A 144,179-nucleotide genomic window follows, 5' to 3' on the forward strand; every position below is an offset into this window, starting at 1 on the left:
AAAAACAAGGTAACAAGCTTAGCTAATAGAACAGGCCAGATAGAAGGTAGGATTGGTGACATAGAAGATAAGGAACTTCAGGCACAACAAAGAGAAGAAGAGAAAGACTCAAAAATTAAAAAAATGAGAAAGCCCTACAGGAATTGTCTGACTCCATCAAAAAGAATAACATAAGAATAATAGGTATATCAGAGGGAGAAGAGAGAGAAAATGGAATGGAGAACATATTCAAACAAATAATAGATGAGAACTTCCCAAGCCTGTGGAAAGAACTAAAGCCTCAAATTCAAGAAGCAAACAGAACACTGAGTTTTCTTAATCACAACAAACCTACTCCAAGGCACATCATAATGAAATTGGCACAAACCAATGACAAAGAAAAAATTCTCAAGGCAGCCAGGGAAAAAAAGACTACAACATATAAAGAAAGGCCTATTAGATTATCATCAGATTTCTCAGCAGAAACTACAAGCTAGAAGAGAGTGGACCCCAATATTCAAAGCCCTGAAAGAGAGGAACTTTCAGCCAAGAATACTATACCCATCAAAGCTATCCTTCAAATACGAAGGAGAAATAAAAACATTCACAAATACAGAAAAGATGAGGGAATTTATCATCAGAAAACCCTCACTCCAGGAAATACTTAAGGGGGTTTTCCAACCAGATACAAAGAACAAAACAAAACCACAAGTAAAAGTTCCATCAAGAACACAGTAAAACCAAATTTACACTGTGACAACAAAAAAAAAAAAAAAAAAAGGAAGAGGACGGAGATTAACAGTAGCAAAGGACGATGGAGTGCAGAAACACTCATAAGATAGGGTACTACAATGAATATGGTAGGTACCCTTTTCATTACTTAATGGTAACCACCCTTGAAAAAACCACCACAGAAGCACATGACTGAAAAAGGATAGCAACAGAGGAAAGAAGTATGTAATACAAACAAACAAAAACAAATGATAGAAAAACAAAAGAGAAGAATCAAACAAGATACAAAACTAACAGAAAGCAATTTATAAAATGGCAATAGGGAACCCACAAGTGTCAATAATTACACTAAATGTAAATGGATTAAACTCACCAATAAAAAGACACAGAGTAGCAGAATAGATTAAAAAAGAAAATCCAATTGTATGCTGCCTACGAGAAACACATCTAAGCAACAAGGATAAAAACAAATTCAAAGTGAAAGGCTGGAAAACAATACTCCAAGCAAATAACATCCAAAAAAAAGCAGGTGTAGCAATACTCATATCTAACAATGCTGACTACAAGACAGCAAAGTAATCAGAGACAAAAACGGTTTTTACATAATGATAAAGGGGACATTGAGTCAAGAAGACGTAACACTTCTTAATATATATGCACCAAACCAAGAAGCACCAAAATATATAAGACAGCTACTTATTGACCTAAAAACAAAAACTGACAAAAATACAATTACACTTGGAGACCTCAATACACCGCTGATGGCTCTAGATCGTTCATCCAAACAGAAAATCAATAAAGATATATTGGCCTTAAACAAAACACTAGAGCACTTGGATAGGATAGACATCTACAGGACACTTCATCCCAAAGTGACAGCGTATACATTTTTCTCTAGTGTACATGGAACATTCTCAAGAATTGACCATATGTTGGGCCACAAAAATAACATCAGCAAATTCAGAAAAATCAAATTGTACCAAGCATATTTTCTAATCATAAAGCCTTGAAACTAGAATTCAACTGTAAAAAAGAGGAAAAACCCACAAAAATGTGGAAAATAAACAACATATTTTTTTAAAAAATGAATGGGTCAAAGAAGAAATAAGTGCAGAGATCAAAAGATATATACAGACAAATGAAAATGACAATACAACATATCAGAATCTCTGGGATGCAGCAAAAGCAGTAATAAGAGGGAAGTTCATATCACTTCAGGCCTATATGAACAAACAAGAGAGAGCCCAAGTAAACTACTTAACTTCACACCTTAAGGAACTAGAAAAAGAAGAACAAAGACAACCCAAAACCAGCCGAAGAAAGTAAATAATAAAAATTAGAGCAGAAATAAATGAAATAGAGAACAGAAAAACTATAAAAAAATTAATAAAACAAGGAGCTGGTTCTTTGAAAAGATCAACAAAATTGACAAACCCTTGGCAAGACTCACCAAGAAAAAAAGAGAAAGGTCTCATGTAAACAAAATCCAAAATGAGACTAAGAGGACTCTTCAACCAAGGAACACTGAAGAAGCCACACCGAGACTGCTTAGTGTATCCCAAGGTTCTCTTTACCATGCCACAGTTACAGAGCTCCAGGTTAAAGCAACCTGGTCTCATCTCTCCAGGCAGAGGAGAACAGAAGCTCCATATCCACGTATGCTGCAAATGGCTTTTCCAGTCTACCTGAATCATTACCAGCTAGAAGCAGCGGTCATTGGGACTTGGACATGAGCTGCAAAGTATAGAATGGTGACAACAATTCCAGTACCATGTGGACTTTTCCTGGATGTGGACTTTTCCTGGACTCCTGCTCCCTGTGACAGCTCCTAACAGACTGAACTGTGGTTGGGTTGCATTTTTCAGGAATTTGGCATGGTGATGGGGCCAACTTGGGCTTGGTGAACATGATAAGGACACTACTATTTTATGGATTCTTGCTATATTGGCCAAGAGTTTGCTTAAAGGCTTTTAATCAGTGTAAAAAAGAAATAGAAGACTGGATAAAGAAGATGGGGCACATATACACCATGGTATATGATTCATCTAGAAGAAATGATGACATTGGATCACTTACAGGAGAATGGTGGAATCTTGATAACATTATGCGAAGTGAAATAAGTGAATCAGAAACAAACAAGAACTGCAGGATTCCATACATTGGTGAAACATAAAAGCGAGACTAAGATACATGGACAGGCGTGGGGTGGTTACGGGGGGTGGGGGGAGGGGAGTAGGGAGAGGGGAGGGGGAGGGGGAGGGGGTACAAAGAAAAGTGGATAGAAGGTGATGGAGGATGATCTCTCTTTAGGTGATGGGTATGCAACAAAACTAAATGACAAGATAACCTGGAAATGTTTTCTTTGAATATATGTACCCTGATTTATTGATGTCACCCCATTAAAATAAAAATTTATTTATAAAAAAACAAAAAAACAAAAAAAAAAAACCCAAAATGAAAGAGGAGAAATCACCTCAGACATCATAGATATATAAAGAATTATTGTAGAATACTACAAAAAACTATATGCCACCAAATTCAACAATCTAGAAGAAATGGATGAATTTCTAGAACAATACAACCTTCCTAGACTGAGTCATGAAGAAGCAGAAAACCTAAACAGAACAATTAGCAGAGAGGAAATAGAAAAAACTATTAAAAACCTCCCCCAAAATAAAACTCCAGGCCCATACGGTTATACTAGTGAATTGTATCAAACATTCAAAGAAGACTTGGTTCCTATACTACTCATAGTCTTCCAAAAAATTGAAGAAGAAGCAATACTTCCAAACACATTTTATGAGGCCAACATAACCCTCATACCGAAACCTAGTAAGGACAACACAAAAAAATAAAACTACAGACCAATATCTCTAATGAATACAGATGCTAAAATACTAAACAAAATACTAGCAAATTTAATACAACAACATATTAAAAAAATAATACATCATGATCAAGTGGGATTCATCCCAGAATCTCAAGGATGGTTCAACATATGTAAAACGGTTAACATAGTACACCATATCAATAAAACAAAGAAAAAAACCCACATGATCTTATCAATAGATACAAAAAAGGCATTCGATAAAATACAACACAACTTTATGTTTAAGACACTCAACAAAATGGGTATAGAAGGAAAATATCTCAACACGATAAAGGCCATATATGATAAACCATCATCCAACATCATATTAAATGGCATAAAACTGAGGACTTTCCCCCTTAAATCAGGAACAAGACAGGGTTGTCCACTCTCTCCACTCTTATTTAACGTGGTGTTAGAAATTCTGGCCAGAGCAATCAGACAAGAGAAAGAAATAAAAGGCATCCATATCGAAAGAAGAAGTAAAGGTATTATTTTTTGCAGATGATATGATCCTATACATCGAAAACCCCAAAGACTCCACAAAAAGATTACTAGAAACAATAAACCAATACAGTAAGGTCGCAGGATACAAAATTAATATACGAAAGTCCATAGCCTTTTTATATGCCAACAATGAATTAGTAGAAAATGAACTCAAAAAAATAATCCCCTTCACAATTGCAACCAAAAAAAATATGTAGGAATAAACATAACAAAGAATGTAAAGAACTTATATAATGCAAACTACAAAGCATTGTTAAGGGAAATCAAAAAGATACAATGAGATGGAAAAATATTCCTTGTTCTTGGATAGGAAGAATAAATATAATCAAAATGGCCATATTACCCAAAGCAATTTATAAATTTAATGCAATTCCCATCAAAATTCTGATGACATTTTTTAAAGAAATGGAACAAAAATCATCAGATTTATATGGAACTATAAAAACCCCCGAATATCCAAAGCAATCCTAAGGAAAAAGATTGAAGCTGGGAGCATTACAATACCTGATTTCAAACTATATTATAGGGCCACGACAATCAAAACAGCATGGTATTTTGATAACGGGGCCAACAACACACAATGGAGAAAAGAAAGCCTCTTCAACAAATGGTCCTGGGAAAATTGGAAAGCCACATGCAAAAGAATGAAACTCGACTACAGTTTATCCCCTTGTACTAAAATTAATTCAAAATGGATCAAAGACCTAAATATAAGGCCTGAAACAATAAAGTACATAGAAGAAAACAGGACTAAACTCATGGACCTGGGTTTTAAAGAGAATTTTATGAATTTGACTCCAAAGACAAGAGAAATGAAGGCAAAGATAAATGAATGGGACTACATCAGACTAAGAAGTTTTTGCTCAGCAAGAGAAACTGATAACAAAATAAACAGACAGCCAACTAAATGGGAAATAATATTTTCAAACAACTGCTCAGATAAGAGCCTAATATCCAAAATATACAAAGAACTCATAAAACTCAATAACAAACAAACAAACAATCCAATAAAAAAATAAGAAGAGGACTTAAACAGTCACTTCTCCCAGGAAGAAATACAAATGGCCAACAGATATATAAAAAGATGCTCATCTTCATTAGTTATTAGAGAAATGCAAATCAAAACTGCAATGAGATACCACCTCACACCTGTTAGATTAGCTATTATTAACAAAATAGGTAATAGCAAATGTTGGAGAGGCTGTGGAGAAAAAGGAACCCTCATCCACTGTTGGTGGGACTGTAAAGTAGTACAACCATTATGGAAGAAAGTATGGTAGTTCCTCAAAAAACTGAAAATAGAACTACTTTATGATCCAGCAATCCCTCTACTGGGTATATACCCCCAAAACTCAGAAACATTGTTACGTAAAGACACATGCAGCCCCATGTTTATTGCAGCATTGTTCACAGTGGCCAAGACATGGAAACAACCAAAAAGCCCTTCAATAGAAGGCTGGATAAATTAGATGTGGCACATATACACTATGGAATACTACTCAGCCATAAGAAATGATGACATTGGATCATTTACAACAAAATGGTGGGATCTTAATAACATTATATGGAGTGAAATAAGTAAATCAGAAAAAACCAGGAACTACATGATTTCATACATTGGTGGGACATAAAAACAAGACTAAGACAAGAGTGTGGTGGTTGGGGGGGGGGAGGAGGAGGGAAGGAGGGAGAGGGGGATGGGAGGAGGAGGGGCACAAAGAAAACCAGATAGAAGGTGACGGAGGACAATTGACTTTGGGTGATGGCTATGCAACATAATTGAATGACAAGATAACCTGGACATGTTTTCTTTGAATATATGTACCCTGATTTATTGATGTCACCCCATTAACATTAATAAAAATTTATCTATAAAAAAACAAAACAAAACAAAGTCAAATTGTCTTCAGTCACCTTCTATCTGGTTTTCTTTGTGCCCCTCCCCCCCTCAGTAACCACCAATCTCTTGTCCATGTCCGTGAGTCACATTTTTATGTCCCATCTATGTATGGAATCATATAGTTCTTAGTTTTTTCTGATTTACTTATTTCACTCAGTATAATGTTATCAAGGTCCAACCATGTTGTTGTAATGATCCAATGTCATCATTTCTTATGGCTGAGTAGTATTCCATAGTATATATGTACCACATCTTCTTTATCCAGTCATCTATTGAAGGTCTTTTTGGTTGTTTCCATGTCTTGGCCACTGTGAACAATGCTGCAGTGAACATGGGGCTGCATGTGTTTAATTTTTATTTCTTGACCTGTCAAACTTTAGACAAAATCCTGGCTCCCCACTATTAATCTTAGCACTCCTGCCTTTAAGCTTTCCAATTTCCCTTCCCATACAACCAATTTCTCCTATTATCAGACATTGTTATTACTTTGATATTGTCAAGATGTATAATAGTTATGTCCTGTTTGGTGATTACATTTATATCTTCCATATTGGTCAGTAAATTGATTCTGAATATTAAAAATTAATACAATTTTTATAATATGATTATGTAAATATTTTTATAGAATTAAATAGTATGATTGGACCTATGGAGAGGATATAATATTAATATAACTCAATTTGTGTTGTTCATAAAAGAATGTTTTAAGCACAAAGCTCAAATGGACTTCAATTTTCCTAAACAATCTTCAATTTGTTTAAAATCATTCCACTTTTTATTTGGACCACATTCTTTTCTATATTTATTTTTTATTCTGACACTTCTAATTGTTTTTCTTTTTTATTCTATAAGAAAGACATCGTATTTTAAGATTGTCCAGTGGCTTAATCAATACATTTCTTTAATATGAATTAATCATACTAGGTACAAGGGTACCATAATAAGGCATGAGAAAATTTCTTTCTCAGGTTTTTTTTTTTTTTTTTTTTTTTTTACGTCTGAAAATATATCTATTTACCTTCAGATTTAATAGGATTCCTGGGTATTTAATTTTAGGCTTAAAATTTTTCCTCTGAATTCAAGGCTGTTATTTGGCTATCTTTTCACTAGTATAACTAGTGATAAATGTACTGCTTTTCGTTTTCTCATTCCTATATAAGAAATTTGACTTATTTTGGTTGGTTTCTTTCATCCTCAGGAAGGTCTGGAGCTTTCATTTTATTCTTGGAGTTCTTAAATTTCCTAGGGATTTGTTCTTATCTCTGCTTGGCTGTCACTGGGACTCCTGGTATGAAGACTCATGTCTTTCTTCAGCTCTGTGAAATTTTCTTTCTTTATTTGATTATTTTATCTCTAGTTCTTTTGTTGTTGCTGTTGTTGTTCCTACTTCTTGGAACTCCTATTAGATAAATCTGTGCTCTTGAAGATTTATCCTCTGTGTATCAACTTTTCTGTCATATTTTCTCTTTTTGTTTTGATTGTAAGATATATTTGATTTTATAAAATTTATTATTATTATTTTAAAATTTTTCTTAAGTGAGAAGTGAGGAGGCAGAGAGACAGACTCCTGCATGCGCCCTGATGGGGATCCATTGGCAAGCCCCCAACAGGGTGATGCTCTGCCCATCTGGGCCCGTTTCTTTGTTGCTTGGCAACAGTTCTATTTTAGTGCCTGAGGTGAAGCAATGGAGCCATCCTCAGCACTCGGGGCCAACTTGCTCCAACTGAGCCATGGCTGCAGGAGAAGGAGGAGGAGGATGAGAAGGAGAAGGAAGAGAGAGAGAGAGAGAGAGAGAGAGAGAGAGAGAGAGAAAGGAAAGGTAGAGTGGGAGGGGTAGAGAAGCAGATGATCACTTCTTCTGTGGGCCCTGACTGGGAATTGAACCCTAGACATCCACATGCCAGGCCAATGCTCTACCACTGAGCAAACCAGCCAGGGCTAAAATTATAATTCTTGGAAAAAAATATTCATATTTGACTCCTTATAAATTGAGCCATTTGAGCCCTCCCAGAAGTGTGCCATGAGACAGGCCCTGGGAGTTCATCTCATGCCTGCTTCAGCCACTTTGGCTGTTCTCAACCCTACATACCAGGGTTTTTAAAACACTAAGAGTTTTTCCAGGGATGCACTTTTATCTTCACCAGTATGAGAACAGTAGTTTTATATACTCTTTACTCCTTTCTAGCATTGCAATCACGGCAAATAACAACAAGAAAGAAATGATGCATGGCTCTTTTGGTATATACCTCAGCAGTACAGAAGGTAAATGGTGCGATTAAATTTTTGCATGACAGCATGAAGAGACCAATATTTGATGATAGATAGGTTTCTGTGCAGAACAGAGTCATTGCTGAAATGTTGTTTGTCTTTCTACCTTTATATTACTATCAGTTTTGTTCAATTCCAGCACTTTTTTTTTGTGACAGAGGGACTGATAGAGACAGACAGACAGACAAGAAGGGAGAGAGATGAGAAGCATCAATTCTTTGTCGTGGCACCTTAGTTGTTCATTGATTGCTTTCTCATATGTGCCTTGACCAGGGGGCTACAGCAGAGTGAGTGACCCCTTGCTTAAGCCAGCAAACATGGGGTCATGTCTATGATCCCACACTCAAGCCAGCAACCCTGTGCTCATGCTGGCAACCTCTGGGTTTTGAACCTGAGTACTCTGTGTCTCAGTCTGATGCTCTATCCACTGCACCACCACCTGGTCAGGCTCTAGCACATTTTTTAAGCTTTCATTTCTCTATCGGTGGACAGTTTTGGTTGGATATATGAAGTTTATAATGACACCAATCAATAAAGAGGTATATTGCCCATATAACCACTCTGAAAATGTCAGAATAGTATCAAGAAAGCATAGCTTTTGCATTGAAATTCTCAAACATAGGTAGTTTATTTTTTAATTTTCATTGTGAGTTTTGGTGAACAATGTAGTGATTTACTTTAGTAAATACAGCAAGACTGGGTAGGAGAATGTTAATGGGATTTTAAAATCAGGAGATGTGCGATTGGAAACCATCTGTGCCTCCTATAAACTGTCTGACCTTGGAAAAATCAACACAATATCTCTGTGCATTTATTTTCTTGTCTGTAAATGCTCACAGAAATATTGTGTGGATTACAGAGATAATATAAGCAAAGCATGCTGTCAAGCACTATCAAGTGTTATATAAAATTATAGCCATAACATTAAAGTGAGAAATGGACAGAACTCATTAAAATAACAAGAATCACTTTTGTTATGATTTCCAATATTGCATATTATGCTGGAGTTTTAGCTTCAGAAATGTTGGGATTTTATAGTTCAGTAAATAGAAAATATCAAAGGGACATCTCAGTAATTCAGATTCTTTTGGGCCTCAATGAATGTTGCTAGCAGCGCTTTGTGACCAGAGCCCAGGATAGGAATATAGGTGTAGTGGGAGATCAGGCCAGAGATCTAATGAATACAGATTGGGAAGGACCTGAAATGCTAACCCCAAGGAGACTGGATCTTAGTTGTAGAGTACTGGAGATCTGTGGAGCTGTCACAATGTGAGCATGATGTGAAATATAGGAAGGTGAAGATAGGCACAACAGGAGTATGAAAAGTTCTTCACATCTGGACAAAAGAAAAAAGAGAAGTGCTTTACTGGCAAAGGATTTTGGAACATAACCATTTAGAAGTAACCAAGAGCCTGACCAGGCAGTGGCATAGTGGATAAATCATTGGCCTGGGATGCTGTGGACCCATGTTCAAAACCCTGATTTCGCCAGCTCAAGCGTGGGCTCACCAGCTTGAATGCAGGGTTGCCGGCTTGAGCATGGGATCATAATCATGATCCCATGGTCGCTGTCTTGAGCCCAAGATCACTGCCTTGCACAAGGGGTCACTGGCTCCACTGAAACCAACCGGTCAAGGGACATATGCAAAGCAATTAATGAACAACTAACTGCTGCAACTATGAGGTGATGCTTCTCATCTCTCCTTTCCTGTCTGTCTGTCCCTACCTGTCCCTCTCTCTCTCTTGCTAAAAAATAAATAAAAAGAAGTGACCAGGGGATTGGCATGCTCCACCTGTAGGCATGAGTCTCCCGAGGCTCCTACAATGGCCATTGCTGCCGCTGAATCTGCTTCTGTGCACAGCTTTGGCCAGGAGTGTGAGGTCACCTGTGCAATCTTGGGGGGATTTTAGAGCCTCCTGGTCACCTGCTTGACTGTGTGGTAGACTTTGGCTTGACTTACCTCTTCATCAAGTGTAAGAAACTGTTCCAGAACAGGTTTGGCACACCCCTGAGTCTTTCCTCAGGACACTGGGTGGTGACATGACCAGCTCAGCAGACCCGGGTTGCAGGCTTGTCTGAGTTTGCTCCTACAGGTGCAGCAAGGGTTTGTGAGGAGGAGAAAACAGTGGTAGAGCATGATGGATGAGGGAACTTGGTATCATTGCCACAGGCCAAGCAAGAGGTAAAAATGTTAAGTTAGAAGGCATACCGTGAATGGGAAGGCACAGCCTGATGGCAGAAATGGTGTGAGAGAAGAATTAATCTTAGATGTAAAAGAGAAACTAGAGAGAGGAGTCAAGGATGTGTGAAGATTTCACATTCCAGTAGGCAGGAGAAGGGAGACATAAATAATAGGAAATTGGGTGGGAGGAGGAGAAGAAAAATGGCAATGTTCACCAGGCAGCTGGAAATGAGAAGTGAAGTTTATAATGGTATTCAGAATTGGAAGAATAGAAAACAGATTTAGAAGTTTTCCATTTATAAGCCAAAGGAAAAGCTGTGGTAAAATAGAAGTTTCTAGGAATTATATTCCAGTGAAACACTCTACTTTCATAGAAAACTTTATTCAGGTTATATCTTAGAGAGGATGGTCAGCAACCTGTGCTGGCCCAGTCAGTTCACTGCCTTCCTATAGACCTGTGGTGCAGGCACACCTTAGCATGCAGACATTTTTGTTGAATGAGTACGTGGAGCCATACTGGTTAGAAGACTCTGAAAACAGCAGTTTGCAGTCGGTGAGACTCGTCAGTTTTGAGAAGTCGCCCACTTACTTAACGACCATGTATTGATTCAACTTTGTGGCACATTAGAGTCACCTGGGAAGCTTTTGAAAAAATTCTGAGGCCAGATTACAAGCCAGACCAATTAAATCCCCCACACTAGTTGATTTTAATGTACATCTGAAGATTAGAGACACTGCCAATATCCCTGTTTGTGTGGGAAGTACAGTTGATTCTTACCTTAAATTATATTGTCCTGTAGAGAACGACCCACGTAGAGTTTGTCTGGGCATTCTCTCCATATGCACCTCCCCACACTATACTATGGAGGGGTGCAGGAGCAGAGGAAGAGGAGGAAGGGGAACTGGAGAAGGGACAGCCAGACAGGGAAGAAGAGAGCCAGGGAAAAACCATGTTATGGACACCAAGCGAGGGGACTTTCACGGGCATGTATTGGTCATCAGTATCAGTCACTGTTGTCCAATGCTGTCACAATTTAAGGGTGGTAAGGACTCAGGAGAAGCCAGAGAGTGTTCCACTGCATTTCAATTTAGTGGTGTGGTTGGAAGCCAGACCACAAATCAAGGGGTGGGACTCTTGGGCATGGAGGTTGCAGAGTGGACAGAAGCAGCAAACTGGCTGTGTGTGCAGGTCGCAAATGTGCTTTGATCTACCTCTATATCATGTCCTCCACAGCATTCAAAAATATCAAACATTAGTTTTTAACATTTAAAAATAATGAGGTTGCATATAAAACACAACTTTGATTTCTCTTGAGAAAACTGGGAGATCTGACAACACGGGGCCTTCACTCCTCTTGGCAACAGTTGGTTGTCCACCTTAGAAGCAGCATGCTTGCCTCTGACTTACCCTCAGTCCCCATCCCAATGGTTAGCCTTTCACCCAGTTCACTTCTCCCATTTGCACGGCCTTCCTGGCCTCTGTAGGCAAAGTGAATTTGGCGCTTGGATTTTATCCAAATGTCTGTTGGATGGTTTGTCAAAGAAAGGGAAGGAGGAGCCCTGAGCACCATTGTAGGAGAGCAGGGAGAAGTCTGAGTTGAGGCTGTCATGGAGGGTTAGGGTATTGGAACAGGTAGGGGAAGGCAGAGTAAAAAGAGAGCTTCTTAGGGTTGGTCTGGAATAGGAAGAACACAAAAGTAGGAGGGGAGGGAGGATGTGTGACAATAGAGATCTGATGTGTGGGGGAAGAAGGGAAAGTGAGAGCCTATTTGCATCATAAACTCCCCACTGTGAGTTAGGTGGAGGGCACAGCACTGGGGTCTGAGCAATATGGAGAAGATTTGAAATAAGCATAATAGAAACTAATAAAAGGATACTTGAACTGGGGGTGGGGAGTGGAGGGTGGGAACCTGACCCTAAAAAGCACATAAGGATTTCTGATGATTTATTTAGGAACAGCTTTTCTTTAATTATTTGGAGACAACAGTTTCTGCTTAATAGAAAAATCACATTTTGTAGTATTTACAGTCATCTTATGTTATTTTAAAACCCATCTTTTAAAAATACCTAATTTCAAGGGTATTAAGGAATAAGTGCCATATAAACTATTGGCAGTATAATAGAACAACTAGTTTTATAATGTTTACATTTTATGGAAACTTGATTTTATGTTAAAAAGTTTTCTGTTCCATTATTTTTTGGTGGTAGTGCCATTTTCATTAAATCATGTAAAAGAATGGTTTAAAAGCCCTTCTGCCAAAATATTCAAATGTTGTGGTTTAACACCAATATTTCTGTTTGACTGAACCCTTTCAGATAACATAAAAGCAATTTGTTTTTATTGAATGGAACAAATGTTTGTTTGTTTCTTAGGGAAATTTTTTTTGTTATTCAGGTCTATTTATTTTTAGAGATGGAAGGCATTATATGAGCTGAAATGGCGTTGCATCAATATTATCTTTCATCAATTTGTTTTACACCACTTAGTTTTAATTGATGCTGGCAGCTCCTGGGTTGCTCATGGGTGAATTTGTTTTGCTGCTCTAAGTATTTGGAGACTGTTGCATGTAGTCTGGAGAGCATTACAAATTCTGAGTCTGCATTCGAGGAGGTTATGGCTTATAGAAAAACAGGAGGGAAAAATTTATATTGTTTTATTGAAGACTTTATGAGTAAGGGGGAAAATGAATTTTCATAGGAAGAGTTTACACGTCTTTTTCTTACTCTTCAGAATTGTGTTACAAATTACTGTTTGTACCATTTAATTTTCTTAATAAGGAGGGAAAATTTCCATAATTTACAAGGCTGTCTCATAAATAGTTGACTCATATAATTTAACAGATGTTTGGTGTTGGGGCTTGCAGGGGCCAGTCAGTCCACTCCATCTCCCCTCTGAGTTCTGACTCAACTTGAGAAACAGACAAAGGAAATGGACACTGAGAATAAAATGGAAAAGGACCTAGGGACTTTATTATGGATAAAGTTGGAGAATGTGGCTTGGTAGTGGGGCCAAAATGGACTTTTTACTTTTGTCCCCTACCAGTTCAGCTCGTGGGACCTTCATGGGGAATGGTTTAGGCCTGCAGAATGATATTTCCCCTGCCTTCTTCAGTAGTATGGCCCAACTCACACCCATTGGGCTCAGAGGACCTGGGTAAGAGGCCCCTCATGTATAGCAGCCTTGAACCCAATGGCCCACCCAACATTGAAACGTGGATCAGTGGACTTCAGGCTGTCAGCACAAAATAGGAAAATTGCTTCTCCTACTAGAAGCCCATGAGTAGGATCCATAAAGCTATAGTGTCTCCAGCTAGAGCAGCAGTTCTTGTTTGTGAGCCAGCAAGAGTGTGAGGATGTGAAAAGGCAGGTTTCAGTTACACCAAGAAACTCAATTCTGTGTACCTCCAAGTACCATGCTGTGCAAAGTTTTATAATTAGAAATTATTTTTCTGGGGTAACTACTTCCTCTTTTATTCCTGTGACTCTTTTAAAATGGATTTGATGGAAAAGACAGTCTTATATAAAGCCATGAGAGCCCCATACTGTGTATCAGGTAGCTTATTTTGGGAAAGGATAATGGAGTGTGAGACACGAAATTATTTGTCCCTTTCTTCCCTTCCTTCCTCCTGTCCTCATTTTCCACCTCCCTTTCTGGCTGTCACTGGTGAGGCAGGTAGAAAATTCACTGCCCTCGGTGCCCCCAGTCCAAGACCAAAGCTTATTTCTGTGCTTGAGTAAGTGGGTCATGGTATACATAGCAAGGCTTTTACTCTTGCCTTGATTGACCAGCTGCCCATCATTTTTTTGAAAGGGAAAAGTTGCTTATTTAATTGTGAAAAAATATAATTTTATGAATTTATCTGTTATTAAATTTTTATTTGACAAAATGTGCTCTAGTGGCTACACAAAGTACTCATGAGTAATGATCAGCCGAACTCAGACATGCTGTCTCCCACCTGGTCTCCTGACCTTCAGAACAGCTTCCTTCAGTTCCTCTTCTGCAGTTCACCAGGAGAAGCTGCCAAATCCTATGAGAAAACAAGAAAAGGCTAGTTACAAAATCCACAGTGGTTGCCTTGGGCAGGTGGGTGGGAATGGTCAGAGGTGGAATTGAGGAAGTTCTAACTGTGCCATCAAAGGCACTGGTATTTTTAAATTGGGCGGTAAATACATGCATATTCATTTTTATTAGTATTTTTATACCTTTCACAGATATTATTTATACCTTTTATAAGTATTTTATCATTTGAAATTATAAAAATAATTTAAAAAAGAATCCAGATCACCTTTCCTCTTGGCTCTCAGAAGACTTTATCAGCTTTTAGGAGTGTGAATTTAAGAATTCCATATATGCTTAGCATATAAGGCTACCTTAGTCCATACTTCAATTATTTAAGGCCTCTCACTGCAAAAGAGCAAAAGAATTTGTTGACTTACATAACAAAGAACAAGTGTGCCCTTTACTTTGGGTCTGGCCATACTCAGGAGCTCAAAGTATAGTTTTTGTTCTCTCTCTTCTTTTTCTCTCTCAGTTGTGTTTCTCTTTGCTTTTTTTTTTTTGGCTTCATCTACATATAACTTCATCTACCTGGCTAGGGAAGATAGTAATGAGTAATGATCCTTCTAACTCAGGATCCTAGAAGAAATATACATCTTTCCTGATAGTCAGGGCTGGCTATATAATTTGTGGGGACTCTTGTTCAAAAACCAGAAAGAGTTATCATTAAAAGTACTAACACATAAAGTGCTTTTCTTTCTTCTGTATTCTCTTTTTCAACTTGTCATGGTGTTCTTTTATTTTTTATTTATTTTTTAAAAAAGTATTTATTGTATTTATTTTAGAGAGAGAGAGAGAGAAAGGGAGAGAAGGAAAGAGAGACAGGAATATTGATCTGCTCCTATATGTGCTCTGACCGGTGATTGAACTGGCAACCTCAGTGTTTCTGGATGATGTTCTGACCAACTGAGCTATCTGGCCAGGGCATGTCAATGGTGTTCTTGCTTTTTTTTTTTTTTTTTAAATTCGAATTTAATGTCTTTCTAAGTAAAAAAAATCCTGAAATTTTAAATTATGAATGCGAATCTTACCAGTTATGTAGTGCAATGCCGATTTTCAATACAGATATACAATCATATAACTCATACGTGGAAGCACTGAAACAGCACACTGCATTTCCTATGTGTGTTTGTATTTTGTTCTCACTGGACCCATGGAAATGAACAAAACAAACTCAACTGTTCTTATTTCACCTCTTGCTATACTCAAACATTCTACCAGTGCTCTCGAACTTACTGATAAGGAAGGAAGTACTGAAAGGAAAAGGAACTACAGGTTGTCCTATCTTTCCTTTCCTTCTATGTCCTTTATATATATATTTTCAGTGCTTAGTGTAAGAAAATGCCTGTTAAATGTCAAGTCCTGTATGAAAAGCTGGTGTCATAAAAAGTGTTTTTAAAGTGCCTTCTCTAATACAAAAGGATGCTTTTATAACTGAATCCCATATTTGGGATATCACTGAGGACATCAGAGAATTTTTAGATTATTTTTTCTCAAACACTGGGCTGTTTTTTGAGTACACTGAGACATCTCTTGGTTAAACCTCTCAGAGGTACCAATGAAATGCAAAATTTAGAGAAGTAATATTTTGAATTCAGATAAATTTCCAATAGTCCATTTCCTAAGGTCAAGTACACCGTCTGTGAGTGAGTCCTTGAGTACTGTCTGTGGATGGGCAGCAAATCCCATTTCTCAACTTGTCCACTGGGCAGACAAGCCCAGGCTCTGGGAAGTCAGGAGCTATGAGTTCATGAGTATGAAATTTGTCCTACATCACTTATATATTGATGTTTGTTCTCACATACTTATGCTCATTTGTAGCAGTCCAGAGGGCAGCAAAACAAATGGTATGGATCCTATCCATTAGATTCCCCTATCCAGCTTTGCATATGTAGAGGCTCCATTCCAGTACATTTTAATATCAAAGGACTGCTGCCCCAAATTCTGCCTTTGGAAAATAAGCTCCAGGGAAGGAGCAGCCTCTATAACAATGTAGGCTATTTCTGCATTAGCGATATGGGTAAGCCAAGAGTCTGGAAGCTCCTCTGGGACTGAATGTATGTTAATTCCTGGGTCCCAAAAAGAAGAGGATTAAAAAAGTGGAACTAAAGGAGACAAGATGAAAGCAGCAACCAGCACAATGACATAAAAATCAATCAGTTATCCATGAGATAGATAATGGTATGAATGTGTGAATTGGGCTGAAGAGTAAAAATCAACAGAAAAAAAATATTAGGATAATTCAGAATTGTGAGAGGAAACATTGTCACAATATCTCTGTTCTCCTTAGCAAAAGCATGATGCATTTTTTCTACTACACTTTAGGTTTAATCTTTATATCTTGACTGTTCTCCAAGGAAATGAAACCTATACAGATCATTTTGTACAGTTCAGCTTAAATATCATTTTCTCTGGGTAAATCACACTACCAGCTATTATTTGAGGTTTGACATCACATTGAAGTGCAGACATAGCTCCATGTCTTGACCTTGTTTTCTGTTGCTCCATAATGATAAAAGCAGCTGATAAAAGAAACCCTTAAATGTAAACTGAAATAAAATGACAATTAAGAGACTTCTGGCCTGACCAGGTGGTGGTACAGTGGATAGAGTGTCAGACTGGGATGCAGAGGACCCAGGTTTGAAACCCCGAGGTTACCAGCTTGAGCGTGGGGTTGCTGGCTTGAGCGTGAGATCATAGACATGACCCCATGGTTGCTGGCTTGAGCCCGAAGGTTGCTGGCTTGAAACCCAAGGTCACTCACTGTCTTGAGCAAGGGGTCATTCGTTCTGCTGTAGCCCCCTGGTCAAGGGACATATGAGAAAGCAATCAATGAACAACTAAGGTGCTGCAGTGAAGAATTGATGCTTCTCATCTCTCTCCCTTCCTGTCTGTCCCAATCTGTCCCTCTCTCTGTCTCTGTCACACACACACACACACACACACACACACACACACACACACACACACACACTCTTCTGGAATTTTAAAAATATATAAATATTGAGCAGGTATATGCCTTCTCCTATTTTTCTAGTTCTAAATATTTTTTTTCCAGTTTATTGATTTGTAAAACATTCACTATCCATCACACCTATAAGAGAACTGCAAACTATGATTAATGCACCTAGTAAACATTACATTTGATTGGTCAGGATGCTGTCTCATCATAGAAAAATTAGTCACTTAAATCAATATGGGATTGAGATGTATGTTTAGGATATTTAAAAACCCTCTGCCTCTAATAATTATTTGGTGATTTTTCCAGTCCTGAAAGAAGATGAATGTTTTATTAGTTAATGACATCTCATTTAGGGCATTTTGTAACTAACAGACCCCAAGGAGAAAAAGTTCACTAATGGAGATTGTTATAATGGTCAAAGTAAAAAATATGACAAAAAAATTTAGAGGTGCCAGAAAAATAGTCTGTAAATTGATATAATGAATGTGAAGTTTTCCTCTTACATGGAAATGATAATCTATCACTTCCCATAGCTTTCTGAGATGAAAAAACCTAATTGGCCTTGTAGATAAAATCTGCTAAATGTAGTATCAGAATAACAGGTAGTTAGAATTGATACTCATGAATTTTCAAAACTTTAAAACTTCATGTTAAATGATTGCATAGATTTGAAGATGTGTAGCATTTCAAATGTAAAGTGGAATTACTTTAATTTCAATTATAATAAGAAAACTTCCATTGACAAAAATGAAGAACAAAAAAAAAGTAAAATAGCCTGACCAGGCAGTGGCGCAGTAGATAGAGCGTCAGACTGGGATACGGAGGACCCAGGTTCGAGACCCCAAGGTCGCCAGCTTGAGCGTGAGCTCATCTGGTTTAAGCAAAAGCTCACCAGCTTGGACCCAAGGTCATTGGCTTGAGCAAGGGGTTACTCAGTCTGCTGTAGCCCCATGGTCAAGGCACATATGAGAAAGCAATCAATGAACAACTAAGGTGTCGCAACGAAAACTGATGATTGATGCTTCTCATCTCTCTCCGTTCCTGTCTGTCTGTCCCTGTCTATCCCTCTCACTGACTCTCTCTCTGTCTTTGTAAAAATAAATAAATAAATAAATAAAAAGAAAAAAAAAGTAAAATTACTTTTTAACCTTTTGATAGTTCATTACCAGGAAAAGAAAGAGAATTCGGGAGGGGGGGACAGTTGAGAACAACTGAATGTTCATAGGCTTTGTATGTCAATATGTATGCAGAGTACAATCAATGACATATTCAGTATTATTTCACTATTATTAAATTTAACATATGCATGAATGCCAGTAATGCAACAGAGGGTTTCTGTTTTGACATTTGGCTATTGTTTAGCCTGGTCTTTACATTTTGGAATTCTATAATTCAAGGGATTCCTTTATTTGTGTGACCAAAAGTAAATACCTGCTTTTGTGTGGGACTGTTCTGTTTAAGCAGTTATGCTTAAGAGGAAGGTTGATTTTCCTAATTCCACTTCATTCTGAATGCACCACGCTGGTCCATAGATACATCTATACTAATAAGCGCTCTGCAGAAAAGGGAGTCTGTGTCTACTGATTTTGCAGAAACACCCAGAATGACCTTTAATTGAGGTTGTGGTATTGTAAAGTACTGTACCTTACTTCTGCGGGTTTACGTAGAGACACCAAGTCCAAATGAATTTTTGAGGAGATTTATTAATAAACTGGCGGCATATGACGTACATGGGCTATAACTTACCCAAATCGTGCAATGTCTAATATAACTCTGAGGCTGGTTATATACCCTTGACTACATACAGGTTGGGGGGGCATGACAGCATGACACAATCATTAACAAGCTTATAACATTTGTCTAGAGCAGGGGTAGTCAACCTTTTTATACCTACCGCCCACTTTTGTATCTCTGTTAGTAGTAAAATTTTCTAACCACCCACTAGTTTCACAGTAATGGTGATTTATAAAGTAGGGAAGTAATTTTACTTTATAAAATTTATAAAGCAGAGTTACAGCAAGTTAAAGCATATAATAATAATTACTTACCAAGTACTTTATGTTGGATTTTCACTAAGTTTGGCAGAATAAATCTTTATAAAACAACTTACTATAGTTAAATCTATCTTTTTATTTATACTTGGTTGCTCTGCTACCGCCCACCATGAAAGCTGGAATGCCCACTAGTGGGCAGTAGGGGCCAGGTTGACTACCACTGGTCTAAAGCAGTGGTTCCTAACCCCCGGGGTCATAGACCTGTACTGGTCCGTGGGCCATTTGGTACCGGCCCACAGAGAAAGAGTAAATAACTTACATTATTTCCGTTTTATTTATATCTAAGTCTGAACGATGTTTTATTTTTAAAAAATGACCAGATTCCCTCTGTTACATCCATCTAAGACTCACTCTTGACGCTTGTCTGGGTCACGTGATACATTTATCCGTCCCACCCTAAAGGCTGGTCCGTGAAAATATTTTCTGACATTAAACCGGTCCGTGGCCCAAAAAAGGTTGGGGACCACTGGTCTAGAGGATCTATAAAAACGTTAAAACTTTCAAGGTAAACACCATAGTGATGTCATTTTACATATCAAAGACATTCATAAATCTTTTAGTGTCTATCTCCCCTCCTTTGCCTAGAGGTATATGTTACTCTCAGGATTGCAGGAAGGGAGGAAGAGTTAAAATCACTGTAGGGTGGTATATAAATTTTGCCTCTTATTGAAAGGGAAAGGAAGTTCTTCAGATAACCTTAATCCTTTCAGAGAATTATAGTTAAACTAAATGACCCAGTCATCTTTGTAAGTCAGGAAAACTCCCATATCCTTTTCCCTCCATTCTCTAAGAGAAAGGACAGGGCAAGAAACCTGAATTTCTCTCCTAAAATACCAATATTAAGTTTTGCAATTCTTTGGTACCTTACCACAGTGGAACTCTTATGTGTCATTTGCTCAGAGCTCTTATCTAACTCTATCACCTAGATACACTTTGAACTGCTTTCACTTTACTGTTCCCCATTTTCTGTACTCTGTAGCAAGATCTTAAATGTTTTCTGATGTTTCTCCAATATTATTTCTACCCCTGGTGAATATATTTGGAGAAGTGATTTGTGTCACTGGGCTATCTCTAAACAGACCTCCCACTTGGCCTTTTGTAGTAACCTACAAGGGTAGCTGTTGCAGACGGCTGCCTTAGGTGTGGTCCGTTGGCAGTGGAGGGGGAGTGATGTATTGTCTGTGGAGAATTTAAAATCAACAATCAAACCAGGTTGTCTGCTTTCTGTTATCATGCTCCATCAATTTTAAACAATTCCAGTAATAAAAATATTCCTACCTGTAAGAGTGGATGCCGTTCCCCACTGATAGCTTGCTATTTAAAAGCTTGTGTTGCAGAAACTAAGCATGCTATATTTTTATATTTTACATTTTCCCCTTTGACCTGTCTCAAGGACAATTAAATTTATTTGATAAAAGTAAGTTATTTACAATTAGGACCTTATTCACAAAAATCTATGTAAAGCCAGTAGCCAAGGCCACTATTATAGCTGTCTGGCCCATGCAGGTTCACATTTGATTCTGACAGACGGTAATAAAACAACAGAGCCAAGAACTGGTGGGCCATTACCTTTTAATCCTAGCTTGCACCCGGCGGGCAAGAAATACACACAGTGGGAATACACTTCCCTTTTCATTCAGGGCTCCCAAAGCCACTGACTTATCTGAGTTTCCTAGAATCAAAGATTCCTACCTCACCAGCCTTATATACCTCTGTTTCCCATCTCCTTCTCTCTGCACAAACTGCATAAACTGGCTTCTCCTTCAGCACTCCACCATCTTGGCTGCTTCCCCTCTCCTCCATGTGGCCTTTCTCTGCTCTCCTCTTGCATGGGCTCCTCTGTCCCATTTTATAGTATAGAAATAAAAACATTTAATCCAATATACAAACAAGGAAGTCTCTGATACAAAGTCACTTATCTGAGGCATAAATGGGATTCCTCATGAGAGTGCACCACCCCACATCATGCAACAGTCAAGGGTGTGGGGAAAAGCTTAGCTTTGAAAAGATCTTAGTATTAAAAGGGTGGGAAACCTATAACAACCCCGGCTGCTTACAGCCTGTCCCCCACACTCAAGGCAAACTATAAGCGAGCAAACATATATATCATATTTACAAACTTATTTGACCAACAATCTAAAACCAGTTTCTCATTGAGTTGCTTCATCATGAGTATTTTACTGAAGGAAAAATACCTATGCAACAAAAAGCACTAGGCTTAAAATTCATTGGATTCTAAATTTTGTTTTGTTTTAAGTGAGGCAGTGTCATGTTGTAGAATTTATTCTTGAATGCAAAGACCTCGGTTGTAGCAATTGCTCCAAAACTGATGAACCATTGAGACCTCAGGTCATCAACTTTCTGGGGCTCAGGTGTCCTGTTTTAAAAAGATTAATGAAGGAAGTGGGCAGGTTACTTTGTAACAAAGTCATTTCAACTAATTATACCAAATTAAGATGATTTAAAAAGTCTGGATTAAAAGAATAATAATTGATTATATAGCCATCACATCCTTGTTCATTTTCAGAAAAACAAATATGTAAGGTCTATCAACTCTCAAATACTAAACTCTTGGAATTTAAAGATGGTCTCTCAAATTTATAGAACTCTTAAATGAGAAGATAAGAAATTTATTCAAGACCCAGAAGTAATTGTCCTGTAGACTTGAGGAAGTAACTGCCCCCACTCCAGGAATTCCTGATGTCTACAGATGGCAGATGCTTTAAAATCAGGTGAAATTAGCCTGTGTGGGGAAAACAGCTGTGTTAGGCTTGCTTGTGGGTTTACCGGGCTGCAAGCACTTTGCCTAATGGGTGTGTGGGCGCAGTGCCACATGTGTGTGGTCTATGTAACGCCATGGCTGCTTTCCCTTGGCGGGGATTCTCCCAGATCGCTCTCCCACCACCATGAGGTGCCGCGGACCAGCGCAGCTCCTAATACCGGTGCGGAATTAAGGAAACATACTTATTAAGAAAAAAAGATGGGTCTGGGAGGCCTCTTCAAATGCTGATGGCAATGTCTGAGTGCCCCATAGCCCCAGTTTGCTTTATTATATAGCCATATGCAAACCAAGGAAGTCCTTGTTAAAAAGTTACACATCTGAGGCCAAAGCAGGAACTCTCCCAAGGCAAAAACAGGAATCCCCTCACCATGCATAAGTGAAATCAACCAACATCTGAACAAACAAAGAGTAAGAGGAAGGGCATGTAAATTGCTTCCAGCAACTTAAGCAAGCAAATGAAGTGGGTGCAAATACTGAGCATCATAGCCAATATGGAGGTGAAGAGGGGAGAACTCAGCCTTTTGCTAAGCCTCGAATCTACAAAGGCTTTCTGCCATTTACGGCCCACAAGAATGAGGTGTGGTTTTCCCTGCTCCCTTGCCCTTACTGCAAATAGCAGATTTTCCTTCTTTATTAGCTCTGTCTCTTTTGTATATTTTGTTTATTTGCTTGCCTGTCTTTATGAGCCTCCACTTAACCTGCATGGCCTGATGCTTTCCGCTCTGCAGTTCCTCTATTGTCTGCTCAAATCTAATGTGAACCTGCTTGGCCTCAACCATCAGCATTACAGCCTGCAATGAAGATTTTGCTACTCTTGCTGCCTCTGTGCCTTGCTTCATTGTTTCCTTTACACTTTCTCCCAGGTCTGTTCCCTGTTTTGGAACCCTGGAGTATACTAAAGCATTCAATATCCATGGTGGATATAATTGAATTTTTCTGGTTTTTACCTGCAGAATGGGTAGTTTAGGCATGGTTCCCAAAGATCTTTGAATGTCAGGTGCTTTGTCCAGTGATCAAAAAGACCAGTTTTTTTTCATTCATTTTTGCATTTGTTAAAAAAAAAACAAAACAAAAACCCCACAACGATTGCTCATTGGGTCTGTGCTAATGCTGGGGCTGGGATAGAGCAGGGAGTCAATTCTCTGCCTTTGAGGAACCCACCTTCTTCTCATGGGATGGGGCTAGGAGAACACAGATGGAGTCAAGATGTGCAGACATAGTTTTTTAATTCACTTAGAGTCCTGGCATAATAAACCATTTATTCCAACACTGAGCACAGCAATATGAGAGTAATGTACTTTTAGGGGTCAAAAGTTTCTACAAATATTTCCAGACGTTAGTCAGACCTTATAGTTTTGACTTTGACTGAGACCTGCCTTTCAGGTCAGGCCAGACCAAATCTCCCTGGGCCTGGCCCTTGCTGCTTTCCCTAAGCCAATGTGGTCAGAGGCTGTTTTGTTTTTCATGTTTTCTAGTAGTGTTTCTCCAATCTGGCTATGTCCCAGAGTCACAGAGGAACTCACTTAAGGTAATAGCTTAAAAAATGTAGATATATAATGGAAGTATATATAATACATACATTATAACTTTCTAGGATATACTTAGATGTATTCTATCTTTCCAGGAATGAGGGAATGAGATCTGTATTATTCATAAGTGCTCCAAGTGGTCTTATTTAAGCCAGCTGGCATCATTTTTTTAATGAGGTTTAGGAATTTCTACCCAGTCAATCTTTCTTTCTTTCTTTCTTTCTTTCTTTCTTTCTTTCTTTCTTTCTTTCTTTCTTTCTTTCTTTCTTTCTTTCTTCCTTCCTTCCTTCCTTCCTTCCTTCCTTCCTTCCTTCCTTCCTTCCTTCCTTCCTTCCTTCCTTTATTTTTTTCACAGAGACAGAGAGAGAGTTAGAGAGAGGGACAGATAGGAACAGACGGGAAGGGAGAGAGATGAAAGGCATCAATTCTTTGTTGCAGCTTCTTAGTTGTTCAGTGATTGCTTTCTTAAATGTGCCTTGATCTGGGGGCTGCTGCAGAATGAGTGAGCACTTGTTCAAGTCAGTGACCTTGGGATCAAGCCAGTGACCTTTGGGTTCAAGCCAGTGACCATAGGGTCATGCCTATAATCCCATGCTCAAGCCAGAGACCCCTCGCTCAAGCTGGTGAGCCCCTGCTCAAGCCAGATGAGCCAGCGCTCAAGCTGGCGACCTCGAGGCTTTGAACCTGGGTTGCCTGCATCCCAGTCCGATGCTCTATCCAGTGTGCCACTGTCTGGTCAGGCCTGATCAATCTTTCTAATGCAAGACTTTCTTCAACCTTCTCTTCTGAATGCTCAAGACTTCACACTATGAAGTATAAGGCATTTGAGGAGTCTGCTACCTTTCCAACTCCATCTTTCATTGTGTCATTACTGGTGCTTATGTTTAAAACTCACCTACTGACTTCTTTGGGCACCATCAGCACTCCTGCTTCTGTATCTTCTTTGTGTTCTCAAGGTCCTCTTTCCTCTTCTTCAGGTCTCCATTCTTTCAAAGCCAGTTCAAGTCCCACCTCTGACCTGAGAATCTCTCCACTTTGGCAACCTGAGTGTACTCCTTTTATAGCCTTTATTGTTTGGGTCACTATTTATCACTTGTATTTTAGTCCTTTGTAACCACAAAGTCTAGCTCAACTTTTAGAAAGGTTTCTAAGTGACTGGTACACATCACATATCATTTATAACATTTCATTAATGATAACTGAGTAAAGGACATTATTAAATACTCTTTAGAAACTAGTACTGTTATCTGGTATTTCCGAAGACATTTCATGAATTCAATGAAGGCATGTGCCATACCTGCTTAACCACTGAAATCATGCTCATTGTCGGGTCTATAATTCTTTGTTGAATGATGTTAGGGAAAGGCTTACATTATTGTTTGAAAACCTTTGGGGTTGCAGTTGTTAATTTTTGGTACCTGTTAACATGAGGGTTTGAAGCTTTGCTTTCCACTCTTCTGTTCTCATTATTTCATTTTTAGCACCCAATGGGAGTTTAAGCAGCCCACTTGATACCATGCCTGGTTTCTGTCCTGGAAAAAGCTGTTTCTCATGACTTCAGAAGGTAAGTAGAATAACCTGAATTATCTTGTAATGAAAGTAATTAACAGTATAAACCTTGAGGCAATTCCACAGTGAGCATTTTATCAACTTAAAAACACACTGTGCTCCATAAAACTGATCTTGTTGGCTATCTGGGTGTGTTTATGGTTCTGGGGTTTAGGGCAACATTGAGGATCTGACCCTGGTTCACTAGACAAACTTCTATCTTATATTCTTTACAAGCACTAACTTAAATTCTTCTGATTTTAATTTTTTCCAAGCCTCATGATATACTTTATCTTCATTGGGTATATCCTTTCTGATAACAATCAGAAATAGCCCTTGTTATGCCTGAAGGCAGATCTTTCATCAATTCCCATAGTGAATCTTTAAGAAAAAAAAAATTGATAGCGTAATAGCCTGCGCATGTTTGGATTTAGAGAACATCTTTTGCTGTTAACTGTGCAGTTGTAAATATTCTTTGGAAACACAAATACATTGTGTGAATGGCAGCCAAACTTTGCTTATTTTGGTGTAGACAGTTACTAGAAGCTGAAAAATTGTTCCTTAACACATTTCACTAAACTACACAAAGGATATATTTTGATTCTACAAAGACTCCTTTTTACCCTGAGCTGAAAGCATAACTTTGGATATTCTACTAGCAGCAAGAAAAGGCTCAATAATTATTTGTTGAGTATTTTTATAAATCAGATACCACAGGAGAGACTAGAGACTGGGATACAAAGATATGTTCCATACAATTCACAGTCTATTCATGTAGACAGATATTGAGCAGAGGATAATACCAGTAATAATTTGGTTACTGTTGTAATAGTAGTATAAGGTAAAAATCTAGTGTATAGTGAGAGAATACAATTAGAGGCCCCAACCTCATCTGAGATGATGAGTTGGGAGGATGGGAGGGAGTGGGAAGTGATCAGAAAAGGCTACCCAGAATGGGTGTTATTTAATATAAAATCTGAATGAAATAAGTGGGAACTTGCAAGGCAGATAAAGGAATTACCAACTCCACAAATATAAGAATAATGAATGCTTATAGAAATGACCTATGATAAAATCTTAGTTATGCTTACCTAATCCTATTTTATATTTGTCCTGTCACTGATACTAGGGAAGAATGACTGCATGATCTATAAAACCTGGTTAAAATAACTATATTATGAAGAACTATAGTGCTGTTAAAGAAACTTTGAAGGTCAGGCGATGAGACAGAGATTTTAAGTGTTCACAGGGGGAAAATGCCTGTTATAAACATTACATTGAAGGTTCCAACCCCCTTCTAATAATCATTTATACTAAAAAGAAAAAAATTTTTCTTTATATGACTTCACTCATTTGAGGAATCCAAGGAACAATGTGAACTGAGGAATGGAATTAAACCTGAAGGGAAGGGGGGAGGGAGCTGTTGGGAGAGGGGTAAGGGAGATGTTGAGGGGAATATGGGGGAGGGGGGATGCATTCGGGGAGACACTAGAATCGATGTAAACACAATAAATAAATTAATTAATTAAAAAAAGAAAAAAATTTTCTATGATATATTTCTTGGCATATGTGGATTATAACATATTTTAGCAATATAGATCAAATTGTACCTGATATATTTATCAAGCTATAAGAAAATACTTAGCATTTTTTGAGTATTTAACAGAGTAACTGTTGTATTCTCCATGTGTACAAAATAATATACAAAATAAATAAAGATAGAAAGAAATAAAATCATATAGACAGAAAGAAAATTAAAAAGGTGGGTAAACTTAACATATTATTTTTATGAAAAATGTGTCTAAAATCAAGTACCATCATTTTTCAAAAATGTTACATGCTTAATTAATAACTGAAATAATTCTATATTGACAAGAACAATAGACACATTGCATGGAAAATAGTGTTGGATGTTTTTTGTTCATCAGTTTGGAGCCACTGGTATTTTAGGTGAATCTAAAATACAGTTCTTATGTGAAATTTACTTGTGTGTTCCCTTCCAATTATGGACTCTGTACCAGGTCTAGGGGCCAAGAGTGAGATAAGGAAACACCACAGTGCAGTCAGATGTTAGCTGGAGTGCAAGTCATCTGAGCTAGCCACTTGCCTTATGCTGTTGAATTTAATTCTAATAGCAATGGTTATTTTTTTTTCTTTTTACATGTGGGAAAACTAAGGCTCAGGGAGCTTAACTAATTTGCTGAAGTATTTGAACTAGGATTGAAACAAAGTCCAAAGCCCATTTTATTTCTTCTAAATTAAAGAGGAAGTCCCCCTCAGACAAAGAATGCCTGATTTTCTCTATTATTTTGGATTAGTGGTTGTCTATAAAATGCTGAAAGGACTCATAAAGGCAAATTTACATCTGGTTTGTGGTTCAAAGAGAATTTTCTTAACTAGATGGTAAAATGTTCCTTAAAAGAGCTGCATGTAGAAACAGGACTTGGATTGCTAATGACTTTCTCATTCATTTTTACTTTAAAGTTTTACTTTCTTTCATTACAAATGTAAGAATATTTATTCTACAAAAATAGAAAGGCATAAGAGCATAAAGAAAAAATTTCAACATGCTAGCACTTAAAGACAACCATTTTATTAACTTTAACATTTTATGAAAGCATATTTCCTGTGAATATATATTGCCAGAGATGTATTCATAAAAGATATAAAATTTTCTGTCATTTTTCATTTCACATTATAGTATAAGACTGATTATCTCTTAAAACTACTCATAAAGCTAATTTTTAATAAATGCATATTATTCCATTGTGTAACTTAGAAACAAGCAAGTGAAATATCTACTTTATAAATATTATGCCTGACCAGGCAGTGGCACAGTGGATAGAACGTCAGACTGGGAGACAGAGGACCCAGGCTTGAAACCATGAGATCGCTGGGGTTGAGCGCAGGCTCACCAGTTTGAGTGCAGGGATGCTGGCTTGATCTTGGGATCATAGATATGACCCCATGGTCTCTGGCTTGAAGCCCAAGGTCGCTGGTTTAAGCCCAAGGTGACTGGCTTGAGCAAGGGGTTACTTGCTGTGCTGTAGCTCCCAGGTCAAGACATATATAAGAAAGCAATCAATGAACAACTAAAGTGCCACAATGAAGAATTGACGCTTCTCATCTCTTCCCCTTCCTGTTTATCTATCTTTCTTTATCCCTCTCTCTGTCTCTCTCTCTGCCTCTGTCACACACACACACACAAATCAATATTATGACTCATGTTTAGAACTGTTAAAGGAAATATAAAGCACAATAAGATTAAATATTTCAGTGAAAGTTCTTTGAAAAGATAATTAACTTGCTTCAGATTAAGACATTGGCAAAATGGGATGAATTGATAGTAAATCTTATAGGTCATATTTAATCTAGACTTTTGAAAAAAATTTTGATGTAGTCCTTTGAACTTTACTGTAATTTGGGACAAGGCATTGCTCATCTTTTTTACATCTGAAGATGTATTTGGTAGAAAGGTGTTTTTATTCTTTACATTTGGTTGGATAAAGCAAACTATTTAACCATTAGAGAAAATAGCAAGTATATCCCTTTTCTTAATTGTTACTCAGTAAATATTTTACCCCGGAAAACCTGAAGCATTAATATCCATTTCACAGACTATAGTTTTACCTATAGTCTGACATTTCCTTACTCGACTGAGTTAAGAGCATAGATTCTAGAATTAGATAGCCTGAGGTCAAATTCTGATTCTCTTATTTAGGCACGCTGCAAATTTGAGCAAGTTACTCAACCTCTGGTCTATTTTTCTCACCTATAATATGGGATCCTGTAAGGATTAAATGAATCAAACATGTAAAAAATTTAGAATGGTGCCTGGTACCCTGCAAGCGCTAAATAAATTATTATTATTTGTTATTTTCATGCCCTTACCTTTCATTTGGTAACAAAAATTTTGTTAAGTAGATCTTTGGTTAATATGCCCTTTTCAGATTAAAGCCCGATCTATTCTGTAGTACCTTCAAGGGCACAGATTCTATGTCCCTCAGGAAGGCTACCTGTTGTTTTAGTTCATTACCTAGTGTCAGGTGTCTATTTCTAGATGTTCATTTCTGAGATAGCTATTTGGTTCATTTGCTAATTTGATAATCAGTAATATTATTTGGGACTTTGGAGCTCACTGAGTGGTGCTGAGACATCCCTCAAGAAATGGAGCTGATTCTATAGCTACTACTCACACAACTTCTGCCTGCTGCAAGCTCCACTTGGAGGGAAGGAGGGAAGTGTGAACTGAGGTCAGTGATTATGCTAGTTTGAGATGAGGAAGGTGGGATACAGGTTGGCAAATGTAGGTTGGTACTAGAGTATAGAGGACCTTAAGTGCTTGGTTCAAGCCACTGGAGTCTATTTTTAGGCTAAGGAGAGTGATAGGATGAAAGAAAGGCATCTTTCCAAAGAACCTAAAGTGTGAGTTACAATCTGTTTATACTACAAGTCCCCCAATTCTTGTGTTCTTAAATTTGACTCATTCTTTCTCAGAGAATTTAGGACACATTCTCACTAACAACCAAGTAAGTAGCCTGGCCATTGAGGAAGATATTTTTGGGGCACATAGTTTTTCCACAATCCTCAAATCTTCATATTCAGATGGCTACCTTTTCTGTTTCTAAAGTCTGATCTTGGGCTCCCAAGATTTTTGCTGTGGCATTCTATTCTTTGGGAGCTCAACAATTGAGATTTGACTGTTTTAGAAGCATAATTATGAGGATCTTGTTCTTTAATCCCCTAATGATAATAAAATTTTACTGTTTTGAAGTTATTAGTGAGGCTATGTACTGCATGCACATGTAGAACAGATGCTCTGTATTTCCCAAGTAATCAGAATCCTTGAGAGCTGTGCCCAGTGGTAAGTGGCTGCCTTAGTCTAAAAGGTTAATTCCTTTATCAGCTAAAGGAGTTCTCAAACATCTTTCAGAGCAGAATTGTCTATGTGACAGAGTTACTGGATAATGAGGGAAACATTTCCATTAATAACAGAGTGCAGGAACTTCTAGGCAATTGTAATGAAGTTAAAGAGTAAGAACAAAATGCAAGAAGGAAGTTGTTAAGCTAAAGGCTATCTAATTTTTTATTGTGTTTTGCAACAAATTCTATGGAGATTTTATGTACCACCCCAGACAGAAATTAATTATATTCAGGTATGGATTTCCACAATTTATTCATGCCTTCATTTTAGCACTTACATACTGGGTTGTGGTTAATTGGTTTAGACCCGTCTAAACCTACTAGGGGGCTGATCCTTGACATTGAGGATGGGCCACTTGTTTTCTTGTTCCCCACACCTGACACAGGCATGGCATGTATTATGTGCTTAATAAATCTTTGATTCTTTTAAACTGAGATCTGTGTTTATAAAAATCAGTAAAGAAGATGATTGTCACCAGTTAGCATAGATTAGAAGAAAATGAACCTCATTATAGAGAATCAGGCTTCAAAACAGTAATTCACAGGAACCTATGCCACTCTATGCCATAAATGTAAATCACAGAAAATGTCAGAGTGACTGGGACCAAAACCAACACTTGATCTGTTCTCTACAAGAAGACCAACCACATAATGCCCACAAGTTATGTTATGCTGTATTTTTAGTGAAAAGCAGACATAACTCAGATAAAAGATTGATGGATGTTGTTTCAGTTGACCACCAGTGGAGACCTAGCAGCGGATCTTAGGTGGTTCAGGGCTGACTTCCTTTGCCAGGTAGCAAAGAGGCAGCAATGGAAGCAGAATGCAGCTGTGGCCTTGTCCCATAGCTACAGTTCCTCTGGTTTCCAGAACTTCTGGGGGTCCTCTCTCCAAAGGCTGGACTAGGGTTGGGCTGGAGAGCCCATGTGAAAAATCTCTCTCAGAGGTGCTTGCCTCAGCTTTCATTCTACACATTTTTTTTTTTTCTGACCAAGATGATCGTTAGGTCACATCTCACTCTGTGGCATGATAATGCATTTCTGTCTGTAGTTGGCTTTTAGTTTTAGTATAGAATATTTGTGATAGACAGTGACAGGAGAAGGGAAAGGAACTGACTGTTATTGCGTACTTTTAACAGACCAAAAAGTCAACCCATTGAAATATTTCCAGTTGATTCCATTTCCACCACCAGCTTTAGGCCCATCTACCTTAGTCTCCTAATTGGTCTCCTTAATACCTGTGCCTGTATCCAAATCACATCAGTCAGGAAGATCTTCTCAAGATGCAAATCTGATCATGTCACCACCAACACCCCTTACCTTCCAATGCTTAACTTCTTGATAAGTTTCCTTGTGGGTGGAGTACAGAGCACAATCCTAGCAGCTGTGGCTGATGCAATGCTGTGAGAACACTCCAGCACCTGAAACCCTCCTAGGCATACCCAGGAAGGGAGCTCACCCACTATAAGGAAGTGACTCAGCGCCAACCACGCAGCTCCCTGATCTTTTCAACCATTGGCTATGAAGAATACGCTGTAACATCCTATTGGCTGAACCCATGTATATAAGCTAGTTTACTTCCTGAATAAAGTGGATCTGTGTCACTGAACCTGGTCCCCAGAGTCGGGTCTTTGCGTCTCCGTTGTCCTCACCCCTGGCAGGACTTGTCCACATTTCCCACATCGTAGGATAAAATCCCAAAGCCTCACCCTGGTCCCCAAACCCTGCATGGTGTAGCACTTGCATACCTTGCTAGCCTCAGTTCCTGCTATGCTCCATCAGACTCTAATAAATTTCATGAGTGCAGGAATCATGTGTTTTTGTGTATTCAGTGACTAGCACAGTGACAGGCACACAGTGGTTGCTCAGTAAATATCTCATTACTAAATGGAAACATGACAACTATCATTATAACAATCCTTCTTTTGGTGTGTTACAACATATTGAATGATAAAGTCTGGTCTAGAGATAATAACTAGAAAATCACTCATTTTGATATGATACCAAAAATAACTCATAGTTTAATGAGCTCTGTATCTGTGAGTTGCTCTGTGAAGTTTTTTATGGGGATTGCTGCATTGAATCCTGACAAGGACCCTGTGAAAAGAAGTGCACCAATGCCTTTAGGAACTTGGTAAAATTGGGCTGTGTGTGTCCAGGGAACAAGTATTCCCCCAAAGAATCCGAAGATAAAAAGCTAGAACAATCTGCTATTTATGTAGCTGGATGATGATGGCTGAATTACTTTTCAAAGCTCACTTGAGGTTGCAGAGAACAAAATACCAGTTAGGGAGGTTTAAGCGGGAGAAAAAGCTCATGATTTATGTGTTTTCTTCTTTTCATTTAAACAGTGCAGACACTGATCATAATAGAAACCATGCAGGGAAACCAGTCTGAAATGTCATTTCATTCCAGTCTCTTTAGGGTTATGCAGTGTGGTTGCAAGCTATACTGAAATGGAAATTTAGTGCTTCTGTATTTTGAGAGGTATTTACACGGTGTTTTTGTAGTCTGTGCATGTACCGTCTGTTTATTTCTAAATAAGCTCTACATTATTTGTTGGTGATTCAATCAAAGACTGATATACTGACATTGGGAAGATGAAGCAAGATGATATCTCAGAATAGAACACGCAGACTGGAAAACAGAAACTCAAAAGTAAAGACTGATATCTGTGAGTAAAGAAGCAATTTTTAGACTTTGCTTTACATTGTTTTTAAAGAGGCTATTACCTTTATATCTATCTGTGTATGTTATTTCTCACAATGGTCCAAAACTAGTGAATTCTTGTCTAATACCTTCAGACAAAGGTGAGGTTTTACTGAGGACTTGATTCTTCCAGAAAACACAAGAATAACAAGAAAAAAATGTAACAAATTATTGCTTGCATTGATTACAATATTCCACCCCCCCCCCAAAATGGTTTCTGGTTGTTGAAATCCTAGTATCAAAGGAATGATCTGTTCAGAGCTGTCATTTGTGGTATTTGCCTCCAAATTATAGGCTAAAAATATGTCAGGACATGAATAGAAATATCTCTTTTTGAGAAAAGCACATTCATGTTCCACATGTGATATGAAAACATGCCTATTGTTCCACAGATTCTTTTTTCCCCCTCCATTAGCCTCTTCCCTTTGCTTCAGAATTACCTATATAGAAATAACGTGAAACTGCATTTTATATTACAATGGTGGGAATTCCTTTTTTTTTTAAGTTGAAAGATTTTTTTTTTTTCAGATAGAAAGATATGCTGCTACCTGTATCTTTGAGCTTTACCTAGCTTATACAAAGCTCATAGATTATACAAACATAACTGCATTTTCATTATCTCTCCCCAACAAATTATAGCCTGACACTAGAACTGCCAGAGCAGACAGCAGGCATTTGGTTTTTACACTCTCTTCTTTTTCTTAAATCCTGAAAACAAGGCCATGATTCTTCATATTCAGTTGAAATAGAAAATGCTCAGGCTCAATGCACACAAGGAAATTGCAAACTCGCTCTCTCCCTCTCCCACCTCCTTTCATTTACTGCTGCCCTTTACTGCATTGCAGTCCCAGGAAGCTCTCAGGGAGGTGGCGTGCGTGTGGGGGGAGGGGGGCTGCACCACCGCCTTTTATAGCCAAACTATAGAGTCTCACTGAGGTCCTCTTTTACATTGTATTCCGATTTTATAGAGCTGCTTTCGATAAAGAGGCGACAGACACATTGCAGAGATGTGTGCAGCATGACAGTTTTATGAGAAGAAAGGAAAAACCCAAAGGTTATTCAGTTACCTACCAGCTTCATCCAATGCTGCAGTTTGGGAAGAGATGTTGGAAGAAAGGAAAGTTCTTGTTTCAATATGTGGAGGTGGATCCAGGAAGCTGTTCTGGCCTGAATAATTTGTTAATTTTCCTGGAAGAAAGTGTTTAATAAAAGAGAGTGAATGTGCTACTGCCCTGCTTCCTCTTTCCTTCCTATTTTATTAGGAAATGATATCATACTTTGAGATCATTTTACCTGGTATTTTCTTTGACAAAGTTACCTTTGTAAGAGAATCTTCTGCTTTGCTTGAGACTCTAGGACTGTGGGTTGGGATCCCTGAGGGAAGAGTTGCCTAATCTCACCCTTTCAGGTTATTGAAGGGGGGAAGGCCTCTTCCTGGGGATGGGCTCTGCTGCACCACTGTCTGCAGGCTGCTCAGCAACTCCTCTCACTGGTTGTGAAGGCATGTGAACCCCACTGGGTTCACCACAGTGGAGACTGTCCATCGAAGGCAATTTTAGCGAGACTCTTTACTCTCTGAGACTCGTTTATAGTCTGAATAATTGGGATATTAAAACTGACACCCTAGCCTGACCAAGTGGTTACACAGTGGCTAGAGCATGGACCTGGGACACAGAGGTCCCAGGTTTGAAACCCCGTTGTGGGCTTGAGCGCAGGCTCACTAGCTTGAGTGCAGGGTCACTGGCTTGAGCATGGGATCATCAACACGATCCCATGGTCACTGGCTTGAGCACAGAGGTCACTAGCTTGAAGCCCAAGGTTGCTGGCTTGAGCAAGAGGTCATTAGCTTGGCTGGAGCGCCCCAGCCCCTTCAAGGATGTATGAGTGTCAATCAATGAACAACTCAAGTGCCCCAACTATGAGTTGATGCTTCTCATCTCTCTCCCTTCCTGTCTGTCTCTCTCTTTTTACAAAAAACAAACAAAATCCCCCCAAATCCTACACTCCCAGTTCCCCCACCAGCTGTGAAAATTAAATGAGATAGTGCATGTGAAACAGTTTCTAACCCAGAATGAGCTCTTGAAATAGAAGCTGGTTTGTTTTTGTTGTTGTTACTTAAGGAGATGGCTATTCCTCTCCTTACTTGCCTTATCTAAAACACATTTGAAACTTCTGTCTGGGTAGCTCTGCCTTCTCAAATTCTTCTACTTAGCCATTATTAGAAGGGTAAAGCAAATATTTGGGTTGGTTTTAAGGAAGATCCTACATCATTTAAGTCATCACTGCTTCCTTGTAGCCTAGTGCCGAGAACTTATAGGCATTCAGTACGTGTTTGCTGAGGATCAGTGAAGTGGGCTCGGGGTGCTCAGGAGTCACTGCTCGCATCTCCTCTGTTCTTCCACTTCCTCCTCTGGTGAGGACTGTCCTCCCACAGATGCTAAAGAGGTGGACATATTTTGGGGTAAGCATACATTTTAGTCTGAAAGTCTTAATGATTTTATTTTTCACTAAAATATCCCATAGTTTTATTACAGTCTGATATTCTTAGCACCTTTATTCTTTTTAGGAAATCAGGCCACATGCCTTTCCTAAGTCATTTGGTTTAAAAAAAAAATACTTCAAGGAAGTAAAGATTTGAGTGTTTTTATACTTGTTCATTGAAACCAGACCTCTAGCTTAAAACACTTGCCTGTTTGACTGCTGACCTCTCATTTGAAGCTAGTTTAAGGGGAGCCTGGATTGTTTTTTAGAAGCTTACAATTAACCTCAAGTCATGAAAGTGAGAAGGAAATGATACAAATGTTCATTTTATTCGATACATGCTCAGAACTTAGGAGGCCCTGTGTAATGGACCTGATAGTCTGTAAATGTAGGGCAGCTCTGATTTAATGGATTTAAAAATAATCTTTGCTAACATTAAATTATTTATGTTGAAATCTTAATAAAGTATACAACTCTTATGAACTGTGGAATTAATGTAATGTTTTGAAAATTATTCCTTGTTCTGTCTTTCACTGATTCAATGTGGGATATGACAGAGAGCTTTGTGATTTTTATATCTGAGTATTTAAAACTAACATGCAGCACTGGGAACTGCCTCTTCAAAGAACCAGAGAGCAAAAATAAAAATAATAATTCTAAAAAATGGTTTTGGGAAAGCAAATATAAAGGCTAATATATATGTTTTGTATGGGTATTTATGCATATGTGTGCACATATATGGAAATAGGTATATAGTTTTTCTAGAACTTTCAGCAGAGTCCTTTTTTGGTCATGAAATATTTATACTAAAAAATCTATAAGATATATTTAATATTGTTAAGCATTATAATAATCACATAGTCCTTAACCTGGATAAATCTCAAAAAATTCTTTTTAAAAATGAACATTTTATTATGTTCCTATGGGCCAGGTGTCAATTGCTACTTTATTTTAAATGTAAGACAGCCAAGTGAATAATGTTTAGTCTGTAGCTCCCAGAAACAAGGCTTGGTAGAGTAGCATTCTGCATTGGAAGATGGGTGGCAGGTCAGCCTACTGCTCCCTTGTTCTTCTCGGCCCTTCTAGGCACAGAGAGAACACTGATGTCAGTGTGGTCACTCTGCTGGGCAACCAGGCAAATTTATGAAGATCTAGTGAGTTTCTTTAATTCAGGTGTAAGACAAAGTATTGAGAATGATTGAACCCATACTTTAGAATGTGAGTTGCATACCCTTTATCATATGGTTGGTTTAAATGCAGTTATATTAAACAAAAATATGAAATGCTATACAAAGGCTATTCATAGTTGGACCCTCTTGACTAGGACTCAATGACACCTAATTTTGTATCTCTGATCACCATGAGAACTGTTTCTGCTCTGGTCTGGTTCCCATGCTCCATTTGTTAGTTGCTCAGGTTCTCCGCATCCCCTTTCTCTGTGCCATTCTGTTCTTGTGCCATTCATTTGTGCTGGAATCAAAACCCTCCTGTTATCAGAATTCTTTTTTTACTGATTGCAGAGGATTTCCACTGTATCTATAGTTACTCAAAGAAAAGACTTGATTTCTTGCGTCTCTATTGTTTGTATCACTTTTGCAGGTGCTTGCTCTGATTTACGGCAAAATATTTGTGTCCATTATTATTTAAATATAATTTTTCTGCCTATTTTCCCAGTTATGCATTTTTCTATTTGCATCTGAGTCATTCTTTTGTTTCCCTTTGTGCTACAGTGGAGCAGTGAGATATGGGTTCTTTTGATTTTTTTCTAGGAAGAGTAATTTCTACATTGGGTTTTGGGTTGACAGTGGTTCAGTGGGCAGACATGTAGACACCATTACACTCAGTTATAATGGGATTTCACTATTCATTAAGGATTTGCATAACATGTCTGCCAGTCACAAAGCCTTCAAAATTCTCATGAGTCAAGATAGATATTAGTTCTGTATGTAATATTTCTATGTAGATAATAAATATAGACAGGCAAATTCACTATTCTGATATGTGCATGAATACAGATTTTTCACAATATGTGCTTTTTAAAAGTGTTTTACTAGTTTGAAAAAATTTATTCTAGAATTAACTGCTTCCTCTACTTTCAAGATTGAAAATAGATGTTGATTTACAGAGACTTTGAATGGCTCTGGTCTGAGTGAGAATACCAATATATTGTGCTTATGCTAGAGCCATAAACTGTTTGCCTTAGTGTGGTCTCTTGAAGTATAAAATAGGCTTAATGTCAGAGTCAATTAAGAACACATGTTCTCTGTTATTTGCATGTTTATAAATAGACTCCAAATAAAATGTTAGAAGTTTTTCTTCTCCAAGTTGCCTACTTTAAGTTGAAATTCAAATAATTTTTAAAGCAGAACTTTTATATTAAAGTAATGTTAAATTTATAGAAGACTTGTAAAGATAGTACAGAATTTCTGTATACCCTTAACCTTGCTTCCTCTAATGGTAAAATGTTATATAACGATGGCACATTTATCAAACAAAGAAATTAACATTGGGACAATACTGTTAAACTATAGACTTTATTTGGTTTTCACAAAGGTCTTCCTTCTATGATGGAAAAAATTTTAAAATCATTTTTATTTAGAGTATAGAATTATGTTATTAAAAACAATAAAATTATATCTTTAAAAAATTTGTCAGTCTAATGTAGACATAGTTTTGGGAGCTTTTTAGCAAAAATTAATGAAGAATGTTAACTAATTTTATAAGATGAAAACATTAAAACACAACAGTTTTTGATATTAGGATTTATACACTTAATTTGAGTGTATAAAATTGATTATTCTGACCAATATCCATTATTCTATAAAATGAATATAGTATTATTTATATGGATATTTCTTTCAAATGAATGCCGTTTTTCACTTTTCTAACAAGTCAACAGTGATAGTATAAGTAAATTTCTCTAACAATCCTTTTATCCTTCCATCTTTAAATTCAGTGCGTCTCTCATAAGATTTTCTCTGTAAACATATTAAATTTTGCACATTTTGGAAAATACTTCCAGCTTTGATGAAAGATAGAATAATTTTTGTTTTTATAGAGTGCATAAAAGGCACAACTAACAATCTGATGAGTAAAAAGATAAATATAAAGGTGTGTGGGAAAATAGTGTAATGAAGTTTCTTCATGAAAAGATATTACATCAATCCTCTTTTCTCTGTTTATTTGGTAGCTTAGCAACATGAATACATTTTAAAGGACCAATGCCTGTGTCCACTTTGCCCTTTTATGCTCCTCGTACTTGGTGCAGACATGATACCTTGAGTTGCTGTTTTTCCGTTGTTTTGTTTTCATAAATACCTGAGCACTAGGCTGAATAGAATAGCAGAGGAAAAATGAATTTCTAACTTCAGAAAGCTCCTGATGACTTAATGCACTAGAGAGTCAGAAGGTATTGTCTCCGGGGCTTCAATAGGATTGAGGCTTTGCTTTCATCTTTACTCAACAAAGCAAATACGTACTATCTAACAATGTCAATATTAAAGTGAAGTTTAAATACATACATATATAAAATACTTCCCAAACTGTAACCCTAGGAGAAATGTCATGATTTTAAATAAGGGAGAGCTTTAAAAGGTAAATGCTGGGAAGGATGCCCAGGAAGGTGCAAGCAAAGGTTGTCAGTATAAATGGAAGGGGCATCAATTAAAATGTGTTGGCCTGAACTTTTATTGACTGGCAAAGGAAACCTTAAAACTGAAATTAGATTTCCTCCTTTGTGGATGAAATATAGGGTGGGGCAAAAGCAGGTGTACAGTTGTTTGTGTGGGAAATAATACAAGAATTAATAGATAACAATATGAGAATAAACTCTGTGTTTCACGTACAACTATAAACCCCACCCTGTATATCAAGGAGAGGTGTACAGGACAAGCATGTTTTCCCATTGCATCCTATGAAGTTCCATTTATGATGGTAAATTTTCAGTGGTGGTAGAGAGGGTCAGTATTGTTAGGGCCTAATTCTAATTTAGGTATCCTTCCTTGGCATTCAGCGGTGCCAGAGTGGAGAGCTTGGCCTCAAATGCATGGCTATTCCCGAAAGGAAACCTATTTAAAAGAACTGTTGATGATGAAAGGTTGGCATATGTATCTGTTTTTATGTAGGTCAGTGCTGTGGAGAGATTAGAATGAAGAGCTGCAAGTAGGGGAGTTCTCTTTGGCTTCTTTCCTTTGGATTGGTTCTGTTGAATGCGTCCCCTCATGGCGAGGCCATGGGGCAAGGGAGCAATGCTATCCAGTCATTTAAATGCATTTTTTTTGGTCTTTATATTTGGAAGTTGTCCATAGTCCAGAATCGCCTCTTTGAATTTGCAAAGCCTGGTATCACTGTGGTTGCTGTGGTCAAGAAGACCTACCGTGCAGTGCCTGCTGCTAATAGCCAGTGGCAGTGTTGTAGAGGGGCTGTCTCTTTAGATTAGTATTGTATCTATTAGGGGATTATAGAAGCAACTTTGTACAGTGTTGTAGAGAAACTCCTTAGCTTCAAAGATAAGCAAGGCGGTATTATTCATTTTGATATAACAAGAGCTCCTTTTTGGCTCAGCTAAATAAACTTGAGTTTATGTTAGAAAAACAATGGTGTGTAAAAGTAATCCAATTTGAATTACAAAATCTTAATTGATTTAATTTTCTTTGCCGGTATTAGTTGGAAATTTAGCACATTTTATTTGCCTCTGTGAGCGGTGGAGTCAAGCTGGGAACTTCAGGGGGCTAGCAGGAAAGAGTTGCTATAGGAGAGATTGGCTGTAACACCCGCAGTTACTGGGAAGCTGGTGATGTGTTTCTCTTCTTTAGGTGGAGCGGATTCCATATCCCTGAGCTGAGGGAGGCTCCAAACTAACCCCGGGAAAGAAAATCATCACGTTCTGACTGGTTGAGCAAATAATTAAAATTATAGACAACAGACACTTTCCTAGGGTTTGTTAATATCCCATGTGATGTTATTATGGGATTATAGTAAGAATAAATGGAATTTAATGGCCAACTGGTATGATTGGCCTTTAACTTGCCACCTTTGCATGCAGCCTCATCCCAGTCCCTTCATCAGAGGCTCAAGGAGGCATGTGAGGACAGACTTTTACAGGGTTGGGGGAAAGCAGAAAATGTGGAAAGGCGGAAGGTCACAATTTGAAAGGGCTTTCTTGGTGGCTATGTCAGCAATTTTAGAGCAGTGTGCTGTGGCAGGCATGGTGATGCACCACAGAATTTTAAAAACATGCCGTGCCTGACTATTTAGTCAGGGGCATTGACTGCTTGCCCTTAGATTGTCAGATAAAAAAAGTGACAATAGCCAATACAATAGCCATCTGGTGTGAATGAATCAAAATTATACCTGTTTTTTTGATACCTGGCAAAAAATATATTATACCTGGCAAAAAATATATTTTTGGGAGTGCTGCAGAATTTTAATAATTAGTTTGTATGTGCCATGAGATGAAAAGGTTGAAAATTATTGTTTGTTGGGCAGATAAAATATATTATGCTCATTTTGTTAAAGATGGCGCTGCCCACATGGAAGCCCGTTACCGAGCTGATAATATTAGTTGCCCTTCTTGCTTGGGATGGGCATGATTATATTAATGTGTGTTGGGGGAGGGCTTTCGCACCAAAAGGTTTTGAAAGGAAGAGAGATCATGTTGTTCTGGGGAAGAGTGGTTACATTCTAGGAGGAGCCCATGCTGGAGGAGAGCAGAGAAAGGCCACGTGGAGGAGAGGAGAAGCAGCCAAGATGGTGGAGTGCTGAAGGAGAATCCAGTTAGTGCAGAGTTTGTGCAGAGAGAAGGAGATGGAGAACAGAGGTGAGTAAGGCTGGTGAGCTAGAACCTTTGATTCTAGGAAACTCGGATAAGTCAGTGGCTTTTGGAGCCCTGAATGGAAAGGAAAGTGTTTTCCCACTGTGTATATTTCTTGCCTGCCAGGTGTAAGCTAGGATTAAAGCTAATGGCTCACCAGTTCTTGGCTCCGTTGTTTCATTACCGTCTGTCCGAATCAAATGCAAATCTGCATGGGCCAGGCGGTTATGATGGTGGCCGTGGTTATGGCTTTACATTGTTCTATATTAGTTTTTTATTACCCAAGAAATTAGCCGCTTACAACAAGCATATATTACTGCACAGTTTCTGTGGGTCAGGAATCCTGACATGACTCAGCTAGAGCCTCTTGCTCAGTTTCTCTCACAAGGCTGTAATTGAAGTGCTGGTTGGGAAAACCACCTCATCTGAAGGCTCAACTGGGAGAGAATCTGTTTCCAAACTCACTCATGTGTTTGTTGACAGGATTCAGTCCTCCTTCAGATTCTTGTCCCTTGGGACTCTCCATAAAGCAGCTCAGAGTGAGTGAGTGAGTGAGTAAAAGGGGCAGTGGAAGATGGAAGCCACCGTCTCTTTGCAACCTAATCTCAGGAGTGACATTTTATCACTTGTTCTGTATTCCAGTCACAGAAACAAGTCTCTAGATCCAACCCACCCCCAAGAGGAAGAATTTCATAAGGGCATGCATACTAGAAGCGTGGGTCATTGAGGGCCATCTTAGAGGCTACCTCTACTGTATTCTAGGGCTTTTCCTCTTTCTTTTTTTTTTTTCTTTTTTTCTGAAGCTGGAAACAGGGCGAGACAGTCAAGACAGACTCCCGCATGCGCCCGACCGGGATCCACCCGGCACGCCCACCAGGGGCTGTGCTCTGCCCCCCAGGGGGCGATGCTCTGCCCATCCTGGGCGTCGCCATATTGCGACCAGAGCCACTCTAGCGCCTGAGGCAGAGGCCACAGAGCCATGCCCAGCGCCCGGGCCATCTTTGCTCCAATGGAGCCTTGGCTGCGGGAGGGGAAGAGAGAGACAGAGAGGAAAGCGCAGCGGAGGGGTGGAGAAGCAAATGGGCGCTTCTCCTATGTGCCCTGGCCGGGAATCGAACCCGGGTCCTCCGCACGCTAGGCCGACGCTCTACCTCTGAGCCAACCGGCCAGGGCTCCCTCTTTCAAAAGAAAATTGAACCACTTTCAGTTTATGTAAATTATTTTCTATGTTGAAGTCACTGAGTAGGTGAAGAACATGCTGCTCTGAAGTGAGGTTATTACTGGCAAAATAAACCTAGTGGAGCATGCTCTGTGATTGTGTTTGAAATCTTTCTATTCCTTCAGTTTCATAACCCTTTCAGTAAACATTCTTTCTTGTTTTCTCCTTCACCAATATTAAGGACCTGCTTGTTAGTCTGAATCCTGTGTTCTAACCTATTGTATCCTTCTCCATATTAAATAATCCGTATTCTCTGTTGTTTTTTGTTTGTTTTTACACAGTTCTGCAAGGTGATTGGATTTTTAAACTCTGGGAAATTAATTCAGAATAATAAACTAATAAATGATACATTTTAAATGCCTTCACTTATCCTGGTCATAATTGTATTTTGTTATTTTGTGGCATTTCCCCTTAGCCTTTTCATTCTTCAAGTCTTTAAGTCCTTACATGTTGCTTCCTCAGAATGGTCTTTTTAACCATCCTCCTTAAATAGTCTCCACATCCCTCTCTGGGTTTTCTCTGGTTTTATTATCCAGTTCATTGCCATCCTAGCACTTTCTATTACTTGAGAGTGTTCGCCTCATTTCTGTGTTTACTGTCTCTCTTCTCTCACTAGAATTTAAGCTTAATGAAGACAAGGATATTATCTCTTTTGTTTATTGTTATATTATTGATGAACAGTGTGTAGTCCATAGTGGGCGCTCAAGAAATATTTGTTGAAAGACCGAATATGGAATTTCAGGAACCAAAGCAGGGATAGGAAGAACTGTTTTGGGGCAGGGAAGTCTGTAGGCTCTCCTTCCATCATAACGGTCTCCTTCAACTGCATGCTGAGCTTGTTTGACTCAACTACTTCTAGAGCAGATTATACTGTAGTCAGCTGACATCACTGGCCCTCTGAGCCTGAGTTCAATTGTAATGCGGCTCTAGTATTAGCTGCTATAGTTAGGAGCCTCATAAAGATGTACATCTAGATTCAAAAACTATAAATGTAGGATTCTTTTTCTTAACCAATAAAAAAAGAAAAAAAAGTATATGTAAGGTTTTGATAGAAGGAGCACTGAACCTTTGCAATTTAATTGTCCTGAGTTTTACAGTGATGTCTCCTGCTATCAGGGGTGATGGCTGCATCCCAGGGACCCTCGAATAATGGTGGGACTGCATGGAAAATGACAAAGAATGAAAGAAAATCATAAGAAATCACATTGCAATAAATCTGTAGAAAGCAATTATTTAAGGTTGAGGATAAAAGAAAATTAAAAAAAAAATGAGGATGGCCTTGCCCTGAAAAGAATGATGGTTTAAATTAAAAAAAAAAAAATCTTATTCTTTTCTTTCTTTGGTTTCATTTTCCCTCAATGTGGAGCGTGACTTGATAGTTGTGTATTGTGGTTTAATACAGCTCATCATTGTAGTGCTTTTCCATTGCAGCAAAGTGGGTTGAAAGCTTGAGGGATTTCTCCTGCAATAATTCCTCAGATCTCATTCCTGGTCAGCACCGTGCAGCTCATTTCCATTAGCAGATAGTTCTCCTTTTTCTTCTTTGCTTCCAGACTCATAAGTCTGTGCTTATCTGCACTGAACTTCATTTGCATTTATTAGCTGGGTAGGTACTTGAAATATCTAAAACCCTTTTATCTGGCTGCTTTGTTTCTCATTATTTGCTGTCTCTTCCAATTTAGTATTAACTGCAAACTTAAAATGTTTCTTCTGAAACTGTTGTTCAAATTCTTTGCATACCAGTGCAGGGCCTGGAATTGAGGTTGGCTGGGATGCCAGTCAATAATCTGGTTCTGCCTTAAACAGCTGTAATGTCTCACATTTTACTTTCTCATGAGACTGATGGGGTATGGACTGTTAGGTAGATTTATTCATTTACTTTTTGGTTGAACATTTGAACCGGTGAGCCTCTCTGCTCTGGTAGACAGTGTTGGAAGGAACCTGACAATGAACAGTACATAGGCTGCTTGCCTGCAGGGGGCACAGAGCCTGCTTTGTGTAGAGAAATGTATTCATTGCCTGTTGGGCAGGTAAAATGTATTATGCTCACTTTGTTAAAGATGCCATCGCCCAGGTGATATTAATGTGTGTTGAGAATCCTTGTAGCCTGGGGCTTGGTTTTGGGATTAAGCCTTTCCTACCCTTTTTGATGTAGGGTGGTACAATCCAATCATGCCTCAGAGGTGACTTTGTATTAGAGACTTCCCTATTTTGTATGTTGGATTAAGTGTTTGGATTTCTACACTATAAAATAGGGACGGAGCGGGAGTTTGGTCTCTTGGTTCCTGAGATTATTATTAGAAGAGAGAGCAGAGGAGAGCAGAGAAAGGCCACGTGGAGGAGGCCAGGAGAAGCAGCCAAGATGGCGGAGTGCTGAGTGAGATACCAGTTTGTGTAGAGTTTGTATATGGGATAAGGAAGGAGATGGGGAACAGAGGTGAATAAGTCTGGTGAGCTAGAAACCTTTGATTCTAGGAAACTCGGATAAGTCGGGCTTTGTGAGCACTGAATGTGATTGGGTTTTGGAGCCCAGTGTGTATTTTTACTTGCCCGCTGGGTGCGAGCTAGGATTAAAGGCTATGGCCCACCAGTTTTTGGCTCCATGGTTTCTTTACCGACTGTCCGAATCCAATGCGAACCTGCATGGGCCAGGCGGCTGTGATAGTGGCCCTGGCCGTGGCTTCTGGCTTTACAATTGCCCATATCATTTTGCCCTCCAATCAATTCCCCGGTTTTGTTGAACTGCATCTGTAAAGCCAGTAGCCACGGCCACCATCACAGCTTCCTGGCCCATGCAGGTTCGCATTCGATTTGGACAGACGGTAATAAAACAACGGAGCCAAGAACTGGTGAGCCATTAGCTTTAATCCTAGCTTGCACCCGGCAGGCAAGAAATACACACAGTGGGAAAATACTTTCCTTTCCATTCAGGGCTCCAAAAGCCACTGACTTATCCGAGTTTCCTAGAATCAAAGGTTCTAGTTCACCAGCCTTATTCACCTCTGTTCTCCATCTCCTTCTCTCTGCACAAACTCTGCACTAACTGGATTCTCCTTCAGCACTCCACCATCTTGGCTGCTTCTCCTCTCCTCCACGTGGCCTTTCTCTGCTCTCCTCCAGCATGGGCTCCTCCTAGAACGTAATCACTCTTCCCTGGAACAACATGATCTCTCTTCCTTTCAAAACCTTTTGGTGCGAAAGCCCTCCCCCAACACACATTAATATAATCATGCCCATCCCAAGCAAGAAGGGCAACTAATATTATCACCTGGGCGATGGGCTTCCACATGAGCAGTGCTATCTTTAACAAAGTGAGCATTATAATAATATTTTATTTGCCCAACAGCATCATTTTAGGCTTTTGGCCTTCATTGACTATTAGACAAAAATGACATTCTGAAACTCAGAATTATTTTAAAGACATTATTTCACACTGGTTTGTATTTATCATACACTGCGACTCAATAACAATTTCCTCCTCCCTCTCTGTATTGGCTGCCAAATAGTTCGCAGGCACATGAGTAATCCACTCTCAGAAAATGCACCAGCTTTTGTAGGAGGGCTTAAAATATTAACCTCACTAAGGATTTTAGCCTTTTTCAGCTTTTACACCCCTGCCCATTTCACAATCTCCATCTTCCAATGTTGTAGGATTCCATCATTGGCCATGAGAAAATTAAAGTCTTATTTTCTTTTATGTATTTCTCCAAACTGCCCCAAACCCTTTCTGTAACATGACAGATTTTAAGTAAATAAATACTTTATTTGTGTGAACTTAGAGGATGATTGTGTTGCCAGTTTTGAGTCCTGGGTTCATTCTTGGACTGCTGTTTGGAGATAAGCCTGGACTGTATGAACAGCTGTATGAACTTGCAAAGTCACTTAACCTTCCTCAATTCTCTGGTTCTCATGTGCAAATTAAAAGGATTTGACTACCCTTGCAAAGTTGTCCTTAGCACTAAAATTTTGGGTCTGTGCAGAGAGATTTGTAATTGTGCCGTCAACATGCCCATTTTTCAACTTAGCACTTAGTTGGCTTCTTTGCAGAGTCTCACTTGTCCAATGCCCTTCAGGTACTGCCCCTGATGCCAGGATGCAGAGCTGGCAGACTCAGCTCAGGACTCTTAGAGTCCAAGGAGTAGACAGAGCAGCAATTTGAGCAGTAAGCCCAATGGCCCTCTGTGAAAGGGCTGAGGGAGAGGCTAGGGCAGGCTGTGAGGGCTGCCCAGAGGAGGGGCCGAACTCAGACTGCAGGAGCCACTGAGGACTTGGAATGAGAGGGGCATGAGTAGCACTTAGAAAGGCAGAAAGGAGTTAGCTGGGAGGATACTTTGGACTGCTGGAAACTGCATTTTCAAGCAAAATAAATTATGAAGACTTGTTTCAGTCCAGGACCACAGTAGTAATTTTGTCCCTTTGGGGAATGGAGGGGTGGGAAGTGAGATTGGAGAGTCAGAAGAACCTGGGTATTGATGGGTTGCATGAGCTCTGCTGGGACGTGTGGACTTCAATCATGGTGATCCACTGAATGAGTTTAAATGAGGTGAGCAGATGTGAACAGATTTGAAATTTAGAGAGACCGCTCTTATACAAGTATGGGTGATAGATTCCAGAGCTGAGCTAAGAAGCTCTGACTTCTGCGAGACCTCATCTATTAGGAGCAGGAGTTACCTAGATTTCTGACTTAATTGATGAAGGGTGGAAGCACTTTCAGTATGAAAAAGACTGCAGAGAAACAGCAGGTTTGCTAGAAGAAATAAAGTATTGTTATAACAGGTTGAGTATGAAGGCCTGTTGGAACACTTATAATCAGGCAGTTTGAAATAATTATAATTATTTATTGACTATATATTAAATGCTAGTTGCTTTAAATGTATTCTCTCATTTAACCCTTAGAATAGTTTCATTATCCTATTTCTAGATGAGAAAATGAAGCCTGGCAAGATGAAGGGCCTCGCCTCAGCCATATAGCTGGTAAGGAGTAGACATTATCATTGGACTCCATATCCATCGCCCCTTTGTTTTTGAGAGAGAGACAGGAAGGGAGAGAGAAGCATCAACTTGTGGTAGTGTCACTTTAGTTGTTCATTAATTGCTTCTCATATGTGCCTTGACTGGGGGTTGGGGGGTTGGGTTCAAGCCAGCAACCGTGGGTTTCAAGCCAGCAAACTTTTGGCTCAATTCAGCGACCTTGGGACCATGTAGATGATTCCATGGCTCAAGCTGGTGACCCCGGGGTTTCAAACCTAGGACTTCAGCATTACAGGTTGACATTCTATCCACTGCACCACAACCAGTCAGGCCAGATCCCACTTTTAACTACAACTGTGTACTGGGTTGAGCTTAGAAGAAAGGTCTGGGCTGGACATGTGTGTATGGCATATTATATTGGTCGATGACATGGATGAAGGTGGAAGCGTGGGAAAATCATCATACTGGGGTCCCGCAGAGGAAGAGGAGCCTGTGAGGGAGGAAAGAAAGGAAGAAGAAAACCACGAGAGAAGGTATCATGTCAGGAATACTGGTGCCACCAGATACTGGTCGTATCATTGAGGGCAACCTATTTGTCGTCTTGAGTCTTATCTGTTTTTCTCTGTCATATGGGGATAATATTACTTTCAAAGCTCTTCTCATGTATTAATCAAGATAGAACATATCAAGTACTTAACCTGCAACATGGCACATAGTAGATGCTCAGTAAACGGCAAATGCTGTTATTACTTTAAAGCAGAAATTAACAAAAGAGAGCTTTAAGAAAGAGAGTGGACATCACTTTTAAATGCTGCAAGGAGTCACCATAGATTAATAAGGGGGAGAGCATAGCGTATGGGCTAGAAACAGAGAGAATAATTTTTAATAACTATGAAAACAGCAGGAAAAAAGTTCTCACCAATGCATCTGCTATTTTATTTATTTATTTTTCTTTTTTTTATTTAATTAATTGTGTTTACATAGATTCTAGGGTCACCCCGAATGCATCCCCCCTCTGTATTCCCCTCAACATCTCCTTTGTCCCCCTTCCTACAGCGCCCTCCCCCCTTCTCTTCAGGTCTATCCCATCCTATCATCGCCTTTCCTTCTGTCCTCTTTTCCTCTGTTCCCTTTGATCTCTCCTCTGTCTCAATTCCATCCCTCAGTTCTCATTGTTTCTTGGATTCCTCAAATGAGTGAGGTAATATGATATTTTTCTTTCTCTGCCTGGCTTATTTCACTTAACATAATAGTTTCCAGGTCTATCCATGTTGTTGCAAAAGGTAATATTTCCTTCTTTTCCATGGCCCCAAAGTATTTCATGGTATATATGTACCATAGCTTTTTAATCCACTCATCCACTGACAGACACTTGGGCTGTTTCCAGATCTTCGCTATTGTGAACAATGCTGCCATCTGCTATTTTGCAACATAGAGAATAAACACCTTGGTATCAGTTTTCTTCAAAGTCAGTCACAGTGAATTCTGTGAAGTATAAATGCCAATACAAATGAAATGAAATGTTGGTCATTTATAATTACTTAAAAATAATATTACATTGAAAAAGTTTTGTTTTTTCTTAAAAATTTTATTTTATTGAGAGGAAGGGAGGCAAAGACAGACTCCTGCATGTGCCCCAACTGGGATGCACCCAGCAAGCCTACCAGGGAGCGATGCTCTGCCCATCTGGGGCCCTTGCTTTGTTGCAACTGGAGCCATTTTTTAGCATCTGAGGTGGAGGCCATGGAGCCATTCTTAGCGCCCAGGGCCAATTCACTCTAATTGAGCCATAGCTATAAGAGGGGAGGAGAAGCGAGAGAGAGAGAGACAGAGAGAAGCGAGAGGGGGGCAGGGTGGAGAAACAGATGAGTGCTTCTCCTGTGTGCCCTGACTGGCAATCAAACCTGGGACTTTCACACGCTGGGCCGATGCTCTACCACTGAGCCACCTGGCTAGGGCTGAAAAAGTTTTAAGGCCAGTCTTATCATGTGGAGCTTTAAAACTTGCTGTACACCAATGATAAATGAGAAGATTTGGCAAATGACAAAGGCAACTCAAGTTCAAGATTTAAACTTTCCTTTGTTACTGTACTCTCTCTCTTACCTCTATGTCATGATGTTATTTTATAGAGGCAAGGCAGCTCAGGACCCTGAAAATGAAGAGACATTCAGATTTGAGTGATCATTTTACTCTTGATGGAATCCTTGACATTGGATGATTTCCTTTACCTCCTCATCACAGCTTTTCTCATCTGTGAAATTAGAAGGATGCATTTGGATTTGTATATGTAATCTCCCTCTTTTAAAAATTATAGCAACTATGTAGTTAACAAAAATGCATCATGGGCCACGGAAATCATATTTTTGGGCAGACTTTGGTTCCTACACTTCCAATTTGTAACTCTGGTTCACACATGTTTTCAATTGAATTCTGAGGTGTTTTTTTTGTTTGTTTGGTTTTTTTTTGTATTTTTCTGAAGTGAGAAGCAGAGAGGCAGAGAGACACTCCCGCATGCACCCGACTGGGGTCCACTGTGCAAGCCCACTAGGGGGCAATGCTCTGCCCATCTGGGCCATTGCTCCATTGTAACTGGAGCCATTTTAGCACCTGAGATGGAGGCCATGGAGCCATCCTCAGTGCACGGGGCCAACTTTGCTCCAATGGAGCCTTGGCTGCAGGAGGGGAAGGGAGAGATAAAAAGGAGAGGGGGAGGGTGGAGAAGCAGATGGGCACTTCTCCTGTGTGCCCTGGCCGGGAATTGAACCCGGGACTTTCACATGCTGGGCCGATGCTCTATCACTGAGCCAACCAGCCAGGGCAAATTCTGGGACTTTAGTAAGAAAGGATTTAGAGAACCCCTACTGTGTGCTCGGCCTACACAACTGTGACAGGCAGACTAAAGGTGTGAGGTAGTTTGAGGCAAAGCTTTTGGCCCTGAGGGAGTTATTCTGTTCTTGGAGAGATAGGATTTGCCAATGAGAAACTTAGAATACGGATTTCTGAAAGAGTAGAATTATAAGGGTGTTGAGAGTAATTAATCCAATTCTCCCTATTTGTAGTTGATAAATCTGAATCCCAGGAAAACCCAGATTCACAGGCAAGTGAGTAGCAGAGCTGTGCTTGAACCAGGCCTTCTGAACTCCCATCAAGGTCTCTTTTCCATTCTCGTCCATGTTGTATTCCAGAGGCAGCATATCTTCCTGTGTAATGATACTGTTGGAGTTCAGAGGGAGAAAACAGTGGGGTAGATGTCCTCATCAGGGATACATGACTATAGTCATAGCCTGGAGGATGAAAGGAGGGGGGTTTGAGGGGAAATAATGGAATAAAAGAAAAACCAAAACCAAATAAAAAGTTGAGAGTAAAAATGCTACATTAGGGTGCCTCGGTTGGGATCTAGTCAAGAAACCGAAACTATGCTATTTATTTAGCAGGAAGAATCTAATATATAGTAATACTAACCAGGTATTAAAGAACTGAAGAGGCACAAAGGACAAAGAGGTGTCACAAGGCAGTAATGGCAGGAAGCAGCACTCATCTCTGGGGTGAGGCAAAGAGAAGTGGGATTATTAGAAGTTTGGAGGAGTGATCCCAGGAAGATAGGACTCAAATCTCAGAAGAAGAACTGGTGCTGCTATCTCTGAGGAGGCAAGATAAGGCTGACTCTGGGAGTCTGCAAAACAAACAAATAAAAAACAAACAAACAGAAACCCAAACCCAGTGTTGGGCAAACAAGTGTGTTAGGCTTGCTCACTTGTACTTTGCCTGATTGGTGCGTGAGCACGGGGCATCACCGCGTGTGTATAGTCTATGAAAGGCTGCAGGTGCTTGCTCTCAGGTTGGCAGATTGTAGATTGCAGGTCACCTGCCACCATTGGTAGGGGCCATTTTTGTCATTGTTTGCAGGAGAAAGGTTTTTACCCTGGTCTGTTCGCTGGTCAGCATTGAGGGAGAGAAGTGGTTTTCCCGGCCTGCTTGCTCATCTACCAGTGCAAGACTCTAATAAATGAAATGGCCCACCATTTTCTGGCTCCACAGTTCCTTTATCATCTGCCTGAATTCAGTGTGAACCCACATGCCACAACCACTGGTCTTACCTCTGGTGTAGTCAAAAGAATTTGGATCAGATCAGCATGGAGCCACCGTCACCCCTTAAGGATGGGATAGAGGGGTGGTTGTTGCTCTCCAGTGTATTGTTCCCCATGGCTTTCCTTCTGGGGACTGTGGGCTGGGTGTTTTTTACAGCCCTGTGAGAAGAGACTGAGCACCAACAATGGCATGAACTTTAATGAGTGCTGGAGAAAGAGGCTGACTGGGTTCGAGAGCTGCAGTGTGAGATTCAGGCTGAGCGACAACAGCACCTGGAACTGAAATGGTGTTTGGACAAGGAGTTACAGGTTCAAGAGTTGCAATTGCCCTGGAAGCTGAATGTTGGCAGCAATAGCTGTTGGAGAAACAACTGCAGGTTCAAGAGCTTGAGTCTCAGCTTTAGGCCGAGAGCCAGCAGCTATAGGAGCCAAAATGATCACCAAAGAAGGAGCAGCATCTGTGCAGGCAGAGTGGCTCTGAGCCAGTGGCAGAGTGGCTCTGAGCCAGTGGGAGCAAGTGTTTCAAACTCCTCCTCTTCTGAAGAGGAGGTTCAGGCTGAAGCTGCCATCGCAGACTTGGAGCCTGGCCAGTGGTCATCCAGAAGGTAAAAACCCAGCAGCCAAGAGTCTGTCCCAGGCCTGTCCCTCAGGGGCAGGCACAACCCCCTCTGTAGGTAGCGAAGCACTCTGTGGTCCATCTTTACACCCAGGCAGAGCTGATAAACTTGGGTGCACAATTCAGGCAGAAATCCACTGAGCCCCTGGTAGACTGGTTGCTGTGGTTGTGGGACATAGTGGGTGGATGGTATCATGATCTCCAGAACAGAGATGGAGAAATTGGCTGCCATTACCACATACTCCCCTTAAGGCAGAATTTCAGAACTGCCATGACAACTCAGGAAACCATACCCTATTAGAATGGGTAATGGCCACAATTTGTACAGTCTGGCAGAATGCTGGACACTTGCCAGGAGTAGTGAGTAGGTGGCATTGCTACAGTGAGCTAGTAAAGGTCTCTTAGGAACTAGGTATGAAGAATGCTGCTTTCAACCCAAGGTGCCGTGGGCAAGATGAGGAAGTGTTTATGGCAGGGATGAGGGACCTTATTCTCTGCAGTGTCCTATCCCCCCTTTTTGGGTCACTAGTAGCTATCTTGGACCCCAATGTGAGGCAGCTGATCAATGCGGTTATGCAGATGGTAGCAGGTTTGGGGGAGCTAGAAGCAGCACAGGATCATAAGCAGTGATGGCTGCTTCCCCCTTGATTAATGAAGGGAAATGGGTCTGTAAAGGTTACCCAAACACAGATGTGGGTAGATTTGATTGTGGCTGGGGTAGATAGGGAGAAATTAGATGGCAAGTCTAATAAAGTTCATTTGGAGCTTTAGAGGCAGCTTAAACCAGAACAGAGGTCCCAGCAGCTACCAATAAAATGGTTGGTGTGTGGGTGGCTTGGTTACAAGATTACTTGTTGGAGACAGCTGAGGGAGAGGAGGATCCTCACCAAGACCCATTGTTCCAGTTTGAATAGGGAGAAGGTCGAGAGACCCACCTAACAGGGATGGGCAGGGAGACCAGAGGCCACATGGATCACCTTCTAATGTGCAGCACATGTTGGCATTAGAAGATAATAGGTGCTTTTTTTGTAGGGGCAGCGGCAACAGATAAGAGAACTATTAAGGCCCACCAGGCCCTGTAAGCTTGCTGAGAGGTTTGGATGGGTCTTGTGGCAACAAACAGAGTGCTTATGGAAAGGCATTGAGGTCCGTTAATAAAGAGCTGTATGCCGACTTGCCTGTAATGGACCTTTACCTTGGTGATTTGTACAGACAACTGGGCTGATTTGTACCACGGACTGATAATTGAGTGGTGTAATGGACTCTTGGACTGCAACCAGAGTGGGGCACTGGCTCCCTTGTTGGATGGACATACCACTTTTGGACAATATGAGAATCTCTGAATGGAGGAAGGCAGCTCTGGTGAAGGCCCTCTTGCACCAGGCAGCTACTCTCATCCAGTTGCAGAGATAGCACCTTTATGGTTTCCATGAACACAGCCCTGGATTATACAGGTGCTCCCTCCTACCATGGGGTAGGCGGCTAGAGATAAGCCTCCAGTTAGCACCTTGGGCAGAGTGTTCAGGGAGACATTGTGAAGGACACCTTTTTTTAATGATTGTAATTGTATAACTTGTGCTGTTGCTGTAGTCTGTTTGTTTATATAATGTACCTCACTCCTTGCACAGGGACCATCATGGAAGATACCTGTCATGTGTAGACTGTGAAGCGAGCAACCCTAAAGGGGTAGAATGTTGGGCAAACAAGTGTGTTAGGCTTGCTCTCTTGTATAATACTTTGCCTATTTGGTGCATGAGCACGGGACAGCATCACGTATGTATAGTCTGTGTAAGGCTGCGGGTGCTTGCCCTCAGGGTGGCAGATTGTAGATTGTGGATCACCTGCCACCATTGGGAGGGGCTATTTTTGCTATTGTCTGTGGGAGAAGGGGTCCCTCCCACCCCAGTCTGTTTGTTCATCAGCTCTGGGAGAAAGAGAAGCGGTTTTCCTTGCCTGCTTGCTCGTCCACCATTGTGAGCCTCTAATAAATGGAATGGCCCACCATTTTCCGGCTCCATGGTTCCTTTACCATCTGCCTGAATTCAATGTGAACCTGAATGGTCACAACCACTGGCCTTATACCCAGCAAACCAGGACTGCCACTGCAACTAGAATAAGCTAATTGCCCCCCACCCCCTCGCTCAGGGCAAGGAACTCTTCCTAATGCTGACCGATGCAGGGAGCAAATAGGAAAGAGCAAGATTCTTTTTCCTTTCCAGTCCTTTCTCCCTATGCCCCTTACTGGCTGAGCCCAGCTGGCAAGACACAAATGTGATTTGTAGAAAGCACAGTTCCAGCACCAGAGAGCCAAACCCTGAGAAGGATGAGTGAAGCCGAGAGACAAAAGCTTTTTCCTTTGCTGCACAATCAGCATGGTTGGGCAGCAGTGAGGAATTTGACCAGAGGGGGTGCTCATGCTGGGTGTAGTGGGAGATAAGGCGATAGAGGTTGGCTGGGACAGGAGATGGACAACTTGGAATGTTGGAAAGAGCCATTTAGACTTGAATTTCATATGGGGCTCAGAGATTAGAAGGGAAGGTGGGATTCTAAGTCATGGTTTGTATTATACTTATTCAGTTATGTTCCCTTCAGAAAGCCATTGTTCTCTTTTGGTTAAAAGATGGGTAAATGGATGTTGGTCAAAGGGACTGGATCTTTCTCAGGATCCAACAGAAGGAATTTGTAATAAGTCAAGTCTTGAGGTTGGAGAAGAAGGCTTTGGTTAGCTGAGCAGAAGGGCATGGCCAGAATATGAGGCAGAATTTAATGTTAAACACCCCTATTCTATACATTGATATATATATAGTTTACCCTGCTAGCCTCTTGGCCTCTGAAGCGGGAAGCTATGTATATGCATTTTTGTATATGCTGGCCTCAGAAGATTATCTGAAACATACTAGTCCTACATATATTTTAAGTAGCTGTACTGATAGGATATTTTGTAAAACATGCAATCTCTGTGACAGAGAACATGCTGTCTAAGTAAGAATTGATTTGACTACAGCTAATAAGTATTTATTAATGGTAGTGTTAGTGGCTTGGATACAATGCCATATACTATCAAAAAATGAGGCAGGCTTCACAAAAGTGTCTTGTATTAGTCATATTTTGCTGGTAATTTTTCTGTGTGACAAACATATCTTCCATTTTCAAATCTCAGTAGCTTATGAAAGAAATAAGAGTTTATACTTCTTCCCATTACAGTGGCTATGGGTCAGTGACATGACTTCGCTTCATGCTTCAGCCCTCACCCACGTTGCTGGTTAGATTTTAGTCTGTTCTACCTGATGTCTTCATTCTGAGAAAAATAAAGGAGAACTCCCCATAAGGAACAAGCCCATTCTCATGACAGCAGGGAACAGCCAAACTGAACTAAATCAAACCACAAAACCAACTGATTAATTTGTTTCAGAATGAGCAAATTATGTAGTTGATTTGTGGAGCTACCAGTTGTTTGGTCAAACACTAATCTAGGTATTTTGTAGATGTGATGTACATTCACAACCAATTGACTTTAAGTAAAGGAGATTCTCAATAATATGAGTGGCTGTTGGTCAAATAAGTTTTTAAATATGACATATATGTTTGCTCGCTTTGGGCGTGGGAGACAGGTTGTAAGCTGGCAAAGTTATTAAAGCCTAAGGCTTAGTTTTAAAACTAAACCTTTGCCCACACCCTTGACCATTGCATGATGTGGGGTGGTGCACTCTTATGAGGAATCCCATTTATGCCTCAGATAAGTGACTTTGTATCAGAGACTTCCTTATTTGTATATTGGATGAAAGATTTTGATTTCTACACTATAAAATGGGGACAGACCAGGGGCTTGCTTTCTTGGTTCTTGCTATCACCATTTCAGGGGCCTTCCTGATCCCTTGCCCTCCATGGGAAAAGCAGGTTTTCTGCTTTTCCCTTGGCTTCTCTTGCGGCTTGCCTTTCTTGGTGAGACACCAATAAACAGAATGGCCCACCATCCTCTGACTCCGCCATTTCCTTACCATCTGCCCGAATCCAATGGGAACCTGCATGTGAATGGCCACAATGGCGGCTCCTGGCCATACAGTGGCTATATTCAATCTATTAAAGGCCTTAAGAGGGAATTTTGTCTCAAGTCTGTAACATAGATATCCTGCCTGAGTGCCTGCCTTGTAAATTTCAGATTTGCCAACTTCCACACTTGAGGGGCCAACTAACCTCTTAAGATAAATAAGCCAATTCCTTAAAATTAATCTCTCTCTCTCAATATCACTCTCTTTGTAGATCATTTGACCTATTGGTTTTATTTTTTCTTGAGATCCCTGACTGATATAGTCCTATAGGTTTTGTTGTGCTTTTTTGTGTTGTTGCTGTTGTTACTTTGCCCAGTATAAAGCAGAGGTAAAGTATTTAAGAATATTTCTCTAGGATTACGAGGATTTACCTTTAGAGCAGTGTTTCCCAACCTTTTTTGTGCCATGCCCCACCTTAACCTTTCTAAAATTTTTATGTCCCCCCTATGTAACATACATAATTTTTAACATTAAAAATTGATTTGTTTACTTAATAAACATAAATGATAGGTTCTAGGAAGAAATCACTATGAAATTGTTAACAAAACACAGTAAGTAAAATTTCAAAACATATAATGAAAAACAGAAATTTAAATTCCAAATAATTTTAATACAGATTTTTCTATATTAATTTATTATTTTAATTTAGTGTGATCCTTGTGCTTGATGCTTGCTGCACAGAGATTTTATATTAGGTTCCAATTTGGTTAGCTTTAGTCTCAAGTCTCCACGTTGTGTTATATCCAGCCGATTTCTTTTTTTTACCAGTAAATCATTTACAGCACTAAATCCACATTCAGCTAAAAGTGAAGATGGAAACGGTAGCAATAGTTTTCTTGCACATTTGGTTGAATTTGGGTATTTGATTTCTGTTTCCTCACAAAGCCATGCCATCTCTCCTTTGATATTAAATAAAGCTTTAACTGACTCATCATTTTGCAATTCTGCGAGTTCTTCTTGATACTGCATATTTGATATATCAGACAAATCCAGTAACATTGGCTGCATCATCCATGTTGGGAAATCAATTTGTTTTAAATCAGAAAATCTTTCTTTTAAATCAGCCGATAGAATATTCAAATGATTGACAATAACAAGTAAAGCGGTATCAGTTACTTCACATTTTTGGAGCCAATGAAACTGTTTAAAGTTTTTGTTGTTAATATGTTTCTGACATAACTCAATATTGGTAATGAAACCCATCAAAGCTATCCTTCAAATATGAAGGAGAAATAAAAACATTCACAGATACAGAAAAGATAAGGGAATTTATCATCAGAAAACCTCCACTCCAGGAATTACTAAAGGGGGTTTTCCAACCAGATACAAAAAACAAAACAAAACAAAACCACAAGTAAAAGCTCCACCAAGAACACAATAAAACCAAATTTAAACTGTGACAACAAAAAAAAAGGGGAGAGAGGACGGAGATTAACAGTAGCAAAAGACGATGGAGTGCAAAAGTACTCACAAGATAGTGCACTACAATGAACAGAGTAGGAACTGTTTTCATTACTTAATGGTAGCCACCATTGAAAAAACCACTACAGAAGCACATGATTTTAAAAAGATAGCAACAGATGAAAGATGTATAGAATACAACCAAACATAAACAAAAGATAGAAAAACGAAAGAGGATAATCAAACAAGACACAAAACTAACAGAAAGCAATGTGTAAAATGGCAATAGGGAACTCATAAGTGTCAATAATTACACTAAATGTAAATGGAGAGTAAAATTCTAGTTATTAATAGAGTCACATGTAGAGAAAGCAGGCCAGTTCCTGAACCAGGCTCTCATATCATTAGCAGAGCTCAAAGCAGGAGGATTTAGCAAATGGGTGAGCTGGGTAAAAATGTCGTAGGTGCTGAGTCACAAATTGCTAGCAGGAGTACTTTTCAAACCTAAAACAAATACCTGAATTTGTAAATAATATTCTGATTATATTATAACAGCTGGCCCTTATCAAACCAAATTCAGATTCCATAAAGTAATTTTGGGCTCTACCTTATTCATCCTTCTTGGTAACTGACACCACGTCTGTGAGTGAGTTTTTTGTTTATTTATCTATTAATTTAATATTCATTGAACATTGTTATGTGCAAGACACTGTCCCAAGGATGGAAATAATTAGGACATAAAAAGTATACAGCCCCTTCTTTTATGGAGTTTGCATTCTGGTTAAAAAGTTATATATGAGACAACTTGCAGATACTGTTAATTATTGAGTTATGACCGTGACAAGTGCTTAAAGAGGTAGAGAGTGCTGTGAGAGCCTATAGGAGGAAAGCCTGAGCCAGCCTGTGGGGAGTGAGGGTGAGCAGAGCTCTAAGGAAGGAATGGGGCTGGTGTGGCAAGAGAAGTGTATATATGTGAAGCACCAAGACAAGAACTAGATGGACTTATTTTGAGGCCATGAAGGAAGGCGGGTGCAGCTGGAGCTTCGAGAACCAGAATGGAGGGGTGAGGCATGGGGCTGATGGCTGGGCAGGAACTCTGTCAAGCTGTGTAGGCCCAGTAGTGACTGTTGTCGGTTTTGTATAGCAACTGGAAAGCCATTGCAGTGTTAAACAGAGGCATGAAGTGGTTGAAGAAGTGAAGAGCTGTCTGAGTTACAGGTATGGTCATTGTACTGAACTGTACAGGAAGACTGGAACATTTGATGATTCTATGCAACTGTCTTGATTTTTAGAGAACCATTTCTTTCCTGATGTGTGTGTGTATAATTCTTTGTTGTTTTTTAATCCATTTACTATAAATAGAAAGTCTTAACATAAATAAAACAGTTCAAATTTATGATGAATAAAATATGAAAAACAGTACCACTAATCACAAATAGGGACTCCTTATTAAAGAAAAACAGTTAATATTTTAGGAAAATGCAAGAAAAATTTCCAAAGAATTAATACAGATATAGTTATTGAAAGCTAGTAATACATGTAAGCATTCCTAAACTATTTCTCCAAGGCTTCCACTTTAATTATAAACCATCATAATATCTACACATTATTCATAATGGATGGTTGAATCACACATAGTTATAGCTAATCAAAAACCAGTACAAATGTATTTACTCTTTTTAAACACTTTCCTGCCTGACCTGTGGTGGCGCAGTGGATAAAGCATCGACCTGGAAATGCTGAGGTTGCCGGTTCGAAACCCTGGGCTTGCTTGGTCAAGGCACATATGGGAGTTGATGCTTCCAGCTCCTCCCCCCTTCTCTCTCTCTGTCTCTCCTCTCTCTCTCTCTCTCTCTCTCTCTCTGTCTCTCCCTCTCCTCTCTAAAATGAATAAATAAAAAAAAAAATAAAAAAAAATTTAAAAAAAATTAAAATAAACACTTTCCTATTTGATTACAAGTGGCCAATTGAATACTTCCACATTCATGACAGTATATTTCCATTCAATTTACTATTAAGATTTCTGAAGCAGCTACAGTATAATAGTAGTTATTGTGAATTATAAATATTTCATCATCTCTTTATGGTAATCCACTTCTCATTTGCTTGCCAAAATTTACAAAGTGCTTAGTAAACATTGATAAATATTACAGCACATGATATGAAATATTGCTGTCTTGCAAATCAGCTTATTGGTAAACTTTGGAATTGGTAATACATTAATCTGCTTTATCCAGTCTTTATACTTTATTGTAAGCAATGAACATTGCCATCTCATTGGATTGAGGGGGAAATGAATCACTTCCAGTGAAATATTCACCAATTTAAACAATGTTCTTGTTCTACAGAGTTAATTAGGTGCCTATTAGTTGTGAAGGGGGCCAAATAGGAGTAACGGTGCTCTTTTCCATCTAGAAACTGCTCAGACTCATTCAAATCTTCAGGCCTACTACACTCAACTTCCCTGATACATTTTATTTTGAGTTTCTCTTTTGTTAAACTGGACATCATTCTGTTCAGTATTTCCAAAGTTAGTGGCTTGGATTGTTTTGCTATGAATTGAGATGGACATTTAATCATTTGTGGCAAGTAAAAATCCAAGTAAAAATCACAAACGAGAAAAAAAGAATGAAACTCTCCTGTGTTATAGTTAATAGGATCACAGAATGTTTGAGTTGAAAGAGAATTTTAAAAATTATTTAACCTGGTGATGGTAAATTTGTGGTATGCAGGCTCTCACATTCTCCTCTGTGGCAGACATCGCTAAATGAGCACAATGTTCTTTTCTGGCCAGACCGAATTCAATCTGAGAATTGAAATACTGTATCCAGGCTGTCACTATCAGCTTACTATTAATGGGACTTCAGATAAAATCTGTTTACTCTGCCTGACTGTGTCTAGCATCTCATACAGGACATGAAAGCTCTTAAGAATGAAATGATGTGGTCCAAGTCACTCTGCTGGTCAGGGACAAGCTGGGGTCCAAGCCCAGGTCTTTGAATTCTAAACAGGCATTTGTCCTATCATCTCTGACACTACTTTTCTTTCCCTATACTTTTACCCTCTAAAGATCCTCCCAAATGACCATCTTTATTTTCTCATGCAATTTCAATGATGGAAATTGGAAATCATTCTTGGTTTTCCAAATTAATTATTTAAATTACATTGTTATTTTTTTCTTCTCAGGTTTGGGTCTTATAGCTTTTCTGGGAAGGCTATAAGTGAAGTGTGGATATTCAGCAATGTATATGGTGGGAAAATATTTTTATGTATTACATGGATGCATACCTGATATAAAACTATATAAAATGTCAATATTATGTTACCACTGTTCAAACTAGAGCAACGTATCTTAATTCTAAATTTAAATTCATTATCTAATGAGTGACTGAATCATTTTTGTTTGTTTGCTTGTTTTTTTAACTAGTGAAAAAATTTCAGGAAAGACAAGCATGATTGTCTTGTTTATTTACAAGAAAAGGAATGGTAGACCTTATATAATTCACTGAGAAAAATCTGAGATTGTAGGAAAAAAGATGTTATTTTTCTTTAGAGGAAAATAATAAATTAATCAGATTATATTTAAATAGTTGCCCAGTGTGGTACCAACTTTATGGGTGCTGAGAATTATAATAGGCCTCCTATTAAAAATCACATTAACCCTACTTGACTCAATGACTTTTGTATTTTTGGAGTTGAATTTCTTTCTTTATATGGGACTTATTATCCTGAGTGAAAGTTAGTAAGATCTCTTCCAGACCTGCTTTGCCATGAAGCCTTGTTAAATTCCAAGACGAATAGGAAATGAATTGAGCTAATAAAAAGATATCTTAATATTTAAAAAATCTTGAGGAAAACTTTTGACAAGACAATTGGCCATAACATTAAATAACAACCTTAAACTTTAGCTACAGAGCTCATAATAACTTCTTAAAAATAATTTGCTTGTCGTGATGCATATGACGCATGCATATCTTCTTCTCACCTGTATTAGTTTCACGATTAACTATTTTGGATGGCATTCGTGGAGCTAAGAAGTTGCTTGTCAGTTAGCACAAGTGCTGGTAATTAACTTCCTAAGGCACCTCTACTGCTGGGCAAAAAATAGGCTCAGTAAATTTATACCATGTCATGCCATATGACAGAAGCTCATCCATCCTCTGATTTCAAACACGGTATTGAAACACAGGTTGAGTTTCTTGACAAATATAACCCAGAACTGACATTTATATAAGACCAATTCATTTTATAACAGTGATGACTCACTTTGACAAGAATGTATAGTAACAAACTTAGCAGGTATTTTGAGCTGACTAGGAGTGCAAATTCTTATACTTTGACATTGTTTCCAGGGACACTTGAATAAATGAAGTCTAAGTCACAGAAAGCCTGGGACTTTCTGTTGCTACTTATGGACTCCTGGGGAGCTCAGGTGAGGGAGAAATGTCATTTCTATAATTTTTAATGGGTTGGTTGGCACAAACAGCATGATAAGAATCTGAGGAAAATGAGAAAAAAGAATTTATCTTTTGAACGAAAACTAAAAAAGTATGATGCTGCAATTTTTTTAAAACAGGAAAGTTAACAAAAGTAAACAGCAATCCTCCCATATCTCTTCTCAGAGTGATATACTCCCTAAACACAAACAATTAAGTAAAAGTTTATGTTCTTTGTTGGGCAGATAAAATGTATTATGCTCACTTTGTTAAAGATTACGCTGCCCACGAGGAGGCCGTCGCCCAGGTGATATTAATGTGTGTCTCTGTGGGCAGATAGAATCCTTGTAGCCTGGGGCTTGGTTTTGGGATTAAGCCTTTCCCACCCGTTTTGATGTGGGGCTGTACAATCCAATCATGCCTCAGAAGTGACTTTGTATTAGAGACTTCCCTATTTTGTATATTGAATTAGAGGTTGTGAAGCTACAATATAAAATGGGGGTAGACTACACGGGCGCTGGCGCTCTTGGTTCCTGAGATTATCTTCAGAAGAGAGAGTAGAGCCAGCAGTGGAAGGAGGCCACGTGGAGTAGGCCAGGAGAAGCAGCCAAGATGGCGGAGTGTTGAGTGAGATGCCAGTTTGTGTAGAGTTTGTATTTGGGATAAGGAAGGAGATGGGGAACAGAGGAGAGTGAGTCTGGTGAGCTAGAAACCTTTGATTCTAGGAAACTCGGATAAATCAGTAGCTTTGTGAGCACTGAATGTGATTGGGTTTTGGAGCCCAGTGTGTGTTTTTACTTGCCTGCCGGGGACAAGCTAGGATTAAAGATGAAGGCCCATCAGTTTTTGGCTCCTTTGTTTCTTTACCGACTGTCCGAATCCAATGCGAACCTGCATGGGCCAGGCGGCTGCTGTGATAGTGGCCCTGACCCTGGCTTCTGGCTTTACATTCTTTAAAAAAGTATGCTTGGCAGATCCATTTCTGTGGATACCAGGGCTGTTTCTTGAACTACTGTATTTTCCTCTGAATAGAGATGGTAAAAGTTCTAAGTTGCTAAGTGTTCAACATTAACATGAAAGTACAAAGAACACCGCGTTTAGAATCGGATGACCTTGATTCAAGCCTTAAACCTGGCACTTTGTAATTATATACTTTTGGACAAGTCACATAGCATTCTCCATCTGAAGTTTTCCTCATCTTTAAAATGGAGTCGATAATGCCAGCCCTGCTTATTCCAGTCTCACATGGGTAGAGCTCTAGCATAGAAATTGGTGATCAGTAAAGAACTAGACAATTTTAATCAGAAAGAGAGTTTCTGCTGAACTTTATTTTTTATTTGAAGAGTGTAGTAAATTTCTCTCTAGACTTCATTTCTTCTGACCCTTGTGGGTAACACCCACTGGGCTTATTTGAATGTTATCTTGAAGAGGAATTTAGTGATTATGAGATCTGAGAAGCTAACTGACCCCACTGTTCATCCCGGGAGTGATTTTACACATTCTCTCTTCGTTCCTTGCTATTTCTTTATTATTATACCTTATTATAAACCATATTTTAGATGGGCCCACAAACACAGAAGAATCAACAGTGCAATGTCTTTGGTGAAGTGGGTGCAATGATATAACATTTGTAGCAATGATAAAGGTATTTAGTAAGTATATTCCAGTTTTTTTTTTCTTTAAGCGAGAGGAACAGACAGGAAGGGAAATGAGAAGCATCATATTGTTGTTGTGGCACTTTAGTTGGTCATTGATTGCTTTCACATATGTGCTTTGACTGGGGGACTCCAGCTGAGCCTGTAACCCCGTGCTCAAACTAGTGACCTTAGGCTCAAGCCAGCGACCTTTGGGCTCAAGCCAGTGACCTTGGGCTTCAAACCAGTGACCTTTGGGCTCAAACCAGAGACCATGGGGTCATGGGTCATGTCTATGATCCCACACTCAAGCCAGCGAACTTAGGGTCTTGAACCTGGGTCTTCAGCATCCCAGGCTGATGCTCTATCCATTGCCCCACTGCCTGGTCAGGCAGTATATTCTAGTTTTGTGGTCAGTTATATAATATAGGTTTGTAATCATTACAAATAACACAAGTCAGGACAGAAAGAAACTCCATGTCCAAAGCCCAATCTCAAATGCAAATACCAGGATTATAGTGCTAAGAGGCCTAGGTAATTTTTACACTCCTTCATTTACTTATTGTTGAGTCACATTGATGATAGTGGCAGCAATAGCAAGCAGACCTTATGGCAATGCCACATGTCTCTTGCTGAAGGTGTCCAAGGTGCCAGGCGCAGCACTTGGTATTGATGTGCATTTTTCATTTACTCCTCCTAACAGCCCTGCTAGACACTCCTTACAGATACCCTACTGTACCGTTGAGGGAGTGAAGCTCAAAGAGTTAGTAATTCACCAAAGACAAACAGCTGGCAAGTAGAGAGGGAAGGGTAGGAAGCCGGGTTGGGCTTATTCCAAAGTCTAAACAGTTCAAAGCTGTATACTGCACTGTCACCCTCCCAAACTGGATGCATTTTATTTATATCAAAAAATACTCCTTGCTTAACTCACTGGAATCTTTTCTCTTTCTTTCTTTTTCTTTCTTTTTCTTTCTTTCTTTCTTTCTTTCTTTCTTTCTTTCTTTCTTTCTTTCTTTCTCTTTCTCTTTCTCTTTCTCTTTCTCTTTCTCCTTCCTTCCTTCCTTCCTTCCTTCCTTCCTTCCTTCCTTCCTTCCTTCCTTCCTTCCTTCCTTCCTTCCTTCCTTCCTTCCTTCCTTCCTTCTTTCCTGGCAGAGCCAGTCAGAGAGAGGGACAGACAGGAAAGGTGAGAGACGAGAAACATCAATTCCTCGTTGCGGCTCCTTAGTTGCTCATCGATTGATCCCCCACATATACCTTGACGGAGGAGGGGCACAGCAGATCAAGTGACCCCCTGCCCGGGCCAGAGACCCTGGGCTCAAGCTGGTGAGCCCTGCTCAAACCAGACGAGCCCGCGCTCAAGCTGGCCACCCCGGGGTCTCGAACCTGGGTCCTCCGCATCCCAGTCCGATGCTCTATCCACTGCGCCTTCGCCTGGTCAGGCCTCACTGGAATCTGAATCTTCTTCATTGTGTCATATTTATTTCCTTTTCTTTTCTTTATTGGAATAACAGAAAGGAAGGAAAGAAGGAATATAAGGGAGGAATGGGAGAAAGAAAGAAAGTAAAAAAGAGAAAGATAAGCTTTATCAGGTTAAGTCGGTTTTTGAGGGTTTTAGTTCTTATTTCTCGACAGGATAATATACTTCTGTTTTTAAAAATTATCTGCTCTCCTTCTATAACCAATTTGTTAATCATGTTTTGGTGACTGATTTTTGGGCACATCTCCCAGAAACTTTAAGGCAACCCTTAACAAACATTAATAAGTCTGTATGCAAAAGTAGCCTATTATTATTCATGGACAGTATTACGTAGAATTAAACTTTTGGAAATTGCGCCAAACACATTCAGCTAGACATGAAAGTAAGCTGAATTTCCATTTGGTTTGCTTCTTGCTGAACCTTTAAATTATAAAGTGAAGCAAAGCCAAAAGATTAATACAATGAAAACAAAGATTGGGAAATTAAATGACACGATACAATTTTCTGCCTCATTGGGCTGGCACCAATAATATGCAAAGAAAAGTCTGCTTAGAGTTGGTTAGCTGCTATATAAATGCAGGACAATCACTCTCTTTCTTGAGGGAGACTATTTTCTTGAATCATACAGCCATTGACTCTTCCAATTACCAGAGCCCCCATGCACAGTTCAGCTTTATCTATTTTTTTTTTACTTTTTGCTCCACCACAATATTATTATTATTATTATTATTATTAGCATTTCCACAGGTATATGCTTTTACATTATCTGAAATATTTTAATAATCGCTTCAGGGCATACATAAAAACCTGGAGCTTACTGCCACATTCATAATTAAATAATTATATTGTATAAAATGGACCTTTATGGGCACTTGAAGGCCATAATAGTCTATCTTTAAATCATTCCTATCAGAGAAACATTAGCTCATGGTTGATATCTCACATTTGGGCTTCTATTGGTGTGCTACCCATAATGTATCATTGCTGATCATTGTCAAGATTCCTTCTAAATTGAATTTGTGTGATAAGAAACAGCTTTAACTTACCCCTAATGTTATTTGAAATTACTTTTATCACAGTTGTATTCAAAAGCTGTCATGTCTATACTACCAAAATTCTCCAGATGATTCAGACATCCTCTAGAGAGAATTAAATTGTTCATTAACTTTTAAATTTCCCTCTAACCCTGCCAGGCAATATAAACCAGTCAACAGTAATCAATCTCCCGCCAAGTGTGGAGCATCATATTTGGTCTGAAGAAGGGGGAATACAGAAGAGATTGCTGCAGATCTCCAGCCTTTTGGATAGAAGTTGTTCTCTCCAGCATCGCTTCTGGGCCATCTGCAGATACCAAACAGTTGCCAAGAAAGTAGTCACCCACCTACTTCCCCCAAGATCCAAGGTCTTCAATAGGATTCTTGCTCTTTCTGCCAAAGGCAAATCCTTTCAAAAGGGCAAAATGTGCATGAGTGTGAATTACACGTGCATGCACTATGTTTTTATGCTTTGTCATAGCAGAGGGCAAAATGTTCAAAGACGAGAATATGTACTAGATGCTAATCAACTCTCTACTTGTTTGGTGGACTTGACTTAGTTATTCCACTCTGGAGTTTCCTATAAATACTTATTTTAGAAATCAATTTTAGATTTCCTTCAGATTTCTCAAGAGTCTGTGGAGATACTCATTTCCATTTTTCCACTTAAACAATCAAAATGCTTAAAAAGATATATAAGCCCTTTCAAAGACTGGCTAGTGGGAATCAAAACGGCTAGGTGGTCAAGCATCCAGAAATGGAGGGAAAAGTTGGGGAGAATGCCATGCGGTAGAGTGGAGTGGAGAGAAAGGATCCATGTTGCTGCTAGGTTTGATTTTGTTTCCTTTCTGCTGTTTTGCATTTTAAAATTAGTAGTTTGGGATTTGATTAATTTTTGAAAAGACAAAAACAAAACAAAACAAAACAAAAATACCTTGTTTTTATTTTCTGATTTTCTTTAAGGGTATCCTACTCACTTTCCAAATATGACTGGAATGGAGGCAGTCAAAACCTGCTTTGAGGTCATCTGCTTCAAGAGTTTCTGATTTAGTAATTTTGAAACATGATACTAAACCCTGAAAATAATGAGGCTGAAAGACTGAGCTTCTCATCCTGGCTCTTCTCATTATTATGTTTTTATCTCATTATGGGAATAAACCATTTTTACCCTAGGAAAAAGATACTTTATATTTTGTACAGAATTCTGGGATGATTTTAGGATCCACATTATTTCACTTGAGAGAAATGCAGTGAAATGTGTAATCTCATCTTTTTGGGCCTAATAGAGTACACAGAGACTAAAGAATTTCTTTTTGCTTTGTTATTAAAATGATAGGTTTTCCTCACTACCTTTCTGGAGGCAGTATGGCATGAGTAAGTCCATGGGTTCTGGAGTATGACTGCTTGATTTGAATCTGGCCTCCACCACTCACTGCTGTCGACCTTGGATCAATTGCTTCACCCCTCCCTGCCTTGGTTTCTTCAGTTAGATGATGGAAATAATGTTAGGACATTTATCATAAAGTTGCCGTGAGTACAAATTTAGTGAATATATGTAAAGTGCTTAGAAAAGTCTCTGTCTCTTATCTTAGATCTTTTTCCTGGTCTAAAATGTCTTAAATAAAAAAGTAGTTCAAGAAAAATAAAGGTTAATAAAAAGATGGTGACAAATTTTTAATGATTAGTAAGAGTTTTCTGGGCTATGAATGCACCTTTCGATTTTCTTTATCCAATATTTCAGAGACTCTTGATGTTTTCATTACCTTGGTAGAAGCAAAAGAAGGAATGAAATGCAAAAGCACAGTGGGCATATTTTTAATAGAGTGTCTTCCCAGTTGAAGAAGCATTACAAGTACTTCAGTCTTTGATATAATTTATTGTTGCTCAACTTAATATTAAATGCGTTTTGGCTTCATCTACATTTTTGGTTCAGTTAAAGAGAAACATGATTCTTGGTGTACTGTCAAGAAAAAAAATTTTTAAATAAAATTTCAAGGCACTTAAACGTTTCTGCAGTGCTACAAATTTGTTCTCATAAAAAAATGATTGTATACTGAAAAGAGAAATACAATAAGGATAGATTTTGGAAAGTGTCTTAATTTTCTTTCTTTTTCTTTCATTTTAGAGAGAAGCGAGAGAAAGAGAGAGAAGGAGGGAGAGGAGCAGGAAGCATCAACTCCCATATGTGCCTTGACCAGGCAAGCCTAGGATTTCAAACCGGCAACCTCAGTGTTCCAGGTCAACACTTTATCCATTGTGCCACCACAGGTCAGGCTGTTTCTTAACTTTCTAGACCATATGTAACTGTGCTTTTTGGCTATTACTAAAAAGCTTATGTATGGGAGTGGTGGTAGAAATTGCTGTGATTTCCTTAATTTCAGCTGAAGTTGCACTAAATCATTTAACTCCAATGGTCTATACATTGTTGTGTATGTCCCTATCAGCCCTGCATGATTCATTCCCATTGAAACACTTTTCTGTAATGTGTTGATTTTTCTGTTTCTATGACAGTGATAAAGTTAGCAAGATTTTTCTTATTCTTGAAAATATATAATTATGGGCAGAGTTTAAAAGCCTATTTGATTTATTTTTATTTAAATTAAAATATATTTTGATGGTGACCTTGAAAAAGACACTAGTAAAATCGACACTTGTTTTAGGCATATGGAAACATACTTTAACTACAGTGTCAAGATGCCAGTGGTGGTTCAGAAAAGAGAATGCCTTTCTTTTCACTTAATTTACATCACATTGAATCACAGAAATAGGAATTAACTCTTCCAGAGTAGTAATTTTCAAGTGATCCCAGGAAATACATGGTCAAACTACCCTAAGGTTATTTAATATAGTTTATAAAGTTTAGACTGTACTTTAGTCAGCATATCAGTCACTGAAGGGTTCAAGATGAGCTTGGTGAGAGAAGTAGGGGACTTTGGAGGCCATTTCCTCAAGCTTTCAGCACTTGTGGCTAGTTGAGCCACACCAGTTTTTATTAAATGATGCATAATTCAGTGATAAATTGGTTTAGCATTGCCCATTACAAGTCATGTCTGAGGTTTTACAGGGGTCAGGCTAGAGGCACTGTGGCTGTTTCATGTCATTAGTTTTCATTCAGTTGCAATGAGTTACCTCTCTAGCACGTCTTTCATTAGTGGGTACAGTGCACGCTTTGTGTGTAAACATCCTTAGATAGTAAAAGCCAATTTAGAGCTTTCTCAGCTTCCTTTATGTCAGTGGATTCCGTCAGATGCACGTGTGTGGAGCTAAACGTTTTTGTAATGGGGTCAGGCTCATTTCCCATTTGCATTACATCCTGCCCAGCTGATGCAGACTAGAAGCTGTTTCTGAAGTTAATGGGTGTTGAGCACTGGATAAGACCAGTGCTTGCCAAAGAACTTGCCAAACTCCCTCCTCTCTGGAATTCAGAAGAGCTCGTAACACCACTTCCTTTAAACCCTCTTTTGCTAAGTGGAAAACAGAATGAGTTATTTTTTTCCAGTAACTCAGATATAAAACCCAGACTTGTGTTTTCTATCAACACATATACCCCTTGCTTGCCCCCTACTGGTTCAAATACTACTAATAATGTAATTAGATTTTTAAAAATAATTTTATTTTTTTAATGGGGCGACATCAATAAATCAGGATACATATATTCAAAGATAACAAGTCCAGGTTATCTTGTCATTCAATTATGTTGCATACCCATCACCCAAAGTCAGATTGTCCTCTGTCACCTTCTATCTAGTTTTCTTTGTGCCTCTCCCTCTCCCCCCTCCTCCTGTAACCACCACACTCTTATCAATGTCTCTTAGTTTCACTTTTATGTCCCACCTACGTATGGAATAATGCAGTTCCTGGTTTTTTCTGATTTACTTATTTCACTCCGTATAATGTTATCAAGATCCCACCATTTTGCTGCAAATGATCCGATGTCATCATTTCTTATGGCTGAGTAGTATTCCATAGTGTATATGTGCCACATCTTCTTTATCCAGTCATCTATTGACGGGCTTTATGGTTGTTTCCATGTCCTGGCCACTGTGAACAATGCTACAATGAACATGGGGCTGCATGTGTCTTTACGTATCAATGATTCTGAGTTTTTTGGAGTATATACCCAGTAGAGGGATTGCTGGGTCATAAGGTAGTTCTATTTTCAGTTTTTTGGGGAACCACCATACTTTCTTCCATAATGGTTGTACTACTTTACATTCCCACCAACAGCGGATGAGGGTTCCTTTTTCTCCACAGCCTCTCCAACATTTGCTATTACCTGTCTTGTTAATAATAGCTAATCTAATAGGTGTGAGGTGGTATCTCATTGCAGTTTTGATTTGCATTTCTCTAATAACTAATGAAGATGAGCATCTTTTCATATATCTGTTGGCCATTTGAATTTTTCCTGGGAGAAGTGTCTGTTCATGTCCTCTTTCCATTTTTTTATTGGATTGTTTGTTTATTGTTGAGTTTTATGAGTTCTTTGTATATTTTGGATATTAGGCCCTTATCTGAGCTGTTGTTTGAAAATATCATTTCCCATTTAGTTGACTGTCTGTTTATTTTGTTATCAGTTTCTCTTGCTGAGCAAAAACTTCTTAGTCTGATGTAGTCCCAGTCATTAATTTTTGCCTTTACTTCTCTTGCCTTTGGAGTCAAATTCATAAAATGCTCTTTAAAACCCAGGTCTATGAGTTTAGTACCTATGTCTTCTTCTATGTACTTTATTGTTTCAGGTCTTATGTTTAGATCTTTGATCCATTTTGAGTTAATTTTAGTACAGGGGGACAAACTGTAGACAAGTTTCATTCTTTTGCATGTGGCTTTCCAGTTTTCCCAGCACCATTTATTGAAGAGGCTTTCTTTTCTCCATTGTGTGTTGTTGGCCCCTTTATCAAAAATTATTTGACTATATATATATGGTTTTATTTCTGGGTTTTCTATTCTGTTCCATTGGTCTGAGTGTCTATTTTTCTGCCAATACCATGCTGTTTTGATTGTCGTGGCCCTATAATATAGTTTGAAGTCAGGTATTGTAATGCCCCCAGCTTCATTCTTTTTCTTTAGGATTGCTTTGGCTATACGAGGTTTTTTATAGTTCCATATAAATCTGATGATTTTTTGCTCCATTTCTTTAAAAAATGTCATTGGAATTTTGATGGGAATTGCATTAAATTTGTATATTGCTTTGGGTAATATGGCCATCTTAATTATATTTATTCTTCCTAACCAAGAACAAGGAATATTCTTCCATCTCATTATATCTTTTTCACTTTCCCTTAACAATGGTTTATAGTTTTCATTATATAAGTCCTTTACATTTTTTTGTTATGTTTATTCCTAAGTATTTTATTTTATTTTTTTGCAATCGTGAAGGGGATTATTCTTTTGAGTTCATTCTCAAATGTTTCATTGTTGGCATATAGAAAGGCTATTGACTTCTGTATGTTAATTTTTTATCCTGTGACCTTATTGTATTGGCTTATTGTTTCTAGTAGTCTTTTTGTGGATTCTTTGGGGTTTTCGATGTATAGGATCATATCATCTGCAAAAAGTGATACCTTTACTTCTTCTTTTCCGATATGGATGCCTTTTATTTCTTTGTCTTGTCTGATTGCTCTGGCTAGAACCTCTAGTACCACATTAAATAAGAGTGGAGAGAGTGGACAACCCTGTCTTGTTCCTGATTTAAGGGAGAAAGCCTTCAGTTTTGTGCCATTTAATATGATGTTAGCTGATGGTTTATCATATATGGCCTTTATCATGTTGAGATATTTTCCTTCTATACCCATTTTGTTGAGAGTCTTAAACATAAAATTGTGTTGTATTTTATCTAAAGCCTTTTCTGCATCTATTGATAAGATCATGTGGTTTTTGTTCTTTGTTTTGTTGATATGGTGTATACGTTAACCGTTTTACATATGTTAAACCATCCTTGAGATTCTCGGATGAATCCCACTTGATCATGATGTATTACCTTTTTAATATGTTGTTGTATTCGATTTGCTAGTACTTTGTTTAGTATTTTAGCATCTGTATTCATTAGAGATATTGGTCTGTAGTTTTCTTTTTTTGTGTCATCCTTGCCTGGTTTTGGTATGAGGGTTATGTTGGCCTCATAAAATGTGTTTGGAAGTATTGCTTCTTCTTCAATTTTTTGGAAGACTTTCAGTAGAATAGGAACCAAGTCTTCTTTGAATGTTTGATAAAATTCGCTGGTATAGCCGTCAGGGCCTGGACTTTTATTTTTGGGGAGGTTTTTAATGTTTTTTTCTATTTCTTCTCTACTAATAGGTCTGTTTAGGCTTTCTGCTTCTTCTTGACTCAGTCTAGGAAGGTTGTATTGTTCTAGGAATTTATCCATTTCATCTAGGTTGTTGAATTTAGTGGCATAAAGTTTTTCATAGTATTCTACAATAATTCTTTGTATATCTACAGTGTCCGTGGTGATTTCTCCTCTTTCATTTTGGATTTTGTTTATATGAGTTCTTTCTCTTTTTTCCTTGGTAAGTCTTGCCAAGGGTTTGTCAATTTTGTTGATCTTTTCAAAGAACCAGCTCCTTGTTCTATTAATTTTTTCCATAGTTTTCCTGTTCTCTAATTCATTTATTTCTGCTCTGATTTTTATTATCTCCTTTCTTCGGCTGGTTTAGGGTTGTCTGTGTTCTTCTTTTTCTAGTTCCTTAAGGTGTGAAGTTAAGTGGTTCACTTGGGCTCTCTCTTGTTTGTTCATATATGCCTGAAGTGATATGAACTTCCCTCTTATTACTGCTTTTGCTGCATCCCATAGATTCTGATATGTCGTATTGTCATTTTCATTTGTCTGTATATATCTTTTGATCTCTGCACTTATTTCTTCTTTGACCCATTCATTTTTTAAGAGTATGTTGTTTAGTTTCCACATTTTTGTGGGATTTTTTTTTCTCTCTCTTTTTTTTTTTTGTATTTTTCTGAAGCTGGAAACGGGGAGAGACAGTCAGACAGACTCCCGCATGCACCTGACCGGGATCCACCCGGCATGCCCACCAGGGGCGACACTCTGCCCACCAGGGGGCGACGCTCTACCCCTCTGGGGCGTCACTCTGCCTCGACCAGAGCCACTCTAGCGCCTGGGGCAGAGGCCAAGGAGCCATCCCCAGTGCCCGGGCCATCTTTGCTCCCATGGAGCCTCGGCTACGGGAGGGGAAGAGAGAGACAGAGAGGAATGAGGGGGGGATGAGAAGCAAATGGGCGCTTCTCCTATGTGCCCTGGCCGGGAATCGAACCCGGGTCCCCCACATGCCAAGCCGACGCTTTACCGCTGAGCCAACCAGCCAGGGCCTTTTTTTCTCTTTTTTGCAGTTAAATTCTAGTTTCAAGGCTTTATGATCAGAAATTATGCTTGGTACAACTTCGATTTTTCTGAATTTGCTGATGTTGTTTTTGTGGCCCAACATATGGCCAATTCTTGAGAATGATCCTTGTGCACTGGACAAAAAATGTATACTCAGTCACTTTGGGATGAAATGTCCTGTAGATGTCTATCATATCTAGGTGTTCTAGTGTTTTGTTTAAGGCCACTATATCTTTGTTGATTCTCTGTTTGGATGACCGATCTAGAGCCGTCAGCGGTGTATTGAGGTCTCCAAGTATGATTGTATTTTTGTCAGTTTTTGTTTTAAGGTCAATAAGTAGCTGTCTTATATAGTTTGGTGCTCCTTGGTTTGGTGCATATATATAAAGAATTGTTATGTCTTCTTGATCCAGTGTCCCCTTAGCCATTATGAAATGGCCATTTTTGTCTCTGAGTACTTTTGCTGTCTTTTAGTCAGCATTATCAGATATGAGTATAGCTACACCTGCTTTTTTTTGGATGTTATTTGCTTGGAGTATTGTCTTCCAGCCTTTCACTTTGAATTTGTTTTTATCCTTGTTACTTAGATGAGTTTCTTGTAGGCAGCATACAGTTGGATTTTCTTTTTTAATCCATTCTGCTACTCTGTGCCTTTTTATTGGTGAGTTTAATCCATTCACATTTAGTGTAATTAATGACACTTGTGAGTTCCCTATTGCCATTTTATATATTGCTTTCTGTTAGTTTTGTGTCTCGTTTGATCCTTCTGTTTTGTTTTTCTATCTTTTGTTTTTATTTGGTTGTATTCCATACATCTTTCCTCTGTTGCTATCTTTTTTGTCTCATGTGCTTCTGTGGTGGTTTTTTCAATGGTGGTTACCTTTAAGTAATGAAAAGGGTTCCTTCCCTGTTCATTGTAGTGCACTATCTTGTGAGTACTTTTGCACTCCATCTTCCTTTGCTATTGTTAATCTCCATCCTCTCCCCCCCCCTTTCTTTTAGTTGTTGTCACAGTTTAAATTTGGTTTTATTGTGTTCTTCTTGGAGCTTTTACTTGTGGCTCTGTTTTTTGTTGTTCTTTGTATCTGATTGGAGAACCCCCTTTAGTAATTCCTGGAGTGGGGGCTTTCTGATGATAAATTCCCTCATCTTTTCTGTATCTGTGAATGTTTTTATTTCTCCTTCATATTTGAAGGATAGCTTTGATGGGTATAGTATTCGTGGCTGAAAGTTCTTCTCTTTCAGGACTTTAAATATTGGGGCCTACTCTCTTCTAGCTTGTAGAGTTTCTGCTGAGAAATCGGATGATAATCTATTGGGCTTTCCTTTATATGTTGTATTCTTCTTTTCTCTGACTGCCTTGAGAATTTTTTCTTTGCCGTTGGTTTGTGCCAATTTCATTATGATGTGCTTTGGAGTAGGTTTGTTGGGGTTAAGAAAACTCGGAGTTCTGTTTGCTTCTTGAATTTGAGGCTTTAGTTCTTTCCACAGGCTTGGGAAGTTCTCATCTATTATTTGTTTGAGTATGTTCTCCATTCCATTTTCTCTCTCTTCTCCCTCTGATATACCTATTATTCTTATGTTATTCTTTTTGATGGAGTCAGATAATTCCTGTATGGCTGTCTCATTTTTTTTTTTATTTTTGAGTCTCTTTCTTTTCTCTGTTGTGCCTCAAAATGCTTGTCTTCTATGTCACGAATCCTATCTTCTATCTAGCCTGTGCTATTAGCTAAGCTTGTGAATTGAGTTTTTCATCTCTGTTTGATTTGTTTTTATAGTTTCAATTTCCTTGGTAATATATTCTTTGTGTTCATTGAGTTGTTTTCTGAGCCCCCTAAATTGCCTTTCTGTGTTTTCTTGTATATATCTAAGTATTTTTAGGATTTCTATTTTAAATTCTTTGTCGTTTAACTCCAAGGTTTCCAATATATTAAATTTTTTCTCCATAGATTTTTCCTCATCTATCTGTATTACCTCTCTTTCTTTCGTATCCATGATATTCAATTTTCTCTTTCTTAATAGCATCTGAGGGTGGTTTTGTTTATAGTATTAATGAGATTTAATAAAGAATAAAAAGTTAAAAAATAACATATCGAAAAGAGTTGTTTTTTTAAAAAAAATTAATAATGAAATATAGTAAAATAAAATAAAATAAAAATTAAAAAAAAAAGTAAATTATTCCCCTTCCTCCTTTTTTTTCTCTCCTCTTCTTTCCCCTCTTTCTTGAGAAAAATCTTGTGGTGAACTGTGAATTATATTGTGCTAAATAGAACAAACAATGCATGTAATAGAGGGCCTGAATTGGGGAGAAGTAATAAAGGTGCAAAACACAAAAAACAAATGAACAAACAAACAAACAAAAAACAAAAAAAGGGGTATATGGACCCACAAAAAGAAAATAAGGAAAAAATTTGGGTCAAGAATAAAATGATTTGCTTTTAGGTGTTGGTTGACTAAGAGTTATGATGAGAGGAATAAGAGGGAAACAGGAAAATGGGGGGACAAATTAAAAAATTACTATTGTATTTAGTGGAACAAGAACTAGATAAAATGGAGAGCCAGGGATGGGAGCACTGCTAGTGAGTTAAAAAGGTGAAGTAAAAACCCCCCAAAATGCCACAAACATAAGTTTGAGTCCCAGATAAGATAATTTGTTCATTATTGAGGTTTGAATGAGAGGAGACGTAAAGGAGAAAGGAAGAAACTAATATAGAGGGAGAAAAGAAAGAGAGAATGAAAAAAAAAAGAGGGAACCACTAAAAGAAGAAAAAAGGAAAAGGAGGAGAGAGAGAGAGAGAGTGTGTTAAGGGTTTTGGAGTGCAACCCTCATAGAGAGAAAGGAAGAGGAAAGAAAAGATAATGGGAGATGTAACACTTATGGGTAGTGTAGTTCAAGGAGAGGAGAGAGTAAGACCGGCAGAGAGTTAAACGACCAAATTGGAGGGGAAAAAAACATCAAGAATGAAGATAAGAGAAAGAAATGAACAAATATAATAAAATGGGATAGGTTATAAAGTCTGTGGATTATTTTTGATTTTGAGAGGTTATCTTCTTGCTTTTTTTTTTCTCTCCCTCTTCCTGGTTGGTGACTCTGTACCCCAGGTTCTGCCCCTTTGGCACGCTCAGGTAGAGGTTTGCAGTTGATAAGTCTCTATGGCAATGTCATGTATTGTGCTTCAGTCTCGTTGGCAGTCGAGGCTCATTAGCATTTATAGGCTCTGACAGTGAGAGAGTTCGTGTTCCTGGAGCCTCTCTCCTAGTCTTTTCTTCCTCAATTAGTAGCCTGATGATCCAGCTATGGAGTTGCTGCTGCCTCTGCCTGGATAGTAAGAGGCTCAAAGAGCTGGCAAATCCCTACTCTATTCCCACTCAGCACAGGGCTCTGGGTAAGGCTCAGTCAGTGAGAGCTGCTAGCATAATCAGGCGGGGCTTCCGCCCACTCAAAGACCTCTGGTTCTGCCACTCTGCCCAGTAACATGGGCGGGCGCCCACTCCCGGGGCGCTTGGAGGAAACTCTCGCTCACTATCTGCACATGCAGACCAGGATATCAGGCCAGCAGTCTCATACTCTGAGTGAAACCCCGCCCGCACGGAAAAGTTCTAGCGTTGGAATTGGCTCTCGCTCCCTCCCCGTACGCGGCTTTTTCAGGGCGCTGGGTGGCCTGGAGATTCCGCTTTTGGCCCACACAAAGGGCCATGACTCTGCCCCTCTGTGGGGTAACATGGACGCCCGCTCCTGAGGTGCTTGGAGGAATCTCTTGCCCACTCTCCGTGTGCGCAGACCAGGATATCAGGCCATCTCTCACCCTCTGAGTGAAACTCCCACCCACACAGAAAAGTTCCAGCGTTGGAATTAGTTCTCGCTCCCTCCCCATGCGCGGCTTTTTCAGGGCACTGGGGCTGCCCGGAGATTCCACTTTCGGCCCAACACAAGGCCTCTGACTCTGCCTCTCTGTGGGATAACACGGGCGCCCACTCCCGGGGCTTTCGAAGGAATCTCTCACCGACTATCTGTGCGCGCTGACCAGGAGATTGGGGAAAATGGCTGCCCTACTTGTCTTTCTTTGTCTGGGTTTGGCGTGAGTGTTAGCTTGTATTGCCTGGGTTGCCACAGGCACGGTTTTTCCTCGGCTTGGATCTCCGTGCCACAGCCTGGTTTGGCTGTTTGTGCCGTGGCCTGGATCTATTCACCCCCTTTGCCCACCTTAGTTTCTATACTCTCGGTTCCCAGTGAATGCAGCCCTATTCAGGTTAGTGAGGAAGGTGGAGCATTTCTTATTCCCTATTTCCTTCGAGGTTTGATTATATATTTAGCCAATTTTTCACTCGACCATACCTTCGGGTGTATTGCGAAACATCTGGAGGCTCCAAGGATAGGTTTTTCTGTTTCTGGTTGAAGATCTTTTTGAGTTTTGGGGGAGATTTATCAGTATCACTTCCTACTGCACCATTACTCTGACGTCATCCCCCAATGTAATTAGATTTTGGTAAGATTTCTGTGTGTGCAAGTAGTTACTTGCATGTTAATTAGTTCCTTGTGGGCATATCTGTCAGTAATTAATATAAAGCTAGAGATCTAAAACATTTTGTAGACAGTCTAAGATTAACAGTGAACACATGGACATTTTATAAAATCACTGATGATTTCTGTCTTACTCAGTCTGTCCACCTTTTTCTTAGGATTTTTTCAGTTGAGATAGATATGTTTGGAAAGAGAAAACTGTAACTGCAGTAGAGCAGATTTTTTGAGTGAGTAAGTTGGTTGTCCTTATGAGCTCAAAATGTATATCTGAATACCCAGGATGGAGGAGAAAGAATACATCTTTGAGTTTGGACCAATAAGGTTTACATCTGGGCTCTATCATTTCTTGTGACTGTGATATTCTGGTCTGATTATCTGAGTCTCTTTTCTCAGTTGAAAAAATGAATATCATAACACTTCTCTCTCCATGGAACAGCCAACAAAAGGACTGTGGTTGGCACAGCTTAACCAGTGTGGTGGGGACTGAGTAGTAGGAGATGAGACAATAGGGACCATTTTGTTTATGACTTTTAGGTCATTATGAGGACGTTGACCTTTGTGTCAAATGGAGAGTTATTGTAGTGTTTTGACCAGAGGAGTGATGTGATCTGATTTAGTATATTAATTAGAGTTAATGGGCTCTGAGATGTATAGTTGTGCATAATATATTTATTTTGGCAATGTTCTCTGAAGCAACACCTGTGAGGGAGTTTGGGAGCAGGACTGGGCAGAGGGAGAAGCTGAAATGCGACACAGTTGTAACAGAGTCCTCAGCTGATCCACAGGGAGTCCTGAAGCTGGCATGGCCCAAGTCCTTCCAAATTAAGGAAAAGGAGTGAAGCTTTTGTACCCCCACATTGATCAGTCATTTTTTAAATCTTATGGAGGGTAAAAACTTTAGTGCTGCCACTCCTCTTGAATGAAGACAATTCCAAGAAGGGGGCTCAAATGAAAGCCATTGGCAGCCGACGCTCCCAGTTGTTGGGGTAGCAAGTATCTCGGTATTTCAGGGAGTGATCTGGTTCATGACCCATGGCATGCATGAAACTTACCTTTCATCAAGACCATGCTGACTGCTATGTTGAGAATGTGCCATCAGAGTAAAGGGTGAAGAGAAGATGACCAGTTAGTAGGCTACTGTAAAAATCCAGGAGAAGAATGATGGTGGTTTGGATTGGAGCAGGCTGATAGCAGTGGAGGAAGTGAGAAGATATAGAATTCTGGATGCATTTTGAATGGAAGGCTGACAGGAATTACTGATAGACTGGATGTAGGCTGTTAAACTAAGAAAGAAGTCAAGGGTAAGTCAAAGATTTTGACCTGAACAACTAGAAGAAGAGATTTGCTACTGATGGGTGTAGATTGTGAGAGAAGCAGGATTGAGTGAGCGGGAGTCAGGAGCTCAATTTTAGACATGTTGAGTCAGAGTTGCCTGCCTCACATCCAAGTGGGTGTGCTGAGTAGGTAGTTGAATATAGAATTTGAGCAGGAGGTGTATTTTGGGAATCCTTGGCATGTACATGGTATCTAAGACTGTGAAACTGGATGAGATCACCAAATGTAGTGAATATATGAGAAGTTCTAGGGATAATCCCTGAAATCTAGCTTCCTTTGTCTACCTTTATGATTTTAGTAATAGTTTACCTCCTTAGATCAAGAAAACCCTGGTTCCCCTTTGCCCCCCTACCCAGCAAGCTGTGGTAGTTAGCTTACAGAGAGTTTGTGGTAGACAGAATAATAGCTCCCCCCAAATATCTATGTCCTAGTGTCCAGAATCTGTCAGTGTGTTACTTTATAAGGCAAAAAGTGCTTTGTAGATGTGACTAAATTAAGAAAATTGTGATAGGAAGATTATCCCGGATTACAAAGGTGGTTCCAGTGTAATCATAAGGGTTCTTTTAAGAAGAAGGCAAGAGGGTCACAGTTAGCGAAGATGTGATGATGGAAGCAGAAGTTAAAATATGTTCTTTAAAAATGGAGAAAGGGGTCATAGGCAAGGAGTGAAGGGAGCTTGTATAAACTGGAATAGGCAAGGAAATGGATTGTCTCCTGGAGCCTCCAGAGGAATGCAGCTCTGCCAACACATTCAATTTAGCCCATAAAGCCCATTTGAGACTTTTGCTCTCCAGTACTGTGAGATAATAAATCTGTGTTGTATTGTGGTAATTTGTTATAGCAACAATAGAAACCTATTAAGCTAAATATAGACTATTCCGCCCCGTAGTAGCTAAATTGTGTATTGGGGAATTAGGAATAGATAATTTTTAAGGGTTTAAAATACTGATATTTGCTTGTAAATGAAAAAACCCTTTCAACTGCTTCTATCTATCATCTATCTATCTATCTATCTATCTATCTATCTATCTATCTATCTATCTATCTCTCTATCTCTCTATCTATCATCATCATCTATCTATCATCTACTATATCTATCTATCATCTATCATGTAATCCATCCATCCATCCATCCATCCATCCATCCATCCATCCATCCATCTATTCCCTATCTGGTAAACAGAAATAAAGAAATAACTTACATAAATGTTACAAATTGTCAGTTCTCTAGGCTAATTTTACTACTCTGTGAACATGAGACTTATATTGTATTGGATGAAGGCCTCTATTCCCTTTAAATAAATAATTTTATTGCACAATTGAGGGTACAAGTGGGTAAATAAAATATCTACAAATAAACAAATTTTAATAACTTATTTTGTGTTTTTAGTAGATGTACATTGTGATGTTTTTATATTATCTATATGTGTGGGGGATTGCTTTGAAGGATGTCTGATAAACTCATGCTTACCAATGTTAATAATACTAAAAGTATAATGTGAGATTCATGAAAATCATTTCACTTTGCATTTCAGTTTAATAAGATTTATTCTATAATTTTTTTTTTTTTTGCTACTGGATGATATGAAACAATGGAGTTAAGTGCTTCCTGCTTTTCCTTTTAATAGTTTTTAAAATAAAATATCTGTATTGGCAACTGCAATTCCTTGCCTTCTAAGAAAACTGGAATTTTTATAGTCTAAGATACTCTGAATATCAGGCTTAGTGGAACAAAGGGTTAAGAGCATGGGCTTTAGAATCAAGCAGAACTGATTTTAGTTTTTTGTTTTTTTTTTGGCCATATACTAACTTGGGTAAGTTATATCTCTGCTCTAAGGCTCAATTTCCTTATTTATAAAATGGGAATAGTATCATCTTCATAGGAGTTTCCCCTTAAATTAAGTAAGGGAATGTATGCATATTAGTCAGGGATTTCTAGAAAGACAATTGATAGGATAGATCTAGGAAGAGATTTATTAGAAGAAATTGGCTCACATAATTATGGAGGCTGAGAAGTCCCCAGATCTACCATCTGCAAGCCTGAGACCCAGGAAACCAGAAATATTAAGGACAAGAGAAGATCAATGTTCCAGATTAAGAAACCAGACAAGACAGGTTGGACTCTTACTTTTTCCACCCTTTTGTTCTGTTCAGGCCTGCCATGGATTGGTGCCCACCCACACTGGGAAGGGCCGTCTGCTGTTCTGAGTCTACTGATTCAAATGCTAGTTCTATCCAAAAAACACCCTCAAAGACATACCCAGAAATGTGTAGTCAAATATCTGGGTACTCTATGATCCAGTGAAATTGAATATAAAATTAACCATCACAGTATGTAAGCCCCGTGCTTAGAACATAGTAATTACTCAAGAACTAGTGACTCTAATGATAGTTTATCTTTATTCTTCCATAACAGCTGAGTTAGGAATGAGAAACCTCAACACCTGTCTGAGCATCTTCCTTGTTTATGCCCCTTGAGCCCGTTTATTTTAATAATCTGTTTATCAAGCCATCAGTATTCCACTGTCAAAAGAATTTATAAGCCAATTAACCCTAGTTGCTGGATACTTCCAGCAGCATAACATTGTCCTACATGTCACAGCCAGTGCAGGGAAAGAAGAACACATGGCCTCCAGAGGCTCATTACTCATCAACGCCTTTGCTGTAAAATGTGCCATGTCTGTGAAGCATCCCTTGGTTGTATTTTTTATTTTACAGCACCCTGCATTGACCATTTTGCAAAATCATGACCCTCTCCTTATCAGCTCATCTGTTGCCAGTCAGTAATATATCTGAACAGATTCTTTTTGCATCAATACACAGTACAAGTCCAGGTGAGGTATTGGCTGTAATAATGGTGGGCCACAGCACAGCAGAGAGGATTTAAAGCACCCATTGCTTATACTGGCAAAATGGATGCTAAGTAGCAGTTGTTATTTTATGGAAGGAAAAACATCTGGAACTACGTACAAATTGTTTCCAGAAGAAAATGCACCTTTGACTTTGTGTATAAATTTGAATGCTGGTGTTCATTGGAAGTCTGCCTTGTATGCATATTTTAACCTATGCTTTTTGTTTGCTTTATGTCTGAAAAATGATGTTTCATGTAAAGAGAGGCAGGTATAAAATGTATAATCAGTGTGTTAGTCACTTTTTTGGGAAACAAACAACTACGCTAGACTATAGCTCTCTTCTATCTTCATACTTTTTTTTTTATACTGAGAGCAGTAATTACTTTCAAGTCTTCTTTAAGCAAAGGTTTAATTTTTATCCCCCAACCCTAGTCCCCTTTCCAATTTAAAATGATTTTGAAGTCATTTAGGAAGATGCTGAACAGAAGATGATTCTATGTTCATTGTCCAGGAGCAAGTGTGAAGTATTTGCCTACTTTGTTACAAAGCTCTGGGGTTGGAGACAATGGGAACTATAAGGAGAGACAGAGAGCGCCTTGTCATTGGGGAGGCAGGTTGTCACCTCTCCATATTCCTGCATCTGCCCTCTTCAGAAGACAGTTTTAGAACCTGTGTAGTAAATTGTGACTTGAACTTGATTTGTTGCCGCTCTCCCAACCCCCTGCCCCCCACAACACTGGCCCCCTGTTACCTTTTATTTCAGCTAGTTGTTAGCATGGAAAAACTGAATGAGATTTTTCCACTTAAGCTTAAAATATTTGAACTGCTTGTTTCAACTTTGATGGTGTGAAGGGTCATGCTGGTCATTGTTATACTTGGTGGAAGGTATTTAGCTTCCAGATAGTTTCACAAAGCAACTTTTCAGTGTGGTTTAAATGCGTAACATTTAAACTATCCTAAGCCAAGTCCAATGAATGATTTTTATTTTTTCAGTTTTTTTACTTCTTTCCCCCTTTCCTGCTGCTGTCTCTGTCCTTCTTCCAGGTTTTCTAACATAGGTACTCAGGAATAGCTGGTCAAATATGTTACTTGGATCTTGTTTATCTTGCTTTGTTGTTATTGTTTTTGTTTCTCTCTTTTTTCTCTGTCTTTGTATTTATTTGTAGGGACTTGGTTAGCTCTTCTATCTCCCCCTCTCCAAGGCTATCTTTGGTTCTAAGTCTGTGATCAAGTTTAATAGAGTAATAGATTCATGAATTATGAGATTTAGAAAATAATCTGTTACTGTCAAGGCAGAGGATAGTGACTTACAACCTTTGCCAGTGTTGGGCTGTGAATTATATGACAACACCATACACTTGGAGGCAGCAGTGTACCTGTAGTGAGTAATGAGGCTGAGCTTCCTCAGGGACAGGGTCTCATGGCTGTATTTGCCATCTGAATGGATGGACTTTCCTGCATTCCAAGGAGACTGTGACTTACTCTGAAGTCTTATATGCATGATTCTCATAGTAAAAGGAAGTTTTCCAGAAATGGGAGTCTAGGAAAATAATAATTCTTTCTTTATGCTGCCCAGAATTGAGTGGATGTTCATCAGGCTTTGTTTAAATGCATAACTTGTGAGAAAAAGTTTTAAGGTTGCTTTTGTTTAATTGTAAATATAATTATTATTCAACTGGCAATTAAGGTAAAAATAATTCACTCTTGGACAACTTATAATTAGCTAAGACATAAATGCTAGATCAAAAATTTCACTGAGTGTCCATTGGTTTCTTGCTTCTTATTAATTTTTTTCTTTGATACAATTAAAGCACTCCTAAATATGCTCAAGCATATGTGCATGTGTAAACACAAATGCTCACATAAGCGGGAGTCAGGAGTATCATATGCTATGTCCAACTTCAAAAAAGACTAAAACACTAACGAACAGGGCCACCCTGTCATGAATCCTAACTGTTTCCTGATAAGATAAACAATGACTCTTAATTAGAAGCTAAAATTTTTAATTAAGATGATTCTGCAGTAATTATCTTAGTTGTCTGCTTCACTGAATTTTAATGAAAAAGATTGATTATGTATAAAACTAGTAGCATAATTAAACATTCAGGGTTGTGGCCACAGAGGGAAAAGTACTATGATTAAACCCTGAAGTACATTTCCTTAACAAGGTATTTTAGACAGTCATATCAGGTGTAGTGTCAGTATGCTTCATTTTTATGAATAGCATCAATATCTTAAGGTAAGAACAGGTGTACCCACAGCTGGCTTATTTACACAAAAATATTTATTGAGCACTTACTATGTAACATAATGGTACAGGAACATAAAGCATGGTCTTTAAAATTAGGCACACTTCTTCAAAGTCTAAGTAATTTTCATTAGCAGACTTGGGATACTGGAAAAGCTCCATAACCTCTCAGCACATTAGTTGTCCCATCTGTGGAAGGGGATAAATACTACTTTTTTTTTTTCTTTTCATTTTTCTAAAGCTGGAAACAGGGAGAGACAGTCAGACAGACTCCCGCATGCGCCCAACCGGGATCCACCCGGCACGCCCACCAGGGGCGACGCTCTGCCCACCAGGGGGCGATGCTCTGCCCATCCTGGGCGTCGCCATGTTGTGACCAGAGCCACTCTAGCGCCTGAGGCAGAGGCCACAGAGCCATCCCCAGCACCCGGGCCATCTTTGCTCCAATGGAGCCTTGGCTGCAGGAGGGGAAGAGAGAGACAGAGAGGAAAGCATGGTGGAGGGGTGGAGAAGCAAATGGGCGCTTCTCCTGTGTGCCCTGGCCGGGAATCGAACCCGGGTCCTCCGCATGCTAGGCCGACGCTCTACTGCTGAGCCAACCGACCAGGGCCTAAATACTACTTTTTAATGTGGTTTTTGAGTTTGTAAATGAGTCAACACATATTTTCCCTTACCTCAGTGCACCATACTGACTAGATGCTCTATAAATAGGAGTTATCATTACTATAGGTTTTATTTTGAAAATGTTCTAGAATTTTCTTGGAATCAGTTAGTAAATGCAGTGTGTAGACTCCCACTTGTTTACAAAAACTTAAGCAAGGAGAGAGGGAAAAATGGTGTTGGTAGGCAGTAATGAGGACTAAAAAACACTATAACATTTTGAATTTTCTTTGTAACAGTAACAAACAGATGTTAGAAGTTCAACAAGCAAATATTTTCAAGATCTGGAGGAAATTGTTTCTCTCCTTTTCTCCTTTGTTAATAAGAAATGCAGAGTAATTGGCTTCTAGATTGCTTAATTTTCTTATTTGCTTTAGAATGCAGGGTTCAATGAACAAATTTCTGGATCTGCCAAGATCAATTCACATTATCTCAATCACTCTGTTGGCCAAGCATACTTTGTTTGCTAGGAAGTTTGTGTCAGTTAACATGTGTGTAATGTTGGATGAATTAATGCATCCTACCTTCACAGAAATGGCCTAACCTTATGGTCCTGCTTTCCTTGACCCAGTGCTGTAACTATCTGAGCTAACCATTTATAGCCAGAACCAACAGTGCTGACTAAATGTAAGTGAAGAAGAAAGTCAGAATAACCCAGGTAGGTTGAGGTTTGTCATCAAGTACTTCATAGAGCATAGAGTGATTTCAGGTAGTTTGGCCCATGAGGGGGTCCAATTTCCGTGCTGATGAGGTGCTAAGGCATCTTTGAATATTGACATTACAAGCACAACCTTTGAAGCCAGAGGGCTCTGAATTTGAAACTTAGATCCTTGATTTACTAGTGGTATAATCTTGTGGAAGATACCCTTTTTATCCTCTTTTATAATAGGGTTCTGGAATCTTCACTTTTAATATCATGACACTAAAGTAAGACTCAAATGTAACAGTGGATGTGAAAATGTCAAATCTTGCATGATTCATTTATTCCTACAGTTATTTGTCAATTTATTAAACAACTGATCTATCCAAATTTTGTGCCAGGCAGTGAAAATTCAAGCATGAATAAGATATATCCCATGTCTTTGAGAGTAGTTTAAGAGGGGAAATCTATAAATTAATAGAAAGTTACTATTCACTATGATAAATGCTAGGCCAAATGTATGTCTGGAAAGCCCAGTGACACATCTAATCCAGACTGAAGAGTTAGGGCATGCTTTCTGGACAGATTGACACTTGATCTAAATTCTGAAGGATGAAGCCATTAGATCAAGGGATCAAGGTAGAAATGGCATCTTGGGAAGAAGGAAATGCTTGAATGAAGGCCTGGAGGTCTGTGAGAGAGCATGGCGTGCAGGGAATGACTTGAGTAAGGCTGGACATGAGATTCCCCTCAAGACGAAGAGAGTGACAGAGACAAAACAAGTGCATGAACACTTACACATTATCCTGCAAGCTTTCAGGTATGATAAATGGAATTTAGCCAGGTGCATGCATGGTCAGATTTATATTTTGGAAACATTATTTTGGTAGCACTGTGGAGGCTAGATTAGAGAGGAGAGATTGATGGGAGGGAGATACCCTAAGGGATGTGTTTATTCTATACTTTTTATTATTATTATTATCTAATATGTGCCAAGCAGTTTATAATGTGCTGGCAGAAAAAGTCATGTAAAACGTAATGCCTGCCCTCAGAGAGCTTATGAAATACTGTCATAGATACATAGGTAAAACATAACTCTCAAGGCTGTATGATAAATGCATGGTTGAGGCTACTATGAGTTACCGAGGTGAGAAAGAAGAGCTGCATCGAAGCCCTGGGAGTGGAGGTGGAGAGAAGAGGATGAATTTGAGAGAGAGAGAGAGAGAGAGAGAGAGAAGAGGTATCATTGGCTGGATGTGTGTATAAATGGATAAGTAACCATATACTTCATTAGTTGTCTGAATCTAGACCAAAGGATGGTAAACATTTTTTCCTGGGCATCCCTGACCAGCCAGCTCGTGGTACACACTGTAAGCCCCATCAGAATTTTATAAGGATTCCATTAACCTTGAACCTGAGATAGCTCCCTGGATATTCTGGACTCCTGGACTTTGTGTGCCACTAGGAGACTACATAGAAAAAAGGACTGTTGTTTGTCTATTTAATATTACCAAGGGGAACAGTGCTTCCTGCTTTTTGAAAAACCAAAACAAAACAAAACAACCCCCCCCCACACACACACAAGAATCCCCCAAATACTGTAACTTTAAATGAGCCATTGAGGTCTCAGTTCCATTGGGAAGGAAGTTTGGCTTACCTACCAGACCACAGTCCTGTGAGGTGCTGGCTGAAGGCAAGAGGAATGCCACGCTGGTTGCAGAAGAGAAAGGACCTGAGTTGCAGCCTAGGCCTTATGTTCAGTTGCAGAGATGAAAGAGGCAGCTTCCTGTACTTTCCAGTTTCTTTGTGTTTTTCACAGTGTTGGTCAAATAAGTTTGTAAATATAAGATATAGGTTTGCTTGCTTATAGTTTGCATTGGGTGTGGAGAATAGGTTGTATGCAGGCAGGGTTGTTATATCCTAAGGCTTAGTTTTAAGACTAAGCCTTTCCCACCCTAAGTGACTTTGTATCAGAGACTTCGTTATTTGTATATTGGATTAAAGGTTTTGATTTCTACACTATAAAATGGGGCAGACTGGGAGCTTGCTCTCTTTTGGTTCCTGAAATTAGCATTAGAGGGGAGAGCAGAGAAAGGCCACATGGAGGAGAGGAGAAGCAGCCAAGATGGTGGAGTGCTGAAGGAGAAGCCAGTTTGTGCAGAGTTTGTGCAGAGAGAAGGAGATAGGGAACAGAGGTGAATAAGGCTAGCGGGGTAGAAACCTTTGATTCTAGGAAATTTGGATGAGCCTGTGGCTTTGGGAGCCCTGAATGGAAAGGGAAGGGTTTTCTCACTGTGTGTATTTCTTGCCTGCCGGGTGCAAGCTAGGATTAAAGCTAATGGCCCACCAGTTCTTGGCTTCGTTGTTTCATTACCATCTGTCAGAATCCAATGCAAACCTGCATGAGCCAGGCTGCTGTGATGGTGACCGTGGATACTGGCTTTACAGGCCGTTTATTGGATATAGAATGACAACAAAAAGGTGTGAATAATTTCACAAGAGACCTAAAGTACAAAAATATATCACCTAGAGATTGAAGTTTCTAAGACTGGCAAGCAACTCTGAAGTGACCTGGCTAATTTATCTTTGCATATGGTTTCTAAATTTGACATTAAGTTGCTATCTTGTTGGGGAATATTTGAGATTGTTCATGTTGTGATAGAATTATACTAGAGGGTAGACATTAACCTTCATTTTCTTTTTCTTTTTTTTTTTTTTTAAATTATAATTTTATTTTTTTAATGGGGCAACATCAATAAATCAGGTTACATATATTCAAAGATAAACAAGTCCAGGTTATCTTGTCTTTCAATTATGTTGCATACCCATCACCCAAAGTCAGATTGTCCTCCATCACCTTCTATCTAATTTTCTTTGTGACCCTCCCCCTCCCCCTTTCCCTCTCCCTTTCCCCCCTCCCCCCGTAACCACCACACTCTTATCAATGTCTCTTAGTTTCACTTTTATGTCCCACCTACGTATGGAATAATGCAGTTCCTGGTTTTTTATGATTTACTTATTTCACTTCGTATAATGTTCTCAAGATCCCACCACTTTGCTGTAAATGATCCGATGTCATCATTTCTTATGGCTGAGTAGTATTCCATAGTGTATATGTGCCACATCTTCTTTATCCAGTCATCTATTGACGGGCTTTTTGGTTGTTTCCATGTCCTGGCCACTGTGAACAATGCTGCAATGAACATGGGGCTGCATGTGTCTTTACGTATCAATGTTTCTGAGTTTTTGGGGTATATACCCAGTAGAGGGATTGCTGGGTCATAAGGTAGTTCTATTTTCAGTTTTTTGAGGAACCACCATACTTTCTTCTATAATGGTTGTACTACTTTACATTCCCACCAACAGTGTATGAGGGTTCCTTTTTCTCCACAGCCTCTCCAACATTTGCTATTACCTGTCTTGTTAATAATAGCTAATCTAACAGGTGTGAGGTGGTATCTCATTGCAGTTTTGATTTGCATTTCTCTAATAACTAAAGAAGATGAACATCTTTTCATATATCTGTTGGCCATTTGTACTTCCTCCTGGGAGAAGTGTCTGTTCATGTCCTCTTCCCATTTTTTTATTGGATTGTATGTTTGTTTGTTGTTGAGTTTTATGAGTTCTTTGTATATTTTGGATATTAGGCCCTTATCTGAGCTGTTGTTTGAAAATATCATTTCCCATTTAGTTGGCTTTCTGTTTATTTTGTTATCAGTTTCTCTTGCTGAGCAAAAACTTCTTAGTCTGATGTAGTCCCATTCATTAATTTTTGCCTTCACTTCTCTTGCCATTGGAGTCAAATTCATAAAATGCTCTTTAAAACCCAGATCCATGAGTTTAGTACCTATGTCTTCTTCTATGTACTTTATTGTTTCAGGTCTTATGTTTAGATCTTTGATCCATTTTGAGTTAATTTTAGTACAGGGGGACAAACTGTAGTCCAGTTTCATTCTTTTGCATGTGGCTTTCCAGTTTTCCCAGCACCATTTATTGAAGAGGCTTTCTTTTCTCCATTGTGTGTTGTTGGCCCCTTTATCAAAAATTATTTGACTATATATATGTGGTTTTATTTCTGGACTTTCTATTCTGTTCCATTGGTCTGAGTGTCTATTTTTCTGCCAATACCATGCTGTTTTGATTGTCGTGGCCCTATAATAGAGTTTGAAGTCAGGTATTGTAATGCCCCCAGCTTCATTCTTTTTCTTTAGGATTGCTTTGGCTATTCGAGGTTTTTTATAGTTCCATATAAATCTGATGATTTTTTGTTCTATTTCTTTAAAAAATGTCATTGGAATTTTGATGGGAATTGCATTAAATTTGTATATTGCTTTGGGTAATATAGCCATCTTGATTATATTTATTCTTCCTAACAAAGAACAAGGAATATTCTTCCATCTCATTATATCTTTCTCAATTTCTCTTAACAATGGTTTATAGTTTTCATTATATGGGTCCTTTACATTCTTTGTTATGTTTATTCCTAAGTACTTTATTTTTTTTGTTGCAATTGTGAAGGGGATTATTCTTTTGAGTTCATTCTCAATTGTTTCATTGTTGGCATATAGAAAGGCTATTGACTTCTGTATGTTAATTTTGTATCCTGCGACCTTACTGTATTGGCTTATTGTTTCTAGTAGTCTTTTTGTGGATTCTTTGGGTTTTTCGATGTATAGGATCATATCATCTGCAAAAAGTGATACCTTTACTTCTTCTTTTCCGATATGGATGCCTTTTATTTCTTTGTCTTGTCTGATTGCTCTGGCTAGAACCTCTAGTACCACATTAAATAACAGTGGAGAGAGTGGACAACCCTGTCTTGTTCCTGATTTAAGGGGGAAAGCCTTCAGTTTTGTGCCATTTAATATGATGTTAGCTAATGGTTTATCATATATGGCCTTTATCATGTTGAGATATTTTCCTTCTATACCCATTTTGTTGAGAGTCTTAAACATAAAATTGTGTTGTATTTTATCGAAAGCCTTTTCTGCGTCTATTGATAAGATCATGTGGTTTTTGTTCTTTGTTTTGTTGATATGGTGTATTTCATTAACCGTTTTACGTATGTTGAACCATCCTTGAGATTCTGGGATGAATCTCACTTGATCGTGATGTATTATTTTTTTAATATGTAGTTGTATTCGATTTGCTAGTATTTTGTTTAGTATTTTAGCATCTGTATTCATTAGAGATATTGGTCTGTAGTTTTCTTTTTTTGTGCCATCCTTGCCTGGTTTTGGTATGAGGGTTATGCTGGCCTCATAAAATGTGTTTGGAAGTATTGCTTCTTCTTCAATTTTTTGGAAGACTTTGAGTAGAATAGGAACCAAGTCTTCTTTGAATGTTTGATAAAATTTGCTGGTATAGCCGTCAGGTCCTGGACTTTTATTTTTGGGGAGGTTTTTAATGTTTTTTTCTATTTCTTCTCTACTAATAGGTCTGTTTAGGCTTTCTGCTTCTTCTTGACTCAGTCTAGGAAGGTTGTATTGTTCTAGGAATTTATCCATTTCTTCTAGATTGTTGAATTTAGTGGCATAAAGTTTTTCATAGTATTCTACAATAATTCTTTGTATATCTAAGGTGTCCGTGGTGATTTCTCCTCTTTCATTTTGGATTTTGTTTATATGAATTCTTTCTCTTTTTTCCTTGGTAAGTCTTGCCAAGGGTTTGTCAATTTTGTTGATCTTTTCAAAGAACCAGCTCCTTGTTCTATTAATTTTTTCTATAGTTTTTCTGTTCTCTAATTCATTTATTTCTGCTCTGATTTTTATTATCTCCTTTCTTCGGCTGGTTTTGGGTTGTCTTTGTTCTTCTTTTTCTAGTTCCTTAAGGTGGGAAGTTAAGTGGTTCACTTGGGCTCTCTCTTGTTTGTTCATATATGCCTGAAGTGATATGAACTTCCCTCTTATCACTGCTTTTGCTGCATCCCATAGATTCTGATATGTCGTATTGTCATTTTCATTAGTCTGTATATATCTTTTGATCTCTGCACTTATTTCTTCTTTGACCCATTCATTTTTTAAAAGTATGTTGTTTAGTTTCCACATTTTTGTGGGATTTTTTCCCTCTTTTTTGCAGTTGAATTCTAGTTTCAAGGCTTTATGATCAGAAAATATGCTTGGTACAACTTCAATTTTTCTGAATTTGCTGATGTTGTTTTTGTGGCCCAACATATGGTCAATTCTTGAGAATGATCCATGTACACTGGAGAAAAATGTATACTCAGTCACTTTGGGATGAAATGTCCTGTAGATGTCTATCATATCTAGGTGTTCTAGTGTTTTGTTTAAGGCCACTATATCTTTGTTGATTCTCTGTTTGGATGACCGATCTAGAGCCATCAGCGGTGTATTGAGATCTCCAAGTATGATTGTATTTTTGTCAGTTTTTGTTTTAAGGTCAATAAGTAGCTGTCTTATATATTTTGGTGCTCCTTGGTTTGGTGCATATATATTAAGAATTGTCGTCGGCCTAGCGTGCGGAGGACCCGGGTTCGATTCCTGGCCAGGGCACACAGGAGAAGCGCCCATTTGCTTCTCCACCCCTACGCCGCGCTTTCCTCTCTATCTCTCTCTTCCCCTCCCACAGCCGAGGCTCCATTGGAGCAAAGATGGCCCGGGCGCTAGGGATGGCTCTGTGGCCTCTGCCTCAGGCGCTAGAGTGGCTCTGGTCGCAATATGGCGACGCCCAGGATGGGCAGAGCATCGCCCCCTGGTGGGCAGAGCGTCGCCCCCTGGTGGGCGTGCCGGGTGGATCCCGGTCGGGCGCATGCGGGAGTCTGTCTGACTGTCTCTCCCTGTTTCCAGCTTCAGAAAAATGAAAGAAAAAAAAAAATTAAAAAAAAAAAAAAAAAGAAAAAAGAATTGTTATGTCTTCTTTATTCAGTGTCCCCTTAGCCATTATGAAATGGCCATTTTTGTCTCTGAGTACTTTTGTTGTCTTGTAGTCAGCATTATCAGATATGAGTATTGCTATGCCTGCTTTTTTTTGGATGTTATTTGCTGGTAGTATTGTTTTCCAGCCTTTCACTTTGAGTTTGTTTTTATCCTTGTTACTTAGATGAGTTTCCTGTAGGCAGCATACAGTTGAATTTTCTTTTTTAATCCATTCTGCTACTCTGTGTCTTTTTATTGGTGAGTTTAATCCGTTTACATTTAGTGTAATTATTGACACTTGTGAGTTCCCTATTGCCATTTTATATATTGCTTTCTGTTAGTTTTGTGTCTTGTTTGATCCTTCTCTTTCATTTTTTTATCTTTGGTTTTTATTTGGTTTTATTCCATACATCTTTCCACTGTTGCTATCTTTTTTATCTCATGTGCTTCTGTGGTGGTTTTTTCAATGGTGGTTACCTTTAGGTAATGAAAAAGGTTCCTACCCTGTTCATTGTAGCGCTCTATTTTGTGAGTACTTTTGTACTCCATCGTCCTTTGCTACTGTTAATCTCCATCCTCTCCCCCCTTTCTTTTTGTTGTTGTCACAGTTTAAATTTGGTTTTATTGTGTTCTTCTTGGAGCTTTTACTTGTGGCTTTATTTTTTTTTGTTCTTTGTATCTGATTGGAGAACCCCTTTTAGTAATTCCTGGAGTGGGGGCTTTCTGATGATAAATTCCCTCATCTTTTCTGTATCTGTGAATGTTTTTATTTCTCCTTCATATTTGAAGGATAGCTTTGATGGGTATAGTATTCGTGGCTGAAAGTTCCTCTCTTTCAGGACTTTAAATATTGGGGTCCACTCTCTTCTAGCTTGTAGAGTTTCTGCTGAGAAATCTGATGATAATCTAATGGGCCTTCCTTTATATGTTGTATTCTTCTTTTCCCTGGCTGCCTTGAGAATTTTTTCTTTGCCATTGGTTTGTGCCAATTTCATTATGATGTGCCTTGGAGTAGGTTTGTTGGGGTTAAGAAAACTCAGAGTTCTATTTGCTTCATGAATTTGAGGCTTTAGTTCTTTCCACAGGCTTGGGAAGTTCTCATCTATTATTTGTTTGAGTATGTTCTCCATTCCATTTTCTCTCTCTTCTCCCTCTGATATACCTATTATTCTTATGTTATTCTTTCTGATGGAGTCAGATAATTCTTGTAGGGCTATCTCATTTTTTTTTAATTTTTGAGTCTCTTTCTTCCTCTCTCTGTTGTGCCTGAAGTTGCTTGTCTTCTATTTCACTAATCCTCTCTTCTATCTGGCCTGTTCTATTAGCCAAGCTTGTTACCTCGTTTTTCAGCTCGTGAATTGAGTTTTTCATCTCTGTTTGATTTGTTTTTATAGTTTCAATTTCCTTGGACATATATTCTTTGTGTTCATTGAGTTGTTTTCTGATCTCCCTAAATTGCCTTTCTGTGTTTTCTTGTATGTCTCTGAGTATTTTTAGGATTTCTATCTTGAATTCTCTGTCATTTAACTCCAAGGTTTCCAATATATTAAATTTTTTCTCCATAGATTTTTCCTCTTCTATCTGTGTTACCTCTCTTTCTTTTGTATCCATGATATTCGATTTTCTCTTCCTTAATGGCATCTGAGGGTGGTTTTGTTGATAGTATTAATGAGATTTAATAAAAAATAAAAAGTTAAAAAAATAAAAAAATTGAAAAAAGTTTTTTTTTTTTAAAAAAAATTAATAATGAAATAAAGAAAAATAAAATAAAATACAAATTAAAAAAAAGGAAATTATTCCCCCCCTCCTTTTTTTTCTCTTCTCTCCTCTCCCCTCTTTCTTGAGAAAATCTTGTGGTGAACTGTGAATTATATTGTATTTAATAGAACAAACAATGCTTGTAATGGAGGGCCTGAATTGGGGAAAAGTAATAAAGGGGCAAGAAAAAAAATAAATAAATAAAAAAAGGGGTGGGGGTATGGACCCACAAAAAGCAAATAATGAAAAAATTTGGATCAAGAATAAAATGATTTGCGTTTAGGTGTTGGTTGACTAAGAGTTATGATGAGAGGAGTAAGAGGGAAACAGGAAAATGGGGGGACAAATTAAAAAATTACTATTGTATTTAGTGGAACAAGAGCTTGATAAAATGGAGAGCCAGGGATGAGAGCACTGCTAGTGAGTTAAAAAGGTGAAGTAAAAACCCCCCAAAATGCCACAAACATAAGTTTGAGTCCCAGATAAAATAATTTGTTTGTTATTGAGGTTTGAATAAGAGAAGATGTAAAGGAAAAAGGAAGAAACTAATATAGAGGGAGAAAAGAAGAGAGAGAGAGAGAAAAAAGAGGGAACCACTAAAAGAAGTAAAAAGAAAAAAGAGAGAGAGAGAGAGAGAGATTTAAGGGTTTTGGAGTGCAACCCTCATAGAGAGAAAGGAAGAGGAAAGAAAAGATAATGGGAGATGTAACACTTATGGGTAGTGTAGTTCAAGGATAGAATAGAGTAAGACCGGTAGGGAGTTAAACGACCAAATTGGAGGAGGAAAAGAAAAAAGAAAAAAGAAAAAAAAATCAAGGATGAAGATAAGAGAAACAAACAAACAAATATAATAAAATGGGATAGGTTATAAAGTCTGCGGATTATTCTGATTTTGAGAGGTTATCTTCTTGCTTTTTCTTTTCTTTCCCTCTTCCTGGTCGGCGACTCTGTACCCCGGGTTCTGCCCCTTTGGCATGCTCAGGTAGAGGTTTGCAGTTGATAAGTCTCTATGGTGATGTCATGTATTGTGCTTCAGTCTTGTTGGCAGTCGAGGCTCATTAGCGTTTATAGGCTCCGACAGTGAGAGAGTCTGTGTTCCAGGAGCCTCTCTCCTAGTCTTTCCTTCCTCAACCAGCAGCCTGAGAATCCAGCTATGGGGTTGCTGCTGCCTCTGCCTGGATAGTAAGAGGCTCAAAGAGCGGGCAACTCCTCACTCTTATTTCCACTCAGCACAGGGCTCTGGGTAAGGCTCAGTCAGTCAGAGCTGCTAACATAATCAGCCGGGGCTTTCGCCTACTCAAAGACCTCTGGCTCTGTCACTCTGTCTGGTAACACGGGCAGGTCTGCGCGCGCAGACCAGGATGTTAGACTGGAAGTCTCGCCCTCTGAGTGAAACCCCCTGCCCGCACTGAAAAGTTCCAATGTTGGAATTGGCTCTCGCTCGTCCCTGTGTGCCGCTCTTTCAAGGCTCTGGGGCAGCCCGTGACTCCGCCCTCGGCCCACACAAAGGCCCCCAACTCTGCTCCTCCGTGGGACAACACGGGCTCCCACTCTGGAGGTGCTGGGAGGAGTCTCCTTCCCACTCTCCGTGCGCGCAGACCAGGATGTGAGGCTGGAGTCTCGCCCTCTGAGTGAAACCTCCCGCCGCACTGAAAAGTTCCAGTGTTGGAATTAGCTCTCGCTTCCTCCCCATGTGCGGCTCTCCCCAGGCGCTGGGGCAGCCCGGAGGCTTTCTGCCCACACAAAGGCCTCTGACTCTGCCTCTCTGTGGAGTAACACGGGCGCACCCTCCGGGGGCTTTGGAAGGAATCTCTCGCCCACTATGTGCCTACCAGGGGATCAGGTAAAGTGGCTGCCCGCTTGTCTTTCTTTGTCTGGGTTTGGCGCGAGTGTTAGCTGTATTGCCCAGGTTGTCACAGGAACAGTTTTTCCTTGTCTTAGATCTCCGTGCCACAGCCTGGTTCGGCCGTTTGTGCCGCGGCCTGGATCTATTCACCCCCTTTGCCCGCCTTAGTTTCTATATTCTCAGTTTCCAGTGAAAATCGCCTTGTTTAGGTTAGTGAGGAAGGCGGAGCATTTCTTACTCCCCATTTCCTTCGGGGTTTGGTTATATATTTAGCCAATTTTTCGCTCGATCATACCTTTGGGTGTATTGCAAAACATCTGGAGGCTCCAAGGATAGGTTTTTCTGTTTCTGGTTGAAGATCTTGTTGAGGTTTGGGGGAGATTTATCGGTATCGCTTCCTACTCCGCCATTACTCTGACTTCATCTCAACACATTAACCTTCAGATGCAAAATGCAGGTTGCTTGTGCTAGGCCTGATGTCGGTACTACACAAAGTAAATCAATTCATTTCTAATGAGCTGGAGAATCCATGAGACAGTTTGGCTATAAAGTGGGCAGGATACTTGAAGAGGTCCTGAAAAGGAACATAGAGCAGGGACAGAGAACAGTGCTTTGAGGCAAAGGCCAGAGTGGCTTTGCTGACGAAACTACTGAATGCAGTCCTGTGCTAAAGACAGCACAATAGGGATAGAATTAGCAATTCTGATTAATCAATGGATGGGGACATTTGAGCTACTTCTCTTGCCCTTTAATCTGCTCTAAAGAAGTTCACCTTCCTGACTTCCTCATTCTCTTCTCATTCTGGTCCCTCCTTCTATTTTGTGTGTATCAATAAATACATTCCTCATTCTGGTCCTTCCTTCTATTTTTTGTGTATCAATAAATACCCTTAAGGACTGGGAGTCAAGGCACTCATATAAAACCTATAGAGGGGATTGGTTGTGAGGTGGTCTCCCCTGGTCCCTCCATGCATACCACATGGTCTCCAAGAAGTCATCGCCTTCATGACAGATACTTTCTTTTTTTTTATTATTAATTTTAATGGGGTGACATCAATAAATCAGGGTACATATATTCAAGGAAAACATGTCCATGTTATCTTGTCATTCAATTATGTTGCATACCCATCGCCCAGAGTCAGATTGTCCTCTGTCACCTTCTATCTAGTTTTCTTTGTGCCCCTCCCCCATCTCCTTCCCCTCTCCCTCCTTCCCTCCCACACCCTCCCTCCCCTCGCCCCCGGTAACCACCACACTCTTGTCCATGTCTCTTAGTCTCATTTTTATGTCCCATCAATGTATGGAATCATGTAGTTCTTGTTTTTTTCTGATTTACTTATTTCACTCCATATAATGTTATCAAGATCCCACCATTTTGTTGTAAATGATCCGATGTCATCATTTCTTATGGCTGAGTAGTATTCCATAGTGTATATGTGCCACATCTTCTTTATCAAGTCTTCTATTGAAGGGCTTTTTGGTTGTTTCCATGTCCTGGCTACTGTGAACAATGCTACAATGAACATGGGGCTGCATGTGTCTTTACGTATCAATGTTTCTGAGTTTTTGGGGTATATACCCAGTAGAGGGATTGCTGGGTCATAAGGTAGTTCTGCCCTGGCCGGTTGGCTCAGCGGTAGAGCGTCGGCCTAGCGTGCGGAGGACCCGGGTTCGATTCCCGGCCAGGGCACACAGGAGAAGCGCCCATTTGCTTCTCCACCCCTCCGCCGCGCTTTCCTCTCTGTCTCTCTCGTCCCCTCCCGCAGCCAAGGCTCCATTGGAGCAAAGATGGCCCGGGCGCTGGGGATGGCTCTGTGGCCTCTGCCCCAGGCGCTAGAGTGGCTCTGGTCGCAACATGGCGACACCCAGGATGGGCAGAGCATCGCCCCCTGGTGGGCAGAGCGTCGCCCCTGGTGGGCGTGCCGGGTGGATCCCGGTCGGGCGCATGCGGGAGTCTGTCTGACTGTCTCTCCCTGTTTCCAGCTTCATAAAAATGAAAAAAAAAAAAAAAAAAAAATAAATAAGGTAGTTCTATTTTCAGTTTTTTGGGGAACCACCATACTTTCTTCCATAATGGTCGTACTACTTTACAGTCCCACCAACAGTGAATGAAAGTTCCTTTTTCTCCACAGCCTCTCTAACACTTCCTATTACCTGTCTTGTTGATAATAGCTAATCTAACAGGTGTGAGGTGGTATCTCATTGTAGTTTTGATTTGCATTTCTCTAATAGCTAATGAAGATGAGCATCTTTTTATGTATCTGTTGGCCATTTGAATTTCTTCCTGGGAGAAGTGTCTGTTCATGTCCTCTTCCCATTTTTTTATTAGATTGTTTGTTTGTTGTTGAGTTTTATGAGTTCTTTGTATATTTTGGATATTAGGCTCTTATCTAAGCTGTTGTTTGAAAATATCATTTCCCATTTAGTTGGCTGTCTGTTTGTTTTGTTGTCAGTTTCTCTTGCGGTGAAAAAACTTCGTAGTCTGATGTGGTCCCATTCATTTATCTTTGCCTTCACTTCCCTTAGCTTTGGAGTCAAATTTATAAAATGCTCTTTAAAACCCAGGTCCATGAGTTTAGTACCTATGTTTTCTTCTGTGTACTTTATTGTTTTAGGTCTTATATTTAGGTCTTTGATCTATTTTGAATTAATTTTAGTACAAGGGGATAAACTGTAGTCGAGTTTCATTTTTTTGCATGTGGCTTTCCAGTTTTCCCAGCACCATTTGTTGAAGAGGCTTTCTTTTCTCCATTGTGTGTTGTTGGCCCCTTTATCAAAAATTATTTGACCGTATATATGTGGTTTTATTTCTGGGCTTTCTATTCTGTTCCATTGGTCTGAGTGTCTATTTTTCCGCCAATACCACGGTGTTTTGATTGTTGTGGCTCTATAATATAATTTGAATGACAGATACTTTCTATGAATTACTAAGATCACAGAGATAGCCATGCTGTAAGGAAGCTCTGCTCAGCTTTCACTTTGCATGGCAATTAGAACATGGGCAAAAAATGCCTCTGCCTATTCCATTCTCCTCTCCTGTTATCTGATATAGATTTCTTTTGAAAGAAGGAAGAAATGATATGCATCCATTCTACTTATAGGGTTGTTGGCTAATGCTACCTGCATAACAGCGTAATGGTAGCTATTAATATTGCTATGTTACATGAACTTTTTTGGAGTGGTGATGATTCAGAATTTTTTTATTTTTATTTTTAAAATTTTACTTAAGTGAGAAGTGGAGATGCAGAGGGACAGACTCTTGCATGCTACCAACTGGGATCCACCCAGGCAAGCCCACTAGGGGGCGATGCATTGCCCATCAAGTACTATTGCTACATTGCTAGTCAACTGATAGTCAAATAAGTTTGTAAATATGATATATATGTTTGCACACTTATAGTTTGCTTTGGATGTGGGAGACAGGCTGTAAGCTGGCAAAGTCATTATAGGTTAAGCCTTAGTTTTAAGACTAAGCCTTTCTCTCCCTTCTAATACTAAGGTCTTCTCAAAACTAAGCTTTCCCCCCCACCCTTAACTGTTGTATGATAGGGGTGGTGCACTCTTATGAGGAATCCCATTTAAGCCTCAGATAACTGGCTTTGTATCAGAGACTTTGTTATTTGTATATTGGCTTAAAGGCTTTAATTTCTACAGTATAAAATATGGCAGATCAGAGGCTTTCTTTTTCTTTTTCTTTTTAAAAAATATTTTATTTATTGAGTTTTAGAGAGAGGGGAGAGAGAGAGAGGAGGGAGAGGAGCAGGAAGCATCAACTCCCATATGTGCCTTGACCAGGCAAGCCCAAGGCTTCGAACCGGCAACCTCAGTGTTCCAGGTTGATGCTCCATCCCACTGTGCCACCACAGGTCAGGCAGATCAGAGGCTTTCTTGCTTGGTTCCTGCCATTAGCATTGCAGAGGAGAGGCAGCCAAGATGGCAGAGTGCTGAAGGAGAAGCCAGTTTGTGGAGAGTTTGTGCAGAGAGAAGGAGATAGGGAGCAGAAGTGAAAAAGGCTGGTGGGGTAGAAACCTTTGATTCTAGGAATACTCGGATAAGTCAGTGGCTTTGGGAGCCCTGAATGGAAAGGGAAGTGTTTTCCCACTGTGTGTATTTTTTGCCCACCGGGTGCAAGCTAAGATTAAAGCTAATGGCCCACTGTTGGTCAAATAAGTTTATAAATATGGTATATATATATATGTTTGCTCACTTATAATTTGCATTGGGTGTGGGGGACAGGCTGTAAGCAGGCAGGGTTGTTATAGCCTAAGGCTTAGTTTTAAGACTAAGCCTTTCCCACTCTAAGTGACTTTGTATCAGAGACTTCCTTGTTTGTATATTGGATTAAAGGTTTTGATTTCTACACTATAAAATGGGATAGAGGAGCCCATGCTGGGGGAGAGCAGAGAAAGGCCACATGGAGGAGAGGAGAAGCAGCCAAGATAGTGGAGTGCTGAAGTAGAAGCCAGTTTGTGCAGAGAGAAAGAGATGGGGAACAGAGGTGAATAAGGCTGGTGGGGTAGAAACTTTTGATTCTAGGAAACTCAGATAAGTCAGTGGCTTTGGGAGCCTTGAATGGAAAGGAGTGTTTTCCCACTGTGTGTATTTCTTGCTGCTCGGTGCTAGCTAGGATTAAAGGTAATGGCCCAGCAGTTCTTGGCTTCGTTGTTTCATTTCATTACTGTCTGTCCGAATTAAATTCGAACCTGCATGGGCCAGGCAGCTGTGATGGTGGCCGTGGCTACTAGCTTTAAAGTCAACATGGAAAAAACAAAGGCTTATAACCTGTCATTTCTTCTCATCAAAATATTTTATAAGTATTTTGTATCTCTTATTTTGCAAAACAGAATGTTCAGTTTGTGGCGCTCAACAGTTAATTGTCCTCTTCTGTATATATTAACAAATGGGATGGCAGATGGAAAGTGAGTGACTTTTACATTAGTGTCTAATTGGAATGGAGCTTTTTATTTATTAATATAAAAGATTACTTTTGTGTAAGTATAAATCACAGAGGTAAATTTGTCTTTTTTTAATGTGCAGAATTGAAAATTCATTCATAAAAATGTATCTATTATTGGGATTAGGCTTTATTTCCCATTAGACTGTGAATTTCTTAAGGCAAAAAAAAGTGTCTGTTTTACTATGCACATAGTAGGCATTGAATAATTTGTGTAAAAATGTATCACTTTGAGTTATAATGGTGTGTTTGTCATCATAGAATCATACTTAGGAGTCTAAAAATTGGTATTATAATTCTTCATATACTTTGTAGCTAATATGTTGTTACCTAGGTAGTTAGATAATTAAATACAAATTTTTCTCATATTTGACTCTTTTTTTTATTTTTTTCAACTTTTTAGCATTAAATATCATAAAGCCAGTAGCCGCCATCGTGGCCATTTACATGCAGGTTCGCATTAGATTTGGACAGACGGTAATGAAACAATGGAACCAAGAACAGGTGGGCCATTAGCTTTAATCCTAGCTTGCACCCGGTGGGCAAATAAAAACACACACTGGGCTCCAAAACCCACTCATTCAGTGCTCACAAAGCTACTGACTTATCCAAGTTTCCTAGAATCAAAGGTTTCTAGCTCACCAGCCTTATTCATCTCTGTTCCCCATCTCCTTCTCTCTGGCTTCTCCTTCAGCACTCTGCCATCTTTGCTGCTTCTCCTGGCCTCCTCCACGTGGACTCTCTCTGCTCTCCTCTCTGCTCTTTCCTCTAACGCTAATCTCAGGAACCCAGAGAGAGCAAGCTCCCTGTCTGCCCCACTTTAGAGTGTAGAAATCAAAACCTTTAATCCAATATACAAACAAGGAAGTCTCTGATACAAAGTCACTTATCTGAGGCATAATGGGATTCCTCATGAGAGTGCACCACCCACATCATACAACAGTCAAGGGTGTGGGGAAAAGCTTAGTCTTAAAACTAAGCTTTAGGCTATAATGACCCAGCCTGCTTATAGCCTGTCCCCCACACGCAATATAAACTATAAGTGAGCAAACATATACAGTGTGTCCGTAAAGTCATGGTGCACTTTTTACCGCTCACAGGAAAGCAACAAAAGACGATAGAAATGTGAAATCTGCACCAAATAAAAGGAAAACTCTCCCAGTTTCATACCTATTCAGTGCAGTTCGATGTGGGCTCATGCACAGATTTTTTAGGGCTCCTTAGGTAGCTATCCCGTATAGCCTCTACAGACTCGTCACTGACTGATGTCCTACCACAATGGGTTTTTTCCACCAAACTGCCAGTTTACCTTCAACTGCTTATCCCACCGAGTAATGTTATTCCTATGTGGTGGCACTTTGTTATAAATGCGCCAATATTCACCTTACACTTTGGTCACAGATTCGAATTTAGCGAGCCACAGAACACACTGAACTTTCCTCTGTACCGTTCACATCTTAACTGACATGGCCGTGGGCTGCTCCGCTGTATACATGGTGTTACATCATCATCTGCTCATGCACACATGCTGCCACATCATCCTACAGAAACTGGGAGGGTTTTCCTTTTATTTGGTGCAGATTTCACATTTCTATCATCTTTTGTTGCTTTCCTGTGGCAGGTCAAAATTGCACCATGACTTTACGGATACACTGTATATCAGGGGTTGGGAACCTATGGCTTGCAAGCCAGATGTGGCTCTTTTGATGGCTGCATCTGTCTCGCAGACAAATCTTTAATAAAAATATAATAACGTTAAAAATATAAAACATTCTCATGTATTACAATCCATTCATTTCCTACCACTCATGTTCATATGGTTGCGAGTGACTGGAGCCAATCACAGCTGTCCTCTGGAACAACACCAAATTTTTATTGTATAATTCGTGTAATGCCAGTAGCCACGGCCACTATCACAGCCACCTGGCCCATGCAGGTTTGCATTGGATTCGGACAGTAGGTAAAGAAACAACGGAGCCAAAAACTGGTGGGCCATCATCTTTAATCCTAGCTTGCACCCGGCCGGTAAGTAAAAAACATACACTGGGCTCCCAAACCCACTCACATTCAGTGCTCACAAAGCTACTGACTTATCCGAGTTTCCTAGAATCAAAGGTTTCTAGCTCACCAGACTTTATTCACCTCTGTTCCCCATCTCCTTCCTTCTCCCTGCACAAACTCTGCACAAACTGGCTGCTTGTTGGGCAGATAAAATATATTATGCTCACTTTGTTAAAAACGGCGCTGCCCATGAGGAAGCCGTCGCCCAGGTGATATTAATGTGTATCTCTGTGGGCAGGTAGAATCCTTGTAGCCTGGGGCTTGGTTTTGGGATTAAGCCTTTCCCACCTGTTTTGATGTGGGGTGGTACAATCCAATCATGCCTCAGAAAAGTGACTTTGTATTAGAGACTTCCCTATTTTGTATATTGGATTAAGAGTTTGGATTTCTACACTATAAAATAGGGACGGAATGGGAGCTTGCGCTCTTGGTTCCTGGGATGATTAGCATGAGAGAGCAGAGGGAGCAGAGCAGAGAGCAGAAAGAGGCCATGTGGCCAGGAGAAGCAGCCAAGATGGCGGAGTGCTGAGTGAGATGCCAGTTTGTGTAGTGTTTGTATCTGGGATAAGGAAGGAGATGGGGAACTGAGGAGAATAAGGCTGGTGAGCTAGAAACCTTTGATTCTAGGAAACTCGGATAAGTCAGTAGCTTTGTGAGCACTGAATGTGAGTGGGTTTTGGAGCCCAGTGTGTATTTTTACTTGCCCGCCGGGTGCAAGCTAGAATTAAAGACTATGGCCCACCAGTTTTTGGCTCCGTTGTTTCTTTACCGACTGTCTGAATCCAATGGGAACCTGCACTGGCCAGGCGGCTGCTGTGATGGTGGCCCTGGCCCTGGCCTTGGCTGCTGGCTTTACACTGCTCACTTAGCACTCCACCATAATGGCTGCTTCTCCTGGCCTCCTCCACATGGCCTCTCTCTGCTCTCCTCTCTGCTCTCTCCTCTCTAATGCTAATCTCAGGTACCAAGAGAGCAAGCTCCCATTCTGCCCCCATTTTATAGTGTAGGAATCAAAACCTTTAGTCCAATATACAAAATAGGGAAGTCTCTAATACAAAGTCACTTATCAGAGACATGATGGAATTGCACCACCCCACATCATAAAGGGTGGGAAAAGCTTAGTCCTAAAACCAAGCCCCAGGCTACAACGATCCTGCCTGCCCACAGCCTGCCCCCAACACACATTAACATCACGTGGGCATCGGCTTCCACGAGGGCAGCGCCATCTTTAACAAAGTGAGCATAATATATTTTATCTGCCCAACAATGCGTAATGTATACATGGGTCATTGTATGGCTCTCACGAAGTTACGTTTTAAAATATGTGGTGTTCATGGCTCTCTCAGCCAAAAAGCTTCCTGACCCCTGATATATATCATATTTAAAACTTATTTGACCAACAAATATACTTTAATAAATAATATGCTTTGCTTATAGTTTATTTCTGATAGTGTTAAAGTCTAAATTTATAACTCTTGAGAATTTTGAATGTTTTATAATTAGTGGTAACAATAAACATTATTAATATTGTCTTTATAATTTTTTATGCAGTCATACTGAACATATAAACTTTAATAACTCCCTGTGTACAATAGCTTAAAGGAACTGATAGATAAAATGGTTACTCAGCTGCCATCCCTCTTAAGAACAATGCAGGCCTGAAGGAGGAAGAAGGACTTGCTTATTCAGTAATCTGGCTCAGACCTCCCTTGTAGCTAGATGCTGATAAAGGACAATTGGTTCACAATGCAGACAATTTTGAGGAACTGTGGTGCCACTCCCAACCACAAACAGAAGAAGTTATCTTGTGCCTGCCTTTGCCCAAAGCCCTTTGACGAATCTGTATAACCCCTGCCCCATCCCTCCCACAAGGCTGACACCCTTTGCTGTCTGCACCCAGGCATTTGTAAAATAAATTTTCTGTTTGGAACACACTAGCCTTGAGTTTGTGGTTCAGCCTGCAGTTTCTGTCTTTTAGGAACAGCATCTGAGAAATGTTAATAAGTGTTTTTTATCTTCTCTCCTGATCATAGTTTACTCTCATCAGTCTAATCTGTAATGAATAAGGATTGTGATGGGCTTTTATTATAAAAATATGGACAACTAATAACAAAAACTCAGATAGAAATTGGAACCATATATATAAAATAAATATACATGAAAAAATATGCCATATATACTGCTCATAAAAATTAAGGGATATTTAAAAATGAATATGAAGCTGTTGGTTAAATAAGTTTTTAAATATGATACGTTTGCTCGTTTATAGTTTGCATTTGGTGTGGGGCACAGGTTGTAAACAGGCAGGGTGGTTATAGCCTAAGGCTTAGTTTTAAGATTAAGCTTTTCCCCACACCCTTGACTGATTGCATGATGTGGGGTGACGCACTCTCATGAGGAATCCCATTATGCCTCAGATGAGTGACTTTGTATCAGAGACTTCCTTGTTTGTGTATTGGATTAAAGGTTTTGACTTCTACACTGTGGAGTGGAGCAGACTGGTAGCTTGCTCTCTCTGTTCCAGAGATTAGCATTAGAGAGGAGAGCAGAGAAAGGCCACACGCGAGAGGTGAAGCAGCCAAGATAGTTGAGTGCTGAAGAGGAAGCCTGTTTGTGCAGAGTTTGTGCAGAGAGAGGGAGATGGGGAACAGAGGTTGTTGGGCAGATAAAATGTATTATGCTCACTTTGTTAAAGATAACACGTGGAGGCCGTTGCCCAGGTGATATTAATGTGTGTCTCTGGGCAGGCAGAATCCTTGTAGCCTGGGGCTTGGTTTTGGGATTAAGCCTTTCCTACCCTTTTTGATGTGGGTGGTACAATCCAATCATGCCTCAGAGAAGTGACTCTACTAGAGACTTCCCTATTTTGTATATTGGATTAGAGGTTGTGAAGCTACAGTATAAAATGGGGGCAGAACAGAGTTTGTGCTCTTGGTTCCTGGGATGATTAGCATGAGAGAGCAGAGGGAGCAGAGCAGAGAGCAGAAAGAGGCCATGTGGCCAGGAGAAGCAGCCAAGATGGCAGAGTGCTGAGTGAGATGCCAGTTTGTGTAGAGTTTGTATCTGGGACAAGGAAGGAGATGGGGAACTGAGGAGAATAAGGCTGGTGAGCTAGGAACCTTCGATTCTAGGAAACTCGGATAAGTCTGTGGCTTTGTGAGCACTGAATGTGAGTGGGTTTTGGAGCACAGTGTGTGTTTTTACTTGCCCGCCGGGTGCAAGCTAGAATTAAAGACTATGGCCCACCAGTTTGTGGCTCTGTTGTTTCTTTACTGACTGTCTGAATCCAATGTGAACCTGCATAGGCCAGAAGGCTGCTGTGATAGTGGCCCTGGCCTTGGCTTCTGGCTTTACAGAGGTGAATAAGGCTGGTGAGGTTTGAAACCTTTGATTCTGGGAAACTTGGATAAGTCAGTGGCTTTGGGGACCTTGAATGGAAAGGGAAGTGTTTTCCCACTGTGTGTATTTCTTGCCTGCTGGGTGCAAGCTAGGAGTAAAGCTAATGGCCCACCAGTTCTTGGCTCCATTGTTTCATTACCGTCTGTCCGAATCTAATGCAAACCTGCACTGGCCAGGTGGCTGTGATGGTGGCTGTGGCTACTGGCTTTACAGAAGCGATAAAATATCCTCTAATTTTTGTGAGCAGTATATTTATGCCATCTGAAGGATTTGGGAAAATTAAGGTTTGAGAACATAAATTATATACTAAGCCAGTCTCTACATTCAATGAAAGAGGTATTGTAAAGATGGCCATAATTTGTGGAAGAAATCATTCCTGTGACCTTTCTATGTGTAGTCAACATACCAGAAATATGATTAACTTGGTAAAATAATAAAATACTTCAGAGTAAAAAAATTAATAATTCCCCCCATGTATTATAAAGAAAAGCAGAGATAGCGTGAATTATCAATGCCTCTAAGAGGCATAAAGATTTCAGGGCTTATTACTACACAATGATTCTGTGAAGATGATGAGTATTGTCTTCATTAAAGAAGTATGTTTGATAAAAATTAAGCTCTTTCTTTTTCTTTTTTTATTAAGTGAGAGGCAGGGAGACAGAGACAGACTCCTGCATGCACTCCATCTGAAATCCACCTGGCAAGCCCCGTATAGGGTGATGCTTTGCTCATCTGAGGATGCTGCTCCATTGCTCAGCAACCAAGCTATTTTAGTGCCTAAAATGAGACTATGGAGCCATCCTCAGTGCCTGGGGTGAACTTGCTCAACTTTTTGAGCCATGGCTATGGGAGAAGAAGTGCAAGAGAGAGAAGAGGAGAGAAGAGAGAGAGAGAGAGAGAGAGAGAGAGAGAAAGAGGAGAGGTAGAGAAGTAGATAGTTGCTTCCCCTGTGTGCCCTGACCAGGAATCAAACCTGGGACTTCCACATGCCAGGCTGATGCTCTACTGTTGAGCCAACTGGGCAGGGCCAAAAATTAAGCTTTCTTTAAAAACAATTAGCATATGGCTCTGGCTAGGTAGCATACACTCTCTCTCTCAAATCAAAAAATAATAATTTAAAAACAATCAGCATAAATATTAGGATAAAAATTACTACTATACCCAGCAGAAAACAATACAAAACAAAAAAAATCTTTTCTATGGGTAAAAAGAGAATATATATATATATATACATATATATATATATATGTATATATATTATTATAGTAATTACTAAATATCTTGAAAACAAAATATATGCAAATAAAATTAGAATACTTTATAAACATAAAGAAATGCTCTTGCATGTTTTTACATACTATTTTAATATGATCTTCACTAAACTATAGAAGTATAATAAAATGTTCTTCCCAATAGCCATTTGTAAGAAGATTAAAATGATGCTGGGATAGTGAGGTAGTATTGACAGAAAATGAGTATACTGGAAACACTTCCATTGGACAGCTCAGTAATGACTTGGAGCTAATTTTAGTTGGTTTCTGTTCAGAAGTAAATGAAAAGATCTTTGTGTAGAATGAAAACCTTCATCTTTGAGTTTTGAAGAGGGAATTATAATAACTAGAAGCAGGTTTAATCTATAATTTTCATAGCAATTACACCAATGAAACAAAATGCAAAGTAGGAGATATTATGCCCTTCTGTTGCCAAGTTTCATAGCTGCCAGACCTATCAGATGCACCCAATGTGAAAAATAACTCATAAAAAAAAAGTAATGATTGAACTAGCAGCCAAGTACTTACTAAATCACTCTTCAGAAGTCAGTATCTGCCATCTAGGAAAATCATGACCCATAGACCTTCAAATTAACCTCATGGGCCTTGAGAAAATGGTAAAATGGTTCATCAGATACATTATTTAGTGATCCCAACATTTTTTTCTTTCATTCAGTAATTATTTAATAAATGTTACTCTGTTTCAAGCATCGCTCTTGGTGCTTGCCCTTTTAGAACAAAGTCTCGCTGGGGGAGAAATAAAGAGTAAATAGCAATTGTATCATAGTATCCAAGAGAAAGAGCATTGAGGTGGCACTTCATCAAGATTTGGACCTCACAAAAGGGGTTCTGAGGGAAGTGCACTATGTAGTGACATCACATGTCATGGCAGTCACTGTCATAAGAACTTGTACAGCGTTGGTTGAGTAGAAGCTATTGCCATTTAGTTCACTAGAACATGCAAGCATAATCATGGAAGAAAGAAAAAAAAAATACAACTTAAAAAACTTGTACTGAGCCTGACCAGGCAGTGGCGCAGTGGATAAAGTATTGGACTGGGATGCGGAAGACCCAGGTTTGAGACCCCGAGGTCTCCAACTTGAGTGCAGGCTCATCTGGTTGGAGCAAAAGCTCACTGTCTTGAGCCCAAGGTCACTGGCTCAAGTAAGGAGTTACTCGGTCTGCTGAAGGCCGGCAGTCAAGGCATATATATGAGAAAGCAATCAATGAACAGCTAAGATGTTGCAACATGCAACGAAAAACTAATGACTGATGCTTCTCATCTCTCTGTTCCTGTCTGTCTGTCCCTGTCTATCCTTCTCTCTGACTCTCCATCTCTATAAAAAACAACAACAACAACAACAACAACAAAAAACACTTATACTGAGAATTAACCTATAAACCAAAATTCTAAGACTGATATAAAAAATATCTAATGCTAAGAAAGACAGCAAAAATAAAAGCAAGCAAAACAAATGAACAAATGACCAGAATATGAACTCACGTTCTGATTAATTAATTTTAGAGAAGCCTGAAAAAGACTTTGAAATGATTATTAAAAGAACAAAAATGTGTGAGACAAAATTGAAGAGGAAGAAAATAATGTATTTGTAGATCCAATCAGATGTCTTACAACTAAAAATATAGCCAATGAAGTAAAAATGAAAGATATTGGACATTGTTTAGAAGGAACACAGTGAAAAAGAGAATAATAAACTTGAAGATGGAACTGAATTGCTCATCCATCATTCAGTACAGACAAAGAAAGATATAGAAGGACAGTCAATATATATAAAAAATTAATTGAGAATTCCAGTATTTGTTTAACATGAGTTACAAAAAAGAGAGACTAGAGGAAATATTAGAGAATCAATGTGAAAGATAATTGTTAATAAAATTTCTTGAATTTAACATAATCTCAGTATAAAACTGTATAAATCTTAATAAATTCATTTTTAAGTGTTCCAGTCAACATGGTATAGGTAAACATAGTACTCTCCTCCTCCCTCAACCATATCAAAATTACACCTAAACTATAGAACAGTGATTATTCTGAACTGTCTGAAATATGGCTGAATGGAAGTCCTACAACAAGGGAAATAAAGAAGCCACACTGAGACTGATATGAGGGGTGTAGATGCCAAGGGGTTGGTCCTGCACTCATGTGCGGTGGATAAAAATTGGGAGGGACATCTCAGTTACAGCGGTCTCACCTGAGGAGTGAGAGGTCCCAGTCCTCCCCAGCCTAGGCTTCCAGTCCCTGGAAGAGAAGTCTCCATAACTTCTGGGAGTATAAAAATCAGCAGAGATTGAGGCTGAGGGGGACATAGGGCTGCTGAAGTCCCAGGCAGGTCCTCTTAAAGAGCCTGCACATGGATTCACTCAAATTTACTCCCTCTGAGCTCCAGCAATGAGACAGCAGCTTGAAAGATACCAGGGACATACCAGGAGGAACTGAATTTTCTGGCATCAGGCTAAGCACTGTTGGGGTGGAGGGCACTTTTTCCCAGATTGAAGTGCTGGCAAATGCCATTGTTCCTTTGATGATCCTTACTCCCCACAGAGCCAAAAGGCAGGCACCATATCTGAGTTTCCATCCACCTATCACTGTTTGTCCCACCCTGCTGACTCCCTGATGCCCTGCCTCACCCAACTTTTGAGCCCACCCAAGCTGCTTCCAGTGGTTTTTCCAGACAAATGGCCTGTTTTGGCACATGCTTCATATTTTCCCCAAATCTCTCAAACAAGCAGCATCTGGCCTCAATGTGCTCTGTATCTCTTGCTAAGTGGCCCCAGGCCAGCACTAGCAACAGCCAGCCTTGGTTCACAGCTTGGCCTTGCTGAGGAACCTCTAAGCCCAGTACAAATAGCAGACATATGAAGATCACTTTGTAGCTCATGCTGGGTGGCCCCAGACAGAACACAGGCTGTGGATGACTTTGGCCAGCACATCCCAGAAAGCCCCAGAGTCAGCATACCTAGTGGACAGTTTCAGACCATGTCAGAATACCACCACCCAACCAACTCCTTAAGTAAGTCCACCTCAAGGGGTGGACTCAGTTGGCACCAGAACCCCACTAAAGTAAGTCCTACTCTGTGGGGTAGACCCCTGCACAGCTGATCCTCCCTGATGTACCAATAACAATCAAGGCCCAACTACAACAGGAGGGTGTACATAGCCCACATGGGGGCACACCTCAAGTACATAGCTTGGATAACCCTGAGGCTGTGCCACTGGACACTATAGGAAACCTTTAACAAGCCTGGGAGACATGGAAGTTCTACCTAACATATAGAAGCAACTACAGGGAGGCTGCCAAAATAAGGAGACAAAGAAACATGTTCCAAATGACAGAACAGAACAAAACTTCAGAAAAAGAACAAAATGGAGACGGGAACCTACTAGACGCAGAGTTCAGAACACTGCTTATGAAGATGTTTAATAAACTTAATGAAAGCCTCAACAGCATAAAAAAGGGCCAGTCAGAATGAAAGATACACTAACTGAAATGAAGAAATAATTTACAAAGAATCAACAGTAGATAAAGTTGAGAACCAAATCGGTGATTTGGAACATAAGAAGCAAAAAACACCTAATTAGAACAGCAAAAAGAAATAAAAAAGAAGAAAAAAAACCCCAGCAAAAATAAAAAAGAATCTAAAAAAAAAGAGCATAATATAAGGAGCCTCTGGGCAGCTTCAAGCATACTACTAACATTTGTATCAGGAGAAGATAGAGAATAAGACATTGAAAACCTATTTGAAAAAATAATGATAGAAAACTTCTCTAATTTGGTGAAGGCAATAGATATACAAATTCAAAAGCACAGAAGAGTCCCAAACAAGATGAACCCAAAGAGGCCCACTGTACAACACATTATACATTAAAATGCCAAAGGTTAATAATAAAGAGAGAATCTTAAAAACAGTGAAAGAAAAGCAGTTAGTTACCTACAAGGGAGCTCCCATAAGACTGTTAGCTGATTTCTCAAAATAAATGTTACAGGCTAGAGGGGTTGGTAAGAAATGTTCAAAGGGGTGAAAAGCAAGGACCTACAACCAGGATTATTCTACCCAGCAAAGCTATTATTTAGAATTGAAGGACAAATAATGAGCTTCCAAGACAAGAAAAAAGCTAAAGGAGTTTATCACCACCAAATCAGTATTATATGAAATGTTAAAGGGCCTTCTTTAAGAAGAAGTAAAAGAAAATCTAAAATATAAACGAGATGCCTTGGCTGGGTAGGTCAGTTGGTTAGAGCATCATCCCCATATGCCAAAGTTATAGTTTGATCCCTTGTCAGGGCACATACAAGAATCAACCAATGAATGCATAAATAAATGGAATAACAAATTGATGTTTTCCTCTCTCTTTTTTTCTCTATCTCTCCCTTCTTCTCTCTCTCTCTAAAATCAATCAATAAAAAATTATATGAACAATAAATTGGCACTAAATACATATCTATCAACAATTGAATCTAAGAAACAAAATAAACAAACAAGCAGATCAGAAACAGAGTCATAGAGATAGAGAACATTTTGATGGTTGTCAGATGGGAGAAGGGTTAGGGGATGGGTAAAAAAGGTGAAATGATTACAAAGTACAAATTTTTTGTTACAGAATGGTGGTAGGATTATAAAATACAACACAGAGATATAATCAATAATATTCTAATGACTATGTATGGTTTCAGATGGGTTTGAAATTTATCAAGATGATCACTTAGTTATGTATCATCTAATCATTGGGGTGTACACACAAACCTAATATAATAATGTATGTCAACTGTAATTGAAAATGAAAAATATTTTAAAAATTCATATTTAGTCATATTACAGTGGTCATTAAGAGTAAAGGAATATCTTAAAAGTTATCAAAGAAAATAAACCAATTTTCTACTGATTAACAACAAATAACCAAATGAAAACCTTTTACTCTGTGACAGTAGATGCCAGAGAGAATGGAGTGGTACCCTAAAGGGCTGAGAGAAGATATAAGTAAAATTAGAAATATACACCCAAAAATCATGCAAAACTGAGGGCAAAATAAAGAGAATTTGAGATGCATAGAGAGTAAGAGAATTTCTCATTCACATTCACTAAAAGAATTTTTCTATTGCAAGAAAAATGAACACAGAAGATGTGGACCATTAGAAACAAGAATGAAATAAAGATTAATTAAATATATTGGCATATTTAATTAATTATTGATTACAAAAGTGTTTTCTTTGTTTAAAAGAGTTAAAAGTAAAACTCTATAAAATTAATAAGATGTGGAGTTGTTCAAGAGTTCTTAGTGTGCTGTACTCATTGTTTTAATTATGAGTAGGCTAGAAGTACTACATAATTCAATCTTGCTAGAAAAATTTTTAGTTGCATTTGAACCTTAATATGCTAAAGTGAATCACAAAATGATAGCAATGCGAACTACAGCTTTTAAATGAACAGAAGTAAACAAAAGGAGAAAAGAATCAGTGAAAGTAGAGTCCAAGTACACCATTAATGCCATAATCACAATAAATGTACATTGAAGAAACTCATCTGTTAAAAGTTGAATTATCAGATTGGTTATAAACTCAAGCTGCCTATGTTGCAGCCAAGAGAAATACCAATACCAAAATGATGCTGAAAGATGAAACTGCAGGGATGCCAAAAGACCTAATGGGCAAATACAAATTAAAGAAAGCTGAGGTCCTCAAATGAAATAGAATTTAGAATAAAAAAAAAAGACATGTAAAAAGAAACACTACCAAATAATTAAAAAAACCCACCCCAATATACCAAGAAGTCACAATAATCAATATATAGGGTAGGCAAAAGTAGGTTTACAGTTTTGAGTATGCAAAACATAGTTAATTCTTGTATTATTATTTATTAATTATGGTATTATTTATTTGTATTACGACTGTAATCCTACTTTTGCTCACCCCTGTGTATGTGTATATATAACAAAACACTCTCAATTTATATAAAGAACTAAAAGGAGTAACCAATAAACCCTCAAGTATAATGAAACTGTTAGATCAATGAAATTCAGTAAAGCCTGACCAGCTGATGCTGCAGTAGGTAGAGCATTGGCCTGGTATGGTGAGGACCCAGGTTGAAATCCTGAGGTTGCCATCTTGAGTGTGGGCTCATCTGGCTTGAGCACAGCTCACCAGCTTGAGTACAGGGTTGCTGACTTGAGTGTGGGATCACAGACATGACCCCATGGTTGCTGGCTTAAGCCCAAGGTCGCTGGCTTGAGCAAGGGGTCACTAGCTTGGCTGCAGCCCCCTGGACAAGGCACATATGAGAAAGCAATCAATGAACAACTAAGGTGCCACAAGTATGAGTTGATGTTTCTTATCTCTCTGCCTTCCTGTATGTCTGTCCCTGTCTTTGTCTCTTTCTCTCTCATTCTCTGTCACACACACCCACACACAAATCAATAAAGTTATGGAAGCATTAAAAAGTAAAATCTCTCTCTATATCTTTATCTCCATGTGTACTACATGTACTTCTATGTCAATATATCTATATCATCCCCAATAATGACCTGATATAATTTATGGGTTAGGGAGGAAAACAATACAAAAGATGTACAAAAATAAAACTATTATATGTCAAAACTTGTGAGATGCAGGTAAACAGTATTTAGTGGTAACTTTATTTAAAAAAAAAAGAAATTCTGAGAATAATGATTCATGTTCCACCCCAGAAGCTAGAAGAACAGTAAATGAACATAAAACTATTAAAAAGAAATAAAGATGAGAGAAAAATTAGTGAAGTAGGAAGCCAAAAACAAACAAAAAACCCATAGAAAAGGTCAACCTAATCCAAACTAGTAAAGTAATTTGAAGGAATTAATGCTACAACAAATTCCTACTAACACTAATCAAAAAAAAAAAAAAAAGAAAAAGGCATACAGAAACGTGAGATTTTTTTGAGTGAGAAAATATAAGAAATATATAGATTATATATGCATATGTTAAATGGATGATATAACTACAAATAGAGTGAAGTTTTAAAAATCCTATATGAATACTATGAACACCTTTATGCAGACATATTTTAAAAATAAGGAAAATGAAGAGTTTTTGAGAAAAATTATATTAGCCAAGTCAACAGGAGAATTAAATGAATAACTACTAAGGAAATAAAATTAATAATCCAGTTTTCTTTCCTCCAAAGACACAAAGTTAAGATGGTTTTCTAGGCTAATTTGACCTAATCTTTAAATAATAAGAATTCTTATTTTTATGTACACTCATTTAGTGACTGAAAGAAGAAAAACTTACCTAACATTTTGAAAAGGCTAGTATATATCTTTAACACTAAAACTGGACAAGTACAATAAAAGAAATATAAATTATAGTAACCATTCTTTATTTAATTAGATGCAAACAAAACACAAAAATAAAAAAATGAAAAATCATAATCCAGAAATGTATAAAAATTTCATCACAATAAAGCAAATTTTTCCTAAGGGATGCAAGGATTTTCAACTTTAAAAAACACACTGGTGTTTTTATGCACCATATTAGAAAAATTGTTGGGATCCAATTCTCATCTCTCCAAATCTTGGAAGCAGACACTTTGGTCTGGGAAAAAATTTTCAATGTGTTTGTAAAGTGAACAGCCTTGGAAAATAAAGGTAGTGTTTCCCTCTGGAGCAAAAGGCAGGCCTATTTACTGTACCATTTAATAAAGGAAATGCCTCCCTCTGGAGAAGGGGACAGGCATTTTAAAGTTTGGGTCCCTTAAGCTCAGTTTCTCTCTTGTAATGCAACCTACTGCCGTGCAGTCACCACACAGGTTCAGCTGTGGTCTTCCCCTGAGACCTGGGGGTTAAGGGGCAGAACTATGCTGATACTCATGCTACTCACTATGCCATGGATAAAAAAGTTTTTTGTGACCCTTGAGTTTCACGTCTTCTGCCTGCACCCATGAAATTGTGGCAGGCTAACTTGTGAACCAGCAAGTAAGGTCAAATCTTATACCCTTCCCAGTTCTTACGTTAGCTGTAGAAATAAAATTTGGAAAAATTCAAAATTTAGTCATGACAAAAGTTTTTAGCAAACTAAGAATTAAAAGGAACTACCTTAACCTGCTAAGGCATATATACAAACTACCTACAGTAAGCATAATTAGTGAGATTTTAGAATGATTTCTGTTTATGTTGAGATCAAGACAAAGAATTCTACTATCATTACTAATATTCAGTTTATACTTAGACAATGAAGTAATATAAGCACAATTACAGGAATAAGAATTAAAAAGAGGCTTGACCAGGTGGTGGCTCAGTGGGTGGAGCATTGGCCTGGGACACTGAGGACCCAGATTCAAAACCCCAAGGTCACCAGTTTGAGCTCAGGCTCATCTGGCTTGAACATGGTCTCACCAGCTTAAGTGCAGGGTTGCTGGCTTGAGCCTGAGATTATAGACATGACCTCATGGTCACTGGCCTGAGCCCAAAGGTCGCTGGTTTGAAGACCAAGGTCGCTGGCTTGAGCCCAAGGTTGATGGCTTGGCTGGAGCCCCCCAGTCAAGGCACATATGACAAAGTAGTCAATGAACAACTAAGGTCTGACCAGGCGGTGGCGCAGTGGATAGAGTGTTGGACTGGGATGCGGAACAACTAAGGTGCCACAGCTATGAATTGATGCTTCTTATTGCTCGCTCTTTCAGTCTGTCTGTCCCTCTCCTTCTCGAAAAAAAATAATTAAAAAGAAAAAGATAAAACATATTAAGGAAAAAAAAAAAGGAAAAGAAGGGAAAAAACATATTAAGGAGAAAATAATTCAAAGGACTCTATAGGCAGAGTAATAAGAATGTTTAGTGAGTGGCCCAGGCTTATGAGCAGATTTGGGGTTAATATATTTTTATTTCCTATTAAACTCAGGAAAAATTTCATATTTTTCTCATATGGGTAAACCCAGTACCTACATCACTATTTGGCACATAGTAGATGCTTATTGAATTGTTCAACAAATGAAAGTATTGGATACATAACACAGGGTGGGCAAAAATAGGTTTATAGTTGTGAGTACATAAAATATAGTTTATTCTTGTATCATTATTTATTAATTTTTATATTATTTTTCATAGAAACAACTGTAAACTTAGTTTTACTTACCCCTGCATAGGGGCATGTGTGTTTCTATACTTTCAATGAGGAGACCAAGACTGAGAAAGACTGTTAAGTTCAACTTTACATAGTATATTATTAGTAAGGAAGATTCAGTTATTTTGAATTCAAGTCTATAATTTTCATGTATCTATGTACTACCTTTGATGCTAAAGTGATAGCTTTTTATTTTTTAAATTAGAGAGGCTTATGAATATTTCATATACTTATAGCACCAATCAGATTTAATAGAACAAAATAAGAACTTTGGTTAGAAAATAATATTTTTGGGTTTTTCCTTTCTTTTACATCTTTTTTTAGATAACATATTTTAATAGGTTAAAGTAGTTTTCTTTTTCTTGAGTGTTGAAGGATGTCATTAACTAGGCACAGTGCTTGGTTCATCCATGGAGGATACTCAATACGGTGAGTAAATTCTGGCATCAGCATATTCTTGCCCAAATCATCCCAAATAATTAGTTTCATGGAATATTGCCTGGTTGGCATTTCACACCTCTAGCCCCTCATTCTTACTGCTTTTAGGAATGTTTGTCATACTGGGTAGGTACAATGAACACAACACTAGATATAGTCAATTAACAAACCTCTCTATATCCATGTCTCTACAATTCTGATCTTGGAAATATCTATTAGTCAACATGATGGCTAAAGATAATGGAAGTTATTTCATTCTGACTTCCTGAGCTGTATCAATGGCTTTTCTGCCTCTGGCTTCTGTTAGGTTTGGCCAGTGTCCCTCCTCTTCCCACCCTTACCCCAGCAGGTGATCCAGGCAGTCTGTACTCTACACTTGTGCTGTCCTGTACAGTAGCCACTAGCCACATGTGCCTATTGAGCCCTCGCAAGGTGGCAAGTCCAAACTGAGATATTCTGTAAGTATAAAATACATACTCGATTTCAAAGACTTATAAAAAAAGAATGTAAAATACCTCATTAATAATTTTTCTCTTAAATGTTGAAATGACATATTGTGTTAAATAAAATGTATTACTAAAATTAATTTTCCTTGTCTAATTTTTAAAAAATGTGACAACTAGGAAAAATTAAATTACATTTGTGGGTCTCATTCTTTTTCTATTGAACAGAACCTGTCTGTGGAATTCTTTCTCCTCCCGGGAACTTTTAATCTCATTCTCCCCTCATCTCATCAGGTCTGGAGGTGGCGATGGCTCTTCTTGGGCCTGTTCTGGGTTTCTGTGTTATCCCTGGTTGTTCCCTCATACTCTACCCATGCTACTAATTTTGTAATTAGGATTTTTGTAAATAATCCTTCCTGGATTTTTTCCTAACAATTCTTGTTTTCTATTGGGACCCTGACGGATACAATGACTACTTGGCATAGGGTTGGTAGATGCTCAGATTAACTATGGCTTCCACCTTTGTAGAAATTAATAATAGAGCATTGTTATCTACTTGTTACCTTATTAAAGATGACTCTAAAAGTTTATAGTGTGAAAACACTTTTGCTATTATTGGTAACATTATTTTTATATTGGTTTTTCTCTACAATCTTCACTTTGATTAGACTTATACCCTCAGTAAGAATAGAAATATTGGAAACTGACATTTTGCTGTACAGAAAGCCAACAACTGAAAAGCTTTTTTAACATTTAAAGCCTCCTTTGCTATTTATCTATCCAATAATATTCAAAACATTTATAAGGTCAAGAAAATGATTTTGGAGGCTAATATAATGTTAACAATAATACTAGTAACAACAACAATAATACAATTACTTTTGCATACGTGGCTTTTTTCTGCTCATTTTAATTCAGGTCAGAGTGTGTGTCAGTTGCAATAAATAGAAATATAGGAGACAAAATAGGATAGCAGGTTAGGATAAAATTATCTTATTTCTTTCTCCCTCCCTTCAGTAACAACAATAACACATATTTCACTGTTATTTTGTAGAAATAATGGCCATTCATGACTTAGCTTCTAGGAGGAGATTAGAAAGTGTGATTTCATTCACTTCAACACTTCCTTTTTAAAATGCTTCTCAATTTACTTTTCTCACAAAATTTTCCAGAGATAGTTTTTATTGTTGTTGTTTCTAGGATTACCAAATGTTTTTGGGGAAATACTTTTGTTACAAATTGACGCTGGAAAAAAATGCCAGACGTCAAAATCTCTCACATTTGTATAGTCATTTCCCAGCAGTGTTCTGAAGCCCTCAGGGGTTCCATAGAGTGGGGGAAGGCAGAGCATGCAGGACAGAGGTACACAGATTGGGCACTAGCTTCTTCTCCTTGCTTCTATCTCTTTTTCCACCAGAGTGGATTGTTTCACACTTAAGACCTACATGTTTGAAAAAAGAAAAGGTTCACTTTCTTTTAGAAGAAATTTAAATTCCTTTCTATGAAAACAGCTCTCCTCCACCTCCTCCTCATCTTTTTCACTCCAGTCACACATCTAGTATTTGGTAGGGCAGGAGCAATTTTCTCATTTATTGAATGAGGAAAATTAGATTCAGAAAGTGTAAGTGAGATTGTCCAAGGTCACAGAAAAAGACTAAGTAATTGTTGGTTGCACCTTGGTCCAGCTCTCCCATCCCCATTCAGAATGCTTAGAAGTTCACCATGGAGCTTGCCCCTCTGGAGTGACACTGAGCCCTGTGAGACTGTGCAAGCCATCAGAATGGGAGTCCAGATGAAGATGTTTTCAAATGATATCAAAGAAATTGGTCTAAGACCAACCCACATCAGGCGCTTCACTGATCATGTTATTAAGTACTGAATAGCCCATTCAAGGTGCCTGTTATATTAGATCTACCCCTTCTAAAAAGTTCTTGAACCTTCCAGGACAAATTTCTTTTCTTGGTAGCAGGCATCAGCCACTGATACAATTGTTGCTGATGAATTGGAGCCTTGCCAGAGAACTCTAACTATGTGGTGGTCTCCTTACTGGTTGGGAAATGGCTAATTCAATCAGACTTCTTCTCTTAGAGAGTCTAAACAATGAAACATACAGCTGATGGCAGGAAAGTTCACAAAAATAAAGTAGGAAGAAGAAAGCATGGGGTAGAGGAGAGTGCAGCAGCCATTGAGTGGGAGAGCTGAGAAGCTGAGCCAGAGTTTCTGAGTCATTGGCAGTGTTTCTCCAAAAGCCTAAGTGCTCGTCTCGCCCCATCTCTGTTTTCAGTGACAACAAATTGCTAGCTAGCAGTTGGCCTTGCAGGGAATTTTTACATAAAAGAAATTAACAGAAGCTTCAAATCAAGATTTTTCATATGCAGCTTGTTAAATATTTATCAAGCACCACTGTGCAGAGCACTTGAGTAACCAGTATCGGATGCCCCTTATGAGGGAATGACTACTGGATTTGCTATTGGGTTGCCAGAGCTACTGCTGTGCGTGCAGTGGTATACTAATCCTGGTCTGCTGTGTGGAAAGTGAACTGCTGGCTGTGTGAACATTATCTTCCTTACTTCCAGGCCCTAATTCTCCACTTAAGGTACCCCAAATTTCTCTCTTTTATTTTGCACAGCCTGAAACACCTTTCACAGTCTTTATGGTGCCAAGTAACTGATTTAGCTAATGTTCACACCTCTATTTGATGTGTTGGCACCATTTTCACCTGAGGCGCCAACCTTTTGAAAACTCAGTATGGATATATTTGTATCTTGATTGAGTTGGGAAATTCATATGCTCTCCTTCCTCAGGTATAAAAGCCAGCAGGACTTTGTTTTTGCACGATCAGTGTTCAAAGGTTCTTGCTGTGCTTATTTGCAACATGTGAAATAGCCTTTAGCATGCTGACTTGTTTGCTGGGTTTGCTTCTGATATCATTACAATAGGAAAGAATTACCAAACCAGTGTTGGTGGCGTTGCGGATCTCAGTTTTCAAGAAAGCCATACCAACAATCTAATTCAATTTCAGCTCTTCTCCTCTGCAAGAGATCTTCCTTCTCACTATCATTCTTGTCCCCCCGCCCCATTAATATGTTGGACTCAAAAATTCTCCTGCTCAAGGATGCCTTCCTTATTAAATGCAATAACCTTTGTTCATGCCTTTTCTTTGTTTCTTTATTGCATCCCCATTCACCCTTCTCAATAGATACACACTGAAGTGGTTCTTAATAGTTTTCTGATTTACAAGCTATTATTGCACCAGTTAAATGACAAATTATTGGGTATTAGAGAAGTTGCTTTTCTCCAATTTCTTTTGCTGCTTCTTATACCTAATACCTAGTTTGCGATTATTAAATAATTAGAAGAAAATATTTGTAATGACTGTTAGCATTCCATGCCTCACATAAGCAAAGCATATATCCCATATTAGCTTAAATCTTAATAGCAATTCTTGGAGGAAAATATTATAATCCCCATTTTTGGATAAGGACACCCAAAAAATTCAGGGTAGTTAAGTAATTGCTTAATATATTATAGTAGATGCAACTGGGTGTGTGTCACCACTGTTACAATGTTTAGAGAAGATCCTGAGTTGGTTTTCTTTAGTTTTCCTTAAGTAGAAGTGATTTCCCTCCCATATAACTACCATCCCATGTGAAAAGGGTGTAATTAGGATAGCAGCTTGTGGAACCTTGGGTCCCAAGTGACTTCATTCTCTGGTCAAGCCTGTTTTGTGTCTTCCCTTCCTCCAGACCTATGAGCTTTTGCCAGAACTGACTTTCTATTGGAGCAGGTAGGGTTCTTGTGGGCATTGCTTACAGTTTTGGGGGCACTCTTAGACCTTCTCTGCTATTAATGAGTTCAAATAAGAAACTCTGGGGTTCTGGATTATGAAGTTGCCCCCATGACTGGGATAGTCTCAAGAGGGCATGCTGGTGGGAAGATGGCTCCTGTTGGCTGTATTCTTTTTTTTTTTTTATGCAGCTGCCAAGATGGTGCCGACATGCTGATTTTGGGTGACTTTCATGCGAAATGCAAGATGAAGAATCTTTACATACATTGATTAGACCAGTGTTTTTCAACCAGTGTGCCGCGGCACACTAGTGTGCCGTGAGACATGGTCAGGTGTGCCGTGGGGAAATTAAACATGGGTCCCCAAACTACGGCCCGCATGCCAGATACGGTCTGTGGAGGCTATTTATCTGGCCTGCCGCCAGCCGCCTCCATCCGAACATAAACATTCCCCTCACAATCCCTCCAGCTATCAGCGACAGGAAGAGTGGAGGCACAGGGAACTCTCACTGACCAATCACCTTCTAGGATTCATCCTGACCACTAGCAATGAACCAATAGTAGGCCGCCTCTCATCCACACCCAGGAAGGTCCCCGCTCGGGCTGCCGCGCACTTGTCATTGTGTGGCCGCAGCGAGTAGTTGAAGCTGCTACTCCTCCCCATGGTCCCAATTTCTAATCCTGGTCAGGACTGGAGGTAAATGTTGCCACCACTAGATGAAGCCTCAGCCTCAGCTGGTTATGTCTATCCTGATGGTGTATATAGATATTTGACCTTTTTCTTTTTAAAAGAGGCCCCCACAGAGGGTGATATACAATGCATCACAATGCATCACAATGTTATCTATATTGTATATGGCCTCCTGAAGGGTCATCTTCTTAAAGAGCTCAAATCTCTATATACACCATCAAAACAGACAGAACCAAGGCCCCTGCACCCAGCTGACCATGGGATTTGAACCCACAACCTCAGGGAGAACTCTAGTATTTATCAGAATCCTTACCTAGAAAGCAAACTTCTCAATCTGACAGTAGAGATGCTCTGAGAACTTATGATGTTACACAAGTACCCAACATTTTCTAAAATTGATTTTGTCCAGTCTCTACATAGAGAGAGTATTTGCCAAATTGATTTGAACCCACAACCTTGATGAAAGCTCCAGTATCTATTAGCGGGACTGTATATATGAGGGGATACATGGGACTGTATATATGAGGGGTTACATGGGACTGTATATATGAGATTATATGGGACTGTATATGAGGGGATGTTACGTGGGACTGTATTTATAAGGGGATGTTATGTGGGACTGTATATATGAGGGGGTTATCCTTTTTTATTTAACTTTTTTTTTTAATAAATGTAATTTATTTAAAGGACCTCTGCCAGGCATATTTCACTCTTGTGACAGTTTGGGATCTCAGCAAGATGAGCAAGTGATAGTGATGGAGAAGTTTTAGAGAAGGGAAAATGCAAATGCTGAACAGGGCCCTGGACAAAATTCTGACCCAGGTGAAGGCCCTAGTATGAGTGGTCAACAAAAGAAAAAAGACAAGATGGTGAGCTCGAGGTAATACAGAGAAAGCTATCTTTCATTTGGATTTACTTTCACCGGGGATGAGACAGCACTGACTCTGCTGTGCTTGGTGTGTGATGAGAAGCTTAAAAGTGCCATGGTGCCGAGCAAGCTTAAACGCCATCTCCAAACGAAACACCCTTCCATTCAAAACAAGCCGATGGACTATTCTGTACGCTTACAGTACAAACAATGAGAAACGGGCAACTTTTTTGAGAAAAACCACAAAGGTAAACGAGAGAGCCTTCAAAGCTAGCTACCTTGTTGCTGAACTTGTAGCTAAATCAAAAAAGTCCCACACTATGGCAGAAACATTAATACTGCCAGCTTGTAAAGCCATTGTAAATGAGATGCTTGGCCCTACCACAGCCAAAGAGATAGCTAAAGTGCCTCTCTCAGATAACACAATTGCCAGACGTATTGATGACATGTCTGCGGACATTGAAACTGTTGCTTTGGAAAAGGTGCACATCAGTAAGAAATTTGCCTTACAACTTGATGAGTCGATGGATATTAGTGGACATTGTCAGCTCTTGGTCAATGTATGTTTTGTGGATGGAGAAGCCATTAGAGAAAACTCCCTATTTTGCAAGGCACTGCCAGAAAAATCAACAGGAGATGAAATATTTCAGGTCACATTGGAATATCTTGATAAAAGCGGGCTTACATGGGAAAACTGCCCAGGTGTCTGCACTGATGGAGCCGCAGACATGGCTGGGCGTATCAAAGGCTTCATAAGTAGGGTCAAAGAAAGAAACCCAGATGTTATTGTTATGCACTGTTTTTTTGCACTGTGAGGCCCTCATTACAAAGACCTTACCAGCAGATCTAGCTCCTGTGTTGGATGATGTTGTGAGCATAGTGAACTTTGTGAAGATGCGACCTTTGAGATGTCACTTATTTGCGTCTTTGTGTAAAGAAATGGGAGAGGAACATAAAATCTTATTGCTCCACATAGAGGTCCGGTGGCTGTGTCATGGCAAGTGCTGGCCTATGTGTATGAGTTGTGAGAGGAACTTAAAGTATTTCTGACAAACAAGAGGTCCGATTACTCAAAACTGCTTGCAAGTGATTAGTGGTGTGCAAAGCTGGCATACTTGGCTGATATATTTCATTATCTGAATGAACTGAACACACGGATGCAAGGCTGAAATGAAAACCTGCTTACAAGCACTGATAAAATGAACGGATTCCATTTAAAGGTGCAGCTCTGGCAACAACATGTGCAGCGTGGCAACCTTGAGATGTTCCCGCTCACCGAGAAACAGCATGATGGCAACACTGCTGCAATGTGCGAGGTGATTGGCAGACATTTGAAAACTCTTGAGAAGACGTTGTCATTTTATTTCTCTTCAGCCTTCACAGAATGCCTTGACTGGGTTAGGGACCCATATAGCTCAGTATCCATTGTTGGAAAGGACATGACTTTAAAGGAGCAAGAGGAACTCATTGAACTGAAATAAGATTGTGGTTTAAAGCTAATGTTTGCTGATCTTCCTTTGGACAGATTTTGGTTATCTGTTGCCAAGGAGTTCCCCATTCTGGCCAACAAAGCTATTTTGACATTGCTCCCATTTTCAACCACATATCTATGTGAGCTGAGCTTCTCAAACTTGACTGCAATAAAAACTAAAAGCAGAGAGAGACTGAGAACTGTTGAGGAAGAGCTTCGTATGTGTCTTTCTACCATTCCTGCCAGGATATCCCTTTTGTGTTCATTGAAACAGGCTCAAATTTCACACTAAGTGAGTATAAATACATTTAGAAACTATATTATTAACTATATGTATAATATGTACTGTGTTAGAGTATCATTTTGTGTCATTTTGGTATGTGGTGTGCCCCAGGATTTTGTAAATGTAAAAAATGTGCCGCGGCTCAAAAAAGGTTGAAAATCACTGGATTAGACCATAAACAAATACAAAAGTACCTCTTACATACCCATTATTAGAAATCTTCATTGACCATACCTCACAGGGGGCCGTGAATTTTGCAAAATATTTTAAAAATACAACTTTGTTTTCTTTTTTTATTATTAATTTTAATGGGGTGACATTGATCAATCAGGGTACATATGTTCAGAGAAAACATCTCCAGATTATTTTGACATTTGATTATGTTGCATACTCAAAGTCAAATTGTCTTCTGTCACCTTCTATCTGGTTTTCTTTGTGTCCCTCCTCTCCCTCCACCCTCTCCCTCTCCTCCCCCCTTCTGGTAACTACCTCACTCTTGTTCATGTCTCTGAGTCTCTTTTTTATGTCCCACCATGTATGGAATCATATAGTTCTTAGTTTTTTTTTGATTTACTTATTTCAATCAGTATAATGTTATCAAGGTCCATCCATGTTGTTGTAAATGATCTGATGTCATCGTTTCTTATGGCTGAGTAGTATTCCATAGTATATATATACCACTTCTTCTTTATTCAGTCATCTATTAAAGGGCTTTTTGGTTGTTTCCATGTCTTGGCCACTGTGAACAATGATGCAATGAACATGGGGCTGCATGTGTCTTTATGTACCAGTGTTTTTGAGTTATGGGGGTATATTCCCAGTAGAGGGATTGCTGGGTCATATGGTAGCTCTATTTTTAATTTTTGAGGACCCACCATACTTTCTTCCATAATGGTTGTATTACTTTACATTCCCACTGACACTGGATGAGGGTTCCTTTTTCTCCACAGCCTCTCCAACACTTGTTATTACCTATCTTGTTGACAATAGCTAATCTATTAGGTGTGAGGTGTTATCTTATTGTAGTTTTGATTTGCATTTCTCTAATAACTAATGAAGATGAGCATCTTTTCATATATCTCTTGGCCATTTCTATTTCTTCCTGGGAGAAGTGTCTGTTCATGTCCTCTTCCTATTTTTTTATTGGATTGTTTGTTGGTTTGTTGTTGAGTTTTATGAGTTCATTGTATATTTTGGATATTAGGCTCTTATCTGAGCTGTTGTTTGTAAATATTATCTCCCCCCAAATATAACTTTTATATAGGCAGAAGCATCACAAAAAATATTTGCCTGAGGCCTCACATACTCTAGGCACAACCTTGCCCTTTAAGGCAAAGTACCCAGACTCTCTACCCATTCTTGGTAGAATCTAGTATTCCTGGCTTCCTTTGGCCTTAGCTTTTGAATTCCAAATACTTAGCCTATGCAAATAAAAAACATTGACTTTTAAGAATATAGCTTCTGAAGTGGAGGAGATAGAGTTAAGAAAAGGAATACTGGGAGCCAAAAATCTTAAAGTGAAATGTATATTAGTAGTGAAAAATATAACTGTTTGCTTTTTTCCAATCTTAATAAATCTTATCTTCTCTTTAAGATATTATTTTCACATCTAGTTTTCTTTACAAGTTTTCAATTTATGCATACGTTCAAAAATATTTGAATTACGTTTTTCAGGGGGATATTTTGAAAAAAGGAATAAAATACAACAGTTTTTTGTTTGTTTCGTTGTGGGCAATGTACTATTTTGCCCTCTGATAGTTTAGTATTATCCCCCTTTTATGTTGAATTTCTTTTTAGCCAAGTGACTTAGTATAAAATCTGTATACTGTATAAATTTAAGAAAGAAAATAATACAGGCAGAGAAAGACAAATATCATATGATCTCACTTATATGTGAAATCTAATGAACACAGTGAACTGAGGAATGAAATAGAGGCAGAGGCGGGGTCACAGGGAGCAGAAAGACAGCTGTCAGAGGGAAGAGGGATAAGGGGACAGGATCAGAGAAGGTGAAGGGATTAGTAAAATTATATATACATAACACATAGATACAGATAACAGGATGGCAAATCCCAGAGGGAAGGGGGAGGAAATTAGGGGGAGGGGAGCAAAGGGGGTGTTAACAGGGGGTATGTTGTCAGGGGATGAAGGTGTTATATTGAGTGGGACTTAAGTCCATGTTAACACAATAAATTTAAAAGTTTAATTAAAAAATAAAGAAAGAAAATGTCTAAGAAAGAAAATCTTAGAGCATGATAGTGTATGCATTAAAAATATAATTGTTTACAATAAAACAGGACAATGAGCTTCTGATTATTGAAAAATTTCCAATATTCATCAGTGGACTAAGATCTACCATTTACTGTGTGTATATTGGAGGGCTTCACAAACATCATTTCCAATCCTCTCAGCCATTGTTTAAGGCAGTATCCCAGTTTTTGGTCTTTGAACTTACCTCTCCCTTCTCCTCCTCTTGGATTTGGATAAACTGTGAGTTATGTTAACACCTCTTTATTATTATAATGTAAGAATATGAGAATCTGGTATACTATTCAGATTCTAAACTAAATATGATAGATGTAAAATATTAATAACTATTCATCATTAATTTAGTTGTATGAACCATGTATCGTGCTAAATGCTTGACATAAATTATCTGTTGAATCCTCCCTACCAGCCTGCGAGATGAAGACAAGTGATGAAAGAATCAAGTTTATCCAGCTGGGTCCTGAAACCTCTCCAACTTTAGATTCACACTCTCAGTACAGGATAGATTGCCTTCCATCATAGCTGTTGTTCCACTTGATTTGTTTTCAAAAGATTCTTTCTGTCAGGAATCGTATAATGGCAGCTGAGTCATTATCTAGTCTGAGCCCTTCATGTAATGGGTGAAAAATAGCAGTCTGGAGAGGTTAAATGACTGGCCAAATGTCACCTGAAGATAGCTCTCAGAATGAAACTGAAGGTTCCTCTCTCTTTGTCTTAGTTTTTGTCTCTATGTTGTTTTACTCCTGTCTTTAAATTATTTGGGAATAATAACATATTTAGGATTATAATTTTTTTTTTGAAATAATGAATCAGTGCAAAATTTACTAGCTAGCTATCAGCATTATTTAAAGACAATGGTGTCAATATACCCCAATTCGGCATCCAAATCACAGAGGCACAGATTCATACAGTCAGAAGCCAGCCGGTTAACCCCAAGGGCAGGGTCTCTGCAGCAGCTTCCGAAGAGCAAAAGTTCAGAGAAACTATTAACCTTAAAAAATATAGACAGCCTGACCAGGTGGTCGTGCAGTGGATAGAGCATCGGACTGGGATGTGAAAGACCCAGGTTCAAGATCCCAAGGTCGCCAGCTTGAGTGCGGGCTCATCTGGTTTGAGCAAAGCTCACCAGCTTGGACCCAAGGTTGCTGGCTTGAGCAAGGGGTTACTGCTGTAGCCCCACGGTCAAGGAACATATGAGAAAGCAATCAATGAAAAACTAAAGTGTCGCAACAAAAAACTAATGATTGATGCTTCTCATTTCTCTCTGTTCCTGTCTGTCTGTCCCTTTCTCTCTCTCTCTCTGTCTCTGTAAAAAAAAAAAAAAAAAAATATCTATATATATATATATATATACATATATATATGATATATATATATATATATGTATATATATATATGAACAGTATTTTTACTGCATTTTGAAGATATAGTAAGTTATTCCTCTGTAGTGTTTCAAATTCCTGGACTGCTCCCCATTAAAGCTTTAGCACTTGCTTCTGAATTAAGCAACCACTGAATGACATTTATTGACAAGAGTGTCCAACCCACTGAAGCAGCACTTTGTAAAGAAAATTAATGGCTATGTAGCTATGGGAAGTATTGTAATCATTCAGGCATTCACTGTCATTACCTTAGACTGCTTTTGTAGATGCATGCTATACAAGTATAGAGATAAAAAAACAAAAGAAAACATTGAATGAACACTTCAAGTAATATTTTGTGCAGATCCTGGCTTAAAGCCCTTTTATATTAGATAGAGCTCTTGGTAAAATGCTATCACTAAAGAATGTTTTGAAAACAGAGTTAAAGTAGGAAGTGCAAGAAAGATAATGGATATTTATTAGTAAGTCCTAGGATGTATCACTATTATCATATTTCTGTCCCATAGAGACATTTTTTTACATCTTAAATCAGATTTTTATTATTTATTTATTTATTTATTTATTTATTTATTTATTTTTTGTATTTTTCTGAAGTTGGAAATGGGGAGGCAGTCAGACAGACTCCCGCATGCGCCTGACCGGGATCCATCCGGCATGCCCACCAGGGGGCGATGCTCTGCCCATCTGGGGCGTTGCTCTGTTGCAACCAGAGCCATTCTAGTGCCTGAGGCAGAGACCACAGAGCCATCCTCAGCGCCTCGGCCAACTGCTCCAATGGAGCCTTGGCTGCGGGAAAGGAAGAGAGAGACAGAGAGGAAGGAGAGGGGGAGGGGTGGAGAAGCAGATGGGTGCTTCTGTGTGCCTTGGCCGGGAATCGAACCCAGGACCCCTGCACTCCAGGCCGACACTCTATCACTGAGCCAACTGGCCAGGGCCAGATTTTATTTTTTTATTCTATTTTTATTTTAAAAAATTTTTATTTTTAATTTATTGTGTTAACATGGTTTCAAGTATCCTTCTCAATATAATAACTTCTACCCCCCACATAGTGCCCCCCATGCTCCATGCAAAGTCTCTTTTCATAGAGGCATGTTTAAGTCTAATTAAGAAAACATTCTTCCAGTAGCTCAGAATAAAGAAAATTTAGGACAAAGTCGGGTGACGTTACTGTGGTCATCTCAGGCCATCCCTGGGTAAAAAAGTGAGGCAGACAGCATCTGACTGAGCTCTCTGACCCTTAGCAATGTTGTGGCAGAGACTTGGTGTTCAAGGTAACTTGAAACATACACAGAGAAGTCAACATCAGTCTAGAGCAGTGAGGGTCAAACACAATGCCTGATCCACAGACGAGGCTTACCAAAGACAGACAAAAGAAATTAATTCATGCTTAATTCTTACAGAGATTTTTTTCTTGCAGCTGTACTTAAAGAATGACTTTCACCAGTTCTTCTTGTTCTTCTTCTTTTTTTTTTTTGCGGTAGAGACAGAGAGTTAGAGAGAGGAACAGATAGGGACAGACAGACAGGAAGGGAGAGAGATAAGAAACATCAATTCTTCGTTGAGGCTCCTTAGTTGTTCATTGATTGATTTCTCATATGTGCCTTGACCAGGGGTCTACAGCAGACCGAGTGACCCCTTGCTCGAGCCAGCGACCTTGGGCTCAAGCTGATGAGCCTTGCTCAGACCATATGAGCCCGCGTTCAAGCTGGTGACCTCAGGGGCTCGAACCTTGGTCCTTCACATTCAGGTCCGATGCTCTATCCACTGCACCACCGCCTGGTCAGGCTCACCAGTTCTTTGACTAGGATGAACAGTATTTTTATACTGTTAATATCAGATACCTGGTATAGTGTTCCTTTTTCCCTCCCTTCTTTCCTTTATGTCTGTTAATTAGTGCTTGGTGAACTAAAACAAAAAAATATGAGTTTTTGTTCAATCCTTCTCAATGTGGCTTTGGGCCATCTATCTACATAGTAAGAGTCCGTACAGGAAAGGTAAGAGGTGTCAGGCACCTGGTCTTGATTTCTACTTGATTATTCAGGTAAAGACTCTAGTGTCTAAAGTGGCAACCTGTCCCGAATAATGTGACCCCTACACAATTTATATCCAGCTGAGTGTGACATATGTTATAAACACAGGTATTTTATATTGAAATAGTTTAAAATTTCTGGACAAGGGAAAAGATACAAGGGCTCCTTTTTCCATTTAATTATACTGGAGGGATATCTAACGTTACATTGCCTCTTTTTCCCTCAGTTTTTCTTATTTTCATTTTTACATCTGTATTGACACCATTTCTCATTATGGCTATTCCAGTTATGGTCTTGCCTTTGATTGTTTTTAAATATTCTCTGTATTTTATTTTATTGTTTTTAAATATTTGTGTATTTAAAATAGGTATTATGTCACTTCTTAAACACCTTCTGTCCCCTAAGTGTCAGTATAATCAAAGTAAAAGAAAATAATGTTTGACCTACCAGATATATAAAAATATAATACTCTAGTATTGACATTTACTTTTTAAAACATAACAAAGGATTTTAATAGAAAACATTTGGATGTGTGGCAGACTGCTGTATCTTCACAAATCTGCCTCCTGTTCTTCCTGGGCTCCCAGCATCCTCGCTAGAGACATTTCCATTTCCTTTGAGGCAGGAGTGGCCATGAAATATGTTCTCATTTAAAGAGTATTAAAGCCCTGGCCGGTTGACTCAGCGGTAGAGCGTTGGCCTGGCGTGCGGGGCACCCGGGTTCAATTCCCGGCCAGGGCACATAGGGGAAGCGCCCATTTGCTTCTCCACCCCCACCCCCTCCTTCCTCTCTGTCTCTCCCTTCCCCTCCCGCAGCCAAGGCTCCATTGGAGCAAGGATGGCCCGGGCGCTGGGGATGGCTCCTTGGCCTCTGCCCCAGGCGCTAGAGTGGCTCTGGTCACGACAGAGCGACACCCTGGAGGGGCAGAGCATCGCCCCCCCTGGTGGGCAGAGCTTCGCCCCTGGTGGGCGTGCCGGGTGGATCCCGGTCGAGTGCATGCGGGAGTCTGTCTGACTGTCTCTCCCCGTTTCCAGCTTCAGAAAAATACAAAAAATAAAAAATAAATAAAATAAAGAGTATTAAAGGGTATGTGTGCAGCTTCTGTCCCAATTGCTAAAAAAACTTGCTTATCCTTGACTACATATTTTTTTCATTTATGTAGGTTGGAATCTGGATATATACTGCTCACAAAAATTAGAGGATATTTCAAAATGAATATGAAGCTATAAAATATTCCCTAATTTTTGTGAGTAGTATAGCTGTTTCCCAATTTTAATTTGCAAATAAGGAAAATGGGTAATGTTCTCAAAATTTCCACAGGTAATTATTAACCTTTGGGAGTCAGGATAGGAAATCAATATTCTAGGAATTCTTGGGAATTCTACAAATCACAAGTTATTCTGTATTTTTATTATATTTTGCATATTTTTGAATATAATGAGTGACCACAATACTAAATAATGAATATATATATATATATATAATTTTAGTGAGAGGAGGGTAGGCAGAGAAACAGGCTCCCACATGCGCCCTGACAGAATCCACCCAGCAAGCCCTCTAAGGGGCAATGCTCTGCCCATCTGGGGTTGTTGCTCCATTGCTTGGCAACCGAGCTATTTTAGGCCTGAGGCAAGGGCATAGAGCCATCCTCAGTGTCCGGGGCCAACTTGCTCATTTGAGCCATGGCTGCAGGAGGAGATGACAGAGAGAGAGAGAGAGAGAGAGAGAGAGAGAGAGAGAGAGAGAGAAAGAGAAGGAGGGGAAAGTGGTGGAGAAGTTGATAGTCACTTCTCCTGTGTGCCCTGACTGGGAATTGAACCTGGGACTTCCACATGCTGGGCCAACCCTCTACTGCTGAGCTAACCAGCCAGGGCCAATAATGAATATTTTTTCTATAATAAGATTATATGAGAAGTTTCAGAGATTTTCTGGTAAAAATGACATAATGATAAATATGTATGAACCAATATATTGTGGTAAGATTATATACTTCATGTAGAAATAGCTTTACCTGATATTGGCATTTGATAACAGAAAGCATTAAAAAAAGAAAAATTAACACAATATAAAGTTTGAATGATAATCATTTTAAAAAGAAAAACAGTACAACAAATATTATTATTTAATATTTTAAAATACACAAAGCACTATCTGACAGTCACACTCTCTGTTTTGTGACAAATAATGCAGTTGTAAAACTTTTCTTCTATTCTGTGTTTGTATTGCTTAGATTGTTGCAAGTGTGTCCAAAAGCATCTTCAAGTTAGTTGTTAGGTTCATGTTTCTTTACATAAGCTATTGCCTTTTTTTAGTAATGAAAATATTTGGTCTGTTTGCCCTGATTTTTGTGTTGCTTTAAAATCAAATTGCTTGTTTATAATTTATATTTTAGATCATTTTCTGATTTAATGTTGGAATATTCTACAACATTTTATCTTCTCATTGCATTTCTTCCATTAACATATTTTCAAAGAACTTTAGCCTATAAGGAATATTCAAAGACTGGAAAATGCTAGCAGACATTATTTGTGTGGAATTGAAATAATGTAACATTTAGATCTCTCAGCAACGTTAACAGCTGAATGTTAAATCCTGTGTTGAAACTGCCAATTTAAGGACTTATTTTACTTATAAAACTTTTATAACACCATAAGATTTATAGAAGTATACTATGTGTATAAACTAATTAATATTTATTTTGTTTGTGAGAATGACTCAATTAACAATAAGCAGGGCCAGGAATACACACACACAGCCATATATATAGCAGAATGGGAACTACCAACAACACTGATTAAAGAGCAACCACTTTACCTTGGAATCCTTTGAACTAATGATGAAGTATTTTAATTCTTTTGAAAAAATTGTATGGTTTTATTGACTTCTCAACTGACTTTTCTCAGAATTCAGGATATGAAAAAACATACATATCACCAAGGAATAATAGGAAGGAATTCCCCTTGAAAACATAAGCCTAGAGGATGCTATATAAACAAAATAACTAAAGATCCCAATTAATCTTGTGTTGTAACGACAATGAACTACATGAAGAGCAGATGAAATGCTCCAAGGGGCCGAGAGAAGGCAACAGCCCTGATCAGCAGACTGAAAAACTGAAGCCCCATCCTCAGCCTTACTCAAATATTTATTAGCCAGTACAAATAACTCAAGGAAGCAGACAGCAGAAGTTTTCAGGGGGTGAAGTAAAGGACAAGGAATGTGCTGACTCCTAATCTCTGTTCTGAGAGACTAAATATTTTCTGTTGCTGAATCTTATCCTGCTGTTTTGCCATTTCCAGCATGCACTGTTTCCAGTACGGGGTCAGAGAGTCTCTTGGACTCTTGTCCACTCAGGGATTTTGCCCTAGGGCACCTCGTTGTCTTTAATTGTCATCCTAACTCTGTGTGTCTTCATAGCATATTCCTACAATCTTGGGGAGAAAAGCTGCCTTGTAGTCTAACATAGCTGGACAGTTATCTGAGTGGCAAGGAAAGAACATGAGTTTATGTAAGCTATTTTATTTTGGGGACCTCTTTTTTACAGCAGCTCTCCCTTTAATTAATTCAGAAATACTCTTAATGGTTTATATCCAGAACTACATGAATATCTCCCTCAAAGCTTTTTCAGAAACTTAGACAGTCTTACTATAATTTCAAATGAAGCACATTTTAGAAATGATCTAATTCAACCCCTTTCATATTATAGATAAGTTATTGAGACCTAGAGACAAGAAGTGGCTTACTCAAGGATGCTTAAATTTTTTCAGGTTAATAAAATATAGTTAATAAGGAAAATGGTTATGTCTATATAAGTTAATGCATAGAAATATACAAAATGTCTTTGAGCATGAAAGATAAAACCATAATTTCTTTGTAATATTCATATTGGTATAGAGTATATATGTTTTTCTCCCCATTATAATGTCTTTATTATTTAATCTTGGCTCCGTGACTAGGATCCCCATGTAGAATGAAATGAAAGGTGTAAAAGTGAGTTAAACTATGTGCTAACCATTATCATATGTTATTTATTTATTTTTTTTTTTTTTAGTTTATTTATTTATTTTTTTAAACGAATTTTTATTAATGGTAATGGGATGACATTAATAAATCAGGGTACATATATTCAAAGAAAACATGTCTAGGTTATTTTGTCATTAGATTATGTTGCATACCCCTTGCCCAAAGTCAGATTGTCCTTCGCCATCCTCTATCTAGTTCTCTGTGCCCCTCCCCCTCCCCCTAACTCTCCCCCTGTCCTCCCTCCCCCCACCCCTGGTAACCACCACACTCTTGTCCATGTCACTTAGTCTCATTTTTATGTTCCACCAATGTATGGAATCATGTAGTTCTTGTTTTTTTCTGATTTACTTATTTCACTCCTTATAATATTATCAAGATCCCACCATTTTGCTGTAAATGATCTGATGTCATCATTTCTTATGGCTGAGTAGTATTCCATAGTGTATATGTGCCACATCTTCTTTATCCAGTCTTCTATTGAAGGGCTTTTTGGTTGTTTCCATGTCTTGGCCACTGTGAACAGTGCTGCAATGAACATGGGGCTACATGTGTCTTCACGTATCAATGTTTCTGAGGTTTTGGGGTATATACCCAGTAGAGGGATTGCTGGGTCATAAGGTAGTTCTATTTGCAGTTTTTTGAGGAACCACCATACTTTCCTCCATAATGGTTGTACTACTTTACAGTCCCACCAACAGTGAATGAGGGTTCCCTTTTCTCCACAGCCTCTCCAACATTTGCTATTACCCGTCTTGTTGATAATAGCTAATCTAACAGGGGTGAGGTGGTATCTCATTGTAGTTTTGATTTGCATTTCTCTAATAACTAATGAAGCTGAGCATCTTTTCATATATCTGTTGGCCATTTGTATCTCTTCCTGGGAGAAGTGTCTATTCATGTCCTCTTCCCATTTTTTTATTGGATTGTTTGTTTGTTTGTTGTTGAGTTTTATGAGTTCTTTGTAAATTTTGGATATTAGGCCCTTATCTGAGCTGTTGTTTGAAAATATCATTTCCCATTTAGTTGGCTGTCTGTTTATTTTGATATCAGTTTCTCTTGCTGAGCAGAAACTTTTTATTCTGATGTAGTCCCATTCATTTATCTTTGCCTTCACTTCTCTTGCCATTGGAGTCAAGTTCATAAAATGTTCTTTAAAACCCAGGTCCATGATTTTAGTACCTATGTCTTCTTCTATGTACTTTATTGTTTCAGGTCTTATATTTAGGTCTTTGATCCATTTTGAATTCATTTTAGTACACGGGGACAGGCTGTAGTCGAGTTTCATTCTTTTGCATGTGGCTTTCCAGTTTTCCCAACACCATTTGTTGAAGAGGCTTTCTTTTCTCCATTGTGTGTTGTTGGCCCCTTTATCAAAGATTATTTGACCATATATATGTGGTTTTATTTCTGGGCTTTCTATTCTGTTCCATTGGTCTGAGTGTCTATTTTTCTGCCAATACCATGCTGTTTTGATTATCGTGGCCCTATAATATAGTTTAAAGTCAGGTATTGTAATGCCCCCAGCTTCATTCTTTTTCCTTAGGATTGTTTTGGCTATTCGGGGTTTTTTATAGTTCCATATAAATCTGATGATTTTTTGTTCCATTTCTTTAAAAAATCTCATAGGGATTTTGATGGGAATTGCATTAAATTTGTATATTGCTTTGGGTAATATGGCCATTTTGATTATATTTATTCTTCCTATCCAAGAACAAGGAATATTTTTCCATCTCATTGTATCTTTTTCGATTTCCCTTAACAATGCTTTGTAATTTTTATTATATAGGTCCTTTATATTCTTTGTTATGTTTATTCCTAGGTATTTTATTTTTTTTGTTGCAATCGTGAAGGGGATTATTTTTTTGAGTTCGTTTTCTAATATTTCATTGTTGGCATAGAGAAAGGCTATGGACTTCTGTATGTTAATTTTGTATCCTGCGACCTTACTGTATTGGTTTATTGTTTCTAATAATCTTTTTGTGGAGTCCTTTGGGTTTTCGATGTATAGGATCATATCATCAGCAAAAAGTGATACCTTTACTTCTTCTTTTCCAATATGGATGCCTTTTATTTCTTTGTCTTGTCTGATTGCTCTGGCCAGAACTTCTAGCACCACGTTAAATAAGAGTGGAGAGAGTGGACAACCCTGTCTTGTTCCTGATTTAAGGTAGAAAGTCCTCAGTTTTATGCCGTTTAAAATGATGTTGGCTGATGGTTTATCATATATGGCCTTTATCATGTTGAGATATTTTCCTTCTATACCCATTTTGTTGAGAGTCTTAAACATAAAATTGTGTTGTATTTTATCAAAAGCCTTTTCTGCATCTATTGATAAGATTATGTGGTTTTTGTTCTTTGTTTTGTTGATATGGTGTATTACGTTAACCGTTTTGCGTATGTTGAACCATCCTTGAGATTCTGGGATGAATCCCACTTGATCATGATGTATTATTTTTTTAATATGTTGTTGTATTCGGTTTGCCAGTATTTTGTTTAGAATTTTAGCATCTGTATTCATTAGAGATATTGGTCTGTAGTTTTCTTTCTTTGTGCCATCCTTGCCAGGTTTTGGTATGAGGGGTATGTTGGCCTCATAAAATGTGTTTGGAAGTATTGCTTCTTCTTCAATTTTTTGGAAGACTTTCAGTAGAATAGGAACCAAGTCTTCTTTGAATGTTTGATAGAATTCACTAGTATAACCGTCTGGGCCTGGACTTTTATTTTTGGGGAGGTTTTTAATAGTTTTTTCTATTTCCTCCCTGCTAATTGGTCTGTTAGGCTTTCTGCTTCTTCATGACTCAGTCTAGGAAGGTTGTATTGTTCTAGGAATTTATCCATTTCTTCTAGATTGTTGTATTTGGTGGCATATAGTTTTTCATAGTATTCTACAATAATTCTTTGTATATCTATGATGTCTGTGGTGATTCTTCTCTTTCATTTTGGATTTTATTTATTGGAGTCCTGTGCCTTTTTTCCTTGGTGAGTCTTGCCAAGGGTTTGTCAATTTTGTTGATCTTTTCAAAGAACCAGCTCCTTGTTTTATTGATTTTTTCTATGGTTTTTCTGTTCTCTATTTCATTTATTTCTGCTTTGATTTTTATTATCTCCTTTCTTCGGCTGGTTTTGGGTTGTCTTTGTTCTTCTTTTTTTAGTTCCTTAAGGTGTGAAGTTAAGTGGTTTACTTCGGCTCTCTCTTGTTTGTTCATATAGGCCTGAAGTGATATGAACTTTCCTCTTATTACTGCTTTTGCTGCATCCCAGAGATTCTGATATGTCGTATTTTCATTTTCATTTGTCTGTATATATCTTTTGATCTCTGCGCTTATTTCTTCTTTGACCCATTTATTTTTTAGAAGTATGTTGTTTAGTTTCCACATTTTTGTGGGTTTTTCCCCCTGTTTTTTGCAGTTGAATTCTAGTTTCAAGGCTCTATGATCAGAAAATATGCTTGGTACAATTTCAATTTTTCTAAATTTGCTGATATTGTCTTTGTGGCCCAACATATGGTCAATTCTTGAGAATGTTCCATGTACACTAGAGAAAAATGTATACTCTGTCGCTTTGGGATGAAGTGTCCTGTAGATGTCTATCATATCCAGGTGTTCTAGTATTTCGTTTAAGGCCACTATCTCTTTATTGATTCTCTGTTTGGATGACCGATCTAGAGCCGTCAGCGGAGTATTGAGGTCTCCAAGTATGATTGTATTTTTGTTAGTTTTTGTTTTAAGGTCAATAAGTAGCTGTCTTATATATTTTGGTGCTCCTTGGTTTGGTGCATATATATTAAGGATTGTTATGTCTTCTTGATTCAGTGTCCCCTTAATCATTATGAAGTGACCATTTTTGTCTCTGAGTACTTTTTCTGTCTTGTAGTCAGCATTATCAGATATGAGTATTGCTACACCTGCTTTTTTTTGGGTGTTGTTTGCTTGGAGTATTGTTTTCCAGCCTTTCACTTTGAATTTGTTTTTATCCTTGTTGCTTAGATGTGTTTCTTGTAGGCAGCATATAGTTGGATTTTCTTTTTTAATCCATTCTGCTACTCTGTGTCTTTTTATTGGTAAGTTTAATCCATTTACATTTAGTGTAATTATTGACACTTGTGGGTTCCCTACTGCCATTTTATAAATTGCTTTCTGTTAGTTTTGTATCTAGTTTGATTCTTCTCTTTTGTTTTTCTATCATTTGTTTTTGTTTGTTTGTGTTCCATACTTCTTTCCTCTGTTGCTACCTTTTTTAAGTCAAGTGTTTTTGTGGTGGTTTTTTCTAGGGTGGTTACCATTAAGTAATGAAAAGGGTACCTACCATATTCATTGTAGTACCCTATCTTATAAATATTTCTGCACTTCATCGTCCTTTGCTACTGTTAATCTCCATCCTCTCCCCCCTTTTTTTCCTTTGTTGTCACAGTTTAACTTTGGTTTTATTGTGTTCTTGGTGGAGCTGTTACTTGTGGTGTTGTTTTCTTTTGTTCTTTGAATCTGGTTGGAAAACCTCCTTTAGTATTTCCTGGAGTGGGGGCTTTCTGTTGATAAATTCTCTCATCTTTTCTGAATTTGTGAATGTTTTTATATCTCCTTCATACTTGAAGGATAGCTTTGATGGGTATAGTATTCTTGGCTGAAAGTTCCTCTCTTTCAGGGCTTTAAATATTGGGGTCCACTCTCTTCTAGCTTGTAGAGTTTCTGCTGAGAAATCTGATGATAATCTAATAGGCCTTCCTTTATATGTTGTACTCTTCTTTTCCCTGGCTGCCTTGAGAATTTTTTCTTTGGTTTGTGCCATCTTCATTATGATGTGCCTTGGAGTAGGTTTGTTGGGGTTAAGAAAACTTGGTGTTCTGTTTGCTTCTTGAATTTGAGGCTTTAGTTCTTTCCACAGGCTTGGGAAGTTCTCGTCTATTATTTGTTTGAGTATATTCTCCATTCCATTTTCTTTCTCTTCTCCCTCTGATATACCTATTATTCTTATGTTATTCTTTCTGATGGAGTCAGACAATTCCTGTAGGGCTTTCTCGTTTTTTATTATTTTTGAGTCTCTTTCTTCTTCTCTCTGTTGTGCCTCAAGTTGTTTGTCTTCTATTTCACTAATCCTATCTTCATTCTGGGCTGTTCTGCTAGCTAAGCTTGTTACCTCGTTTTTCAGCTCATGAATTGAGTTTTTCATTTCTGTTTGATTTGTTTTTATAGTTTCAATTTCCTTGGTAATATATTCTTTGTGTTCATTGAGTTGTTTTCTGATCTCCCTATATTGCCTTTCTGTGTTTTCTTGTATATCTCTGAGTATTTTTAAGATTTCTATTTTAAATTCTCTGTCATTTAGCTCCAAGTCTTCCAATATGTTAAGTCTTTTCTCCATAGATTTTTCCACATCTATTTGTGTTACCTCTCTTTCTTTTGTATCCATAATATTCGATTTCCTCTTTCTTATTGGCATCTGAGGGTCGTCTTGTTGATAGCACTAATTAGAATTAATAAAGAGTAAAAAGTAAAAAAAAAAAAAAAAAAAAAAAAAAAAAGGTAAAACACCCCACAAAAAAAAAACAGTAATAATTTATTATTTCCCCCTTTTTTTCTTTCTTCTCTTTCCCTCCTCTCCCCTCCTCAGGGAAATATCATGCCTATAATGGAGGGCCTGATTTGGGGTGAAGAGTTCAAGGGGCAAAAAAAGGGGAGTAGGGACCTACTAAATGCAAAAAAAAAAAAAAAAAAAGGAAGAAAATCTTAGACAAGCATAAGATGATTTGCTTGTGAGTGATGGCCAACTAAGAGATATAATGAGAGGGATAAGAGGGAACCAAAAAAAAGGACAAAAAAAAGAATAATAAAGAAAAAAAAAATAAAAATGATAAGTAAAAATCTGTTGTATTAAGTGGAGCGAAGACTAAATACAATGGAGACCTTGGGTTGGGAGGACCCAAAATGCCACAAAAATAATCAAACAAGAAAAAAACAAAAACAAAAGCGAAAAAGAAAAATAAAGCCAAAAAAAGCCTTGAGTCCCAAATTAACTAATTTGTTTGTGATTGAGGATTATATGGGATGAAAGTAAAATGAGAAAAGAAAAAACGAATAGAAAGGAAAAAATAAGAAATAGAGAAAAACGAAGGGAGAAATAAAAAAGGAAGAGAAAAAAACAAGATAAAGCAAAACAAAATAAAACAAAAGAGGAGAGAGTGAGAGTTAAGTGTTTTGGAGTATAACCTTAAAGGAGGGTGAGGATGAAGAAGAGAAATAAAATGTAACACTTATGGGTAGTGTAGTTCAAGAAAAGGGAAGCATAAGATGGGCAGAGAATAGAAGGACCGAGGTGGAAGAAATAAAGACAATAAGATAGAAGAAACAAACAACAACAACAACAAAAATAATTAGTGGAACAAGTTGTAAAGTCTGTGGATTTTTCTTGATTTTGAGATGTTAACTTCTTCCTTTTTCTTTTCTCTCCCTCTTCCTGGTCGGTGACTCTACCCCAGGCTCTGCCCCTGTGTCACACTTAGGTAGGGATTTGCAGTTGATGGGATTCTATGGCAATGTCATATAATTGGCTTTAGTCTTGCTGGTAGTCAAGGCTTGTTGGCGTTTGCAGGGTCCAACGATGAGAGAGTTTGCTTTCCTGGATTCTCTCTCCTAGTCCCCCTTCCTGAATTAGCAGCCTGGTGATCCATCTATAAGGCTGCCACTGCTTCTGCCTGGGGAGTAAGAGGCTCAAAGAGCTGGGAAATCCCCACTCTATCCCCACTCAGTGCAAGGCTTTGGGAAAGGCTCTGGCAGTCAGGGCCTCCAGTGTAATCAGGCGGGGGTGGGAGTCAATTGTTGTCAAGGTGACTGTTCAGCGCCTAGCATTCAGTTGGACCTCTCAACCCAGGCTTTCCACACTTTGTAGCCTGTTTTGGCTGGGAAGAAGAGGCACTAGTCTCTGCTTGCGACTAGTGTAGTATAGATCTTATTATCTGCCAAGTCCTTCTTGTTAGCGTTTATCCCTGAATATGGAGGCTCAATCAATCAGAAGTTGCCCCCGCCCCTTTAGCGAGAGGCACTAAAAAATATCACGCCTCTTGTCTTGGGTCGCTGAACTGAGAGAGATCATATCAATTAGAACCGAGGGTGCGCAGATTTCATGGGTTAAGCTAATTTCAGTGATTGGGTCGCAGCTGTGCTCCCGAAGGTATTTCAGGCTGCCTGCGCGCGCCCCTCCCCCAACGCTTGATTGTTAGCTTGAGTGGCTGGGTGAGGTGCCCCGCCCACGGAGAGAATCTCCCAAGTAGGGAATACCGCCCTGGGGCCTCTCCTGCTCCCCCCGCTGCTGGCGGCTGGGGCGCACCGGGCGCAGGATGATGGGGCACCCTGGGTGTGCGGGCCAGCAGGGCGCTCTGGGCACGTGGAATGCCCAGGGTACACGCGCGAATGGGGTGCTCCGGGCACCGGTGGCTGGTGACTCTCACTCGCAGTGCGCGGGCCGCTGAGAACGTTAGCTGTGCTCGCTCTGCAACCGGACCGGGCACGCCAGCGGCTGCTCGCCGCTCCGGAGTGTGGGCGGTGCTCGCTCTGCAACCAAACCGGGCGTGCACCTGCAGCTGCTCGCGGCGGCTGCTCGCGGCTCCCGAGTGTGGGCTGACTCACCACAGGCGCACTTCCTCGCGGCTTGAATGAACGTCCCTGCGGTAGCTTCCTCCACACCCTCGTCTCTCAGATTCAAATGATAACAGTCCTTTCGCTTTCAGTTTTTGTGGAACTCTGGAATGCTCCGAGGATAAATTTTCCTGTTTCTAGTTGATAAATTTGTTGTGATTTTGGGCAGATCTGTCGGACGCGCTGCTCACGGCGCCATTTCCGTCTGTGGGGCTATTTTACTTATTTAGTCATCACATAGGTCCATTTTATAGATGAGAAACTGAGCCTTTGGGTGTTTAAAAAATTATCTTCAGGATGTACCGTATATGGCAGAGCTGTAATTTTTGGATAAATAGGTAAACATATGCAGTTAGCAAACTTTGAGAAAGAATAATGTAATAAAAAAATTACCTAAAAATTTTCCATGATATTCTCTTATTTTAATATCTGATATTAGAATACGTGGCAATCCCTTAACTCTCTGCAAAGGTACTGAACAAGATCAAAGACTAAAAAATGAGGGGCTGGGTCTTGATATTGTAAATTCTTTATTGTCTTTCACCTTTAGATCTGTGAATATTTAAAGTACACAGTTAGTAAAGAAATAAAAAAATATTTTGTGCTACCAAAGTTCAAGGTAGTTTAGATGAAAATGGGAAATAGAACTATGACAAACTACAACTGAATTTTAAATGAATATGAGACTATTATAAAGCAATATTGATACCTTGAATCCTGAGCTCCATATTAAGGTCATACTAATGGCTTAGTGTTTTACGAGCCTGTGTGGCATTAGCGACATTATCTCTTTAATCTTAACTTTGCCTCAAGCAAAATAAATCTTAATGTTGTAAACTGTATGCTAACAAAACTGCCTTGTTCAATAGGGATTATTTTTTCCCTAAGTGTCACTGATATTTTTTTCTGGGGGTAGGGGAGAAAGGACAGACAGAAAAAAAAAAAAGGGAAATATCAGTTCTTTCGATTGGAGTGGTAAATATTCAGTTATTGAAAAATAACTTATGAATAGAAGTTTTCTATTTTTGTTTTTCCATTAAATTACTTTGCAATTATGGTGTATAACAAGTCAGGCTACATGGTTAAAAACATTTCTGAATGTTTAAGTCACTTAATTGTTAGGTTGCTGATTAACATTTGGCTGTTAAATCTCTACATTTTAAAGAGGAAATTTAGAACCAAGTAAATAAAATGCACAGACCAGAAAGAGGCTCAGCATTCTTGGGAGAAAGTCAAGGCAGAAGGAAAACGAGGAGCATCTTGAGGACACGGTTCACTGGGAGACTTTAAGGAACTGGTTCCTATGAAGCACTATAAGAAAAGGTTTCCGACAGTTATAACCCAGAAAAGTCTCAACGCTGAAAACAAAGAAGTCTTTCTAACTATGTAAAGAAAACCAAATGTTAAACAAGCAGAATTCATTAATAGGAGAAGTTCTTGATTTATAGTTAGAATTTAATATTTCGTTTGGCCCTTGATCTGAATTACATGATTTATAATTAGAAATATGTATGATTACTTTCTTAACAAGGAATTATTTATTTGTAAGAAATATTCAACCATATGAATTCTGAATTTTACCTCTAGTTCTTCTCTGTTCATGCCTGAAGAAACTCTATGCATTGGGCTTATGCTTTTGTGAACAGACATTATATTATAATAAATTCCTTGAGAGACAACTACCGAGATGGCAGACATTGGTGGAATTCTTCCAATTGTGTAAGAGACTTTTTTCTGTTTTGTGAAAAGACATAAATGTAAAGAAAAGACATTTCTAATCTTATGATCT

The sequence above is a fragment of the Saccopteryx leptura genome, chromosome 1, assembly GCF_036850995.1.
Source record: "Saccopteryx leptura isolate mSacLep1 chromosome 1, mSacLep1_pri_phased_curated, whole genome shotgun sequence".
Taxonomy (NCBI): domain Eukaryota; kingdom Metazoa; phylum Chordata; class Mammalia; order Chiroptera; family Emballonuridae; genus Saccopteryx; species Saccopteryx leptura.